This window comes from Dendrobates tinctorius, unplaced genomic scaffold (genome assembly GCF_039654945.1).
Source record: "Dendrobates tinctorius isolate UK_male_01 unplaced genomic scaffold, ASM3965494v1 ptg000163l, whole genome shotgun sequence".
Classification (NCBI taxonomy): domain Eukaryota; kingdom Metazoa; phylum Chordata; class Amphibia; order Anura; family Dendrobatidae; genus Dendrobates; species Dendrobates tinctorius.
In genome coordinates, this window is record NW_027361830.1 from 6950349 (window position 1) to 7094527 (window position 144179).

Sequence of the window (144179 nt, forward strand, 5' to 3'; positions counted from 1 at the left end):
GTAGGCTGAGGTCATATCAAAAGGATTATTAGAAAATATATTGTTCCCTCACCTCACCTCATTTTATGATATGTTTGTTAGACAGTTATCTTATTTATGTTCTAATTTATTACTTGGTTTCTTGTTTTTCTCATTCATCATTCACTCTGTCATTAACAAATAATTTAGGCTTCATTTAGATTTTTTTTTATATAACTGCTTTATCTGTGAGCTCCTTGGACAGAACACGTGCTAATTGTGGCCTATGGGGCTTTTCACATGTGGAGTTTTTTATGCTGACCATGTGTCTGTGTAAGGCTGGTTTCACACTAGCATCTTTTAGCGCTGCGCTTCGTGCGCGTCCATGCGCATGCGTCCTGCGCCCCTATCTTTAAAATGGGGGCGCATGGTCTAGCGTATACACACGTTTTCGTGCGCATGCGTTTTTTGTAGTGTGCGCCTAGGCGCGCCGGACACAATCTGTTGCATTTTTGGTCCGTCCGACCAGTCTCAAAAAAACGCATGCGCACCCTTGCACACGGAATGCGCAAAAAAATCACATTACAGTCTATGGGAACGCGATCGCATTATGCTATACACCATAACTTTATGGTCGAAGCATGATATGTGGGAAAAGGTTGAAAAGTTATTTTATTCTATAAGCTACTATCAACATGTCTTCAAATTTCCAAGCACTAAATTTTGTATTTATTTTCAGAAAATGAGAAATGGTCAAAATAACAAAAAAATGCAGTGCTTGCAGACCTTAAATAATAAAAAATAAATTGCAAAAATTGCATGAAGGTAGTAATAATACTAAGGGTATTTAGTAAACATAATTTTGATCAAAAGAACCTAAGGGTTGCCTTGACGTGGCGGGATGGCTTGTACATTCTTTTGATCAAAATTATGTTTACCAAATACCCTTATTATTACTACCTTCATGCAATTTTTGCAATTTATTTTTTACTTTTTTATTTTAGGATATTTGTTTTTTTTTTCTCTATAAAGGTCATGTGTTCATATGCATTTACATTTTGCATACACATTAATTTACTTTTTCAGCTCAGACCTAGTTTCTCAGACCTCAAATAATGCTAAGAAAACACGTTCATAATCATTTAGAAACAACAATACTAATGTTTTAACTCAGGAAGAGTTCAGAAATCAATATTTTGTGGAATAACCATGATTTTTTATCACAGCTTTCATGCGTCTTGGCATGCTTTCCACCAGTCTTTCACACTGATTTTGGGTTACCTTATGCCACTCCTGGTACAAAAATTTAAGCAGTTCTTCTTTGTTTGATGGCTTGTGACTATCCATCTTCCATTTGATTACATTCCAGAGGTTTTCACTGGGGTTCAGGTCTGGAGATTGGGCTGGCCATGACAGGGATTTGATGTAGTGGTCTTTCATCCACACATTGATTGACCTAGCTGTGTGACATAGCGCATAGTCCTGCTGGAAAAAACAGTCCTCAGAGTTGGGGAACATTGCCTGAGCAGAAGGAATGAACAGTTTTTCCAGGATAAACTTGTATGTGGCTTGATTCATACTTCCTTCACAAAGATTAACCTGCCCAATTCCAGCCTTGCTGAAGCATACCCAGATCATCACCGATCCTCCACCAAATTTCACAGTGGGTGCAAGACTCTGTGGGTTGTATGCTTCTCCAGGTCTCCATCTAACTGTTAGATGACCAGGTGTTGGGCAAAGCTGAAAATTAGACTCATCAGAGAAGATTGCCTTACTGCAGTCCTCTATGGTCCAATCCTTAAGGTCTTTGGCAAATTTCAGCCTGGCTCTCCATTGCTTCCCATTGAGGAGAGGCTTTTTTCTAGCTTTACATGACTTGAGCCATGCCTCTAGGAGTCTGTTACGAACTGTTCTTGCCATGCACTTCACCCAAGCTGCTATTTGCCACACCTTTCGTAGGTCACTTAATGTCATCCTGCGGTTGCTGAATGACATTCGAATAAGATGACGGTCAACCCGGTCAGTGGCGAGTCATTTTCGCCCTCTGCCGGTCAGTAGCTTTGTTGTCCCCAATGTCTGCTGCTTGACCTTGTTGTAATGGACAGCCGTCTTAGAAATTTTAAGGATGGAGGCAACATAACGCTCACTGTACCCCTCTGCTAGTAAAGCCAGATTTGAGCCCTTCTTTTCCTCAGTCAAGACTTTTCTTTTTAACTCCTTTGGCATGGTTGAAAGTTATTTTTTCATTCCTATTACTTTGGGATATTACTAGCACTTGTTTTGCCATCCAACTTGTCTATTGCAAGAGGATTGTGAACACTACAGCAGGGTTTTTTATACTGTCCTTTGTTAAATAAGATTTGGTTAAGGTGATCACTAGTGTTGAGCGATACCACCCGATATTGAAAAATATCGGATCAGATCGGATTGGATCGGCCGATATGAAAAAAGTATCGGGTATCGCCGATTCCGATCCCGGAAGTCCCATTCAAGTCAATGGAACAGAAATATCGGAATTAAAAAAAAACCCTTTCTTTCCTTGTAGTTTAATTCTACATGAAGAAAAACAACTAAGAATAATGTAGAATGTATTGGGGGAGGTGGAGGAGACATTAAAGGCATAGAGGTTTAGCCCAATCAAATGGAATAGCAGGAATAAATTTTTTTTTAAAGATGTTCGGAGTTACAAAGATATTGACTATGTTAACCTTTTGTATATTTTGTTAGATATGTATGTTTCACTACTTCCATGCTCTTCACCTTCTTTTTTACTTCTCCAACACTTTCTCCTTCATCATCCTCAGCAGCAGCATCTTATTCATCAACTTCTTCTTCACCTTATTCATCTTCTTCTTCTTCACCTTCTTCCTATTATTCTTTTCTTTTACATTCTTCATATTCTTCTTATTCAACTATTATTCTTCATATTCTACTTCTTCATCTTCTTCCTATTCTTCTTCTTCATCATCATATTCTTATTTGTGACAGGCATTCCTGTAGTTGTTATCTATAAAAGTTTGAAGATTACACCTTCCATTCTGCCTGTCACAAAAGATTTACAACAGGATTTGTCCGCGTTCAGTTTGGCCTGCAGCAGCAGGCATTTTCCAGGGGCACCACGAGGAGGAACGGACTCACCCCCATACACTGCTTAGTCTTCTTCTGCTTAGAATTTAGATAATATCTTTTGCTCTGATTTTTAGTCTTATGCTTAATGTTCTTCTGCTTTTGGTCCTTCTGCTTTTTGTTCTTCTGCTTCTTGGTCTTCTGTCTCTTGTTGTTCTGCATCTTGGTGGTTGTCTTCATGTTCTTTGTCATCTTGGTCATCTTCTTCAGGGTCATCTTTTTGGTCTTCTTCGGTGTGGTCTTCAGGGTCGTTGTCAGGGAGATCCAGAGTGAGAACCAAAAACCATTTCCACAAGCGTGAACTATGAAAAGTAGCAGAAGGTACAAGAAGGCTGAGGAACTGCCGAGAACCAGCTGATGGTACTGGAACCTGGAAGGGCAGCAGAAGGAACAAGAGCCAATTGCACAACCGTGGACCAGCTGATGGTGCTGGAACACGGTTACTAAGCAGGAGGTACCTGTGCTACAAAGCACTACCATGGACCAGCAGACGTTGCTGGAACTCGGATACCAAGAAGGAGGCACCTAGGCCAAAGGCACTGCCGAGAACCAGCTGACGGTGCTGGAACCCGGATGGGTAGCAAAAGCTACAAGAGTCAATGGAACTACCGAGAACCAGCTGACAGTGCTAGTACCCAGAGTGGCAGCAGAAGGAACAAGAGCCAATGGCACAACCGTGGACCAGCTGACGGTGCTGGAACACGGTTACTAAGCAGGAGGTACCTGTGCTACAAAGCACTACCATGGACCAGCAGACGTTGCTGGAACTCGGATACCGAGAAGGAGGCACCTAGGCCAAAGGCACAGCCGAGAACCAGCTGACGGTGCTGGAACCCGGATGGGTAGCAGAAGCTACCCCTGAAAAACAACGTTGCAAGGCCGCGAGCCGGCCGCAGTTACCGAAACCCACAGTCCTACAGGGGGTGCTTGTCCTATTGGCACTACGGAACCAGCCTTTATTACCAGAACCCGCAGCCCACATAGGAAGCACCTAAACTGCAGGCACCATAGACTCGGCTAACCCGACCGCAGCACGACAGGACTATGCATTGGTGGCAAAGTGACGTTGACACTACCAGGAAACAGCAGGCGTGCTGGAGCCAGGTTGGGCAGGAGGGAGTACCCGTGCCAAAGACACTTCTGAGCAGCAACTGGCGATGTTGGAGCCCAGGGTCAATCATGCAGCAGGCTGAGGCCTACTTGGAGCGAGTAGAAAGTAAGATGTAGTGTGATTTTGGAGGCAGCAGGAGACTTTGTCATCCACACAGCAGGGGAGCAGCTGGCGTTACTGAACCCCAATAACACTGGAGCATGTGTTTTTCTCTGTGCAGACAGCACTTCCGAGCAACAACTGACTGTGTTGAAGCCCAGGATCAATCATGGAGCAGGCTGAGGCCTACTTGAAGCAAGTTTTATATCGGTTGCACACTACTACTGATTGTAACCGTGCTCCACTTAGGCCTCTGGCTCCACTGTCTCTAGTATTTCCCCCGGCCTCCAACCCCGCCAGTTGCTGCTCAGAAGTGGCGTCTGCACAATCCACACTTGTTCCTGGGTTACAGGGGCTCAGTCACGTCAGTTGATCCCCTGATGTGTGTCCGGCAAGGTCTCCTGCTCTGTCCACATTCCCACTACTAGTAATGGGAATGTGGACAGAGCAGGAGACATTGCCGGACACACATCAGGGGATCAACTGACGTGACTGAGCCCCAGTAACACAGGAACAAGTGTGGATTGTGCAGACGCCACTTCGGAGCAGCAACTGGTGAGGTTGGAGGCCAGGGGAAATACTAGAGACAGTGGAGCCAGAGGCCTAAATGGAGCGCGGTTAAAAATCAGTAGTAGTGTGACTGTGTAGGCAGCAGGAGACTTTGCCATCCACACAGCAGGGGAGCAGCTGGCGTTACTGAACCCCACTGACACAGGAGCTAGTGTTTCTCTCTGTGCGGACGGCACTTCCAAGCAACAACTGGCTGTGTTGAAGCCCAGGATCAATCATGGAGCAGGCTGAAGCCTACTTGGAGCGAGTAGAAAGTAAGATGTAGTGTGATTTTGGAGGCAGCAGGAGACTTTGTCGTCCACACAGCAGAGGAGCAGCTGGCGTTACTGAACCCCACTAACACTAGAGAATGTGTTTTTCTCTGTCCAGACGGCACTTCTGAGCGACAACTGGCTGTGTTGAAGTCCAGGGATTACAGTTCAGGTGGTAGATACATGAACACAACAGGAGACCTGGATACTGTTGCCAACCAATTATTTATTCTGGTAGAGGACTGGCAAATTCTGGCGAGATCCAGGCCTTGTTCATTTTCAGAAAAGTAAGCCAGTCAACGTTATCGGAGGATAGTCGCGTGCGACGGTCTGTTAGTACACCACCTGCGGCACTAAAGACGCGTTCTGATAATACACTGGCAGCAGGGCAAGCCAGCACCTCCAATGCATACTGGCTAAGCTCTGGCCATGTATCCAGCTTTGAGACCCAAAACTTGAAGGGAGAAGAGCCATCTGGGAGTACACTGACAGGGCAAGACATGTTGTCTGTCATCATCTGACGGAAACGTTACCTCTCTTGACTGGAGCCATCTGTGATGGTGTAGACATTTGTGGCGGACACACAAAACTTTGCCACATTTGGGCCATAGAGGTCTTGCCTTGTGCTGAGGCACTGCCTCTGCTCCCTCTTTGTGCCGAGCTTCCTCCACTGCCTCGACGCACAGAGCTGCTTTGTAAAGCACTAGCAGCACTGCTGTCGGTTGGAATGGAGAACATGATGGACTGCACCAGTGTGTCTTGGTACTCCCGCAGTTTACGCTCCCGGTTCAACGGTGGTATGAGGCTTTGTAAGTTGTCCCGGTAGCGAGGATCACCCAATAATCAATCGTGTTGAGAATGTGGGCGATGCAGCGGTCGTTTCTCAGGCACTGCAGCATGAAATCAACCATGTGCTGCAGACTCCCAACTGCCAAAGAAACGCTGTCCCCTGCTTGAGTCATCATCTCTGCCTGCTCTGCATCACCCCACCCTCGCTGTACATACTGACTAGAGCATTGTGTACCTCCCTCCTCTGGAGAGACGTCTTCCTCCTCCATTGACTCCTCCTCATCCTCCTCACAAAGTGTCCCCTGCCTAGGCCTTTGTGAGGAACCATGTAGCGCAGACTGTCCAGAAGCAGATGGCATTTGTGACTCCTCATCCTCCACCTCTTCCAAAACCTCCTCCCTTAGTGCTTGCAGTGTTTTTTGAAGCAGGCAGATAAGGGGGACAGTCATGCTGACTAGTGCATCATCTGCACGCGCCATCTGCGTGGAATCATCAAAGGCACGCAAAACGAGGCAGATGTCCTTCATAGAGGCCCACTCAGTGGTGCTGAAGTGTGACCGGCGCACCGTGCGACTTGTTTGCGCCTGATGCAGCTGGTACTCCATGACTGCTGCCTGCTGCTCACACAACCGCTCCAACATATGTAACGTTGAATTCCACATGGTGGGTAGGTTACATATGATGCGATGTTCCGGAAGGTGTAATCGGCGCTGCAGAGCAGCAAGGCGCGATCTTGCCGTGCTGGAACGCCGCAAGTGAGCGCACTCTATGCGGACCTTGTGCAGCAGTGCATCAAGATCCGGATAGTCCCTCAGAAAGCTCTGCACAACCAAGTTCAGCACATGTGCCAGACATGGGATGTGAGTGAGGTTGCCTAGGCCAAGAGCTGCCACCAGATTTCGGCCATTGTCACACACTACCAAGCCTGGCTGGAGATTCGCTGGCACAAACCACACGTCTCTCTCCTGCTTGATGGCATTCCAGAGCTCCTGCGCTGTGTGGCTTCGATTCCCCAAAGAAATTAATTTGAGTACGGCCTGTTGACGTTTGGCCACAGCTGTGCTCATATCAGTCGTAACAGGCTCCTGCAGCGCTGTTTCTGAGGAACTTGAGTAGGAGGAAGAGTCAATGTGTAGAGACTGGATTCCTGTAATCCGTGGAGTTGGCAGAACACGTACAGCGCCACTCTCCAGATCTGTACCCGGCTCCACAACATTGACCTAATGGGCAGTGATGGAAAGGTATCGTCCCTGTCCATGGTTACTGGTCCACGCATCGGTGGTCAGGTGGACCTTGCTACTGACGGCGTTTAGTAGCTCATGTTTTATTTTTCCCTCCACGTTTTTGCAAGGCAGGGACGGCTTGCCTGCTGAAATAAAAGCGGCTGGACACGGTGTATTGTGGGACTGCCAATGCCATTAAGTTCCGGAAGGTGTCAGTCTCCACCAGCCTGAATGAGAGCATTTCCAGGGCCAGTAGTTTGGCAATGCCAGCATTCAGAGCCTGTGCTCGGGGATGGTTTGCCGAGTATGGCCACCTTTTATCCCAGGCCTGTGCTACCGATGGCTGTAGAGTGGCCTGGGAGTGTGAGGATGACTGGGAACGTGGTGCTGTGGGTGGAATGTCACTGGGTCTCCGGACAACAGTGCCAGAGGTTCTTCCTTGGCGATCCTGTGAGGAAGCCGAACCAGCTGTGTGTGAGCTGGAGGAAGAGGCCCCAACACGAGCTGAAGAGATTGTAGGTGGTGCTGTACGTTGGCCTACATCTTCAGTGTGTCTGTGTAACTCCACCTCGTGCTTGGTCCGCACATGTTTCCACATATTTGTGGTATTGAGGTTGCTGACATTTTTCCCTCTTTTTTAACTTTCTGATGACACAGCTTGCATTTGACAAAGCAAATGTCATCTGCAACTGTGTCAAAGAATGACCACGCACTGCAAGTCTTGGGAGTGCCCGTTTTGGCTTTTGAAAGAGGAATGCTCCAAACGGGTGCAGAAGTGGAGGCTACAGGCAACCAAGTCTGCCCCCTCCCTCTCCCTCCTGTTTTGGCCGTTCGGGGAATCTCTTCCTCAGAGCTGCTCCCACCACCTTCCTGTTCCTCACGCCATGATGGGTCAAGGACCTCATCATCTACACTCCCCTCTTCAAACACCTGCTTCTCCTGGGTTGTCTCGCCAGCACCGTACGCACCAGAAAGTGGCACCTGAGTCTCGTCATCATCTGATGCATACTGAGGTGTGCTGACCATAGGTACTGGCCCACCCGCCTCTTCAGATTCAGAGGGACAAAGAAGTTGCGCATCACTGCATACTCCCTCTTCTTCACATTCTTGAATGCTGCTTGGCTGGCCCCCTCTTTCCAAGCCAACAAATTCAGAGAACAGAAGTAGAGACTGTGATGGCTCCTGTCCAGGGCTCTCTGACTGCCTGGGCACTTTGGCAGGTGCTGAAGAGACAGATGGTTGCTCTTCAGTGCTCTGGCCCTGAGAGGACGTGGAAGTCATTGAAGTCGATGCATTAGCTGCCATCCGTCCGACAACGGCTTCAATTTGTTCCTCCCGTAGCAGTGGGGTACGGCGAGGTCCTACAAAGCTCCGCATAAAGGACTGTTGCTTGGTAAAACTGGGGGATGCTGACTTACTGGTGCCAGCAGCAGGCACAGTATCCCCACATCCTCTCCCTGCAGAATCCCCACATCCTCTCCCTGCTGAAACTCCACGCCCACGCCCACGTGCCTTACTTCCTGCCTTCTTCATCTTGGTAGACTGATAAGGATAGGCAGAAAAGTACAAAGGGGGGGCTTAGTGTGCTTATTATTCCTGAACAGCTGGTAACAGGTATAAGAAACACTAATTTTATGAAGTGTGTGTGTGGACTACACTTTAATAGGAGCTAATGTGGCCTACACAACTGTGAAATGGAGTGTTTGGTGAACTTTATTTTGTGTTGTTTTTTTTTAAAAACTAAAAGGATGTGACAAAAGATTTGAAAGCGATAGTATCACTAACTTTTTGGAGCTATTACAATGCAGGAAGGTAACCTACAATGCAAAAGATGAGGCACCAAAAAAAATAGGGTAATACTAATCTGGCTGCAGATGAAGGGCACAAGCCAGAAAAAAGGCTCCTCTATCTACTCCTATATAGTGTTTGAAACCAACCAATGTAGATGGATACGGATGGATGCACACTAATAGGAGAATAAAAAATGAGCTGCAATAAAAGAAAAATATGTGTGAGGCAGTGACGCACGCTGAGCGGCCTACAACCAGACGTAACTGCAGGACACACTACTCAGCGTGAGCTGCACTCACACAGTCAGAGACCTCTCAGACAGCCGTGAACAGTGCAGATAAGTGGGCACTAGTACTGAAAGGCTGCAGAGAGGCTCCGCTGTCTACTCCTATTGTGTTTGCAACCACCGTATATGGATACGGATGGATGCACACTAATAGGAGAATAAAAAATGAGCTTTAATAAAAGAAAAATATGTGTGAGGCAGTGACGCACGCTGAGCGGCCTACAACCAGATGTAGCTGAAGGACACACTACTCAGCGTGAGCTGCACTCACACACAGTCAGAGACCTCTCAGACAGCCGTGAACAGTGCAGCAAACTGGGCACTAGCACTGAAAGGCTGCAGAGAGACTCCGCTGTCTACTCCTATAGGGTTTGCAACCAACGTATATGGATACGGATGGATGCACAGTGCACACTAATAGGAGAATGAAAAATGAGCAGCAAAAAATGAAAAATATGTATGAGGCAGTAACACGCTGAGCGTCCTACAACCAGACGTGGCTGCAGGACACACTACTCAGCGTGAGCTGCACTCACACAGACCTTGCAGACAGCTGTGAACACTGCTGCAAGGCAAAAGAAAGCTACACTTATTGAGAATGTAGCCTGGGTAAAGCACAATGTGATTTGTAAAATCGCTCTCTAACTGTCCCTCACAGTCTTGAACAGCAGCCTGTCCCTAACTGAATTCACAGCAGAGTGAACCACCGCTGCGGCGGCTTTTATAGTGCTTTTATAGTGCATCATGACATCATTTCAGCAGCCAATCACAGCCATGCCATTAGTTAACATGCCTACATGCCTAACAGGATGTGCCCACACTTCTGAGGATTGTCATTGGCTGAATCATATCAAACTGGCTCATAGCATTATGGGAACTTCCGATTCCGGTATTCGATATGATAAAAGTATCGGAACTCAGTATCGGAATTCCAATACAGTGAATATCGGCCGATACCCGATACTTGCGGTATCGGAATGCTCAACACTAGTGATCACCTAATCAGAAGCACATTACGTAGAATGAGGTGTACTCTGGTTGGAATCCAATTGACACTGGAATGGAATGGCTATGAGACATGTAGAGAAATAGATTTTATAAAACTGTGCAGTGGTCTCTTAATTTTTGCCAGAGCTGTATATAAAAAAAATGTATAATATGCAGGATCTGCCTATTAGCTATGCTCTACCATGAGCCCTTTCTACAAGTTAATGTACTACTTATAGTTTAACCTTCTGTGGCTGTAAGACTAGATACTTTTTAAAAGCTTTGAACAAATGTATCTGGTGTTTATTTATATGCACCATAAAACAGCCCTGTGCTTAACATGCCTACATACAGTCTGCCTTGGTAAATGTTTCTTGCTGATAGCAAAAACATACTGTTATTTTTAGTTCTTTGAAAGCCCACATGGGATATACTTGTTATTTTGGACTATTCTATGTATATGTTAATGTTCGTTGCCTAATTACACTTGTATATTTATGTATTTTTTAACTATATATGTCCAGGCTGTGCCACCCAATTTCCTCATCTGTGTTTTTCTTACCTTATTATATTTCTTTCACTTACCTTGATGGTTTGGTTTTAACCCCTTTACCCCCAAGGGTGGTTTGCATGTTAATGACCACGCCAATTTTTACAATTCTGACCACTATCCCTTTATAAGGTAATAACTCTGGAACGCTTCCATGGATCCCTGTGATTCTGACAATGTTTTCTCGTGACATATTGTACTTCATGATAGGGGTAAAATTTCTTTGATAACACTTGCATTTATTTGTGGAAAAAATGGAAATTTGGCAAAAATTTTCAAAATTTCGCAATTTTCCAACTTTGAATTTTCATGCCCTTAAAACAGAGAAATTTGTCACACAAAATAGTGAATAAATGACATTTCCCACATGTCTGCTTTACATCTGCACAATTTTGGAACCAAATTTTTTTTGTCAGGAAGTTTTAAGCGTTAAAAGTTGACCAGCGATTTCTCATTTTTACAACACCATTTTTTTTAGGCACCACATCACATTTGAAGACACTTTGAGGGGTGTATATGATAGAAAATACTCAAAAGTGACACCATTCTAAAAACTGCACCCCTCAAGGTGCTCAAAACAACATTGAAGAAGTTTATTAACACTGCAGGTGCTTCAAAGGAATTTTTGGAATGTTTTTTTAAAAAAATGCAGGTAAACCACTGTTTGGGCACGTGGCAGAGCTTGGAAGGGAAGGAGCGACGTTTGACTTTTCAATGCATAATTGGCTGGAACTGAGATCAGACACCATGTCGCGTTTGGGGAGCCACTGATGTGATGTGCCTAAACAGTGGAAACCCCCCACAATTGACAACATTTTGGAAAGTAGACCCCCTAAGGAACTTAGATGTGTGGTGAGCACTTTGAACCCCCAAGTGCTTCACAGAAGTTTATAATGTAGAGCCGTAAAAATAAAATAATCTTATTTTTTTCACAAAAATGATCTTTTCGCCCCCAATTTTTTATTTTCCCAAGGGTAACAGGAGAAATTGGACCCTAAAAGATGTTGTGCAATTTGTCTTGAGTATGCAGATACCCCATATTTGGGGGTAAACCACTGTTTGTTCGCATGGCAGAGCTCGGAAGGGAAGGAGCGCTTTTGAATTTTCAATGCAAAATTGGCTGGTATTGAGATCAGATGCCATGTCGCGCTTGGAGAGCCCCTGATGTGCCTAAACAGTGGAAACCCCCAATTCTAACTCCAACCCTAAACCCAACACACACCCCTAACCCTAATCCCAACCCAAACCATAACCCTAAACACAAACCTAACCCTAATCCAACTCTAACCCTAATCCCAACCCTAACCCTAATCCCAACAGTAACCCTAACCCTAGTTATAGCCCCAACCCTAACCCTAACTTTAACCCCAACCCTAACTTTCGCCCTAGTCCTAGCCCTAGCCCTATCCCTAATCCCAACCCGAACCATAACCCTAAACACAAACCTAACCCTAATCCAACCCTATCCCTAATCCCAACCCTAGCCCTAGTTTTGGCCCCAACCCTAACTTTAACCCCAACCCTAACCTTCGCCCTAGTCCTAGCCCTAGCCCTAAACATAACCCTAATGGGAAAATTGAAATAAATACATTTTTTTATTTTATTATTTTTCCCTAACTAAGGGAGTGATAAAGAGGGGTTTGATTTACTATTTATAGCGAGTTTTTATGTTTGGCAGCTGTCACACACTAAAAGACGCTTTTTATTGTAAAAAACAGTTTTTGCATCACCACATTTTGAGAGCTATAATTTTTCCATATTTTGGCCCACAGAGTCATGTGAGGTCATGTTTTTTGCGGGACGAGTTGACATTTTTATTGGTACCATTTTTGGGCACATGACGTTTTTGATCGCTTTTTATTCCGATTTTTGTGAGGCAGAATGAACAAAAGCCAGCAATTCATGAATTTCTTTTGGGGGGAGCGTTTACACCGTTCCGCGTGTGGTAAAATTGGTAAAGCAGTTTTATTCTTCAGGTCAGTACGATTACAGCAATACCTCATTTATATTTTTTTTATGTTTTGGCACTTTTATGCAATAAAAACTTTTTTATAGAAAAAATAATTTTTTCTTCATCGCTTTTTTCTGAGCGCTATAACTTTTTATTTTTTCACTGATGACGCTGTATGGTGGCTTGTTTTTTGCGGGACAAGATGACGTTTTCAGGGGTACCACATTTATTTATATCTGTCTTTTTGATCGCGTGTTATTCCACTTTTTGTTCGGCGGTATGATGATAAAGCATTGTTTTTTTACTTTTTTTGTAATGGTGTTCACTAAAGGGTTTAACTAGTGGAACAGTTTTACAGGTCGAGTCATTATGGATGCAGGGATACCAAATATGTACCCTTTTATTGTTTTTTTATTCAAATATTTACTTATTGATGGAAAAAATATTTATTTTTTATTATTTTTTTAAAATATTTTTACAATTATTTTAATTTTTTTACTTCATTCTTACTTTTACACCTTGTCCTACTATGGGACACTCATTTTGAGCAGGCTGGTCGCTTCTATAGCATGCAGATCTGTATGCTATAGAAGCTGTCAGCGCTGCAGCTTCTATGTACTAACCTTAGAGACTTCCTGACATGCACTGCACATGACAGGAAGTCCCTCTGCTCTGGTAACCCGGATGTCATCATGAAGACATCGGGTTACCATGGGAGCGATCAGGACCCCGCGTCATGCCGCGGGGTCTCCGATCCAAAGGCAGATGGGCTGTCACAGCTAACAGCCCCTCTGCCTGCTCCCGGAACACTGTGATCATGTTTGATCACAGTGTCTCAGGGGTTAAAGTTACGGGAGCGGTCCGTGACCACTCCTGACACTTAGTGCCGGGTGTCAGCTGTGAGAATGAGCTGACATCCGGCCATGATCAACTGCGCTCCCCGTGTGAGCGTGACTGATCGCGATTACATTCTTTCCTGTCCATGGGCATACGGGCCCAGGGCACATGGAGAGGATGTTACGACAGATGTCAGAAAGGGGTTAATTATATATTGAAATAGACTTGATTTTATTTACTATTTGCCTTTGAATGGAGCACCCCTTCTTTTAGGTGTTTCTCTATTGCTTTATGCTCTATAGCATAAGTACAGGATATATACTGTATATAGGTGTCTATATCACCTGCTTGCAAAAAAGTTTTTTTACCCACATTTTTGGAAATGTGTCAACAATTTTGTCTGGGCCATTTTTGGGGTTTTGTGTGAAATAATGTCCACTTTGCCTCTTTTTGTCTGTTTTTTTGTATTGTTCCAATATGCACACAAAGAAAATAAACATGAGAAAAACAAAACATGTATAATTGCAATATTTTTCTGGGAGAATTCCAACACTTTCAGCCATGACACTATGTAAAGCTGCTCTATCTTTTTCTATTTGAGCAGTAAAATGCTGGTGAACAAAAAAAAAATTGGGGTTAAACAAAAGATTTTTGTTTGCCAGCAATACGCTGATAGGCAATCTGTTAAGACTTTTATCGGCAGACAGCAGTTTGTACCTGTGGCAGACCTGGTGGCCTTATTAGGCTGGGGATATTATACTTACTCATCAAGACCCTGTGATGACACCGCAGGGAAAATCCTCTCCTGGTTAACTTCTTAGGTACCAGCATTATCCCTGCGCTTTAATAGTACAGCATGATGAAGGAATTGGAATGTGAAGGTAATTTAGGAAAAAAGAAGGTATCCAGCTCAGGAAATAAAATCTAAAATCTTTACTGAAACAAATTAAAAAATAAGCTGCTTGATAACCAGTATAAACTGAAGGAAGGAATGTCCTGAATGACTGGACGCGTTTCGAACACATGTAGTGTAGGTAATTTTACACCAGTGCAATTACAGATTACTCTAATTGTGTCATGAGAACTGTGCTTTCACATTCTGACAATTTCCAAGACTCTTACCTCTAAAGTAATTTACTATAAATGTTTCTCTGACATACTACACCCTTAATAGCTGCCTCACTACCACTACAGAATGTTCAGGGGCCCAACCGGTTCTAAGAACATTTCATGGAACAATCTTTAACCCCTTAGTGACGGAGCCAATTTTTTAAATTCTGACCAATGTCACTTTATGTGGTGATAACTCTGGAACGCTTCAACAAATCCCAGTGATTTTGAGAATGTTTTCTCGTGGCACATTATAATTTATGATAATGGTAAATTTAGGTTGATAAGTTTTGTGTTTATTTATAAAAAGTTTCAGAAATTTGACAAAAATGTAAAAAAATTGCAATTTTCAAAAATTCAATCTATATATGTATATACCAATGGCGCTAAAGCGTACAACCACAGAGCACAAAGCGGCAAGTATTAGGACAACACACCACTCAAATTGTCCCCATAAAAATAAAAATAAATAAACCTTGTATAAACTTGCGCTACTTGAATGTGTCCTGGTTAAAAACCCAAAATTGAAAGGAGATATCTTATGAAGAGATTTGTTACCTTTACTGGAGCTAAAACTGGCGAGCACGGAGGAAAGTCTTCAGAAGACAGATAAATGTCCAAGTCCTTCCCAAAGATACTCCCCGACACAGCAATATAAAGTTACTGGAGCTAAAGGGTACTACCTCCTAGCATGCCGCCATCCCGGCCGGTGACTGGCGTGCAGCTGGAGGTATGTATCGGCAGGCTGTAGGGGTACTAGCCGCCGCTTGCAAAAGCAGGCCTGCAAGGTCCGAAAACGCTGAAGGACCTTGCGTGACGTCACAGTCACGTGGGAGGTCTCGTGACAGGCAAGAAAGCGCTATGAGGCGCTGAAGGGGCCAGAATGCAATGGCAAATCCTACGCGTTGCGGAATTCACCGATTCCTTCTTCAGGGATGGCCCCCTGGGACAAGAGTAACCCTTATATAGCCTCCAGTATATAGCCTCCAGTGACAAAACATCATATTATACATTAAAAGCAAATAGCTCAATTTCGCTGTTTAAACCATTTGGGATCAGAGTATTTAATTCAAATATCCATTTACTTTCTACCCTGGACATTTGATGAATAAAGTTACCTTTCCTAATGCTTCTTTTAATGATTTGAATCCCAGTTACCTTAGTGTCCCTTAAAGAGCCCCCATGATGTGTAAGGTAATGGTTAGAAAGGGGGTGACCTGTGAATTTCTTACAAATATTTCGTAGATGTTCCCCAATTCTGACATTTAGGGGACGTATCGTTCGTCCTATATATAATTTATCACATGGACATGTGATACAATATATCACCCCCTTCGTGTCACAGGTGATAAAATCACGAATCTGAATCTCCATAGACTTATTCACAATGGAGAGTTGTTTCTTACTGTCTAATTTTCTGAAAGGTGCACATTTATGGCAGGGAAAAAAACCATTTAATTGCTGTTGTAGATGAGAATTGGGGCCTGATGTTGATATAGAAATGGAAGGGGCTACCAGGTTACCCAAATTGTTTGCCCTTCTAAAGACAAACCTGGGGCGAGCTGGCAGAACTTCCCCTATGGTTTTATCATTTTTCAAAATACCCCAGTGTTTATTTACAATTTTTCTGAGAATTTGACTATTTGAATTATATTGAGTGATGATGGGAATCTCATCTATAATGGAATTTTCTTTATTTTTTATTTTATGTCTGAGGAATTGTTCCCTCTGTATGTTTCCAATATGTTCTCTGGTGGCTCGCAGGGATTGGGTATCATATCCTTTTTGGCAGAATTTTTTAATTAGAGTTTCAGCTTCAGTTAGATAGTCCTGTGACTTGGAACAGTTTCTATGAGCCCATATAAATTGGCTCTTTGGAATATTGAGAAGCCAACTTGGGAGATGGCAGCTTTCTAATGAAATATAATTGTTTGAGTCAGTGGGTTTATGAAATAGTTGTGTCTGGATGGTGTTGTCTTCAATAAAGATTTTTAGATCTAAAAAGTTAATCTCCGTGAGACTAGTAGTTGCAGTGAATTTTAAAAAATAACAATTTTTATTCAATTCATCAATAAAATCAATTAAAAGTGTAGGCCCACCAGACCAAATAAAAACAATATCGTCTATGAAGCGGTGCCAGAGTACCAGATTCGCGCGCAGTCTGCCCTCCGGAAAGATGGTTTCATGTTCCCACTTACCGACATACAGATTTGCATAACTGGGCGCGAATCTGGTACCCATTGCGGTCTCCCACTTCTGGGAGTAGTAGTTCGCTCCATAGTAGAAATAGTTGTGAGTGAGTATAAAATAAATACAATCAACAATAAAAGCGATTTGGTCGCTAGGTAAGCTTTTGGCCTCTGACATAAAAAATTTCGCAGATTTGCAACCCTTTTCATGTTCAATAACTGTATAGAGGGAAGTTATATCTAAAGTCCCTAAGATGAAATGGTCCTTCCATTCTATAGTGTTTAAAACCTGTAAAACGTGAGTAGTGTCCTTCAGATAGGCTGGAAGAGCAGGATATAGTTGCTGTAAGTGGTAATCCACAAATTTAGAGAGGTTAGCTGTAAGGCCACCAGTAGCCGATATTATTGGTCAGCCAGGGGGTTTGATCAAACTCTTATGAATTTTTGGGATGTAATAGAAGTGTGGTATCCTAGGGTGAGTGGTGTTAATAAAGTCAAATTCCTCTTTTTTTATATAACCCTTATCGAAGCCACATTTGATGAGGACCTGCATTTCTGCAAGGTACCTTTCTGAAGGATCACTGTCCAATAATTCATAGGTACGTGAATCCGACAGTATCCTTAGAGACTTTTCCTCATAGTCAGAAGTGTTCAAAATCACTATACTACCCCCTTTGTCAGCCTGTCTTATTGTGATCGCATGATTTGTCTGGAGCCGTTTAATAGCTGAACGTTCTCTACCAGATAAATTATACCTAAATTTTCTGCATCTTTTGTCAGATATGCTCCTAATGTCCTGTATCACGTTGTTTTGAAATGCCTCAAAGGCTTCTGAGTATTCTTGAATCGGGTTGAAGTTGGATTTCTTTTTCAGACCGGTATTTTGATAAGGGTCTATAATTTCAAGCGGATTCGTGACATCGCTAGAAGTCACTCTTTTTTTCATATAAAAATTTTTTATGGCTAATCTCCTCATAAAAGTTTTGATACCTATAAAAGCCTGAAATTTGTTAAAACCCACACTGGGTGCAAACTTGAGGCCTTTGCTTAGTAAGCCTTTCTCATTGTCATTTAAACTGTAGTCACTGAGATTAAAAATTTTTTGTTCTGAGTGGCTTACTTGATCCTCTGGTGTTTGTTGTTTGTTCTTTTTTGGTAGATTTCCTGCCCCTACATCCCCTCTGCCGTATTTTCTTGGACCCACCTGAAAAAACGGCAAATGACTTTGCTTAGTTTTGGGTTTATTTTTTGTGAGAAGAGTACCCTCATTCAGGGCTGGGGGCAATTGACTGGGATTATTATTAGAAGTAGAAGGATAGTTCGCTGTACTTACAAGAGGGGAAAATCTATTTTGGATGGGAATAGCGGGTACTGGTGTTGATGCGGTTACCGCCGTCTCCCCGAGTTGTATATTCTCTACATTAGAGTCCCCACATTGTGTGTGGGCTGTCTCATGTCCATTATTGACATTGATATCATCCATACCAGAGGTTAAATGGATAGAAAATCTTTTGCTAGAGGATAAAAGAGAAGAATTTTCCTGTCCATGCACTTCATCAAGGGTCACCAATGGGTTAAATAGTCTGGAATAGAAATGGCTTTCCTCAATCTGAGAATCAGTACTACAAATAGTGGGATGATGCCAGCATGTCGAATGATGTTGATTGCCTGAATCGTTACCAAAATCTCTCCCAAATTTCTTTTTTTTCCTTTCTATGAACTCCTTTTCCTTTACATGTATCCTTCTCCGTATACTAGCGGAAAGGTGTATTATATCAGGATGTTTTTCATATGCTTTTATAACTTCAAATAAGCTGGAGATTTCATCCCTAATCTTAATCAAGCCATCCTTTCTTTTTTTGATGATAAAGGATACTGCTTTTTTGGAAAAGTCATGGAACATACTGTCCCATTCAGCTAAGGTGTCCCCATCACCAATATCCCCCGAAAGGGGTTTATATACAACAAGACCCTTAGGGATGATATCCCTGGAAATGTACCTTTCCAATGTAGCAATCTCCCATAGGTCCCTCATCTCTTTTATGAGAAGCTGTTCCAATGTTTTCAAAGAACTGATACCTAGATTAATATCTTCTTTACTATAGGGGACTGATACATCTTCATGTGGAGAGCAAAAAAAACCTTTGAATATTGCATAGTCTTCATTTCCTATCAGACCATAGGCTAGTCATATTGTAGTTTTTTAGGGGCAACGGAGGATAAAAATTTGTACCAGAAACAGAAGTTTTTGTAAAGACGCTGCTGCCGCTTGGTGAGTGGTAAATGATAAAAATGAAATCTATATATGTATATACCAATGGCGCTAAAGCGTACAACCACAGAGCACAAAGCGGCAAGTATTAGGACAACACACCACTCAAATTGTCCCCATAAAAATAAATAAACCTTGTATAAACTTGCGCTACTTGAATGTGTCCTGGTTAAAAACCCAAAATTGAAAGGAGATATCTTATGAAGAGATTTGTTACCTTTACTGGAGCTAAAACTGGCGAGCATGGAGGAAAGTCTTCAGAAGACAGATAAATGTCCAAGTCCTTCCCAAAGATACTCCCCGTGCTCGCCACAAGGTTTATTTAATTTTCAAAAATTGAATAATTATACCTTTAATCCAGATAGTCATATCACACAAAAACATTAATAAATAACATTTCCCTCATGCCTGCTTTACATCAGCACCATTTTTAAAACCCTAATTTATTTTGTTAGCATTTTAGGAGGTTTAATAATGTAGCAGCAATTTTTCATTTTTTTACGGAAATTTACAAAATTTATTTTTTTGAGGGACCTATCCAGGTTTGAAGTGATTTTGGGGGTCCTATATATTGTAAGACCCCAAATGTGATACCATTTTAAAAACAGCACCCCTCGACATATTGAAAGATGCTGTCAAATAGATTATTAACCCTTCAGATGATTTCCAGGAATTAATGCAAAGTGGTATAGCAGGAATGAAAAAGTGTTTGTTTACCATCTAAATGTCGCTAAGTTCTGAACTGACTGCTAGAGTCGGGAGACTCTGCCGCTATTTGGCCATGAACAGCTATGGCAAACATCAGGACCACACAATCATGATCGCAGTGTATCAATTAGATTAAAGCAGAAGCCCCCACAATCTATTAACCATTTATTAGATGTAGTCACTTTTGACAGCAGCAACTAAAGCCCCGTTACACATAACGATGTCCCAGCGATCCCACCAACGATCCGACATGATGGGATCGCTGGGACATCTTTAGGTTGATCGCTGGTGAGCTGTCACATAGACAGCCCCAGCGATAAGGACCAGCGACGCTCGACGCTGGTTACTAATGTAAACATCAGGTATCCAGGAGCAGCGCGACTCCTGGATACCCGCTGTTTACCTTGGAAACCGGCATACACGCTGGTTTCTAATGGAAACATCAGGTATCTAAGAGCCGCGCAACTCCTGGATACCCAATGTTTACATTAGTAACCAGCGTGTACGCCGGTTTCCAAGGTAAACAGCGGGTATCCAGGAGTCGCGCTGCTCCTGGATACCCAATGTTTACATTAGTGTCCAGCGTCGCTGATCGCTGGTCTCTCGCTGCCACATGCAGCGGTGCGTGCTGGGCAGCGGGAGACCAGTGACCGAAAAACGGCCCAGGATGATCCTGCACGATCAGCGATAACCGGCAGGGGGGCCGGTCGCTGATCCCCATCACACACAGCGATCTCACTGGCGAGATCGCTGATGCGTCACAAAATCAGCGATCTCGCTAGTGAGATCGCTGCGTGTGACGGGGCTTTAAGGGGTTAAACAGATCTGGATGGTGCCAACACTAATCATTTGTGATACAGCAAGTTGTCAGCTATAGTGTACAGCTATCAGCTGCTGGATTGTCACCTGTATGGGGATGCTATTCTCTTATATCTCAGGTCAGTAAAAAGACGTATTGGCTGTCATTAAGGTATTAAACCCTACATGGCCAGGAAATTTTCTGTTTGCTTGTTTTTTTTTATGAATATATTCTTATAAGATGTTCTTTTTTTACCATATAAATGTAATTATGTTATTAATTTTAACTTTATATTTTGATAGATCAGACTTATATGAACACAGCAATACCAGATATTTGTTTATTTACTTTTAATCTGGGGAGAAGTGGGGTAATTCTCACTTTCATATTTTTTCCCTACATTAATGATGCTCTGCATAGTTCACCCTTCCCTTAGAAATCTAAAGGTGTGAGAACTGCAGCCAATTAACATCTGCCGATTGGTTACAGAGCTCCTGTGACACCCATCACTGTAATGATGCAGGTACTAGAGGAGAGTATAAGCTTTTAATTTTATATTATTTTTAATTTTTCTAGCATGGTTTTACCAATTTCTATTCCCCTCTTGATCTTGGTAAAATGGTTACCACCTTCTTAGATTACTCAGACTACAATGTACTCAGCAATAATGCATGAAAATAATATAGGGTACTTAGTTAACATAATATTGATTAAAAAAATGCAAAAGACATCCCACCCCTTCCTGATGACCTTAATTGGGATGGTCCTAACGCTAATATTAAAAGATTATGTTTCTACCTTTGGTTTTTAATGACCCAAAGAAGCGTGTTAAAGAAATACTTGAGTGGTTTAAGGGGAAAGCCCAAACCATAATTGGATCGCCCGCCAGGGCAGTGGAGATACTCGGTATCGGGCCGGTTCTTAAAGGGATGTGTCACAGCGGCAGTGACCCGGTCCGTGGCCCTGGGCGTCCAATAAAAGAGGATATTTACAGGGGAAAAATAAGAGTTTGTAAAGTGTTTGTGAAGCCACCTGTGGTTTCTCGTAAGAGATGACCAGTGCTGTAGGGCAGATCCTCTGGGACTGATGGTAATGCAGCAGAGTTGGTATAGCTCTCCACAGGCAGAGCTTTGTCCCAGGGCAGTTGTTTTAGTAAAGATGTTGTGTTTGATGATGATAGATGTAGCAGAGTTGGATTGGTGATGCAGGAATAATTACAAGACACAACAGAGTGCAGTTACCGTTACCTTTTACTGAGCTGTGCAGGTACAGTCCAGGGCTCAGGTTACAGATGGTTCTGGAGTAGGTCAGCCTGAAAGCAATTTGGGAATCTCCTTATTCAGGTGGGTTGTGAGGCCTCCTTTCTAGCGCTATTTTCTGAGGTACTTGCTGCAGTGAACTCTATTCAAGTCCCTCTCTCTGTCTGCTACTTATGTAGAACTCCACTCGCATGACAGGCAGCTGTAGCCTGCTTCAGGGATCGCTCCTCTCTGGCGTCTCCGGCTCACGGGGGGCTGTGTCGTCGAGTATCAGTTGGGGACAGAGGATCTGCGGTCTTCTGTCCTCCGGATTCTGCTGCTGGGGCTTTAGTACCCACACAGTCTTGGACTCCGGCGTCTGGTCTCTGGTGCTCAAGCCTGGGGGTGAGCTCAGCTATAGCTCCTTTAGTACCCACACAGCCTCGGACTCCAGGGGCCGGTCTCTGGCACTCCAGCCTAGGGGGAAGCTCAGCTATAGCTCCTGTCTCCAGCTTCTCTCCACACGTCTTGTCTCAACCCTGTTCAGGCACTAACACTAACTTCCTCCTCCTGACCAGAGAGAGCAGCTCCCCTGAAGTCGGGTTTAGAGCTCCGTTTGCTGTCCTGGAGCAAGAACTGCATTGTTGCTGGAAATACCTGATAAGGGGATCCCTTTCTTGCTTCCAGGCGTGACATCACTCCCCCCTGGAGGGAGGCAAGGCCATTGTGGCAACCAAACTCCTGGGGTGCCACATAATCATTAATTACATACTTACCTGCACACCAACTTATACCCCAGCTCATCTCTTTAGGTATTTTTTATTTTGCTTTGGGTCATTGTCTTCTTGGAAGGTGAACCTTCGTTCCTGTTTCAAATCACGGACAGACTAAAACAAGTTTTGCTCAAGAATATACTTGTAATTTATACCATCCATTGTCCACTTAACGTGGACCATTTTCCAAGCCCCTGCTCCCGAAAAACATCCGCACAGCATGATGCTACCACGACCATCTTTCACTGTGGGGATGGTGTTCTTGTGTTGATGAGCTGTGTTGGTTTGGCACCAGACATTGTGTTAACAAAAAGTTCAACTTTGGTCTCACCTTACCACAGCTAACTCAAAACAAGCCTTACAATTTGTGTGTATGCAAAGACTTTTTTTCTGCCCACTCATCCGAAAAGGTCATCTCTATGGAATGTTCAGTTTCTTGTGGTCACATGGACAGATACTCCAGTCTCTGCTTGGGAAATCTGCTCCTTCAGGGCTACTTTTGGTTTCTGTGCGGCTTCTCAGAATAATGATAATGAGAGTTTTGATGGGTGGCCCTCTCTTGGCAGGTTTGTTGTGGTACCATGTTCTTTCAATTTAATAATGGATTTGATGGTGCTCCAGGGGATCATCAGAGATTGGGATTTTTTTTGTTATAACCCAACCCTGACTTGTACTTCTCAATAACTTTGTCCCTGACTTATTTGGCGATCTCGTTGGTCTTTATTGTGTTGTTTGGCTAGTGGTTCCTCTTGCTTAATGGTGGTGCAGTCTCCTTGGCCTTTCAGAAAAATGTGTATATACTGACAGACCATGTGACACTTAGCTAAAGGAAGTCCATGTGTGCAATCTAAGCATGTGACTTATGAAGGTAATTGCTTGCAAAAGAAATATTTAGGGGCTTCACAGCAAAAGGGGTGAATACATATGCACATGACAATTTTCAGTTATTTGATCCCATAAATTAAATTTATGTCTATATTTTTCTCAATTCACTAACAAACTATTTAGTGTTGATGTATTACACAAATCGTATTACAAAAATATTTAAAACACAGGTTGCAATGTAGCAAAGTAGGTGAAAAGCCAAGGGTGTGAATACTTTTGCAATCCATTGAATGTCCTGACAGAGCCTCTGACTGTAATGATGCAGAAGAAGTCACGGTATGCTCTGATGGACATCCCTTTCAGTCATAATTGCCTTTTTGAAGCAGGCTCTTATACCTAGTAGAAGAAGAAGGCTCTTATACCTAGTAGACCATGTCTTGAAGCTCTAATCAAACAGGTGAGTGTAACAGAAAATGTACAACAGAGCACACCGTGACTTTGTCTGCATCATTAAAGTCAATGGCCCTGTCAGCGCATACGCACAAATCCTGTTATCCTGGGATTTAGACATAAGCCCCAACAAATTCCCTGACATGTGGGTGAAATGCAACTTGAATTGTGTCTTTTGCTGAGATTTTCAAAAATTGCAATTTTTCCACAATTGCATCAAAAAACACACATGGCTTAAGGCATTCCAGTTTTTCCCTGATGTAGCAGTCAAGATCAAGGTTGATTATTTCAGACTGGTTTATGGGAAGCCATTTTCCAGGATTGAAAAAAAGACTGAGAATTTGACAACCTGCGCCAGAAAAACAAAAAGTAGGGAGCCAAATATTTTAACTATACTATGCATTATGACATTTTTATTGTGACCTGGCTGGTCACTTTAATACATCAGCTGGTGGTTTGTAATCTTTTAACATGACACAGCTTATGTTCTTCAACCATATTTACCTACAACAAACGTAATCCAGCCTTTAATGTAGTCCTGAATGTTTACAGTTCTCTGGCAGGAAATACATATGCTTTACATAGTATACTGTATGTAGCGAGCTTTGAAGAAACATACACGCCTAGGAGGAGCCCTGCATTAAGCTTAATACAATAAAATGTTTTAATATTCAGGGTTATTGTAAAATTATAGACTATGCATATTATGTATATATCGCATTCATTATTTCTCATGAGAAATATTATATATAGAAATATTTATTTTTTTGACACAGTTTCGTAAAAATACAAAACATGAATCAGTTTAATCATCTACAAAGCAGAGTCCTGACAGTTTGATGCACTGATGTTTCTGTATTATTGTCGACTGTTGAAAAAAAACATGTGTGGCGCCCCTGAGGCTCAGTCGCCACAGAGGTACTGCACCTTCTCTTAAGGTGTAGTGCCCCACCATCCAGGTAAGGTGGGAACTCCTGACCACGCTCCAACACTCACACCCCACACAACAGGGTAGTTCAGCAAAGCCACATTGCGGCTCTTGCTTAGAGTGTAGCAGAGCACCTTTGGTGGCTCCCTGCTTGGAACACGAAACATGCTGGGAGGTGGGTGGAGTTGAAAAGAGTGGGAGGTTTAGGGTTTAGGATTGAGGTCAGTTGTCAGTAGTCAGTCAGTCGGAGAGACTGAGGGAGAGAGTCACTCAGAGAGGAGTGAGGAAAGAAGATCCCTGAGAGAGGGATGGAGGAAGGAGTGCTGCAGCAGACCTGAGTGACCCGGGTCTGCTGGCACATGAAACGAAAGAAGTAGAAAGACACTGAACTGAAGCCTGAGCTTCCATAGGAAAGAAAGACAAGTACGGAACGTAGGAGAATAAGAGAACACAGAGGACATGGGTTAAAAGAGAACCCTGCCTAGAAGTTCTAAGCGCAAGGCCGGGGCCAGGTCCCCGAGGTTGTATGGACACTAATGGTTCTGCAGCAGACACCGGTGGAGTAGTGGGCTGTAAATGCACTACTCCCATCTAAGACTTGGGGGCACAACAGCAACATGGATAGAGAGCCGGGACTCAGGAGTAAGGAGTCCCCGAAGCAGGCTACAGCTGTCTGCCGTACAAGTAGAGTTCTTGGGAACATCTTTTAGGAGGAATGTTGTGAGTTCATTTTCCCCTTCACCGCCGATGTCTGATGAACTCCCTCTTCTGGTGAAGGAAGGTAGTGAGACTGATTACCAAACACCTGATCTGGTAGATGATGACTGGGTATCAGGAACTTCTGACTGGATATAAGGCAGCCGACGCCCTTCTGAGTCGCTGGTGATTTCTCTGATGGATTCTTGGAGACCAGTCTGATTCCTGCTTCCCAAAGATAAGTTTTTACTCTGCTATTGAACTTATTAGTTTTGTATTGTTTACCTTGTTTTTTGGAGTTCAGCCATCCCCTGTCGGGGGTGTGCTGAGTTCCATTTTTGTCTCTGATCAGTTTGTCTCTTTGCTCTGTCTTCAGAATTTACCTGAGTGCTGATATAGTCTTTTTGAAGTCCTAGCGACTTCAGGGCCTGTTTTTCCTATCAGACGGTTGGGACATTTTTTGGTAGGGTTTTTTACGGATTGCAGACAGCAGCTTTTCTATCCTGTCCTTTTTAGTTAGCTTGGGCCCCATCGTTTGCTCAACCTATCTTTCTATCTGTGTTAGTGTTTTCAACTTGCTTCACCGTCATTATATGTTGGGGGCTGCCTATTGCTATGGGGTCTGCTCTGGGGCAGTTTAGATTTCCCCTTTCTTTCTTTAGGCCTATTTAGTTCTCCGGCTGTGATGGAGGGGTCTAGGGCATCGAAGGAACCCCCCACGGCTACTGTTAGTTGTTGTGGATAGGATCAGGGGTCTGCAATCCGATAGCTACCAACCTCTCCCGTTTTCTGGACTTAGCTTGTATTTTTGTTTTTTCCTCCTTCGGTGACTCATTCATAACAGAGGAACTCCAGTGTAACTCAGTACTAGGAGATCTTCACACTAAAAGGCGCTATAAGAGGAGACGATCAGAAAGGCACATGTTGGCGGAGCGTTGGAAGGGAGCATTCCATCTTGCCTGGAGGTTGGCTGAGTCCCTGACCCGGAGGACATGGCACGGAGACCGGCACCTGTGTGTGTACTACAGACTGAGTAAAGCTTTGGAACTACAAGCCCTGGTGTCCTCCATTGATTCTTGCGCCAACACACTCAGCACCACTACATGTGGGTACCAGCTTCTACACCACCTGCACCTCTCCCTACATCCACACTGCCCTGGGGCTACAGCTCCACCTGTGGGGAGCTTTTACATCTCTGCTGCAACCCATCACCAGCCCCAGAGGATCTGCAAGCAGCGTCGGCCTAACATCTCACTTGCCGAACACCACGGGTGGCGTCACGAACTATTTATCTAACTACATTCCACCATACACAATTTCCCCATTACTTGGGCGCCCAGGGCCACGGTCCGGGTCACTGCTGCTGTGACACATCCCACTGATAACGGCCCGGTACCGAGTACCCCACAGCCCTGGGAGGGCGACCCATATGCAGTTTGTACACCTTTAACATGACGAAGCAGTTCAGTTACCCAATACCCATCTACCACCATCCTCCTCTGACTCCTTTGAAGCCAGGGCTGTCAATCAAGGCATAGGAGTGCAGAAAATTATACAAAGCAAGTAGGAGAAAAGTTGCACTAAACTGTTTTGGTCATACTAAGAATGGAACGCTGCACCAGTGCTTAGTGTGAACTATCATTTTGTGCTTATAGACCCTTTAAAAGGGATTGCTTTAGCTGAGGAACATATTGTACCACCTATACACAGGATATGTGAATATGTGATAACTTGCTGATCGCTGGAGGGAGTTTGACTCATCTGACCACCACAATTACTGAGAACAGGTCTTTGCAATGGAACTTCACTTACAGTCAATGGGAATGCTGGAGATAGTTTAATACAGCACTCAAAGTGGACACCGCTCTATTCTATTGGGGCATTTCAGAGCCGCATTCAGTTGAACCACCAGAGATCATAAAGATACCCAACCTATGGATAGAAGATAACTTGATGAGTTGAGAGTTGGGAACAACCAGGGCTGCCACTGGGAATTTCAGGGACCCATACAGGCAAAATTTTCCAGACTCCCATGAGACTCCGTCCTGGCTCCACCCCTCGAACTGTCCACAGTCCCACCGCTCTCTCTTGGAAAAACTCCACTTCTCACCAATCACACATTAACAGTTCCCATCACCAGATCACACATATAGCCAGCAGCTCTTGTTTTAGCCAAAAGATTTTTTTTTAATCTGCCACCACGAGAAGATAGACTCTTTTGGCTGGGCCCTACTCTACTCAAATATGCAATACAATTTAGGTATATTTTTATTTATTTTTCAATTTTTAATATGACCAATAATATCACATCCAAAAGGGACAAATACAACCGCACCATGACCAGACACAATATTACCACCACATAGTGACCTATAATACCACATACAAGGAACAAATACAGCCACATCATGTCCAGACCACATGTTACCACCACAGTGACCGAATAATAGCACATACAAGGGACAAATACCACCACACCATGACCAGACCACATATTACAACCAGATGGCGACTGAATGCTACAATACTGATCATTAATAAAAAAACACAATATTGTCACCATAAGTGCCATTATACACAAGAGATCTGTACTTAGTATGCAGTGTCTGTGTAAAGGTAATGCAATGATCACCAGTGACATTATACACAGGAGCTCTGTATATAGTGTCAGTGTAATGGTAATAAAATGATCACTGGTGACATTGTACACAGAACCTCTGTATATAGTGCCAGTGTACATGTAATATGGTGATCACTGGTGACATTGTACACAGGAACTCTGTATATAGTGTCAGTGTACAGGTAACACACTGACTCACCAGTGATGTCTCTAGGTGAAGTCCTTCATCTTTGATTTTCATCTTCATCCAGCACAGACCACCATGACGTCTTCCAGCCAGGGCTCATCTCTGTAGGAAATAACACAGTTATCTAAAGCTTCGCTTGCATAACACATTACTTAATTTTTTCCCAACTTCTACACTATATCAGATGAAGAAAAGAAGGCAACATAGTGTTGCTCTGCACAGGAACAGGACTGCCCCCCATTTAAGACAGTATCCTCAAAAAAATTAATACACTACAGTAATTATATGCCTTAATTAGCCCCTATTGTAAAAATATCCTCCATCCTGGCCTGTGTATCTCATTCCTGACTCCAGCCATATGTTCTCCCATCCTGCCCTCATGAGTATCCATTCTGCCCCCATATAATCTCCCCATCCTGCCACATCTGTCCCATGATCCTGAACCATGATCCTGCCCCATCTGTCTCCATCTTGCCCCATATTCCTGCCTCATCTGTCTCCATCCTGCACCTGTGTCACCATTCTGCACCATTGTTTTTACATCCTGCCCCTTGTCTAAATGCTGGCCCTTGTCTCCATTCTGCCCCATGTATCCCATCCTGCCCCCTGTGCTTCCCATCCTGCCTTCCATGTCTCCCATCTTGCCCCCCATATCTCCCATCCTGCCCCGGGCTTGCCGCTTTCAATAAAAATGAAAAAACACTTTTTTCCTTACCTGGCCACGGTCCGGTGCTGACGTCCACCACAGGCATTTGAGTGCCAACTCGATGGCGAATGATAATGACGTCATACGCTGGCAATGTGTGCAGTGATGTCAGCTGCCAGTCTCCGATTGGCTAGCGGCTTTTAACTATTGCCGTGCAGGACGCACGGCAATAGAGTTTAACTGAACCTGCGTCTCGGATGCAGGTTCAGTTACTGCAGCGGCAGAAGCCTGCCACTAGGGCCTGGTGAACAGAAGAGATGGTGCCCAATGCGGGTCCCCTCTGATCATCGGGCCCCATACACCAGTCAGAGCAGTAATGCCCTGATGGCAGCCCTGGGAATAACCTCTAAGTGTTAGAGATATAAACTAGCCTTATTTGAAACAAGTATGGTAGCTATATTGTAGACAAAGTCCTGTTTCTTATTTTTCAGGTTTAAAAAAAAAGCCAAAGTTCTTCCAGATTCATGTTGACACATTTTTTCTGTATCATGGAATGTAATAGGTGACAAAGTAGATAAATGATGTATAAGAATAAATCCATTTACTCCAGTTTTGATTAGGTTTTAAATCCATTTTATTTTTTGTTCATTAGTTAACATTAAGGGAGTTCAATGCTGATGTAAATTTGTCACAATATAAGGTGCTGACACTTTATAATATGCAACATGTTATAATTTTGCCCTAGTAAGAAATTATGGGAGTAATTCATCAAAGTGTATTTGCCAAAAAACAGATGTATACTACTTTGAAAAGTCACAACTTTTGAGAGCAAAGAGAAGTTGTTCAAAAATGTTGCAACTTTTCACCTTTTCAAACCAGTTTCAAGCAACAAGGGTGGAGTTGGGAAACGTCAGAGTGGTATAGGTTGTGGCTTAGGGTGCCCATCAAATTCATCAATAGAGCCAGAAATAATATTTTTGGAGAGGCACATGGCACTGAGAAGATGTGCAAAATTCACTGAAAGTAGTGCAAGCCTCTTAATGAATTTGGTGCATCTTATTTCTGCACACCCATCATTGATGATGTATGAAATACCATTGGTGCATGAAAGTCTTAATCAATCAGGGTCCAAATACCCAAATGTATAAAAGAGAGAGGAAAGCTTTCAGGTGGGGATTTAGCATAGTGTGAGTCTTCATTTAGAGTTTCCTGCAAATGAACTGAGAACAAAGAATGCGAGCAGCTTATAATCATATGCACTTTAATTCTGATTACTAAGTATAAAGGATTCCATTGTGAACAAGCCTAGTCTGATACAGAATCTATTGCACAGGAAGCCTATTAAAGTGCCTATGTTACATATACAACACAACCAGATTATTTATTTGATAGAGGATTCCATAAGTGCTGTAAACTTTTCCATATCACATCCATTGATCACAAAGGCCTTGTGTGTTTTCTTAAGATCTTCAATTAAATCCAGCACCATCATTCCCCGAGCAAATTTTCCAGAGAGCTCCACAGTCACAGCGCATTCAATGACTTTTGAAACTATACTGCCATCAATGGCTGCTGCCATTGCAAAAGAATCACAGGGAACAAATCCAGGTCCATCCACAATGGCCTTCTGCTCCTTCTCACTCCTGGAGTATTGCAAGCTGTGGGCATAGATCTTCTTTATAAAGTCTGATTTCTGGGTGCCCATATTCACCCATTCATCATACCACTCCTGTGTGATCAAAACAGAAATCATGAGGTATCATGAAGTATGAAGATCATGTACTTTTGCAAAACTATATTTATGTGAATCTCCCCATATCCGTGTCTTACTACTTTAGCAGTACATTTTGCTTTTATCCTTACTTTTAGCACCTAAGATTGCAAAATAATGAAAAACTAACTTCTTCCCACTGCAGCCATTGTTCATATTTGCATTTTCATTTCTTCTTCTTTTTATTCCAAAGGTCATAATTTTTTTTCATTGGCATACATATCTGGGTTTGTTTTTTGTGGGACAAGTTGTCGTTTTGAATGACACCACTTATTTTACCACCGACTGTGCTTAAAACCAGGGAACATAGTGTGGTGCAATGGTGAATTGTCTTTTTTTGTCTTCTTTTCACGTCCTTCATTGTGAAGTAAAAAAACTACCTGGTATCATGACTTTCCAGGTCAGTATGATTACTGTGATTACAAAATTGTATTCTTTTTTGCTTTGTTTTAACTCCATCACAACATATGACGTACATTTACATAATATGTTGTGTTCCTGACTTTGATGCGGCCACACATGCTGAGCCCACATCTTTCTCATCAGATTTTTTCGGGGGGCCTCCACAAAAAATGCAACAAGAGGCTACATTGTATCTACCCCAAAATGGTGTCAGTAAAAATGTCAACTCAGGGCGCAAAAAATAAGTCATCACACAGCACTGTATTCCAAAGATTGAAAATGGCAACACAAGTTTTTTGTTTTTCCTTTACCAATTTCTTAAAATCTTTTCAACATTTAAGTAAAAAAACTATACAAATTAAACATGGTATATTGCGCTTTTTTCCGGCAATTTCAACAAACTACTTTTTTTCCCGCTTTCCAGTGCATCAAATCATAAAATGAGAGATGTCACTCAAAACTTTAACTCGTCTCACAAAAGGCAAGCCTCAAATGGATATGTAGGCAGAAAAATAAAAAAGTTATGGCTCTTAGAAGAGGAGGAAAAAGCAAAAACAAAAAATTGTTCAGTGGTGAAGAGGTTAAATGGTGTAAAAAAATTGTAAAATAAAAATATATTTTTTTATCTCAATTTTCTGATACATGTAAGTATTTTAATTATTCTGAGGATGGTGCTTTTTTACGCATGGCGAATTGACCTTATTATTGGGATACATACACTGTTTTGATCTCTTTTTACTGCATTTTTGGGGGGTTGGGGAGTGGCAACCAAAAAATGGCAATTCTCGCATTTCAATGTTTTTGTCTTTCATCTTTTAGCATACTGGTTAAATAATTTTAGATTTTGACAGATTAGAATTTGAGGATGTGGGGGATACCAAATATATGTATTTCTTATCTCTTTACTTTTTAAATGAGAAGAATGGTGTGATTACATTTTTTAATGTTTTCTTTATTTTTTTATAGTTTCTAAAACTTATTTCTTCACTTTTCAGCCTACTTTAGTCACCATAGGGAACTTTAACCTCTGATCATTTCAGTGTTCGTTTTACAAGCAGCAGTACTTGTACCCTCTCATTTGTAAAGTGCCATGGAACATGTTAGCACTGTAGAAATAAAATAATTATAATTAATACTTCATAATTGCAGTAAATAGTGGAAATGATCGTCTATGTAGCTCAGCGTACAACTTTCAGCATGCCCATGGCTGACATGGCATCACAGGGGCGGGTGATAGGTACCTGATTCTGAAGGCCAGGAGAATCGCTGCTAGTGTTTGACACTGAGATTAAAGGCGTTAAATACCAGTTTCAGAGCTATGTGAAGTCTCTGCTAGAAGCAATAAAAGTATTGTCTGGCCTTATGGTACAAGTATGCAGACACTCTTTGTGACCTGAGACTTGTTTATCCACACAGTGCGTACACTCTGTACTGTAAGGATTCTCTGATGCCGGCACCGGGAGCGGGCAGGCACGTGACAGCAAATATGGCTAGTTTCACACTAGCGTATGGCCGAGCTGCGGAGGGATGTGGACTTCCTCTGTGAAGCTCCGCCTATGGCCGCACCTCATCCGGTCAGCTCCGCCTACGTCGTCATACATACCCTATCTTTAGCATTGGGTACGCAGTCAGTGCCGATGTATGCGGATGCCTCCTCATGCGTCATTTTGACGGTGCGGCAACCTGTGCCGAATGTAATGAGTTGCATTTTGGTGCGTTCGCCGCACTGTCAAAATGACGCATGCGGAGGCATCCGCATACATCTGCACGGCCTGCGTACCCAATGCTAAAGATAGGGTACGCACGCTGCATGCCAACGTAGGTGGAGCTGACTGGAGGAGGTGCAGCCATGGGCGGAGCTTTACGGAGGAAGTCCGCATCCCTCAGCAGCTCGGCCATACGCTAGTGTGAAGCTAGCCTTGCAATTATGCGATTGACATACATGCAGACACATGCTGACTAGATGTGTGGGGCCTTCCTCAATTCATGTCTAGTCGGAATGTGGCTGGAAGTATGCTAATCGAATACTTGCGGTCACATGACCACCCGCTGCCAGCACAGAAGATTCCTCAGAGAGCGCAGACATAGAGTGAGTGTAGACTTGTACCCCAAGGCTGGAAAACCACTTAAATAATGAATGCTGGCTGCACAATTCATCCGTTGTACATGTATGGTGGATGCCAGGAAGGGGTTAAAGAGGTTGTCTTGACTAAATAAAAACAATTGGGGATATTGATGGAGTGAAAATAGCCAATTCAGAGATAGTCAACTGCTGTTACTGCCATGGATCCAGGTCAGGCTACACTGGAGGTCTGCACCAACATCATGAGGAAATGTACCCTTGTTCTTGCCAGAGGACCAATAGAACCTGTAATTGCAGTGGTCAGGTGACTACAATAGCGTATGATCTGATGTTTCCCTGTAACCTGTTAAGAACCATTGTTAATGTACATTTGATATATGAATTTTTAGATTTCTTACCCATGAGAGTTTATGACGACATGAAAATTCCCATGTAGCAATATAGGTTGTACATAAGTAATCATTGAGGACAATGTACGCAGCTTCTGGGTCTGCAAGGAAGTTGAATTCTCCACAAGCTGAAGTATTTCCTCTTGCTAAAGAAAAACAATGTTATCAGTAACATGATTTTACATTAGAGGCAACAAAATATAATGCAGTTATTGCATCTGAAAAAAAAGTTTTTGCAAATAAAGTCCTGCAGCCTCATTTAAGAGTCTCAAACACGGGACTAGCCAGAACTTCCTCCAGGGAAGGACCCAGCCAAGGAGTGACTCCTTTCGGAAACCACCATTACCACCATATTAAGTGGCCCTTTAAGTCAATAACCAGCTCTTTACAAGTTTACAGATATGACAAGGGAAATACCAAGGCCAGGTATCCATCCACTGACAGCTGTTTCGGGGTGTTGCCCCTCATCAGTGTGAAGTAGGATTCTGGCTAGGTGGGAGCAATGCCTAGTAGACCAACATCACAAAACAATCACTGACCTCAGGGAGACCAGTCAAAGATGTCATCCCCTGAGGAAGAAGTCTTATGCACTTCGAAACGCGTTGGGAAATAAATGATTAATCTATCTACGTAACCTGGATTTGGTATCTTGTTTAGCAGCGCACATAAGTCCAAGAATTTTATTCCATAAAAGACAAGGTGAGATTTTGCATGGTGCCCCAGATCGATGTCGATTGGAAGAAATACAAAATGACTGTCATTTTCTTGCTATTGCACCAACAGTTGTCTCCTCACCCAGCGTCTTACTTATGGTTTTGCAGCCCATTCCAGCTTTGTGCAGGTCTATGATCTTGTCGCTGACATCCTTATAAAGTTCTTTGGTCTTACCCATGTTGTAGAGGTTAGAGTCTGACTGATTAAGTGAGTCTGTGGACATTAGTCTTTAATAAAGGTGACTATGTAAGACGGCTGTCTTTAATGCAGGTAGCGACTTGATTAGGAGCAAGTAACTGGTCTGTAGGAGCCAGAACTCTTAATGGATGGTAGGGGATCAAATACTTATTTCTCACTGCCACTGAAAAATGCTAATAAACGTATAGAATTTATACAATGTGATTTTCTGGATTTTATTTTTGACACTCTATCTCTCAATGTTAAAATTAACCTACCCTTACAGTTATAGACTGTCCATGTCTTTGTCAGTTGGCAAACTTACAAAATCAGTAAGGAATCAAATACTTATTTCCCACAATGTATATTTTTTTTAAGCTTAAAATAAAGTTTTCAAAAATGTGTGATGAAAATGGGTGATGTGCAAAAGGGCCTCACTATATAACTTTAGTATAGTGTTCAGTTTTTCTCAACAAAACTTGCTGTTTGATGAATTAGGAAAAGCTATGAGAATAATTAGCAATTTCTAATAAGCAGACTTTTTATTCTGCCATCATGTTTCCACTTTTCTGTAGTAAGCGCAGTTCTGTTGCTGTACTTATGTGGTAGGCTCAGTTCTGTTTCCATATCTAAGCAGTAAGCTCATTTCTGATCCTGTATCTATGCAGTAGGCTCTGCTCTTGTTTCTATTCACTAAGCTCCATTCTGTTCCTGTTTCTGTGTAGTAAGCTCTGTTCTGTTCCTGTATCCATGTACCAGCCACTGTTATTTTGAAAGCCTTTTACCACTGCTGCTTTCATGTAGTTGTAAGGGGGTGAAGCACCGGAGGAGCCGAGGGGGAGTTGCCTTCCTAGCTCCGTGCCCGGAACCATCGAGCAGGTCATTAGGTTCCCTGGGGGATGCTTTGGAGGATGGGACTGTTTGCAGGAACAGGAAGAGGGCACGACTGGGAGCGGGAGAATTGCGCGCGCTTTCAGCAGAGCCGCGCAGGGGTGGGAGCAGAGAGGATGCTGACACAGGAGGGGAGAGGAGAAGGGTGCAGCTGCTGGAGACTGAGGGACTGCGGACACAGGCGGTGGACAGCGAGCAAGAGTGTAAGTACGAGAAGCCTGTCACCGCCCCGTCTGGAAAGCTGGTTGCTCCCCTCCTTGTAGAGACTTTGTCACACCGACAGACCACGTACCTTGACAAGATGCTCCCCTGCAGAGAGACCCTACCTTACCCTGAGATGTTTCCCTGTGACCAAGGGATGTACCATAACGTGACGCTGACCTGCCAAGAGAGACTGTCCCAGGCAGAGCCCCTGACCCCGTGAAGAGTATGCCGCTGTTGCAGCAGAGGGAAGGATCTTAAGTACAGGGGGATACCGCCATCCGCATAACCCTTAGGCTCCCACGTTAACCCCCCATACTACAGTTGGACTATACCCAGGACTCCAGAGACAGAGGACATCAAGCACCGCTTGTGCTTCGGTGCCTACGTTGGAGACCAGTGATCTCTGCAATCAAGATCTCCAGGAACTGATAAGTTTCTTCCCCATAAGAGAATAGCTTCTTGTTGTTTGCACCCCTTATACTTCTCCAGTTCCTGATATAACCTTTTACAGCATTTTCTCTGTTATACTGTATGTTTACCAGTATTACTCCCTGTAAATAAACCTCCCCTTTCACTGTTGGTCTGCCTGCTCCGTGGTGACAAATATCCCTCCTGCAAGTTATTACACTGTGGCCAGAGTTAAGCAGGCTAAAGGTGGGCTGCCACAACTCGTGAGCCACTGCTTTGTGATTGCCCCACAGGCCACAAATTTTACAACCATCCCCTGAAGAAGACTATGAAAAAAAATGACATACTAACAGCAGACTGCACTCAAAAAATAAAAAAGTAAGTCACTGACCCCAACAACGCTACAACAGCAAAACTGCTAAAAACTGAAATTCTGTACATCTATTCTTTTCAATATTTAACTACAGACTTTAAATTAACTAAGGGGGCTGCAGTGTTCTTGAACTAATAAAAAGAAAATGACAACAAAAAATGACTGTATTTGAGCTTACTGACATGGTGAATTTTTGCCGTTAAAACAAAAAAACCACAGTATTTTATAGTATCTGCAGCATGTTTTTGCAACTTTTGCACCCATTCAAATGTATGGGAAAAAAAAGAAGTATAAATGAATAAAAAAGTGAATATTTATGCAGCATTTTTCCTGCCAACAGTTTTTCTCTGTAGAAAAATCTGTTGCAAATATTCAGTGTGTGTAATGCTTTATGAATCCAGCTTTAAACCTCTTTACTACTTGACGTATCCAAGCATCCAGGTCGCCTGGTACTTAATGACCTTGGATGTATGGATACGTCATGGTGATTGCTCACACACAAAATCAGCTGAAAGCCGGCACTCACTGCAGAAGCGGTGACCACACCGCTCCAGGCACTTTAACTCCCTAAACATTGCAATCGATATCGATCTCAGTATTAAACAGGCAAGCAGAGTAAGGGGGCCCCCTCCGCTCTCCGATCGGCACCCCAATCACGTCATCGCAAAGCGCCGATAATTGCCATGGTGACCTGATGTCATCATGAGATAGCTCAAAGCATGTCTGCAAGTTTGTCTGTCAGTACAGAGCTGACAGTTTGTAAAGCATAGGAATGCTCATGCATTCCTATGCTTTACAAGCGATCAGACTGCAAAAAGTGAAAGTCCCATAGTGAGACAAAGTAAAAAAAAGTAGAAAAAAGTAGAATAAAGCAATGCAAAAAATATTTTTTTCTATAAGATAGTTTTTATTGTGTAAAAGCACCAAAACATAAAAAAATATAAATGTGGTATTGCTGTAAACATACTGACTTGAAAAATAAAGCAGCCTTTCAATTTTACCACACGCGGAACGGCATAAAAAAAAAATTCCTGAATTGATGCTTTTTGTTCATTTTGCTTCCCAACACGAAAGTTTTTCTCATAGTGCTAGCGGAGATGTTACCGAGGTCACCACAGTTCAGCCCAGCTGGGAATGGAGCTTCAGTGACTGGACGTAACCTTGATTACGTCACCACTGGGCTCTGAGGCCGCGCTCGCAGCAGTTCAGTCACCAGTGGTTTTCAGCCTGGACGGTCACATCTTGGCAACGTCCTGGTTAAAAACGGTTTATCCCCCAGACGTGACAGAGAGGTATTAAATATTTTTTTTTTTATTTTACTTTTATTACACGAGAACGAGGGCTTCGCTGAAATTAGGCATTTAAATAAAAATGGAAAACGGTGTTTAGTCTTATTTCAAATAAAGGACTCTATTCTGGCTGTGTCTTTATTTACCATACAACCATAGAATTAGTAATGGATAGGTGTCTTAGACGCCTCGCCATCACTAAGCCGTGGACTTGATGTCACCTGACAATACAAAGGTGACATCAACGCCACAAATATGAACCCCACTTGCTACCGCTGCAGGGCAAGTGGGAAGAGCTGGGCAAAACGGCAGAATTGGCACATCTAATAGATGTGCCTTTTCTGGGCAGCTGTGGGCTGCTATTTTTAGGCTGGGGGGCAATATCCATGGCCCCTTACCAGCCCGAGAATACCGGCTCCCAGCTGTCTGCTTTAGCAAGCTCGTTGTCAGAAATGGGGAGGACCCATGCTGTTTTTTTTAAATTATTTATTTAAATAATTGAAAAAAACAGCATGGGGACCTCTCTATTCTTGATAACTAGCCTTGCTGAAGCTGACAGCTGAGTGTTGCAGCCCCGAGCTGTGAATTTTGCCTGGCTGGTTAGCAAAAATACAAGGGAACCCACGCCGTTTTTTTTTTTTATTATTATTTATTTACAGCACAGGAGCTGCTGATGAATACTCCCATCTTCCGCTCCTGCTCTCACTATTATTAGCAGATGCAGGTGTCAGATGATGGGAGCAGTAGTCCCATCAGCTGACTCCAGTGACAGGAGGTAAATTTTATACCTCCGATCACAGCTGAGCGCTCACACTGTCTTGACAGCGTGGGAACAGCGGATCTCTGACCGGCGTGGATGATTTCACCCCCGATCAGAAACAGTGTTTGCTGTGCTGTCATACCCATGGCAGCGCGACAAACACCTGGTGTTCGGGCAGCCGAACCCGAACAGTAACAAGGACTTCCTGGTGAAGTCCGTGTTCGGTGTCCATGCCCAAATAGTAGGTGTTCGGTATGGGTGCCGAACTTTGCTGTTTGGGTTCCCCCATCTCTATTCCAGAGGAATTAACATATGAACTGACACGTCAGATTTCAAAATTTTGGCCTGGTCGTTATTAATGTCAAAATTGGCTCAGTCACTAACGGTTAAGCATCCACTGAACTTAAGAGCAGCACTTGCATGCTTTATAGCAAATAGCTTGTAAACGCTATGCTTCTTGCCAAGGAGACCAGAAATCACTAAGGCTAATTTCACACTAGTGTTTATTCCACGCAGCGCACGGTGCCGCTAAGCCCCGCCCCCTGCCCGCCCCATCCGGTCATCGCCGCCTACTATCGCACATGGACGCTTGCAATCTGCACACCCTACCTTTAGCATAGGGTGTGCAGATCATGCGCTGGCCGTGCGCTAGTAGGATTTTGGTGTGCGCTGCGCACTTTTGAAGGTGCACCCATGTGCGCCGAACGCAGCATGTTGCATTTCGGCGCACCTTCAAAAGTGCGCAGCGCACGCCAAAATCCTACTAGCGCACGGCCAGCGCACGATCTGCACACTCTATGCTAAGATAGGGTACGCAGATCGCAAGCGTCCATGTGCGACAGTAGGCGGTGATGACCGGATGGGGCGGGCAGGGAGCCGGAAGGGGGCAGGGCTTAGCGGCGCCGTGCACTGCGTGGAATAAACGCTAGTGTGAAACTAGCCTAACTGACTGTAAATGTGGCCAGTAGCTTATGCAATGAGCAATTAACCATTAAAATTATTTCTATTCTTGAGAACAGATGATTCTAAATAAGAGGTAAGTTGCAAAAGTTGCAGGTTTTCACAAGTTCTTTGCAATTTTATCCATTTAAGAAAATGAGAGAAACAAGGTAATCTAGCAGCTGTGACACCTTTTAAAGGCTAACAATTTTTCTTGTTTGTTGGATATCAAAAAAAGTATATTTACAATACAGTTTCTTACCGAGAGTAATAAATCTTCTTTGAACTGACACTATGCCAAAAGTTTTTTCTTTTTCCTACATTTATATATGAGCAATATTAAATGTACTAACATACAAACAAAATACATGACAACAAGCCATACCGTGACTTACATTCCATATTCCCTCCCATTATGTACAAGCTGTAAAGTTTCTTAGGGAAAGTATGATCCATTCTTACAGCGAGAGCCAAATTGGTCAGTGGGCCTGTAGCTACTAAAGAAATCTGCAATGAAAAACAGGTTAAAAGAATTAACTAAGCCGTGTGCACAATTATTAGGCATTTTGTATGGTTTACAATTTTATTATTGAACAACTACAGTGCTGTCAATCCAAAAAGGTCAATAAATCTAATAAATGAACATTTAAATAAAATAAGTTTTGTCTTCATGAGAATATCTGTGTGTATAGTTATTGGCCAACTATTCTATGCACAATTGTTATGAAACTAAATGAAATCTCAATTGTTTGTCTATTATTCTCACTTTAACAGGTGAAAACAAATAAGATACTAAAATAGATTTCTGACATTTCCCCCAAAAAATATTGGAGAGCCTTTTGTTCAGTAAGGCCGGAGTCACACTGGCGATTAAAACGGACGAATGCAATGCGCAATCCTGCGATTGTCTCGGCCCGAGGATCGGATCCGATCAAAAATCGCATGATGTGAGCTGCCCCATAGAATAAATTTTGGAGTTGTAGGGGTTCATTTAAGGGGTTAATTCGTTGTATTAAATTGCAGGGACTCCCACTGACGTCACTGAGGCTGCAGGGAGTCCCCGCAATTTAATACAACGAATTAACCCATTAAATGAACCCCTACAACTCCAAAATTTTACCCACAAGCCCTCATATAATTAATAGTGATAGACAAAAAAAACATGAAATGAAATTGTTAACTATATGTAAACCATGTGTCATTTCATGTCGGGCAGGAGAATGTTATACAAAAGCCGGCTAATGTTTCAGCGGCTATTCTGCAATTAAGAACTGTATGAATTAGAAATAAATATTATATATATATATATTATATATATATATATATATATCTATATCTCTATGACATGTATGAAATACACTCACTGGCCACTTTATTAGGTACACCATGCTAGTAACGGGTTGGACCCCCTTTTGCCTTCAGAACTGCCTCAATTCTTCGTGGCAGAGATTCAACAAGGTGCTGGAAGCATTCCTCAGAGATTTTGGACCATATTGACATGATGGCATCACACAGTTGGCGCAGATTTGTCGGCTGCACATCCCTGATGCGAATCTCCCGTTCCACCACATCCCAAAGATGCTCTATTGGATTGAGATCTGGTGACTGAGGAGGCCATTTGAGTACAGTGAACTCATTGTCATGTTCAAGAAACCAATCTGAGATGATTCGAGCTTTATGACATGGCACATTATCCTGCTGAAAGTAGCCATCAGATGCCTGTTCTTAGCTGAGAGGAGTGGTACCCAGTGTGGTCTTCTGCTGCTGTAGCCCATCTGCCTCAAAGTTCGACGCACTGTGCGTTCAGAGATGCTCTTCTGCCTACCTTGGTTGTAACGGGTGGCAATTTGAGTCACTGTTGCCTTTCTATCAGCTCGAACCAGTATGCCCATTCTCCTCTGACCTCTGGCATCAACAAGGCATTTCCGGCCACAGAACTGCCGCTCACTGGATTTTTTTTCTTTTTCGGACCATTCTCTGTAAACCCTAGAGATGGTTGTGCGTGAAAATCCCAGGAGATCAGCAGTTTCTGAAATACTCAGACCAGCCCTTCTGGCACCAACAATCATGCCACGTTCAAAGGCACTCAAATCACCTTTCTTCCCCATACTGATGCTCGGTTTGAACTGCAGGAGATTGTCTTGACCATGTCTACATGCCTAAATGCACTGAGTTGCCGCCATGTGATTGGCTGATTAGAAATTAAGTCTTAACACACAGTTGGACAGGTGTACCTAATAAAGTGGCCAGTGAGAGTGTGTGTATATATATATATATATATATATATATATATATATATATATATATATATATATATATATATTTATTTATTTAATGTGTCTAGATCCATTAATTCGTTTGTGGGGGGAAACCTGTCATTGGGCTCCATTATATGTCCATTTAGCTATCCTGCGCAAAAATCTCGCAAGAAGGATGTCAAAAGGATCCTTACATGCGATTAAAATCGCATCAATGAAGAAAAAAAAAAATCGCATAAAAAACGGATCACTGGTTAAGATACTCTTGTGCGATTTCGGACAGTTAAAATGGGACCGATTTTTTATTCGTTGTGTGTGACTCCAGCCTAACAGTCACAAGCTTTCCTGCCAAGGAGTCTGTCAGTTCCTTAATCTGCTGACCATCAACTTTTTGGGCAAAACCAACCACAGCCTTCCTGAAACTGTTCAGAGAGGTGTTCTGTTATCCTTCACTGTAAATCTCCCATTTAAGAAGGGCTCACAAGTTCTAAATAGGGTTTAGGTCAGGTAAGGAAGGGGCCATGTCATTCTTCCATCATTAAGGCCTTTACTGGCAGCCAAGCAATGGAGACTTTGAATCAGATACACATTTTTCCTATAGCACTGATTTGAATAAAGTGTCTTTTAAAAATTGACAGTAGGTTTAGAAGTTGTTTTCAATTCTTATGTTCCAACTAGCTCATCTTTAGGCTGTGTGCCCACGTTGCGCTTTTTAAGCGTTTTTGCCGCGATTTTCGGCGCGAAAACGCTAAAAAACTCATACTGAACGCACCCCATGCATTCCTATGGCATTCCGCACATACTGTGCTAATGATGCGTTTTTTTCCGCACCCATAGGAATGCATGAGATCCGCTTACTTCCCGCATGTGGCTATGCCCACCATGCGCAAAGTGAGCGGCTCATATGCAGATGGTACCCACAGCCAGGAGGAGAGGAAACTGTCCTCCAGGCCCTGGGTACCATATCCCTGTCAAAAAAAGAATAAAAAAAAAAAAAAAAAAAAAAAAAAAAATCGGGTTATTTTCACCTTCCGGCGTCCCGCGCAGCCTTCCCGGGCCTCAGCGATGCTCATGTTCCCAGTAATGCCTTGCGAGTCCTTTGGTGATGTCACGGTCCCGCGATACTGTAGCGGTCCCTATTCCTTGCGAGACCGCTACAGTAACGCGAGACCTCATGTCATCAATGGTCTCGCAAGGCATTACTGGGAACGGGAGCATCACGGAGGCCTGGGAAGGCTGCACGGGACGTCGGATGGTGAGAATATCACGATTTTTTATTTTTTTTTTAGTATTTTTAAACATTCTATCTTTTACTATTGATGCCGCATAGGCAGCCTCAATAGTAAAAAGTTGGTCACACTTGTCAAACACTATATTTGACGAGTGTGACCAACCTGTCAATCACATTCCAAGCGATGCGTCAAATCGCTTGGAAAAGTGCTAGAATTCTGCACCTGAAAATCGCGGGAAAAACGCGATAACCGCAAAAGAAATTGCGCAGAAAACGTGCGGAAAAAAACGCGCGTTTTCTGGGAAGGAGTCCGGTTTCAGGAGTCAGGTTTTAAACGCTATGTGGGCACATAGCCTTAATAATATCAGTCCAAAGATGTACTCCATATGCACCTTGTTGATATCTGAGTCAAAGAGGAGGACTATGACTGATCCAGCCACGGGCCCATTTATGTGGTCCGTCAAAAGTCACTCTTCTCATCAGTCCATAAAACCTTTGAAAAATTTGCCTTCAGTTATTTCTTGGCCCAATCTTGACGTTGCAAATTGTGTCTTGGTCACTGGTGGTCCGGTTTTATCCTTCTTGACCTTGGCCATGTCTCTGAGCGCTAAGCACTAGAGCGTGTTCGGGAAACATTCGCCAATCTGACATTTGGCACAAGCGTAGCACATTTAGATTCGTTTTCACGAGCATTTTTACTCAAAGTCGGCAAAAGTCAGTCACAGTTCGGTAAATCATCACGTTTCCAATATTATTATTATTATGCATTTATATAGCAGCATTTATTCCATGGCGCTTTACATGTAAAAAGGGGAAATATAGACAGGTACAGTAAACATGTGTAAGACAAGGGACACACAAGTACATAAGGAGAGGGGACCCTGCCCGCAAGGGCTCAGTGTCTACAGGGATGGGTAAGGATACAGTAGGAGAGGGTAGAGCAGGTCGTGTGGTGGTTCAGTAGACCGAGGATCATTGCTGGCTGTAGGCTTGTTGGAACAGGTGGGTCTCCAGGTTCTGTCATGAAAACCTCAAAAAGATGAAAAAAAATCCTCCAAAAAAATCCTCCAGCTGCCATTTTACTTGGGTCCGCTGCACCCTGGATTAGTGCAGATGCATTTGGGCCTGTCTGGTTTGTAACTGAATTTTTTGGAGGATTTTTTTTTCCTCTTTTTGAGGTTTTCATGTTACAGTAGGGACTGACAAGTGTAAAGAACATTGACGCAGTTTGTCAGCTTCCGTATTAAGGCCCTAATATCGACCAATACCTTACATATATTGATATGTTTTTTGTGCACTTTTTATATTTTTTCCAGGGTGCAGTTGGGCCCAAAAGGTTCTGCAAACTTGTTGCCTCTGTTCACATGGGATGCATTCTAGTTGGCACTGGGCAGCCCCCCTATATGGTGTTACTAAGAGGTTGTGAGCCAGAAGCCCTGCATTCCCTGTGTGAACACTGCCACATGCGGATTATTTTTTCTGCACTGGTGTACCACACAGCCAATCCCTGATTGTAGGCTGGCTGTTTCATTTGGTATTTATGCACCTGTCCAGCTGCCATTTTACTTGGGTCCGCTGCACCCTGGATTAGTGCAGATGCATTTGGGCCTGTCTGGTTTGCAAGGGTCTTCAGGTTCTTCCTGAAGGTTTCCGTTGATGGTGAGAGTCTGTTGTGTTGCGGCAGAGAGTTCCAGAGTATGGGGGAAGCACGGGAGAAGTCTTGTATGCGGTTGTGGGAAGAAGCTTTTGTGTGACTTTGGCTAGGATAGTGGTGATGTATGATGAGGGGGACGTGTTTGATGAGGGGGACGTGTTTGATGAGAGGGAGTGTGAAGAGGTTAAAAAAGAGAGAAAAAATCCAAATATATTATAAAAAAAAAAAAAAAAAAAATCAAGACTCATGGAACATATTCACAAGGTGTACACCACCAATTGAGTTATTAGAAAGGGGGAAGGGGAAGGGAAAGTGGAAATTGAATAAAAAGTATACTTCATGTCATAAATAAAATGTCAAGTTAAAAGGAAATATTCATACATCATTAGATGTATATTGGATCATAGTGTGTGAATTGATGAAGGCCATGTTATTGGCCAAAACGTCACTTTTTCCATAAAGTGGAAGAACCCGTATCAATAAAGTATTCTTATATTCTTTGCACCTACTTTGGAGTGCCAAATATATTTTTACATTATTGTGGAGTGGAATCCTATTCATGCTGTGCAGCCCTTTTTTTGACCATTTGCTCCATGTCAGCGCAGAGAGGTCACTTCTGATCTAGTGCTGGACGTGAACTTGTGTGAAAAATCAATCTTCCAGCATCGAACTAGATTGTGCAAAAACTGTGTGGCAGCCCCATTACGTACTCCAAATTGCTTGTGCTAAAACTGTGTTTAAGTGCCAAATCAGAAGGCCACATTTGAAAATATAAATTTCTTGTATTAATACCATTGTCCTGAAACAATGACACATTTTGGCAGAATAATCTGGTGTGCTGGTAATATTTTAGCCTAGGCAAGAGTCCTCATTTCAGAATATGAATCCTTTGTGGTAATACTGCGGTCCAGAAATAAGGCCACATTTCTCCAGAAAAATATTTTGTGCTGGTAATATTTTTTGCCATGCATGAGTCCACATTTAAAAAAAAATAAGTTAGTGAGTGCTAATAGCATCTTCTGGAAACAAGGCCACATTTAAGTGTATATTTACACTGCTCAAAAAAATAAAGGGAACACTAAGATACCACATCGTAGATATCACTGAATGAAATATCGCAGCTGCAAATCTTTATTCATTACATAGTGGCATGTGTTGAGAGCAAGAAAACATAAAAATGATCAATGTAAATCAAAATTAATATCCCATGGAGGTCTGGATTTGGAAGGATACTCAAAATCAAAGTGGAAAATCAAATTACAGGCTGATCCAAATCAGGGGAAATGCCTCAAGACAAGGAAATAATGCTCAGAAGTGTTTGTGGCCTCCACGTGCCTGTTTGAAATCCTACGACACCTGGGCATGCTCCTGATGAGTCGGTGGATGTTGTCATGAGGGATCTCCTCCCAGACCTGGACTAAAGCATCCGCCAACTCCTGGACAGTCTGTGGTGGAATGTGACATTGGCGGATGGAGCGAGACATGATGTCCCAGATGTGCTCAGTCGGATTCAGGTCTGGGGAACGGGCGGGCCAGTCCATAGCTTCAATGCCTTCATCTTGCAGGAATTGCTGACATACTCCAGCCACATGAAGTCTGGCATTGTCCAGCATTAGGAGGAACCCAGGGCCAACCACACAAGGGGTCTGAGGATCACATCTTGGTACCTAATGGCAGTCAGGCTAATCCGGCGAGCACATTGAGAGCTGTGCGGCCCTCCAAAGAAATGCTACCCCACTCCATTACTGACTCACTGCCAAACCGATCATGCTGAAGGATGTTGCAGGCAGCATATCTCTCTCCACGGCATCTCCAGACTCTGTCACGTCTGTCACATGTGCTCAGTGTGAACCTGCTTTCATCTGTAAAGAGCACAGGGCGCCAGTGGCGAATTTGCCAATCCTGGTGTTCTGTGGCAAATGACAAGCGTCCTGCATGGTGTGTGGACATCGGGCACTCAGACCATCCTCATGGAGTCGGATTCTAACCATTTGTGCAGACGCATGCACATTTGTTGCCTGCTGGAGGTCATCTTGCAGGGCTCTGGCAGTGCTCCTCCTGTTCCTCCTTGCACAAAGGCTAAGGTAGCGGTCATGCTGCTGGGTTGTTGCCCTCCTATGGCACCCTCCACGTCTCATGGTGTACTGGCCTGTCTCCTGGTAGTGCCTCTGCCTCTGCTCACTACGCTGACAGACACAGTAAACCTTCTTGCCACAGCTCGCATTGATGTGCCATCCTGGATGAGCTGCACTACCTGAGCCACTTGTGTGGGTTGTAGAGTCCGTCTCATGCTGCCAGGAGTGTGAAAGCACAACCAACATTCAAAAGTGACCAAAACATCAGCTGGAAAACCTTGGTACTGAGATGTGGTCTGTGGTCCCCACCTGCAGAACCACTCCTTTATTGAGGGTGTCTTGATAATTGCCAATAATTTCCATCTGTTGTCTATTCCATTTGCACAACAGCATGTGAAATTGATTGTCAATCAGTGTTGCTTCCTAAGTGGACAGTTTGATTTCACAGAAGTTTGATTTACTTGGAATTATATTCTGCTGTTTAAGTGTTCCCTTTATTTTTTTGAGTAGTGTATTTAGTGCGACCAGTTTTTCTCCAGTCAATTTCCCTAGAGTAGAAATAGCATAATGGGGCTCTGACACCCCTTCCACTACAGGCAACCCACCAGATTGAGACCCAACATTTTATAAAATTGAAACATCAGCAGCAGTAGCTACAGCAAGCACAGAAGTCACAACAAAGCTGTCACTGACTGCAATAATGTGAGATCAATGCAGCACAATAAAAGCAACACCATCACCTAGTCTACCCAGTCTGCAACTAGAGTGCAAAAGTCATTGGAGGTCCATGATTCGTTCATCTTGATGAAAGTAAGACGGTCTACACTATCACGGGACAGGCAGATTCTCTTATCTGTCAGGACACCACCAGCAGCGATGAATACATGGTCTAAAGCTGGTTTCACACTTGCATTGAGCATAGCTGCGGACTTCCTCTGTTAAGCCCCGCCCACTGCCACACCTCTTCCATTCATCTCCACCTACATTGGCATGCATCCTGTGTACCTATCTAACATTGGGTACGCAGGCCATGCGAATGTGTGTGGATGCCTGCGCATGGGTCGTTTTGACACTGCGCCGAACTGCGTCAAACACAACATGTTGCATTTTGTTGCACGCTTGACTGTGTGACTGTGTTCTCCAAGGCATATGAATTTAAATACTGAATTATTGCGGTTGTCCATAATGAAGGGTCTCTCTGGCAGTTAATCACAGCATACAACACAGCTCCCACTCCAGGCCAGCAGAGGGAGCTCTGAACCCAAAACTGGGGGAAGAGCTGCTCTCTGGGGGCCGGGAAGGGGAAATTAGTCAGTTAGTGTGAGGAGGGCAATGTGTGTAGACGTGGAGAGAGAAGCTGGAGGTTGAGCGGAGAATAGAGAGCTCACTCCAAGTGATAGCGCATGATCTGGAGCCTGGTCTCCAAGGTTGTATGGATACTGACGTTCCTGCAACAGAAACCAGAGGAATAGGAAGCTGTAAATGCTCTATTCCCACATAAGACTCGGAGGCACAACAGCGACGGGTGAGCCAAAAGAAGAGATAGAAGGCTACAGCTGTCTGCCATACGAGGTAGATCTAAAAGGAAACAAGGAGGAACTTCAGTGTAACACAGTACTGCATGTCCCTCAAGTAAGCGCTAGGAAGGAGACTACATAATCCATCTGCACAGAGAGATTCCTGAGTTGCTTTAAGGCTAACCAGCTCCTGTACCATCTAATCTTGACCCTGGACTGCATTTACCAAGCAAAGTAAAGGTAAAGAAACTGCACCCTGTTGTGTCTTTGCCTCCTTCCTGCAACATCTTCAGCACTGCTACAGCTCTGTGCCAGACACGGCACCCTCTTCCTAAACACCTATCCTCACTGTCCTGGGACTACATCCCTGCCTGTGGAGGGCTACAACATCATTGCTGCACCACACCATCTATCCCAGAGGATCTGTTTGCAGCGTCGCCTTAACACCTTCCTTGCCGAACACCACAGGTGGCATCACGAATCATCCACTCACAAACTTTACTCCCATCTCTCAACCCCCTTTTACATGGGCGCCCAGGGCCATGGACCGGGTCACCGCTGCTGTGACACCTCCCTCTGAGAGACCGGCCCAGTACAGTACCCCACAGCCCTGGTAGGGTGACCCATTTTGGCGTCACGAACAGGATCTACGGAGCCTGGTGTCCCCAGGTCCTGTGTGCCAGAGACTGTGTTGTGTGCTATAGACTGTTTGTGAAAGTACCACCATTACACTGCTGCTTGGCGCGCGGGAAACCAAAGAGGCGGGCCATCGTGGGTGGAGCCAGCTGAAGAGCGCCAACAAGTGAAGTCCCGCGCGGGAAGTGACAGCGTGCGAGAAGTGGGAAGCGGAGGCCTGCAGCCCCGATCATCCAGCCTGCAAAGCTGCCGCCGGGACCTGGCTAACGTTAACTAGGAGGGGAAGAGAATGTCGGAGGCATGCGCCGATGCAGCGGCGGACGCCCCCACCAACCCCTCAGCGCCGCAAGATGCAGGGCCCAACGCGGCTGCGGCTCCAATAGCACCCACCGCAGCGGTCCCCATAATGCCGCTGTCTATGCCTTACATACCGGGAGCAGCATGGCTACCGCAGTATTCAGGGGAGTCACCTAGCCTGAGTGACTTCAAAGAGAGACTGTGCAGTTTGTTTGAAGTGTATCCTCTGTCTGAAAGCCAGAAGGTGAACATCCTTATTGGGCAGCTAACAGGTGCAGCACAGAGAGAAGAAGTAAAAGCCTGGCAGGACCCTGATAAGGAGACTGTTAAAAAGAGCCTGGCTAAGCTAAGAAGCACCTTTGATACCCGCACTGCCGCTGAAATCAAGATGAGAATCTTTGGGTGTAAGCAGAAAGCGCAGGACAGTATACGGGACTATGCTCTTAACATGCAAGAGGCGCTGTGAGCCGTCAAGCAGATTGACCCAGACAGTGTGAAAGATGGAGACGGACTGTTAAAGGAACAATTCATTGAGGGACTCCTATCAAGTACCCACAGAGCACAGCTGCGCATCATAGCCCTACAAAACCCTGACCCAGACTTTGCTGATTTCAAAGACAGGGCTATCCGGGTGCTGCATGAACCAAATATCAGCCGTCCAGCGCCCCCTAGGCGCCCAGCGATTACATACCACCAGGAAGCAACATCTCACCCTTCCATCCCTGTGGAGGCTGATGCAGACTCTGGACAAAGATCCATCTGCAGAACTGCGTCTTCAGGTCCAGGAGTTGACCAAGGGTATGGCTGCACTTGCTAAAACCGTGCAGTCCCTGCAGGTATCCTCCAAGGAGAAGATCCAGCTCGCCTCGTCCAGAGGATGTCCCGTGGCTAAAGAAGAAGAGGATCCCGCCACTCCAAGGGAGAACCAACGATCGCTATGACCACGACGGACGTCCCATCTGTCGTCACTGCCACAAGGCAGGCCACATCGCAAGATTCTGTTATTTAAACGAGCAACCCCTGGGGCAGAGGGCCAACCACCAGGAGTAGGACCACAAGGCCCAAAGAACTGGCGAGCCAAGTATGTTGGAGGGAGACCAGTCCTCCCAGTGGTGATTGACGGTATCCCCATGAACGCTTTGCTGGACACTGGCTCCCAGGTGACAACTATGCCCTATATCCTTTACAAGCGGTATTGGGCTGATTCTGAACTTACTCGCGGCCCAAGTGAAGAACTTACAGGAGTTGCCAGCAATGGTCAGTCTTTACCGCAAGTAGGATGTAAAGAAATTACTGTTAATGTGGGGAGAGTAGAGTTAAAATCTCAAGGTCTGATAGTTGTGGATATTGATCGACGAGAATGTAACCCAATGATGACTCTTGGTACCAATGTGATTGAAAACTGTCTTTCCGAGGTTATTGTCTTGTTGCAGCAGGTGGCTGAGACTGCTGGTTCCAGTGAACAACGAGTCCCGCAGAAGGAGATCAGGGCCCTGATAAAAAGACAGCAGGTAGAACTCTCTGGCGAAGAAATTGGCAGCGTCAGAGTGAGTGATTCTTTCCCAACTGCAATACCCCCCAGATGTGAAATGTTGATTTGGTGTCGGGCAGCCATAGGCCTCAGAGGAAAAGATTGCCAGGCAATGGTAGAGCAAGTGTACTCTGATAGCCGGCCCACTGTCCTGACAGCCAGAGGGGTAGTTGATGTCCACAAAGGGAGAGTACCTGTACGCCTCTTGAATTGTGGGGAGGAGGAGGCCACAATACCTCGGTATGCCACAGTTGCTAAGCTGCTTACTGTCAGTAACAATGCAATGCAGGCAGAAGAGCCCTTGGTCTCATCCGACCAGGTGGAGGACAATGGCTCTGTAAAGCAGCTGGAGGAATGGTGCCAGCAACTGCAGGTGGGGACTGACTCCACTCCTTCATACCAAAAGAATGGGGTTTACCGAGTGACTCAGTAGTATGAGCGGGTATTCAGTAAACACCCTATAGATTTTGGGAAGGCAAAAGGGGTTCAATACCATATCCCCACTGGAGATCATCCACCCATAAAAGAAAAGGTACCGGCCTATACCCCCAACACAATACCAGTGTGCCAAAGGTATGTTGCGGGAAATGAAGGAGACTGGGGTGATCAGAGACAGTTGTAGCCCGTGGGCAGCCCCAATAGTCTTTGTGAAAAAGAAGGATGGTACCATGAGAATGTGTGTTGATTACAGAAAAATTAACAGCATTACACATAAAGATGCCTACCCATTACCCAGAATTGAGGAGTCATTAGCTGCACTTAAAACTGCTAACTATTTTTCCACCTTAGATCTCACTAGAGGGTATTGGCAGGTTCCCATGGCAGAGGCAGGCAAGGAGAAAACAGCGTTTACCACCCCAATGGGTCTCTGTGAGTTCAACTACATGCCATTCGGGCTCTGCACCACTCCAGGGACATTGCAACGGCTAATGGAATGCTGTCTTGGGCACAAGAACTTCGAGACACTCCTGTTGTATCTTGATGATGTCATTGTTTTCTCCAGGACTTATGAAGACCATCTGAAGCACCTGGCTGAGGTGTTTGAAGCCTTGTCCAACTTTGGCCTGAAGGTGAAGCCTGCCAAATGCCACCTCCTGAAGCCCAAGGTTCAGTACCTCGGTCATGTAGTGAGTGCAGAAGGTGTGGCACCGGATCCTGACAAAGTCACAGTCATCCAGGACTGGCAGAAGCCCAGCAACCTCCATGAAGTACGTCAATTCTTCGGGCTGGTAGTCTACTACCGAAGGTTCATCAAAGGCTTCACTGAGATAGCCACTCCTATGCAAAATCTTCTGGTGGGTCAGCCCAAGAAGGCCAGAAAGCAGAGTCCTACATTCGAATGGAATGAGGAGCTGGAGAGGTCCTTCACTCGACTGAAGATGGCTCTCACAGGAGATGAAGTTCTGGCTTACCCAGATTATGACCAACCATTTGTGTTGTATACTGATGCCAGCAACGTGGGACTTGGAGCAGTACTGTCACAGGTACAGAATGGCAAAGAAAGGGTGATCTCCTACGCCAGCAGGAAGCTTCGTCCCACTGAAAGGAACCCTGACAACTACAGTTCCTTCAAGCTGGAGTTCCTCGCCATAGTCTGGGCTGTGACTGAATGATTCAAGCATTACCTAGCTTCAGCCAAGTTTACCATCTTCATGGACAACAACCCGTTGACTCACTTGGAAACTGCCAAGCTAGGTGCACTGGAGCAGCGATGGATGGCTCGGCTGTCTAACTATGAATTCACCATCAAGTACAGAGCAGGGCAAAAGATTGCCAATGCTGATGCACTGTCCAGAATGCCTAATCTGCCAGATGCAGGAGAAGACCCTGAGGCACTTGAAGAAATCGAGTTACCTGCCTTCCACCGGCCAATTGCGGCCCATCGTGCCCAAGGAGTGAGAAACAGACAGTCTGACTTGAAAGAGGCCACCCTAAATCCATTGCCTCATCATGACTGGGCAGAAACACAGGATAGCGACCCCGCAGTCCGCCTGGTGAAGGAGCTACTGTCACAAGCTGACTCACGCCCAGAGTCGGATGCTCCTGAAGAAACCCAGCAGTTGTGGAAGGAAAGAGGCCGGCTGTTCATCTATGAAGGAAAGCTGTGTCGGAGGAGTATCAATGCCCGCACTCATGAGTTGGTTTGGCAAGTGGTAGTCCCAAAGAGGGAAGCATCAATGGTCTTGGAAGCATACCACAATGGAGCTGGACACTTCGGATGGAAGAAGTTGGAGGCCTTGCTCCGAGAGAGATTCTACTGGGCTGGTATGAGGAAAGCCATTGAAAATTGGTGCTGGGAGTGTGGACAATGTAACCTGTGCAGAAAGGACCGTAACAGCCAGCGAGCTCCTTTGCAGCCAATAGTAACCCATCAGCCACTCGAGTTGGTCGCCCTGGACCATGTGAAGCTGGTCCCAAGCCATTCAGGCTACATTTATGCTCTTACCATCGTTGACCACTACTCGAGATTCCTGGTAGTCGTGCCTGTCAAGGATCAAACAGCGAGGACAGCAGCCAGAGCATTCCAACAGCACTTTTGTCGACCACACGGATATCCCGAGTGAGTGCTTACAGATCAAGGTCCAGCTTTTGAGGCAGAAGTGTTCCAGGAATTCTGTAACTTGTACAGTTGCAAGAAGATCAGGACAACACCGTACCATCCACAGACCAATGGCATGTGTGAAAAGATGAACCAGGTGGTGATCGATCTACTGAAGCCCTTGCCTTTGGAAGAGAGGAATCTGTGGCCAGAAAAGTTGCCAGATCTGGTAGACATCTACAACCACATTCATGTGAATTCCACTAACTGCACTCCAGCCTACCTAATGAGAGCGAGGCCTGGTAAGCTGTCTATTGATTTGGATATGGGAGTCCTTACAACTGAGGTGACATCACCAGATGCTGACTGGGACACAGAGGCAGCAAGAGTATCGAAGAGTACAAGAGTGTGTAGAAAAGAGTCTAGCTCAGGCAAGACAAAAACAAGAAAGGCACTACAATCACCATTCACCTGCAGTTCCCTTGTCACCAGGAGAACAAGTCCTAAAAAGGAAGAGGAGGATGCATAAATTGGATGGCCAATGGGAAGCTGAACCCTACACCATCTTACCATCAAACTTCGATAACACCAAGGTGTGCCTTATCAGTAAGGATGGGGGAGAAACCTCAGCAGCAGTATCAAGGGATCATTTGAAATTGTGCCCTGACCAGTTAAAAAAAGAATGGAAGAGCAAAGCAACATCCAACCCATAGAGGAAGAAGAAAAGGTCAGCACTGTACTTGGAGAATTCCCTGCAAATAGGACTCGAGCAAATAATGCCATAGTGGTGCCAGTTTTGACCTTTCCCCAACTGGTAGTGCAAGAAGAAGTGACTCGAGAACTCTGAAAATCAGGAAGCTCAGGTAGCAGATGCCACACCAGCAGTGGAGCCAGAGAATCCTCGCGTTGCCAGTGGTGAATCTGTCATGCCCATGGTGAGTCTAAGAGTTTGCAGACTGCTACTACCCAGTTTACCCACAGTGAGTAGAAGTGGTCCTAGGAAATCTAGTATCCCTGTGCTACGCAGAACCACCAGTATTGTAGCCAGTACAGTACACACTACCCCAATGGTTAGCACCAGACAACCAGTGAGATCCCCAACAACACCAGTGCTACGTAGGTCTGTCCGTAGTACCCAAGGTATTCCACCCCTCAGATATCGTGTATAAATTAGTTCATGTAAATGTTAAATTGTATGTATATATGTAACGTTTAAGTTTTGTGCCTACAGAGACTCTGTAAGAACCCTCTTTTTGAATATTCTAGTTTGTTTTGATGGACATTTTGGCCACAGGACTATGTGTGGTCAAAACTACCTTTGTACATAGTTTACCATTTGCTCAGGAAGTGGACCATGGACATTGACGCATGGACTAATCGTCACAGGACTATTTTTGGAGCTTTGGTTTTGGTAATTTTTCATTTTTCTTAAATCTTGTACATTTATAATTGTTTGTTAATTTGTTCACATGTCTTCCTTCAGTCTGGGAGTACTGAATTGCGCTAGGGGGAATGTGGCGCCCCCAGGAGTATAGTCGCCACAGTGGCATTGCCTTCCTCCTAGGGAGGGTGATGTCAGGCTTGAAAGCAATGAAGGGTCTCTCTGGCAGTTAATCACAGCATACAACACAGCTCCCACTCCAGGCCAGCAGAGGGAGCTCTGAACCCAAAACTGGGGGAAGAGCTGCTCTCTGGGGGCCGGGAAGGGGAAATTAGTCAGTTAGTGTGAGGAGGGCAATGTGTGTAGACGTGGAGAGAGAAGCTGGAGGTTGAGCGGAGAATAGAGAGCTCACTCCAAGTGATAGCGCATGATCTGGAGCCTGGTCTCCAAGGTTGTATGGATACTGACGTTCCTGCAACAGAAACCAGAGGAATAGGAAGCTGTAAATGCTCTATTCCCACATAAGACTCGGAGGCACAACAGCGACGGGTGAGCCAAAAGAAGAGATAGAAGGCTACAGCTGTCTGCCATACGAGGTAGATCTAAAAGGAAACAAGGAGGAACTTCAGTGTAACACAGTACTGCATGTCCCTCAAGTAAGCGCTAGGAAGGAGACTACATAACCCATCTGCACAGAGAGATTCCTGAGTTGCTTCCAGGCTAGCCAGCTCCTGTACCATCTGTAATCTTGACCCTGGACTGCATTTACCAAGCAAAGTAAAGGTAAAGAAACTGCACCCTGTTGTGTCCTTGCTTCCTTCCTACAACATCTCCAGCACTGCTACAGCTCTGTGCCAGACACTGCACCCTCTTCCTAAACACCTATCCTCACTGCCCTGGGACTACAGCCCTGCCTGTGGAGGGCTACAACATCATTGCTGCACCACACCATCTGTCCCAGAGGATCTGTTTGCAGCATTGACTTAACACCTTCCTTGCCAAACACCACAGGTGGCGTCACGAATCATCCACTCACAAACTTTATTCCCATCTCTCAACCCCCTTTTACATGGGCGCCCAGGGCCACAGACCGGGTCACCGCTGCGGTGACACCTCCCTCTGAGAGACCGGCCCGGTACCGAGTACCCCACAGCCCTGGGAGGGCGACCCACTAACAGCTCTGAAGACTTGCCCATCTGTGGTTCCTCACAGTCAGTTCGGTTGTTGGAGAGTTGTGACACACGGCTAAACAAGGATAATTGGGGTGGCACTTTTGAGAACTGTACTGTGTGTAATGTTAAGGTGGAGGAAGAGGAGGAGAGGTCACTTGATGCTGAGCTTGCCATCCACTGGAGCACATTCTGGCCCTCATCTACAAGTCATACCCACGTGCAGCTGCCAAAGAAAGGGAGTCAAGTAATCCGTTCAATTACAGAAATGGTCAAAATGCTGCACAATTTGTCACTGCAGTAAAACAAATCTACTTCTCATCTCTCATATCATCCCTGTCTCACAACACTGAATAGCTATTCAGTACTTTCAATTCTCTCCTCCGTCCACCAGCTCCCCCTCCCTATCCACACATCTCAGCTGAAAATTTTGCCTCATTCTTTAAGCAGAAGATTGACAACATAAGGCAGAGCTTTTACCTAAAGTCCCCACAGCCCCTCCTCATAACTACTCAACTCTCCTCCTCCAAAACCAATTTCACTATTACGGAAGATCAACTTTCCTCTTTACTCTCCAAATCATTTCTCATCATCTGCACCATCTGTGAACTTGACCCATCCCATCCCACCTCATTCCAAACCTTATAACAGTCTTCATCCCAAGACTAACCCACAACTTCAACCTGTCACTAACAACTATTGTCTTCCCCTCATGCTTCAAACATACCTCGATCACACCCATCCTCAAAAAGTCCTCCCTTGACTCATCCTTTTTGTATAGCTATTGCCACATATCACTTCTACCCTATGCTGCAAAACTAATGGAACACCACGTCTATTTTGAACTGTCCTCAAATCTATCCTCTTGCTCCCCCTTTGATCACTTACAATCTGGCTTCCGACCACACCATTTCACTGAAACTGCCCTGACTAAAGTCAACAACGACTTACTAATCGCCAAATCCAAGCGACACTACTTTGTCCTCCTCATCCTGGACATGTCATCTGCTTTCGACACAGTGGTCTATTCCCAATTACAACTCTCATCTCTTGGCATCACAGACTTGACCTTTTCTTGGATCTCCTCATACCTAACAGACAGGACATTAAGTGTCTCCCCCTCGCACACCACCTGCTCATCTCACCCCCTATCTGTCTGTGCCCCCCCAGGTTCAGTTTTAGGACCCCTGCTCTACTTCATCTACACCTTGATCCTGGGACAGCTCATAGAGTTTCACGGCTTTCAGTATCACCTCTATGCTGATGACACAGACCTACCTCTCTGGACCTCATATCACCTCCTTACAATGTTATTTTCTGGTTATTATTTTTAGATTGTCTCTCTCAGTTGAAATGTACCTACGATAAAAATTACTGACCTCTCCATTCTTTGTAGGTGGGAAAACTTGCAAAATCGGCAGTGTATCAAATACTTATTTTCTCCAGTGTATTAGATGGAGCACCAATGAGCCACTGTGCCTGGGCTGTATTTAGACAAAGGGTGAAAACTGCACATGAGGCTTTTTGCCCAAGGTAAAGGAAAGTCTAATCCACAGCATTGTATTATGTTCATTCCCATTTGGCATAAAAATAATTTGAAACCTAATGTTTTATAAGGAGCCTAGTACAATTTTTTTCACTGGTCATTACTGATGGTGCCCATATATAGTATGGCTTCCAGCGGTACACGAATACTCTGCTATCTGATTCTCAGGAGCGCATACACTGAAATCTCCACCTCTGCACTTAAGGCGAACTAGGGGCCAGTCATACACAGTATAGGATATCAGGGCTTTTTACAATTAATTGTATTTCCATTGATGGTACCTTGCCGGGATTCTCAGATGCAAGTCGTATCATAGCATCAACAGCATGTTCCTTCTCAATAAATTCCAAACCAGGAGCACTGGCATCAGGTACATCTCCTAGACCATCTATACCATGAAAATAAGAAGCATTGATATTTTGTCCTAGGATAGCTGTCTCTGATCCTCTGAAGACAGGAATCTGTTAAAATAAGGAAAAAAATAAAATTAATATGTCAAACACATAAAATGTACTGTTATTATGATGTGTTGCTGCTTTCTTAAAAAAAATATTTGTAAAATCAAATCATGGATGTGTAATATCTTTTCAGCTGAAACCAACATTCGCATGTTTGTTTATTAAATAATGTGTAACTGCGTATCAAAAATATATTACCTGCATAACTATTGTTAATGTAAAATGGACACCCTATTGCCATACTTTGCTTTTCAGCAATACCATTTTATACAGGAAGTGAAATAATATTAAAGCATTGGCTCCACCTGCTGACCAAGACTGAATACTACAGCTCCATAACTTTCTCCCAATATCTGCCATTCGGGAGAGTGTGGACCCTACCATACACATTAAAGGGAACTTGTCATTTGATTCTTGCTAACTAAAAGATGGGCAGCATTAATTAGAGCCTGGCTGAATAATGGAGCCAGGTATATTTTTCTCTGAAACATATACTCTAATATGTTTAGAGTATAAGGCCATGCAATATGGGAATAGACTAGACAAGTCCAGGGCTGCTCGTGGTTTTGTTTTCCTAACTCTAGGTAATTGAAAGGTATCTCCCATAGCACAGAGGTGCGTTTATGAAGGGGGTGAGCAGGGCTTTCGCCCCAGGTGTAGCCAGTAGTGGGGCGCTGTTGAGCCACCTAAAGTGGCAGGCCAGTATGTCTCCCAGGCTGCGGCTTATTGCCACCCCTTAAGCTGTTAATGAAACTGGCAGTCATCTCAGACAGCAAGTAAAATGCAAGTATAATTGACATGAACTAACATCTTTCAGACATGATTTCAATGGAAGCTGTGACTGCCAGAAGTTCCATGTCAGGACCACATCAGCAACATGATCAGATCAGCTGATTATACTGTACACGTAACTCTTGCGCCATCGAGGAGCCGTAATGTAAACCATACAATGTAGCAGAAGAAATAGGAATTTTATTCATGAGGGTACTCTTGTGAGGTGGACATACAGTGGGGAAAAAAAAAATATTTATTTAGTCAGCCACCAATTGTGCAAGTTCTCCCACTTAAAAAGATGAAAGAGGCCTGTAATTGACATCATAGGTAGACCCCAACTATGAGAGTCATAATGAGAGAACAAATCCAGAAAATCACCTTGTCTGATTTGGCAAGATTTGTTTGGAGAACTCGCACAATTGGTGGCCGACTAAATATTTCTTGTCCCCACTGTATGTGTGAGAGGACAATATGGGGGAAAGTGTGAGGGTTCTGTACAGTATAGGGGAATAAGTGTGAGAAGATGTAAGGGAGGGACAGGACTGTAGTCGTGACCCGAATAACTGCTATATCCATGTCTAATCCTTCCCCTACAGAAAAATTTACTCTTCTCTTCTGCATAAATACTCAAGAAAAAAGGAACAGGCCATACAAGGGGATCACCAAAGACATGGATTATAGCAAACAGATATAAAGTTTATTGGACACAGATGAACATACAAAAAACATTTAAAAACATTAAAATCGGTAACACAATTATCACTAGGCTCATAATAGAACCAACCCCCTAAACCTGACTCCACAATAAATGGAAATTTAAGTAACGACCTAATGGTCATATAAACAGCATACCATCTGAAGTAAACCTGTGCACAACATTTACACACATATACATCATGTTGTTAAAATAAGAACAACTTAGATAGTAGTAAAGATGTGCCTTTTTGGCCAACCTGCTGGAAGCCGCCTGTGACTGCACTACACAAGATTACACACAGGGAAAAATACATGCAAGTGCGTCCACACAAAATAACCTGAGCAGCTTACCTATAGCTGATATTTTGAAAAGATAAAATGCATGAGAGCCAATGTGGCCAGGCACCAAATAGTGCAGTGACTGAGTGCACAGAGATTCTTGGTATAAGCTGAGAGGAACCACCCGTATATAATGAAACAGAATGGTATTCATCTAATAAAAAGACCCATGTGGAGTGAGCAAAGGGGGAGCAGAGACGCGACGCGTGTCGCCACCCTCCGTGGCTTCATCAGGGTCTTCTTTTTTAATAAACTTGCAAATATTTCTACATTTCTGTGTTTTTCAGCCAAGATGGGGTACATTAATGAGAAAAAAATGAACTTTTTTTGAATGTACCAAATGGCTGCAATGAAACAAAGAGTGACAAATTTAAAGGGGTCTGAATACTTTCCGTACCCACTGTATTTTATTGGACACCTTTTTAGAACACAAAGTCACATGATCTTTTAAAATTCCTGTTAGGCAGCATGCACATATATAGGGCCGCCATCAGGGCATTACTGCCCTGACTGCTGTATGGAGCCAAGTGAGCAGTACAGGGGAACCCGCATGTCCGGGGCCCCACTCTTGAGCTTCTGCTCACCTGGCCCCATCGTGCACTAAAGTGCTGTGCGCTGCGGCGCATGCGTCGGCACTGGGGCCCGGGAGCTTTTTCAGAGCTGTGCACGGCCGTCTAATATTGATGGCTGTGCAACTCCCGCTCCTTGTCTTCTCTGTATGTCTGGTCAGGTGACGGTTTGTGCGCGATGACGTCATCATGTATGCACCAACATGTGCCGGACTCAAGAAGCAGAGATGCGCCTGCTGGGAATCGTCAGGACGGTAAGTATAAAAAATGTTTTTGTTTTTTTTACAAAATGAATTAAATGGGTGAGAGGAGAGGGGGCTGCACATGATGAAGGTGTGTCTGGGAAGGGACTGCACATGATGAAGGGGGGACTGCACATGATGAAGTGGGGGAGGGGGATTGCACATGATGAAGTGTGGAGAGGGGGACTGCACATGATGAAGTGGGGTGTGATGGGAACTGCAAATGATGAAGTGGTGGAGGGGGATTGCACATGATGAAGTGTGGAGAGTGGGACTGCACATGATGAAGTGGGGTGTGATGGGAACTGCAAATGATGAAGTGGGGGAGGGGGATTGCACATGATGAAGTGTGGAGAGGGGGACTGCACATGATGAAGTGGGGTGTGATGGGAACTGCAAATGATGAAGTGTGTCTGGGGAGGGACTGTACATGATGAATTGGGAGACTGCACATGATGAAGTGGGGAGACTGCAAATGATGAAGTGTGTCTGGGGAGGGACTGCACATGATGCATTTGGGGACTGCACATGATGAAGTGGGGGGACTGCACATGATCAATTGAGTGTGAGGTATAGGGGACAATTGAATTGAAGGTGGGCAGTGAGGAGAGCAAATGACGACCTGGGGTAGAGCAAATAATGATGAATTTTGAGGGTGGGGAGTAAATGATGTATTGAATGTGTGGGTGAGAGCTGATAATAGTGTGTAGGAGAGAAATACATGACATTGAATTGGGGCGGAAGTAGCATGTAAATATACTGAATCAGGGTTAGGGCTAAAGTGGGAGGTGCATAGTGGGGGGCACTGAGGATGCAGTGATCAGTAATGAATTGGGGGAAAGAGTACAGATGGTAATTTATATTATATATTAGGTGGGGAAAGTGGCTATGTATAGTTAGTGGGGGCACATATGTGAATTGAGATTTATATTTGGAATGATGGATTAACATGATAACTAATTATATATTAATGGTGGGTGTATGTCTGTATTTAGATGTGTAGTGTAGAAGAAAAGGGAAAAAGTGTGAAATGTGCTCTGGAAGCCGTGCTCTAGGTAGCCATGTGTTATATTATGCAGAGACGAGTCCTTGCTGGAAGAAGTAATGGCAGTCTGCGCTGCATGAAAAAGAGAAGCAAAGATGAAGGACTTCAGCTAGAGATGTCACTGGTGAGTGTGTTACCTGTACACTGACACTATACACTGTATACTATATACGGAGGTCCTATGTATAATGTCACTGGTGATCCATGTATTACCTGTACACTGACACTGTATACTATGAACAGAGCTCTTGTGTATAATATCACTGTTTATAAGGTTACTGGTGATCCCTGTATTTCCTGTATAATGGCACTATATACAGAGATCTTGAGTATAATGTCACTGGTAATCACTGTTTTACCTGTACACTAACACTATATACAGAGCTCCTGTGTATAACGTCACTGGTGATCACCATTTTACCTGTACACTGATACTATATACAGAGCTGCTGTGTATAATGTCATCGGTGATCACTGTATTACCTGTACCCTGAGAGTAAATACAGAGCTCCTGTGTATAAAGTGTTATGCATGAGTCACCGAAGGAGGAAAAAACAAAAATACAAGCTAAGTCCAGAAAACCAGAGAGGTTGGTAGCTATCGGATTGCAGACCCCTGATCCTATTCACACAACTAACAGTAGCCGTGGGGGGTTCCTACGGTGCCCTAGACCCCTCGTTAACAGCCGGAGAACTAAATAAGCCTAAAGAAAGAAAGGGGAAATCTAAACTGCCCCAGAGCAGACCCCAAAGCAATAGACAGCCCCCAACATGTATTGTCAGTGAAAAGCAGATGAAAACACAAACACAGACAAAGACAGGTTGAGCAAACGATGGGGCCCAACTAACTAAATAGGAAAGGACAGAAAAGATGCTGGCTGCAATCCGCAAAAATTCTGCCAAAATAATGTCCAACACGTCTGATAGAAAAAAGGCCCTGAATTCACTAGACTTCAAAAACACTATCAGCACTCAGGTATATTCTGAAGACTGAGCAAAAGATCAACTTGACCAGAGACAAAAATGGAGCTCAGCCTGTACCAACAAGGGCAGGCAGAACACAAACACTAAGTAAACAGACAATATCTCATGGAAAAATAAGAGAGCAAATACTTAGCTTTCAGCAGACAGGTACTGAACTGGTTTGCAAGAGCTCAGAGCAGAAAGGATCACCAGCACCCCTGTTGGGCGTCGGCTGCCTTATACCCACTCAGTGATTCCGGGTGTCCAATCAGGCTCCACCTGTTCAGATGACAGGTCCTTCCCAACCCAATCAATTTCACTACCTCTCTTCACCAGCAGAGGGAGTTCATCAGACATCAACGGTGAAGGGGAAAATGAACTCACAACAATAAAGACACTTAGTATTGTGTTTTTTTATTAATGATCAGTATTGTTGTATTCAATCACTATCTGGTGGTAATATGTGATCTGGTCATGTTGTGATGGTATTTGTTCCTTGTATGTGGTATTATTTGGTCACTATGTGATGATAATATGTGAACTGGTCATGGTGTGGCTGTATTTCTCCCTTGTATGTGGCAGTATTCAATCACTATGTATTGGTAATATGTGATCTGATCACAGTGTGATGCTATTTGTTCCTTGTACGTGGTATTATTCGGTCACTATGTGGTGGTATCATGTGGTCAAGTCACGGTGATATTCAGTAACTATGTGGTGGTAATATATGGTCTGGTCATGGTGTGATGGTATTTGTCCATTGCATGTGGTTTTAATGGTCATTTATAAAAAGTATGACTCATTCTCTTAAAGAAAAATGCACTGCTCAAAAAAAGGGAAACACTCAAATAACATATCCTAGATCTGAATGAATGAAGTATTCTCATTGTAGATGAGATCTCCTCCCAGACCTGGACTAAAGCATCCGCCAACTCCTGGACAGTCTGTGGTGGAACTTGACATTGGTGGATGGAGCTAGACATAATGTCCCAGATGTGTTCAATCGGATTCAGGTCTGGAGAATGGGCGGGCCAGTCCATAGCTTCAATGCCTTCATCTTGCAACAACTGCTGACACACTCCAGCCACATGAGGTCTGGCATTGTCCTGCATTAGGAGGAACCCACTGCCAATTGCACCAGCATATGGTCTCACAAGGGGTTTGAAGATCTCATCTCGGTACCTAATGGCAGTCAGGCTACCTCTGGCGAGCACATGGAGGGCTGTGCGGCCCTCCAAAGAGATGCCACCCCACACCATTACTGACCCACTGCCAAACCGGTCATGCTGAAGGATGTTGCAGGCAGCAGATCACTCTCCACGGTGTCTCCAGACTCTCACGTCTGTCACATATGCTCAGTGTGAACCTGCTTTCATCTGTGTTGAGCACAGGGTGCCAGTGGCGAATTTGCCAATCCTGGTGTTCTGTGGAAAATGCCAAGAGTCCTGCATGGTGTTGGGCTGTGAGCACAACCCCCATCTGTGGACGTCGGGCACTCAGACCATCCTCATGGAGTTGGTTTCTAACCGTTTATGCAGACACTTGCACATTTGTGGCCTGCTGGATGTCATTTTGCAGGGCTCTGGCAGTGCTCCTCCTGTTCCTCCTTGCACAAAGGCTGAGGTAGCGGTCCTGCTGCTGGGTTGTTGCCCTCCTATGGCCCACTCCACTTCTCCTGGTGTACTGACCTGACTCCTGGTAGCAACTCCAGCCTCTGGACACTACGCTGACAGACACAGCAAACCTTCTTGATACAGCTCGCATTGCTGTGCCATCCTGGATGAGCTGCACTACCTGAGCCACTTGTGTGGGTTGTAGAGTCTGTCTCATGCTACCACAAGTGTGAAAGCACAACCAACATTCAAAAGTGACCAAAACATCAGCCAGAAAGCATTGGTACTGAGATGTGGTCTGTGGTCCCCACCTCCTTTATTGAGTGCGTCTTGATAATTTCCAGTATTGTCTATTCCATTTGCGCAACAGCATGTGAAATTGATTGTCAATCAGTGTTGCTTCCTAAGTGGACAGTTTGATTCACAGAAGTTTGATTTACTTGGAATTATATTCTGTTTAAGTGTTCCCTTTATTTTGTTGAGCAGTGTATATAAAAATATACCTAAAAAGAGTATTGGATATATTAGATTATATTTAATAGGTTAGAGTAGAGTAGGGCCAGGCTAAAAGAGTCTACCTTGTCATGGTGGCAGCCAGAAAAGGCTGCTTTATGTTACTATTTTGCCTTGTGGTGCACGTGTTTCTATTATACTTTTCCTCTGACTGTTCCACATCTGATTTTGGCTTACAATTACAATTGTTGTAAAATACTGATTGTGTGAATGTGGCCATATAATATATGTATACATACTGTATACTGGTCACTCATTACATATAAAACAAGTGAAAAAAATTTTTATGCAAATCTTCACAGCTTTGCACTGGCTGATCCTGGAAAAGGTTATCAGTGTACTGCAGAACACAGGGTCTGTGCACCTGCTTCTCCATAGCTGTAAAGTACCCCCCTTTGGCCTGCCTCAGTATAGCACCATTCACTTAAGGCCCCTTTCACGCGTCCGTTTTTAATGTCTATATGCGGTCCGTTTTTTTAAGGGCCACAAATATGGACACATGCACACCTATTTTATTCAAGGTTTGTGCTCACATGTCAGGTTATTCACACTGATCATATGTCCGTGAGAAATACCTGCAGACATGTCAGCTTTTTTATCAGCAGCATGGACAAAATGCATGTCGAACATGTGCACACTGGTGACACACGTATTACAATTTGTTTATGATTTTAGTTTTTTTTGTTTTTTGCTTTTTTTTTTTTTTTTTTTTTTTTTTTTACAGGGGACATAGGCTTTAATGGATTGGGTGTAAAGGAGAATATAACTGTTTTTTATTTTTAAATAAATGAGTAAAACAGGGTGTTTCATTTTATTTCAAATAAAGGACTTTATTCTTGCTGTTTGTTTATTTAATACTCACTATGGGGTTAGTAATGGGGGCGTTTTATAGATGCCACAAAGCTGACATCAACTCCGACCCTTTTAACCCACTTTCCGCTGCCACAGGGCAAGTGGGACGAGCAAGGCTAAGCGCTAGATTTGGTGCATCTTAGAAATGCGCCATTTCTGGGGTGACTAAGGACTCATGTTGGTAGCCTGGAAGGCGTGGCAATATCTCTGGCCCTTTCCCAGGCTATTAATATCAACTTACAGCTGTTAATTTTTTGCTCATTTGAATTTATAGGGGGACATTGTCATTTTTTTTCTGAGGTCCCCCCGTAAATTCACCAGGAAATGCCACGCAAACAGCTGTGAACTGTTATTAATAGCCTTGGAACCTTTTGAGATATTGCCCCTTTTCCCAGATTATTAACACGAGACTTCAGCCGTGGGCTTTCCTTGTGCTGGTTATGAAAATTACGCGGGAGCCCACACAATTTTTTTTTTTTTATTCAATTTTTTATTTTACACAGGAGGGACACAGCTACTCCTGAATACTGCTTCCATCATTGTCACCTGATTGCGCTGATCTCAGGGAGACCAAAAGATAATGATGAGAGCTGCCTTCAGCAGCCGGCACCAGGAATCAGCGTGAACTGGTGCCGGTAAGTATATCACACGGACACACAAACTGCATAAAGATGCTACACGGATATAAACACAGACAGCAAACGGACACGCGGTTGTCAAACACGTACATACGAATGACTCATGGACACAGACCAAGGATCTCATCAGTACTGTTTTTTCCTGTCCAGGAATAACCTGGATGTGATGTGTGATGGAGGTCTTAAGCAGACTGCATTGCTGGTCAAAGCTAGAAGGATCCTTCTCAACACAAAGCAATCAGCCCCTGCCAGCTTCCCTTCTGCTTATAACAGTATCAGCTCTATCATCTCTATGGAACAGACAGAGATAGTGAAGCTGATGCTGATATTAGGAGAGGAATGTGCAGGGGGAGATCGCAATGTGTCAGTGTGTGGGAATGAGGGCCCCCGGAGAGTGTCCGGGCCAGAACCAAGGGGACCGCCATCTAGGTTCCAAAGGCTGGTTTCACATTTGCGTTAAAACAACGCTGCGCCCTGCGTCGTTAAGCCCCGCCCCGAGCCGGCTCCCTGCCCGCCCCATCCGGGATCACCGCCTACTTTCGCATTTGCACGCATGCGATCGGCGCACCCTATCTTTAGCATAGGGTGCGCCGATCATGCGCTGCCAGTGTGAAAGTAGCGTGCTGCGCACTTTTGACGGTGCGCCGTGCGCGCCGAAATGCAGCATGTTGCATTTCGGCGCGCACGGCGCACCGTCAAAAGTGCGCAGCACGCTACTTTCACACTGGCAGCGCATGATCGGCGCACCCTATGCTAAAGATAGGGTGCGCCGATCGCATGTGTGCAAATGCGAAAGTAGGCGGTGATCCCGGATGGGGTGGGCAGGGAGCCGGCTCGGGGCGGGGCTTAACGGCGCAGGTCGCAGCGTTGTTTTAACGCAAATGTGAAACCAGCCTAAGGGAACTGTACCTGGGGGGCGGAGGAGGAAGGTGGACGGCTGAGAGTGACAGAAGAGCAGGGGGAGGGGCGAGTATAAAAAGGGGCAGGGAACACGCAGGGGAGTCTGTCAGCAGAACGGCAGAGACGGAGCAGGAGACTGTGGGAGTGTCAGAGAGCCGGAGCCACAAGCAGTGACCAGAGAGGAGGCCAGCGGCAGAGGGGAGACTTACAGTGGCCTTCTGGTAGGAGGTACCGAGCTTACCGACAGGAGACTGCCGCTTCGCTCCAGTCCGGAGTCGCGGCCTGCCCACTGTCGCCCGCGGCCGTTGCCGCTATACTCCAGCCCGTTGCGACCTGTCCGTTGCTACTGCCTCCCCACTCCAGCCTGCGGTTGCGGCCTGCCCGCTGCCACCCGCAGACGTTGCCGCTCCACTCCAGTCCGTGGCTGCGGCCTGTCCATTACCGCCCGCAGCTGTCATCACCCCGCTGCAGTCGGCAGTTGGGGCCTGCTCCTCGCTAACAGAGAAACCCTCTGCCCAGCCCCAGGCCGTGCACGTGGCCTCCCAACCGCCACTCCATGTAACTGCGACTCACCTCTGCTCGGGGGCTGGGGTCTCCCTTAACCCACTAACCGGCGGAACCCCACTGCCTTCACAGGGGGTTGCCTCAAAGGACTCGCCCAGGGCCTGTTGTGCCCCCACCCCTCCTGGGCGTCGGCGCGCCCAAAGACTATGCCAGATACTCAGCAGCTGGGCCCAGCGGCTGCGACACCGAAGCAACATCATCCGAGATGTTGAGGGACGTCAGGACGGATAAGTGACACTATAGAAACTAAGGACCTGTAGTAGGCCATACCGCGGCCCTACAGTAACCGGCCTTTGCCGGGGTAGTCGTGTTCTCCTTAATAGTGTTTGTTTGTGCCGAGTCCCTGCGAGGACAATTGCTGTTACTTTGTTTTGGTTGCTTACGATAGCCCTAGCGGCTTTCATTTATAAAAGTTACGATCCAAAGCACAAATCAGTCTCGCGTCTCGTCACTGCATCCTGCGTACCTGTTATTACCACAAGTGTAGGAGTGTATAGAATCAGCAGCTTCTACTTTATGGACGAGGTGAGCAGTGAGAATCAGCAGCGATGGACAATGATGAAAACTGTCAGCTGAATCAGCTGTGCACAGTTCACAGCCTGAAGGCAGAATGCCAAGATCTGTTCTCTGAGCCATGGAGAGTATTGATTTAAAATATTTTTCAGTTACAGGAGTTACCAGTCCTGCAGTAACTCATGTTTCTATGACGCTATACATCATGGGCAAGTGGCGTCAGAGCAGTGGATGTTGGGAAATTATGTATAGACAGCTTGTGCCATGAAAAGCTATTCTCATGGAAAAGCTTTACTTTTTTAATGACATATTTCAGAAAACTTTTTTTTGCATGTGTCATAAAAGTAAATGATGATAATTTTAGTGATAGGTTCTCTTTAAGCTGTTTTTGGAAGGGGGCACCAAACTTATTCTTTTGTTCCCTATATGAAAAGGCTGAATTCTCCTCTACACAGAGCAAGAATTGTCGCTGGTAAAATCCCACTAGGGGTGGAGTCTCTGGCTACAGACTAGGTCTATGGTTGAATCCTCTAATTATATATTCTCTGAAACCCCAGAGCGCTTCAGACAAAAACTATACCAGACTGCAATTGTGCAGTCAGGCTCTTATTCATGCTGCATGTGGTTTGGGCAGCAAGAATCAGCTGACAGGTACACTTTAAATGGTAGTTTGGTCCTAGCAGGAGCTGCCAACATATTCTTAAAGGAGTTGCCAAGACATTTATAATGAAGGCCTCCATCAATATCTAATTCATTGTGGTGCGACACTTGGAACCCGCTGGTCAGCTGTTTTTTGTGTGCTGGCGGCGGCCAGATGTGCTTAGTTGCAGAGCAGAACTACACAGGCCCCATCAAATGTATAGTGGTCATGTCCAGTTACCGCACATCAACACCCTATTCAAATCAGTACAGTCAAAGGAGCTGTTCTGTGCACCTATGCAACTGAGCACATCCAGCTGGCGGAGGTGACACTGAGAACAATAGATGGGAGTGTTTGGTGTCACACTCCCACCAATCAGATATTGAAGATTTATCCTAACGATGGGCCATCAATATAAAAGACAGCACCTTCAGTTATATACTACTAAACAAATGGACTAAAAGAGATTTTTCACTATTATGATCCTGATCACCTAACCTTTATATAGGTTGCAAATATCATATTGATGGGTGACTGACATCCAGGACCCCACTGATTGGCTGTTCTAAGTTGTGGCAGCAGCTGTATATAAACAGTTGTGGAGCTACACAGCAAAGCTCCGTCACACTGTAGTGGCCGCTGCTGTGTTCTGGAGATCAGCTCCACATTCAGTTGAATAGAAGCCAATCTTTAGTACTCGCTACCGGACCTTCGAACAACTGATCAGTGGGGGTACCAGGTGTCAGACCCTAAGGATTGGTCATGAATATTATAATAATGAAACCCTATTTTAAACACTTCTAGCTAGTAAAATGTATGGTCATATTCAAGGCCAGCATCAAATATGTATAAAAAGGTATTTACAAGACAGTTTGTACCCTATAGGAGTTAGAATTCTAATTGAACCCAGATGCAAATTAATTCCTCAAGAGAATCTTTGAAAACCAATGAATATTTGAAGTATAAAGAGTTAAGAATACAAAGGCCTTCTCATACATTCTTCTTAAATCCCTCCTACCATCTCTTCTTCTTTTGTTTGTATCTCCCTTGCACATCATATATTTTTATCTAAATGTTTAATCATGGGGTTAAAAAATGCATAGGGAAGTCTCAAAGAAACACATTCATGCAGTTTGTAAACTTAAAATACAAAGTGAAGGTTTGTATTTTTTTTTCTATTTCTACTTGCACATACTAAACTGTAGCAAGCTATTCTGTAAGTTTCAGAGGAAAAATACTTGGCCTGAATTTTAATTCTGGGGGAGTAAAAGTTCACAAAAACTGGCAGGAGTACAGAAAAGTCTTTGCTGGTTGAAGCAGCTACGTTGCATTACCATAGTGTCTGCCTTACATATTTTCCAACTCTGAACAAACGTAATTACAATAAAAATTTGGATGGCCACCCTTGGCCCCAGTCATTGGCAACCTGTAGTTCTTCAAAAAATATAAACAGCACAGCCCTCTAGAAAAGATCATGCATACGATTCCTTATGACTGGTTAACAACCATTTTCAGATCCCTTCCAGGCCTCTTTTTAGAAAACATGCCAAAGATAATATAGATCAAGATCACATGCAGTGACAGCATTTCTCAGTTCTACAATGCGTTTCGGTCTTCTATCTTACAACACAGACCAACTCCCTGGTAAGTCAGTTAGAACTGGCAGCAACCCTCACCTTGTTCTTCATGCCACCAGCTGTGCTCGCCTACTTCTTTATCTTAAACTGTGATGACAACTAAATATCAGTACAATGTATTACCAGACATAAAATAAATGAAAATAAACTAGGGTGCATGATGTTCTTTACTTGTTTTTCACATCTCGAGAAAGATGCTCCTGTACAGACCAAAGCTTTGCAGGAGCCGGATCATGAGGCATATTACTATGCTACACTAATCAACGAAGTGGGATGCATATCAGCATACACTGTGCACCTGTGAAGCGTGGAATGCAATAAACAGCTATGGGACCATTTAAGTGCATACAAAGAAAAAGATACAAAACATTTTTGTATCCCCGGTCATAGCATCATGGACATTAAACTACTTGTTTTAAAAGATACATCTTTGTACCCGGTTAGCCAGTAGATAGAAACATATTTAGAATTGAGAGTCCTCAGTGATAAATATGTGATTCTTCAAATATTGTATCAATCTTTGCCTGATGGAGACCTGACTAGTCTCGAAAGCTTGCAAAGTGTTACCATCTTTTCAGTTAGCCATTAAAAGGTATCAACCACTGAGGACTCTCAATTCTAAATATTGTTTTAAAAGGTAACTTCAAATCTCAGAGAGACAGGAGGGTCTGGGAGTATAAATTTATGACAACCTTTGACAAACTCAGTGCAGGAATGAATGTGTCGCATGGATTTATGTCTTTTTACATCAATTAAGGATTTTGCCTGTTCAGACCTTCTGGGAGCTTCACAACACAGAACTAGACCCCAATCAGAGGACAATAAAACATTCAGACTCCTTATCTATTAACTGTTCCAATATTTATGTTTATCCCTCTCCCATAATGATAATTCTGCTTCATGTCACGTCTTATTTATTGCGTTATTTCTGTGCTGTTTTGTGCATAAATATGTGATTCTTCAGATTTTGTATTCATCAATGCCTGATGAAGAGACCTGAGCAGTCTGGAAAGCTTGCAATTTGTTATCATCTTTTCAGTTAGCCATTAAAAGGCATCAACCACTGAGGACTCTCAATTCTAAATATTTTTCTACAAAGAAATGAGCACAGTCTCATGAAAGATCCTTTTTAATCTCTCAATGTGGTTTTCTAGGATTTTTGCCCACTGTAAAAAATAATAGGACAAGCTTTCTTCACTCACTGCAGCTTCCGATCTGCTTTGACCAGATCTGCTTGGGCAGTCATGGACACCCCATTAAAAACAGCTGTTTTTGTTTGTTTGAATTTAGCAGCAATATACTGTGCATGTATATCATATTTTCTATATTTGAAGAGGACTTGTCAACTGATAAAAATGGGCTAGTTTTTGCTTTTAATTTTATTCTCGTCACTGGTCCGCTTAATATGATGTAGGTTTTTTTAAAATCCGTAATATGGTTCAGAAGATATGGACTTTTATATTTAGTGCTAATTTTTATGGTCTTTACATAGGGATGCTGCTGAGAGCATAAAAGGGAAGATATCATAAAAAATAGTACAAAATAAAAAGACCCATATCTCTGGAACATATGGTGAATTTAAAAGATACAAAATAACTGCATGCTCAGGGCAATAGCAGGATATTTGTATATTTTACTCCATTATTTGATTACTCTTTCACATTTATTTCAAATGTATAATGTAACACCATCCATAGCTTCCCCGTCTCCTCCGCACTGACACTCGGATCCCGCTCGCAGCAGAGCAAGAGCCGAGTGTCATTAGCATCTGGTATCAGATGTGATACCCTAATTGACCCTGGCATAAAGGGGGTTTTACACTAAGCGATATCGCTAGCAATATCGCTAAAACGTCACTGGTTTTGTGACGTTATAGCGATATTGCTAGCGATATCGCTATGTGTGATACTTACCTCCGACCGGCTCCCCCGCTGCTCATCGCTGATCGCGCGAGAATGTCCGGCTCCATTTCTAGTCGGGCGCTTCCTGCTGAGACTTCCTGCTGTGACGACGAGCGACGCGTGGAGGCGGGCGGGAGGACGCCAGGATCGCTGTGTCTGAAAGGTGAGTATCATGCGCTGCGTCGCTGCTGCATCGCTGTGAGATCTTTCTGTATGAAAGCTCACTAGCGATCATTTAGCGATGCACCAGCGATCCTGACCGGGTGGGATCGCTGGTGCATCGCTAAATGTAAAAGGGCCTTTAGTGCTGTCCTAGGAACTTTGTGGCTCACTCTATTGATAAGCCAGGCTAAAGCTTCCTATACAGTTTTGATAGTTGCAATTAAATGCTCATTGTGCACAGACAGTTATCCATCCCTACTGGTCCCTAAATATGCTCAAGACAGAGGTCATGGGTTTTCAATGGATAGAAGTAGATATTGTAATGCATACTCTGGACAGACTCACAACTACATCCATTCCCTTTATGCAGACTGTACTGACAGATATTAACTCCCAGTGTACACAAAAGCCTGGACTATGCATTGATCTACAGTATGTAACGTGTGTGACCTTAACCCATCAGAAAAGTCTATACCAGTCTGGCCTGCAAATAATAAAGTTCACCAAAATATCCATCATCTAGTAAGTTTTTCCAGACATGCTGCAGGTTCACAGTTAATTGTGGGCTGAAAATCTGCATTGTATTAAAGTAGCAGGATTGCGGAAGTTATTTTACCAAATCACACCCAAATAACTTCTCAAAAATCACTAAATTTACCTGTTCTGCAGGTTTTTATTCCATAGTCAATTTATACTACAGATTTTGACTCTTTACATTGCATGGTAAGAAACCTACAGCAAATCTGCAGAATTTGCTATTCTGCATCAGCATGATGTTGTCACATCTGATTTAGCAATGGAGTTTTTGCAACAGATCAGTTACATTGCATCATACCTAAAGACTGTGGGTTCTAACAATCCAGAATCTTAAATGTAATTTTGACTAAAGTAGAAGATCCCAAATAATTTTTTTAGACCATAATCTAAAGAGAATTCAATACCGAACATCAGGATTTAGCCCTACAATGAATGGAGTGCTTTATCAGCCTCCTAATGCCATCTTTTATAAAGAAACCACTGAAGCACTAAGTGGAGGAGGACATGACATTGGTAGGGGTGGACCTTTAACTCCTGCAACTTTGTTTGCATAGTGGTGTAGATTTTAAGCAAGAGTGATGTTGCTTTAAGAGGAAGGAGCACAGTATGTCTGTGCCTGGTGTGTTACTGTGAGGAGGGTGGGGCTAATATAGAAGAGCCAACGCTGTCTCTCCCTCTTTCTCTCACCGGATGAACTGGAGGAAACCTCACTCGCCCTGTTATAATCAATGTCCTAAAATGTTTTAATCATTGCTTGTATAATGATGAATGCTTTATTGCATTTGTTGAATTTGCCATTGTATATCTTGTACCAGGTCCAATTTTATCATGGCTATAAAGAGTTAACATTAGCATTAACCTCTAAGCCCAAGGGAAGGGCAATCCTTCAGCCATGGTTCCCTTGAGGTTTCCCCCACAGGGTTTTTTTCCCTCTCCTGAGCACTGTAGAATGACGCTTTGTGAGTCGGAGGTTTTCCAAGTTTAGTCTCCTTAATGCTTTTGCAGGGACTTCTACTTTATAAGTTTACAAAAGTGATTTATAAAAAAAAAATGTAAAAAAATAAAATGGCTTAAAGTGTCAAATGTGACTTGAAATTTATAACCCATCACAGCTTTTTGGTTTAGGAGTCAGGTGGCCAGCCTCAAGGACATTGTAATGGTAGTGTTAATCAGGGGTGGGCACAGTGGTTAAGCACAGGAGTGAGGATAATAGGGTCATTGGGGCTCAGAAAGTTTACTATGGCAAGCCAGCACGTGCCGCCCCTTTATGGATGGCTGTCTCGGTGCTATATATCAGACAGCTCGGCATATCACAGTACTTGTGAATACCAATGTACTAGCACTTCACCTCCTGTGATAAGCTGTGGCCATTTTGACAACCAAAATAATGTGTTTTGTGCATTTATTCCAGTGTCTAGGTTTACTGTTGTTATGGTTGTATAAGATGGAGTGGGGGGTCCATCCCATAGCCAAAAGTCATGTCTGAATTATCCCTTAACAGTACATGTAAATGTTTAAAAACAGTGCTTAACCCTTTCGTGCCACAGCCTGTTATTGCCTTCGTGACAGGGCCAATTTTTACAATTCTGACCACTGTCACTTTATGAGGTTATAACTCTAGAACGCTTCAACGTATCCCACTGATTCTGAGATTGTTTTTTTTCGTGACATATTGTACTTCGTGATAGTGGTAAAATTTGTTCAATACGACTTGCGTTTATTTCTGAAAATATCGGAAATTTGGCGAAATTTTTGAAAATTTCAGAATTTTCAAATTTTTTATCTTTATGCCCTTAAACCAGAGAGTTATATCACATAAAATAGTTAATAAATAACATTTCCCACTTGTCTACTTTACATCAGCACAATTTTTGAAACAAATGTTTTTTGTTACGAAGTTATAAGGGTTAAAAGTTGATCAGCAATTTCTCATTTTTCCATAAAATTTACAAAACCATTTTTTTCTTTTTTAGGGACCACATCACATTTGAAGTCACTTTGAGAGGTCCATATGACAGAAATTACACAAAAGTGACACCATTCTAAAAACTGCACCCTTCAAGGTACTCAAAACCACATTCAAGAAGTTTATTAATCCTTCAGCTGCTTCACAAGAATTAATGGAATGTGGAAGGAAAAAATGAACATTTAACTTTTTCCCACAAAAATGTTACTTTGCACTATATTTTCTATTTTCACAAGGGAAACAGAAGAAAATGCACCATAACATTTGTTGCGTGATTTCTCCTGAGTACGCCCATAACACATGTGGAGGAAAACTATTGTTAGGGCACATGGCAGGGAATACAAAATTGGCTTGAATAGCCGACACCATGTCGTGTTTGTAGAGCCCCTGAGGTGTCTAAACAATAGAAACACCCTCACAAATGACCCTATTTTGGAAACTAGACCCCTCAAGGACTTTATCTAGATGTGTGGTGAGCACTCTGAACCCTCAGGGGCTTCACAGAATTTTATAATGATGACATGTGAAAATTAAAAAACACATTTTCCCAAGAAAAATGTTGTTTCAGCCCCATTTTTTTAAATTTCGCCAAGGTAACAGGAGAAAAGGGACGCCAAAATGTGTTGTGCAATTTTTCCAAAGTACGCAGGTACCCCATATTTGTTGAAAAATGACGGCTTGGGCACATGGTAGGGCAGGGAAGAGAAGGAGCACTATTTTGAATGCAATAAGTTGTGGATACCATGTCACATGCCAAAACAGCAGAAACCCCCACAGATGATACCAATTTTGTAAACTACACCTCTCAAGGAATTTATCTAGGGGAATAGTGAGTATGTTTAACAGTCAGGCAATTCACAAACTTGTATAAAATTGAGATATGCACCCTGAAATTAGGCAGGCTCTCATCACTACAGAAATGCCAAACATGTGGACACTATATGTGGTTTAGTCACACTGTGGCTCAGAAGTTAGGGGGCATTTGAACTTGGGAGCACAGAATTTCTTTTAGGGGGGTGAGGAGCCGTTTTGCTTTTCCAAAGCCTTTGTACTAGCAGTAATGTGGAAGGCCCCTTTATTTCCGTTAACAGATGACATACCTGAATGGGGACTTGCTTTTTTGCGGATTGAGAAGAAGCTTTTATTGGGAACATTATACATAACGTTTGGAATCACATTTATCAGGCGCTCTACGCTGAGCACTTACTTTGGGGTTTCCATCTAAATCTCTGAGTGACATGAATCAGATGAAAACCCCAAGGGATCCATTCACTATAATGAGACAGCAGAGTTACGCTGGACTCCGCCTGGCCTTTGTTCAGAGGTGTCCATTTCAGAGGAGCACAAAACTGGTGGACTGCTCTTTTATATATGACTAAAAAGACGGACACGGCCGGAACACAGGTCCTATGGCGTCCACAGTGCCTCCATCTGCCTCATTATAGGGAATCTTCCACCGGGGGTTCTGTCTGAATCATGTATTTCAGAGATTTACACGGAAACCCCAACGCTCAGAATAAAAAAAATAAACAGCAGATGAAGAATTGATTTTATTTATTTTTTAAGCTGTTCCTCGTGCGGTATAAGTGATTAGGCAACTTTATTCTTCAGATCGGTGCGATTACTACGATATCAGATTTATATCTGGTTTTTATGTTTGGCTGCTGCCACACACCAATAGACGCTTTTTATTGCAAAAACAAGTATTTGCATCACCATATTTTGCGAGCTATAATTTTCCATCATTCAGCCGACAGAGTCATGTGAGGGCTTGTTTTTTGAGCATTGAGCTGGCTTTTTTATTGGTACCATTTTCGAGCACATGACTTTTTTTTAATCGCTTTCTATTCTGATTTTTGGGAGACAGAATGATCAAACATTGGAAATAGTTTTTAGGGTTTATTTTTATTGCCGTTCCGCGTGTGGCAAGATTGATATGGCAGCTTTATTCTTCGGGTCAATACGATTATAGTGATACCACATTTATATTTCTTTTATGTTTTGCCACTTTTTCACAACAAAAAATCGTTCATAGAAAATTGTTTTTGCATTGCTTTATTCTGAGAGCTATAACTTTTTTATTTTTCAGCTGTTGGAGCTGTATGACAGCTTGTTTTTTGCAGGACAAGATGACGTTTTCATTTTTATTTTGTTTTGATTTTTTGATTGTGTTTTATTCTACCTTATGTTTGACGGCATGGTGAAAAAGCAAAAGGTTTTTGCTCTTTTTTTACGGTGTGCACTGAAGGAGTTAATAAGTGTAACAGTTTTATAGGTCGGCTCGTTCTGGACGCGGCGATAGAAAATATGTGTACTTTTTTGTTTGTACATAAATATATGTATTTATTGGTTTAATATTTTCTCTTTTTATATTCATTTTGTGATATTTTTAATAGTTTTAAAACATTTTTACTTTTTTAAACATTTTTACTTATTCCCTGTATGAGACCTGACAGTTTTATACAGGAAGATCGCTTGTTAAGCCCCCGTCACACATAGCGATCTCGCTAGCGAGATCACAGCTGAGTCACAAGTTTTGTGACGCAACAGCGATCTCATCAGCGAGATCGCTGTGTGCGACACTGACCAGCGACTGGCCCCCCTGCCGGTTATCGCTGATCGTCCTGAAAGGGCCAGTACATTTTTTTGATCGCTGGTCTCCCGCTGGCCAGCACGCATCGCTGAGTGTGACAGGCGGGAGACGAGCGATCAGTGCGCTGGTAACTAAGGTAAACGCCGCGTTTCTAAGCGGCGCACTGCGCGCTGCTTAGGAACCCGATGTGTACCTTGGTTACCAGCTCCCTGCACAAGCGCGCTGGTAGCTAAGGTACACAGTGTGTAACTAAGCGACATGCGTCGCTTGTTACCCTCCTGTCGCTGGTGCTGATCGCTGGTGAAGCTGCCTGTTTGGCAGCTCACCAGCGATCATGTCGCGACACACCAGCGATCCTGACAAGGTAATATCGTTGTCGGGATCGCTGGTGCGTCGCTATGTGTGACGGGGGCCTAAGACTCAGCTGCAGGCTGAATCAGACAAGCCACTGCAGCAGGCAGACCCGGAAGTAATCACGTGACCTCCAGCTGTCTGGACAACATGGGATCCCCTGTGATGTGATCAGGTCTCATCATGGAGGGCATCAGAGAGGTGAGTATAGCAGCAGTCTCCATCTACTATTTTCTAAATGCTGTGATCAAGGCGTCTAGAAGTTATAAAAGGGTTAACATCATTAGGACCTGATCTAATCAGATCCCGATGTCACTTGTCAGAGCGACTGCTCTGCACAGCAATCACAACGCTTGCAGGCCTGAGTGCGGCGAGACCGACAGCTTATAAATGTTGGCGCTGCACAGAGCCCAGCAAGCGCTGATGTTTATGTACCGTGGGTGGTAAGGAAGCTGTTAATTGTCCCTGCTCTCCCTGACAGTGGCCATGGGACTAGTCCAGGACCAATGGCAATCACTGTTACTGCATGGTGGAAGAATGCCCACAGGAGTGTGATTGACATCCTGGTGCTTGTAGGGAGGAGAAATCATCTCTTCTCCTCCCTGCTGCCTTATTACAAAGATAGCTATGAAATGCTGAAATCAGAGACTGAATTCAATTTGCAATCAAAGGGGAAATAGTCTAGATATGGTATTGTATTGTAAGGAAGTGAAATGTAATGATTACTTGTTTCCTTCCTCAGAGTTGTCCTTCCTATGTTATTATGTATATATTGCTGTATTATAATGTTTCTGATTAACGTCTGCAGTACTGCTACATAGAAATATGCATTATCGCTAGTCTTTAATGGTATTGCCACATGTATGTGTTACCATTGTGTATTGTATAATATTATGTGTCTGTTGACTATAGTTAGGGTAAGGTAGCGCATCCTTCTTGGGACATTGTAGCATATCGTACATGTATTTAGCTAAAAAATAAAGAAAAAAATTACATGCAGTCACCCTTAGTTTTAATACCCAGCTGAGGTAAAGCAGACAACTGGGAACTGGTGTTAGTATTCCCAGGTTATTAATATCAGCTCACAGCTGTCTGCATAGCCTTTACTGGATATTAAAAAGTGGACCATCCAAATAACGATGTGGGGTCCCCCTATTTTTAAAAAACCGCAAAGGCCAAGCATACAGTTGCTGGCAAAATTAATAGTATGGGAAAGTCCCATGGATATTAGCCCCCTCCCAGACTAATAAAGCCAACTCTCAGCTGCCCCAGAAATATTGCATCCATAAGATGCGCCAATTCTGGCTCTAAGCCTCAGCTCTTCCTGCTTGTCCTGGTGTACTGGCAAGCTGAGTTTTGGGGATGATGTCAGCTGTATAATGTCTGCTGACATCAAGCCCAGGGGATAGTAATGGAGAGGTGTCTTCAGACACCCCCCATTACTAACCCATAGTCAAAAGTAATAAACACACACACAGAAAGTCCTTTAAATTGTACAAAACACTCTGACCCTCTTTTATCCATTTAAAACCTTTTTTAAAAAAAATCAAATAATCCAAAGGGGTCCACTGTAAAACCATTCCAAGTCTCATGACTATCCCCATCTCTGCTACATCTTGTGCAGTGCTGAGAGGGTGACATCAGTAGTGTGACCGCTCAGCTCAACAGTCAAATTCACATGCTACTGTCAGTGTGTGGCGGATGCCATGCTGAGTGGTCACATTATAGATAGCACCACTCAAAACAGCATCAGGATGTAGTAGAGTCGGGATCGACGGTCAATGGATTTATGGTGAACATCAATTATTTGATTTTTTTCAAGGTAATAAATAGGTGAAGAGGGTCAGGGAGTGTTTTGTACAATTAAAGGACTTTTCTCTGTGTGTGGTTTTTGCTTTAAATTTGAGGGGTTAGTAATGGGAGTGTCTTATACACTCTTCTCCACTACTAACATCTGGGCTTGATGTCTGCTGATATTACAAAGCTGACATCAACCCCAAAATATTATCCCACTTTCCAGCACACCAGGGCAAGCGGGAAGAGCTAGGCAAAGTGCCATAATTAGCGCATCTAATGGATGCATCTCTCCTGGGGCAGCTGCAGGCTACTATTTTTAGGCTGAGGAGGACCAAATATACACGGGCCTTCACAGCCAAAGAAGACCATGCCCCAGCTGTCTGCTTTAGCTTGTCTGGTTATCAAAAATGGGGAGACCATACACCGTTTTTTAAAATTATTTATTTAAATAAATCCAAATTGTAGCCATTTTTAGAGCAGAATTTTTATCAACCTATTAAAGAGATGGAGACAACTATATCAGCAGAAAAGGAGTAGAAAAACACCAGTTACCATCCAGGCAAATGTCAGAATGACCAGAATTTGGTCCATTCATAGCTATACTGTAGTTCCAACCTTCATTTTTACTGAAGGAATGTCCTACTGCCCTCACTGCGTTTTGCATAATCACCGTCAGAGTCGATCAACAGGAAGCTCAAGGGGTCATTTCCAGCAAAACTTGGAAGCATAATTTTGGAACATACACCAAGTTGCAAAGGAGTCCTCGCTCTTTCTTAATACAGAGAGTAGTATAGATAGTATAGAGTGGTTATAAAAAGTCTACACACCCTTGTTAAAATGCCAGGGTTTTGTCATATAGAAAAGAAAAAATGCCAAGAACAATAATTTCAAAACTTTATCCACCTTTAATGTGACTTATAACCAAATGTAAATCCATTGAGAAACAAACTGAAGTTATTTAATGGTGAAAAAAATTATGAAACTAAAATAATGTGGTTGCCCAATTGTAAACCTCCTCTTATACCTTGGGATGTGGTTCTGTTCAGAATTAGGCAATCATATTTAAATTCTTGTAAAATAGTAGTCATTGCACTGCTGCCATCATTTACAGTGATAATGGTTTAGGTGTTCTAGTAGGATTTTGCTGATATTTTCAAGTGGAGGGTGGGAAAAGTACAGTTTGTCTTTAAAGAACAGAATCCCTTGCTTAATAAATTAATCACCGTTATCATCAACCTTTTTAACTCCCTATTTTTCCACGTATTAGATCTTAGTTCTTTTGGAGAACCCCAAAACTCCGCTGGAAAAATGTCAGATTTCATAGTAACTCCAAGAGAGGAAAGGATTTTTTTAAAAAAGTATATATTATATATATATATATATATATATATATATATATATATATATATATATATATATATATATATACACACATACACACACACACACACATACATAGTGACAACTAAAAAAATAAAAAGCAAAACTTTTGAAGTGTGATTACTTCTGTCTGGTTGTCAAGAAGCAGTTTTTGCAAGTGTATGAAGTCGTCATGATGCAAGACTTTAATTTTGACCAAAAAGCTTTAGAATATACTGTAGGTATGGTCATTCAATTAATGAAAACGGACTGCCAAAAGTTTTGCATATACTATTTATTGATCACAACATAGAGAGTAATTAATTGCTTACAATGCCATAACTATTTTGTAATATAACCTCTTGCTTTAATTACTGTACCACACTGACGGGACACTGAAGATATCCTGAGGGACCTTGCTTCCTTCCATTTGCAAATCTGTAAACAATTAAATCTTTATTGCTATGGGTATGGGCCCCAACTCAAAGCCCTAACTCATTCCAAAGGTGCTCTATGGGGTTTAAAATAAGATGATTGCTTTGGCCATGGCAACAAGTGAACATTTTTATTTGCTAAACAATTTTTGACTATATTGGATGTGTGTATTACATTCTTCAGTATATCCTTGTACATGGTAGCATTCATATTTCCATCAATTCAATGCAGCGGTCCAATGGCTGATGTAGAAAATCACCCACAAACCATGACATTGCCACCACCATTTTTTACTGCAGGTGTTTATTACCTTACATCATTACATTTTCCAATTGGGCAGTATAAATAGTGCTTGCCATCACTACCAAACAGATTGGATTTATCCGATCACAACACCTTAGACCAATTTGTCTCTTTCCATTGGCTGTGTTCTTTGGCAAACTCAAGTCAGGCCTTCTAATTATTTGCAGAGATGAAAGGCTTCTTGACTGGAGCTTGTGCTTTCAACTCTACTGCTGTTGGCCATTGGACCACAGTTTGGCAACTTAGCTTGGGCTTGCTCTCCTCCTCGGTGACCCAATCATAACACCCTCCAGTTCTTTGAGCGACGATGGTGGCGGAAATCGACGTCTAACTTGAATCTCAAAAATCGACCATAAATGCTCAATAATGTTGAGGTCTGGGGATTGTGGGGGCCAGATGAGATGCTCAACTTCATTAGAATGTTCCTCATGCCATGCTTTAACGATTCTAGCTGTATGAATTGGTGCATTATCATCCTGAAAGATGGCGTTACCCTCCGGGAACAGTGCTTGAACCATAGGATGCACTTGGTCACCCAAAATGCCTAAATAATCTCGGCTGTTAATTCTTCCATGAAGGGATATCATTGGCCCGGCGGATCTCCATGAAATAGCACCCCAGATCATCACAGAACCTCCGCCATGTTTTATGGTTGGGAGAAGGCAGTCTGGATGGAATGCTTTTTTCGGCTGTCTCCAAACATACACTCGGCCGGAGGTTGGAAATAGGGTAAACGATGATTCGTCTGAGAATATCAGGTTTCCACTGCTTGAGGGACCAATTCTGGAGGTTTCTACACCACTCTAAACGCTTGGAAACATTTGTCATTGAGAGCAGCGGTTTTCTAATTGCAGCTCTTCCGTGGAATCAAGATTTGTGCAGCTCCCGACGAACAGTTTTCGTGGAAACTGGGTTCTGCAGGTGTTCATTGAGCTCAGCAGTGATTTTCGGAGCCGTGGTCTTGCAATCCTCTCTCAGAATTCGCTTTAGTGTCCGACGGTCTCTCTCAGTCAACTTCGACTTTCGGCCAGACCTGTGCTTTGCTGCGGACGTTTTTCCTTCTCTTTCAAACGCAGTCATTACTTTGGAGAGGGTACCTCTTGACACGCCAAGCATTCAGGCACTTTCTGTTACACTAGCGCCTGCCATACGAGCACCAACAATTTGGCCTCTTTGAAAATCCGAGAGGTCTGCCATTGGCATCAGGTTCTCATCAATTTGATTACAATTCTGCAAAACAGTTAATTTACATACACATATCACATAACACAAATAATCAACTACAGATTACCATATGTCACGGTTTGCATGTTTATAACATGTTCAAAGATTATGATGCCAAAACGTTAGGTGTTTCCATTATTTTGTCCAACCCCTGTGGATAGATAATTTATAAAATAGTAAAAAAATAAATAAATAAATTTGTACATATTGGGCACCACTCTTGGCACAGGACCTCAAATGCAGAAGGTAAATACAGCACTGCATTTTGTTTCTTCCATCCTAGGCCCAATGGCTCACTGCACAGAGGTCCTCCTGTGTATCAACAGGATTCAATATCTTGGCCATTTGAGATCTAACTCGGCTGGCATTAGACAGTAAAGCTCTTCACTTCAGTGCAGCATAGAACATCCTTTCAGGGCCCATTCTACAGAACTTTAACCCCTTCAAGACATGCGCCATACATGTACTGTGCATGTTGGGCCTCCTCCTTTGATGTGGGCTTTGGCGCTGAGCCCACATCTTTTCAAGCACGTAGGCTGATTTGAACAGCCACAGCACATGTCAGCTTCAAACAGCCGCGGGTTGAATCGTGATCCACCCGTGGCTGTTAACCTGTTAAATGCCGCTGTCAATCACTGACAGTGGCATTTAACACAATCACGCCGAAAGAGCGTCACTAATCCTGCCCATCTGCGACCGTGTCACATGATTGCGAGTCGCCGATGGGTTGGCATGACAATCTGGATTCTGCAGGAGACACTTGCGATTGTCATTGCCGGATAGCTATGAGAGCCATCCAGCGTTCTAGCTCTCATAACAAGTGACCATTTCTGCTATACAGAGCAAGGCTACAGCCCTGCTGTGTGAAGTACAGGCAATCAGATGATCACAACTTAAAGTCTTCCATGGAGACTATTGATTCAAGTGTAAAGTAAAAAATAAAAAAGTTTTTTAAAAAAAAAAAAATCTAAAAAGTTAAAATCACTCCCCATGTGCCCCATTTACTATATAAAGCTCAAATGTGGGTGTGTATGTATGTATGTCCAGGATTGGCATGTGCACCATCGTAGCTACAGCCACAAAATTTTGCACAGTCACACGTCTGGACCCTGAGAGCGTCATAGGCTATGTTGTGAGGCGAAATTTTAACCTTGCGCGTTCTAATTCACCAAACAATTTTGCCCCTATCTACATAATGGGGAAAAAGTGAAAGGAAAAGTGTTGGAGGCAAATTGACAGCTGCCAGATGTGAACAAGGGGGACTTAAAGAATGAGAGTGATGGAGCCAAAGAATATATACCGTACAGTTGCTAAGGTGGGGCCCTGACATGGGATACTCATCACACACGGGGATATGAACACACACACAAAATACGCCACACACTACCACATGCTTCAACACATATACCACCCTCAGCACACATTTCACCACACATACACCAACCTCGCCACATAAAAGTCGAAACACAAAAGTCGCCACTCAAAACTCGCCACGCTGTCCCAGAGCTGTTTAAAAGATGAAAAATGAGCTGTGATTGGTTGCTATCAGCAACAGTTTTCTTTGTAGACAGTTGTGGTAACTGAGGCCTATTCTTATCATTTCTATGGTGTTATCGTCCTTCTGTAAAGCTGGAAATAACAATTTATTACCGTGCCAACACAGACCACCCTCTGACACAGACTGCAGGGGGGGCCAAGTATCACACAGGATAGGATTAGCTACACGGCTCAGCAGTCAGTATCACACAGGATAGGATTAGATACATAGCTCAGCAGTCAGTATCACACAGGAGAGGATTAGACACAGGGCTCAGCAGGCAGTATCACACAGGATAGGATTAGATACACAGCTCAGCAATCAGTATCACACAGGATAGAAATAGATACACAGCTCAGCAGACAGTATCACACAGGATAGGATTAGATACGCAGCTCAGCACACAGTATCACACAGAATAGTATTAGATACACGGCTCAGCAGTCAGTATTACACAGGATAGGATTAGATGCACGGTTTTTATGTGCAATATAATCATTATAATTTGTTATAACTAACCACAGTTGGTTACTATGCCCAGGCAAAGCCGGGCTCTTCAGCTAGTTCAAAATAAACCAATAAAAAGTACACATATTTGGTTTTGCTGCATTCAAAATTGCATGATCAATATATAAAAATAATTAATCTGAATGGTAAAAGATGTATGTGAAGGAAGACCGGTTCCTCCCACGTCACCAATGTGACGTAACTATCCAGGCACAGCTCTCCGGCACCCCCTTTGTCTCTCAGGTCAGTAAGGGAACTGCACCTAGAGCAAATAGCCGCCGGGGAGGATGTCCTGTTACCCGCTGGGTATTCTAAGATCCATAGTCAGAGTAAAAGCATCAGCCAAAGATTAATTTTATGGTTTAATTGCCTTAAGGGCGCACTAGATAATTACAGAAATATACAGTGGATTTGCAGTCAGAGTAAAATATAACAATAATGGTACAAGACTTAGAGGTATTAAGCTGGAGGTCAATTTACCAGGTTGTAGGTTGCATGTGGATGCTGGGAGCTCTGTGTCATGATCCATGCTGGATCATGACAGATAAAATGCACAAGTAACCTTTTTTTTCCCTTGAGCCTTTTGCTCAGGTTTGGTTTTTGCCCCCGGTGGCCATTAGGATTATTGCACTATGGTGTCTTTTGTTCAAAGTTTGCCCCCGGTGGTGGTGAGCGTCATTGCACTCTGGTTTCTTTAGTTAAGTGCACATGATTTAATGCTGGTGTGATTACTGGCTCTTACCTATAAAAGAGTCACAGGTGTTGCAATCAGTGTTTGTGATAGTTTCATTTCAACCATCCTTGGTGGAGGAAGGAGCTGGAGAGCGTTCCCTGCAGCACTGTCTTAGCCCTGGTGTGGAAGGAGTCATAGGGGACTTCCTTGTCGCTCTGACAGAGCTTGGTGGCAGCTATTCAGGAGGAGAGCTGCATTCTGGTGGTGGACTCTGTTGCCAGGAGCAAGTGCAACAGAGTAAAGCTAAGTGGCGTTTCCCTGTTTGCTGTTTTTCCTTGGTGTGTATTAGTGCAGCGGTGGGGCCAGTGCCTGCGCCACCCAGCTCCCTTGCAAGGGATAGGTGTAGGGTGTGCCAGGGCGACAGGTTACTGGGCGGCACCTGGTGTGGAACCGGCATAGGGAACATTAGGAGCGTTAGGGACACTGACTCAGGGGAGTGCAGGAGGTCTCCACGTCCCCTCTCCCTATCGCAGGGCCCACCGTTGTAACCGTTTCCCCTTTCCCTGTGTCTTGTTGTTTTAGTTACCGGCCTGCGAGCCGCGTCACACAGGACCGTATCACGTGCCGTGTCTTGTTGTTTTAGTTACCGGCCTGCTGGTCGCATCACACAGGACTGGTCCACGTGACACTCTGCAGTCCACAGGTACAAGAATCTTAGTTGCCAGACAGACCCCAAAGCGCGTGCCGCTGCTCCCTTGGCAGATCTGTCCCCAGTTCCTTCTTAGATTATCATCTGGTTTTTCTGAGAGAGTGAGACTCTCTGCCATGTGCTCCCAGTTCTTAAGCATGTTGGGTTCCCCCCAGTGTCATAGGGTGGGCTAATAATCTCCACCCTTTAGCTCCCTGCAGAACTTATTCCCAATATCTAAGAAAAGGGGTAACTTTCTCCAGGATGATCGGATCAGGACATGAGAGGTACCAGTGAATGCGGTTTGTTTTGCCTGTCGTGTAGAGAGCAAACATGGCCCCATTGGGTCACTGTGGAGGGCCAATCTCTATATCTCAGGTCCCAGAGCCCTCACAGACTCAGGAGTCGCACTGCCAGATGCGTGATTTCCTCAGGGTCACGCGGATATTTTTAATGAGTCTGTAACTCGAAAGGTGTGCTCATAATCCATGATCCTAGGATGGAGTCAGAGTGGCTGGGAGAGACAATGGATGTGTATTTCTGTGTCCAGCTGACAGGTATATTCTAATTGAAGCCCCCAGGCACCTTCATGCCCCATGCTGGCGTGGCTCCTACTCAAGCTTTGAAGTTCTGTTTTGGCCTTATCTAATTATCATACTAAAAGACCTTGCTATTCAACATTGGAGCACTAAATCCTGCTTTCTTCAATATGCTTACAGGCCATGGGGTGTAGGAGCAGTTAGCTGTCAGACAAACTGGCGTCACCAGGACAGGCCAAGCTCAGACATGAGGCGAGCATTATGCCCCATATCCAAGATGGCGGCTGCTCCTTCATCACAATGTAACAAGACAAAAAGTCAAGACGCCAGAATTACGGCAATAACGGGCAATCAAAACATCTACACCAAAGTGGTACCAATAAAAACATCACCAAAAAATAAGCCCTCACCCAGCCCCTGATTCGGAAAAATGAATATGCTATGGATCTCGGAAAATAACGCAATTTTTTTCACCACTTAAATTAAAAAGAACCTATACATGTTTGGTATCTACGAACTCATAATGTCTGACCTGGAGAATCATAATAGTGAATCAGTTTTAGCATTTGGTGGAATTGCACTTTTTTTTTTTCAGTTTCACAGCACTTGTATTTTTATTCCCAATTTCTAGTACACTATGTGGTAAAACCAAAGATGTTGTTCAAAATTACAACTTTTCCCGCAAGAAAAAACACGCCCTTATATGGCCATATTGACAGAAATGCAAAAATGCAAAATAGCCCAGGGGTGAAGGGGTTAAAATACAGAACAGGGGTCAATGAGTAGGAGGTAAAGGGTTACTCGCGCCTTATAAATTGGCATATACTTCAGTATATGCCATTACTTTATGATTGGTTAGAGGCTGACCCCTTTGAAAGTAAGTGTTTAGAAGACTTGTTAAGGCTACTTTCACACATCAGGTTTTCGGCGTCAGGCGCGATCCGGCGTCGTGCCGGAATGCCGGATCCGGCAAATGTTTTGTAAAACCTGATGTGCCGGATCCGGTTTTCTGCCGGATCCGTCTTGTTCTTGACAGACAAAACCGGATCCGTCTCATCCGGTTCATCCGTTTTTCTATCCGTTTTTCGACGGATTACGCCGGATCTGGTTTTTAAAATTGACCCTTGTGGCCTTCCGAACGGGATTGGCTACTGGAAAACTATATATAGCATGTTCCTACAGCCCTTCTTTGACAGGTTGTAGTGGGCAGAGCTACTGAGCATGCTCAGACCAAAAAAAACCGGATCCGGCTTTCGCCGGATCAGGCGCATTGCGGCGCTCATAGGCTTTCATTGTGTGAAAAAGACGGACGCGCCGGATCCGGCGTGTCCGGCTTTTTCGCCGGAGACAAAAACGTTACAGTAGCCGTTTTTTCCAGACGCCGGATCGCGACACAGTGCCGGATCCGGCGAAAACCGGATGAAACGCATGGCGATCCGGCGCAAATGCAAGTCAATGGGGGGGAAACCGGATCCGGCATTGCATTTCGCCGGATCCGGTTTCTGTCAAAAGCGCCGGATCGCGCCTGACGGCAAAAACCTGATGTGTGAAAGAGGCCTAAGACAACATTCTGAGTCCTTCTACTGATCTCTGATGTCAGAAAAGAAAGTTTTTTGTTTTTTTTATATTACTAGCAGCTGCATATTTTGTGTTTATTCCAATAGCTCGGCACCAGCTTTTTCTTACGATTAGGCCAGGATTACACATGTGAGAAACTCGGACGAGTCTCACATCTTAATACCAGGCACTGCCACTGGCACTCGGGAGGGGAGCGTGCGGCTGCATAGAAATACATACAGCCGCACACTCCGGTCCCGAGTGCCAGCGGCAGTGCCAGGTATTAAGATGCGAGACTCATCCGAGTTTCTCACATGAGTGATCCCGGCCTTAAGAAGAAAAACTGATCTTATTTTCCATACTAAAACAGAGTTGGTACACAATAGTCCTGCATTTATTGATCTAGTTAACCCTTATAGTTATTTTTACAGTGACCACTCCAAGACTATTTTGTAAAATAGTTTCTTACTTTTGGTAACAGCACTGACTCACAAGTACCAGGTAGAGGAAATGGCTGCCCTTTAAAAATATTGGGATAGAAAGAACATATACTCGGACTTCAAGAGTCTTGATTTTCCTCTATCAGCTCAAACTTAACACAATCCTATAATTCTACAACATACTGTAAGTTTGATATTTAAAAAAAAAAAAAAAAAAAAAAAAAGTTTTCAAATTGGGCTCCATATAAAAAAAAAAAAATGAATCCATTACTTACATCTAAGCGATCACACAATTTAAGGACGCGCAGGACATTTTTGCAAACATTGTCCAATTGAGTGTTGCCCCCAACACATGTGATTCCTAAAATTTTAACATTTGGAGATGCAATTGCCATCATAATGGCCTGGGCATCATCTGTTCCACAGTCGACATCAATAAGAAGCAACTTCTTATAACTTCCTTCTGGAAGAGATAAAGGACATTCATGAGCAAAATGAAAACATTTCAATCCATAGTAATAAAACCTTTTTATAAGAATAAAGACGCATAATAAATATCGAAGATATTAAACACGTGCCGGTAAAAAAAAATAAAAATGGCAAATAAATAAAAAAATACACTATGTGAAAGGTATGTGCCTTTAATGATGTTAACAAAGAAAGAAATGTCTTGAAAACCAATGATACCAGACAAAAATGCTAAGGCATTTCAGGTCCTTTTGAGCTCTTGCTCTATAAGGCTGGGTTCATATTGTGTTAGGTGCCATCCATTTAACGGATCCGTTGCTATGCGGCACTAACGCAATGTAACGGATCCGTTAACGCTCCTATTGGCATCTATTATGGTAACGTATCCTAACGCATGTCCAAATCGGCATGCGATAGCAATGATGCGTTACTTTGTGACGCACCTTTGAACGCGGTCTACCATGTTTTTGGGTGCGTTAGTTCTAACGCACAGCGAACTGATGCGTTCACTGTGCATAGACCTGTATTGCTAATGCATGGTAACGCAATGCTACCATGCGTTAGCGCAATCGGTAAAAATAAAGACAAGGACATCAGCGCTAGGGCATCCATTTAACGCATACGTTAAATGGATGCCACTAACGCGATGTGAACCTAGCCATAGGCCAGGTTCACATTGTGGTTAACCAGCCCGTTCAACGCATAGCATTGATGGGCTGGTTAACGGTATAGCATAACGCGATCGCGTTATGCTATACCAGCTAGCGCTGATTAATCAGCGCTAGCGGTGACGGAGCCTCAGACGCTGCAGCCCGCATCCGAGGCTCCATCACTAAATGACGGCACATCACGAGCACGTGCCGCTTTACGGCATGCGTCCCGGTGCACCAGATAATGGGGGTCTATGGCAGCGTTAACGGACTTCGTTATACCGCGGTGTAACGCAATCCGTCTAACGGACTTCCATAACGCAGTGTGACCCCGGCCTAAGTGATATCTGCAGGATTGGTAACGTTTTTTGGTGCGTCGTGTACGCCATTTTAAACCGCGCATGCGCAGCCAAAACTCCACCCCCTCCTCCCCGTACATTACAATGGGGCAGCGGATGCGTTGAAAAACTGCATCTGCTGCCCCCGTTTGGCAAAACTTTGACAACCTGCGACGGTATGTCGGGACGACGCAGTGCGACGTCCGTCGGCCGACGCTAGTGTGAAAGTAGCCTTAACCTCCAGACTCACATTGCACAGACAAGAGCAGCATGATAAGGGGAAGGGAGCGAGTTGAAAAGAGTATTTTTTTATTTTGTAATGTCAGCAATTGTAGGGGACAATCATACTGAATGGGGGGCTGGTGTGGTCCAATTACATTGAGTGGGTGACTGGTGTGGGGGCATCATACTGATTGGGGTCTGTGGGGGCATTATAGTGAGTTGGATGCTGTTGGGGTCATAATAAGTCTGAAGCTAGTGGGGGCTATAGTACTGTATGAGGGACTGTGGGGGTCTGTGAGAGCCTCCATATTGAGTTGAAGACTGCAATGTTGTGTGGGGTCCCTTGAGGCCTAATACTGTGTGCAGGACTGTGGAGGCATCATACTGTTTATGGGCATAGATAGTGTGTGTTCTTATGTGTGGACCTATGAGGATATTATACTTTGGTGGGGCAATTTTGATGCATCACGCTGTGAGAGTAATATACTTTGATGGTGGCACTGTGGAGTCATTATGTTCTATTACTTGTGGGGTTAAACTGGTGATGGAATTCACTATATGGTGATACCATACTCCGTGTGTGGGGGGAGGGGTTTGAGAGCATCATACTCTATAATGGCCATAAAAAGGGTATCACAGGTGAGAACACTAAAGGGTGTCAATAAGGACATAATTACAGTGTACGGTGTTATGATTGAGTTACCGTAGGAGGCAAAAACAAATGCTAGCTAAGTCCAGAAAACCAGAAAAGTTGGCAACCATCAGATTGCAGACCCCTGAACCTATCAACACAACTAACAGTAGCCGTGGGGGGTTCCTACGATGACCTAGACCCCTCGATCACAGCCGGAGAGATACATAGGCCTAAAGAAGGAAAGGGGAAATCTAACTGCCCCAGAGCAGACCCCAAAGCAATAGGCAGCCCCCCACATATAATGACGGTGAAGCAAGAAGAAAACACTTAGACAGAAAGACAGGCTGAGCAAAGACAGGGCCCAAAAACTACCTAGATAGGAACGGATAGGAAGGCTGCTGTCTGCAATCTGCCAAAACCCTATCAGAGACAAAAGCCAACAAGCTGATATAAAAATGGCCCTGAAGCAACCAAGCTTCAAAAAAACTAAAATCAGCACTCAGGTACTTTCAGAAGACAGAGCTAACGGAACACTGCACACTCCAGCAGGGAGTGGCAGAATCCAAAAAGCAAGAAAAACTAAAACAAATCTTAAATGCAAAAAGGCAAAACAGAAAACTTAGCTTTAGGAGAGCAGGAATCAGACTGGAGTCCACAGAGAAATCACCCGCAGGGCAGAAAGGGCGTAGGCTGCCTTAAATCCAGTCAGTGACTCCACTCAGCCAATCGTCTTCATTAGTCCCAGGTGCCTGATAATCAGGCTCACTACCTTCCTTCACTAGAACAGGGAGTTCACCAGGCCTCAGTGACGGAGGAGAAAATGAACTCACAACAGTACGGGCTTCGAAACATGTCCTCCTGGTATATAAAAGTTGGATGATATGAACCCGCTTAATGTAGGTATATATTGTATGGATTTAGCTTGTTGGTATGTAGCAGCATTTCCACAGGCATGCAGTTTATGGTCCAAACAGGAAGGCTAGATAACTCCATAAACTTCCAGCAAAAAAATAAATAAGAGAGTTCATACAGTGGTATGAGAAACAGAGCAGTTCAGCTGCTCAATATTCAAAGTCCAATATGTGGCCTCTTGCATAATCAAAGCAACTTACACAGGTCTTACACCTTGCATGCACATATCCAAAATACCAGAGGTGTTTGCAACTTTACTCCCAGACAAGGAATGAACAGCTCAGCTGCCTTTTCTACCCAGCTGTACTTCCTGGATTTGAGGGTGGGCATGACTAGTTCCGCCCATCTCATCTAATCATTCCCAACAAATCTGGCCTATATATTGGTCCTATTAATCCTCTCAGCATCACCTATCCAGGATTCTGCCAGCTTTCTGCCCAAAGCCGGGTACTGGGAAACCTCACCAAACATGAACCTTATCCCACTAAGGCTTGACCAAGCCGATATGACATACCTGAATGGGCTTCCTTTTCATTGGTTGGTAAACTTTATAGTAGCCCTCACCAACCCTTTCCAACACTTAACACCCTTGCTTGTTCTTACCCACAAAGCCCTCCAACAGTGTGGCACCCCCCACATCGCCTCCCTTATTTCAGGGTCATCTTATTTTGCTTTAATTATTGTATTAACGTTGTTACTTATGAGTGTTGTATATGAACTGTTAAACTGTAAAGTGCTGCGGAATATGTTAGCACTATATAAATAATATATTTCAGTTTTTCTTTTTTAATAAATTTTTCAAAAATTTCTACATTTCTGTTTTTTTTCAGTCAAGATGGGGTGCAGAGTTTACATTAATGAGAAAAAAAAATGAACTTTTTTGAATTTACCAAATATCTGCAATGAAACAAAGAGTGAAAAATTTAAAGGGGTCTGAATACTTTCTGTACCCACTGTACACCTGGCAACTACCACCTTCCCAGGAACTGGCACATATGGAAGTGTAGCCCTTACAAGGGTCACTAAACTTCCAGAGTCCAGTAGCCCTGTCACTAAGACACTGTTCAGTCACCTGGTATTCTTGAGGACCCTCACTAAGATGAGGAACAGCACTGCAGGCAGTGTAGGCAAAGAAGGAGCAGTCCATCAAGGTTGAGAGACAATTGGTTGATATATGACCTGGGGCATGACACCTCAAACAGACAAGGTGTAGCCTTGAACCTGATCTGACCCCTCCTGAGACCTTGGTCACAACACAGCACCAATAGCAGCACAGCCTCTTGGAGCGCCTAACTCTAAGGCTATGTGCACACGCTGCGGTTTTTGCTGTGGTTTTGGCCCTGCGGAACTGCAGCAATTCCGCAGACATGGTACAGTACCATGTAACCCTATGGGTTTTCAAAACCGCTGTGCTCACGCTGCGGTTTTTTCCGCAGCATGTCAATTGTTTCTGCGGATTCCGCTGCGGTTTCACACCTTTAACATAGTAGAGGTGTGAAAACGCAGGGCAAAACCGTAGGCCAAACCGCAGCAAAACCGCAGGTCACTTTACCTGCGGTTCCGCGGGAAAAAACCCACAGTTTAATCTGCAGCGTGTGCACATAGCCTAAGGCTATGTGCACACGCTGCAGATATATATATATTAGGGTGAGGGAGTTGCCCAATTAGACCATTTGCCATCATTTTACCCTGTGATTTCTATGTATGCCACTGATTAACATCGCACCGACCGAAAGTATGGTAATCTAAATCCAGTCTTATAGTGACAAGTATATTATACTGCATGCATGGTGATATCCACTGACGTCCAAGCTCTGAAAAGTAATGGCATATAATCCTGCGTGATTATAAGGGCCAAAAAGTACAGGTCATTAGGGGTTAACAATAACACAGATGTTGGCTATAAGTAAAAAGGGAAATATACTACATTACAAATAGTGTGTTTTGCTTTTTTATTGTCAAATATGCTTTTTCAAAACACAGCATGATCTGTTTTGACATTAGTGCTTGTGTTTTTCCACAGGCTTCAGTGTAGAGCTTTAAACAAATGCATGAAAGACATATGTAAAACATTTCTGAATGCAAGAACAAAAGAAAAAATTCAAGGGGTTTATTTTTTTTTTTTTTAAACCAAATAAAATCCCCCCCCCCCCAAAAAAAAAAAAAAAACTATTGCGAAAAGCCCTTATGATTCTAAATAATAATAATGTCCAACATTACCATTGTATGATAACTATGAAACGAAATTATAGTTACGGTACTTTTTTATTTGGCGAGTTAATAATAAGCAGTTTTAAGCACAGGAAAAAGTTGATTTTGTTCTTCATCTCAATCCTGCAAGGTAGGTTGTTTAATGGGTCTGACAACCTGACCTGCAGGTCCCCTTTTTCCTGTTGTAAATGATTGGGTGCAGCTGGCTTGTAGCACAAAATGAGGACTCTGGCTATGTGCACACGTAGATTTTGGTCCTGCAGATTTTTCAGTGCGGATTTTTAAAAATCCGCAGGTAAAATCTCAGGTCAAAAGACCTGCGGTTTACTTGCGGATTAGCCTGCAGTTTAGCACTGCAGTTTCACACCTCTACAATGGAGAAGGTGTGAAACCGCAGCGGAATCTGCACAAAGAATTGACATGCTGCGGATTTGAACCCGCAGCAAATCCGCATGGAAAAACCCGCAGCATGTACACAGCATTTTTCAGTTTACCATTGAAAACAATGGTACTGTACAAAGCACCTAAATCTGCTGTGGACCCGCAGTTCCTGAAACGCTGCGGATCCGCAACAGAATCCGCACCGTGTGCACATAGCCTGAAACATATTCCTGTCTCTTGAGGCTATGTGCACACGTAGTTTTAGGTGCTGCGGATTTAGAAAAATCTGCAGGTAAATTCTCAGGTCAAAAGACCTGCAGTTTACCTGCAGATTAGCCCTGCGGTTTAGCCCTGCAGTTTCACACCTCTACAATGGAGAAGGTGTGAAACCGCTGCGGATTCCGCACAAAGAATTGACATGCTGCGGATTTGAACCCGCAGCAAATCCGCAGCATGTGCACAGCATTTTTCAGTTTACCATTGAAAACACTGTACAACGCACCTAAATCTGCTGCGGACCCGCAGAGCCTGAAACGCTGTGGATCCGCAGCAGAATCCACACCGTGTGCACATGGCCTAAGGCTATGTGTACACGCCGCGGTTTTGGCTGCAGCAGAACTGCAGCAGTTCTGCAGACAGTGTACAGAAGCATGTTATCCTATGGGATTTACATTCTGCTGTGCACATGCTGCAGATTTTTAACTGCGGAAAAGCTGCGGTTTTGAATCCTCAGAAAGAAATGACATGTCAATTTTTTTCTGCGGATTCTGCAGCGGTTTACCATCTTCTCCATTGTAGAGGTGATAAACCGCAGGGGAAACCGCAGGCCAATCCGCAGGTCATTTTACCTGCGGTTCCGCAGATAAAAAATACGCAGACCAATCCGCAGCGTGTGCACATAGCCTAAGGGTTGCCCAGTCCTAGTATAAGGCCGGGGTCACACTAACCGACGCAAAATACGGTCAGTATTACATGCGTAATACGGATGAATGGCCCCTAAACAGTGCTCCGTATGTCATCCGTAAGCAAGGTGTGGTCGCGTATTTTGCGCATGTAAGCATCCGTATGTAATCATGTAATCCGTATGGCATCTGTATAGCGAGATTTTCTCGCCGCCTTGCAAAATGGACATATAATGGAGCCCTATGACAGAGTTTCTAACAGAAACCAAAGAATAGATGTAGACACATAGAATGCATATATGTGTGTGTGTATATTCTATGTGTCTATATCTATTCTTTCGTTTCTTTATTAAACCTGTCAGTGTGAGTTTACTGTATAGAGCACTGAATTGCCGGCTTTGCTAAAAGACACCTGGTGCGTATTTCTCGCAGGTCACATGTGTGGTCCGTGTGTAATCCGCATTTTTTGCGCACCCATAGACTTGCATTTTCGTATTACGGCCGTAGTACGCTGACAATCGCAGCATGCTGCGATTGGCACGGAGCGTAGAATACGGATGAGAAATATACGGCTGTTGGGAGCTGCCCCATAGAGAATCATTGGTCCGTGTCTAATGCGTGCTTTTAGCGCCTCTCACTCGGCCATATTCCTCGCCAGTGTGACCCTGGCCTAAAAGAGAACCTGTCATGGGATTCACGCTGTCCAAACTGCAGGCAGACACTGACTGAATTATTGGGCTGTGTGCACACGCTGCAGATTCTGCTGTGGAATTTTCCGCACAGATTTTGCTAAATCCGCAGGTAAAATGACCTGCGTTCAATACATTCTATGGGTGAAATTACTCTTGTGAAGACTAGTATCTCTGCAAGAGAAATTGACAAGATGCTGTAACATCTGGCTGCTGTGGGTTGGATGCTGCACAAGTATGCAGCCTCCAACCCGCAGTGTTTACTGATTGTTAGCACATACCCTAAGGCTGTGTGCACACGTTCAGGTTTTTTCGCGGTTTTCTTTTCACTTTTTTTAGCGTTTTTACCATGCAAAAATGCTTTAAAAACGCATACATTAAGCAGCCTATTATTAGAATGCATTATGCAATTTTTGTGCCCATGATGCGTGTTTTTCTGCAAAAAAAATGCATGGCAGGAAAAAACGCAGCATGTTCATTAATTTTGCAGAAAATCTGCTGATTTGCCATTATGTTCATTGTATTAGGATGCTCTGGAAAAAACGCGAAAAATCCGCAAAAAAACGCAATAAAAACACGAAAAAAATGTTGATTTCCTGAGGAGTCTGGTTGTTCTCAGGAAAAATCTGCTTATGTGGGCACATAGCCTTAGGATATGTGCACACATTGCGGATTTGGCTGCGGATTTTTCTGCACGGATTTTGCTGAATCCGCAGGTAAAATGACCTGCGTTTTACCTGCGGATTTATTGCAGATTTCCTGCAGATTTCGCCTGCGTTTTTACACCTGCGGATTCCTATAATGGAAGAGGTGTGAAAAAACGCTGCGGATTCCGCACAAAGAATTGACATGCTGCAGAAAATAAACAGCAGCAAATCTGCGCTGAATTTTCCGCAGCATGCGCACAGTGGATTTGGTTTTCCATAGGTTTACATGGTACTGTACACCGCAAGGAAAACTGCTGCGGACGCAGGGCCAAATCTGCTGCGGATCCGCAGCCAAATCCGCAAGGTGAATACACACAAGGGTGTGTGCACATGTTGCGGATTCTGCTGCGGATTTTTCCAAACCACAGGTAAATCCGCAGGTCAAAAGACAGGCGGTTTATCTGTAGTTTTTCTGTGGTTTTCCCCTGCGTTTTGACACCTGTCATGGAGCAGGTGCTAAACCACTGCGGAATCCGCACAAAGAATTGACATGCTGCGGATTGAAAACCGTGGCAAATCCGCACCGTGTGCACTGCGATTTTCATTTCCCATTGATTTTAATGGTACTGTACACCGCAGCAGAAACTGCTGCGGATCCGCAGGACCAAAACCGCTGCGGATCCGCAGCAGAATCTGCAACATGTGCACACACCCTAAGAGCTCATTAGATATGATTCGACAATGCAACACTGTGAGGTCAATGTTGTGTGACATGTTCACCACATAGTAGCCTGACCTGTACAACAAGTATTTTTGGTGCTAGCTGAGCCAGAAATCTAGGAATTTTAGCTTAGTACATATTCCCCACTTTGGCAGGTCATTCACATTCTGTTTTATTATTGAAGCTGTAAAAGGTTAATATACCGGGGAAAAAAGAAAATTGAACTAAATCCAACTGCCAGATATAAATGAATGTAGATATCAATTAATAATTGTTAAATGATTGTTGAACATTGTGTTATGCAAAAGGTGAGGGTTTCGTGCACACATTTTTTTTCCAAGTGGGCAGAAACGTTTGTTTTTCAGGTGGAAGAAGCTCAGGAAACGCTCCTTTTCTCCAGCATTTTGTAAAATTAAAGCGTCCAGTTTGTTAGCATTTTCTGGTCATTTGTGGAGTGCTTTTTCAATGTTTTGACCACCAGCAGTATTTTTTTATGCATTTAAGGGCGTATTTTTTTGTGCTGGTGCTTTACGGACTAAACAATAAAGAAGTCACTATATTTTTCAAGCAAAAACACTGATAAAATGCTCATCTTCAGAGCACCTTTTGAGGTTTCCCATTGGCTTAAATTGTAAGCATGGAGCATCTTCCCAATGGAAGCCACCTGAAGAATGCTAACACAACACTTCTTTTACCCACTTGGTGTCTGTGGAGACCTGAAATAGTTGAAAGATGCGCAAAAGCCTGAACATATGTACACCGAGTCATTTTCACATAGAAATGAAAATATTGTTTGGAATGGTTTGTTAGAACCTTTTTTTCAGGTGGGTTTCAGAGCGGACCCACTCCAAACCTGGCTAAAAAAATGTGTTGTGTGCCTATATGCTGAAAAAGAAAAAAGGTTAAATGTATCAGCTTATGATAAACATGTAACTGCCATACTCTGTCTGAGAATCTTGTAAATGATACAATGACAGCTTTATCCCTCAAAAATGTAAATAATTAAAACATACCTTGTTTGCACTCCATGATAACCAAGTCAACGAGCAAAACTGCTATTTTGCTGTGTCTCTACAGAGAAGAGTGTGTGAACTGAGGAATGTTCTCCTTTAACATAGACCTCTGCTGCTTCCCTTGGGTTCCCTCGGGCTTGAATATCTGTGATCACACTGTCTTGTGAGAAAACTTGTCAGATAAGAAAACTTTCTGCTTTAACTGTGAAGAGGCAGTACAAGAGAAGCAGATCAAAGTCAACTCCACTCCTTCTACATTGAGCAATGGTGTGAGCTGAGCATTTCTGAGCACCTCCTACCTCACCAATTGTGTACTACCTCTGAAAAGCAGAAGCAACCCAGGAGCAAGTCAAGCTGATTTACTAATACCTAAGCCAACTGGAAAAACTTTATGATGACAATTTATTGATCAGCATTTTCTCCTACTCCTGTTATCCATTTTGGACTGTATACTTATAGTTCCCGGGCAAGGGCCACTTTGCTTCAATTTGTAGATCAGCCCTTTTCATGCTGTTCTTAACCATTTTGGACTATGAAATCTACAGGGCATGATCTACTGTTTCATTGCTGGTAAATGTTTCAAGGGTATTTCATTTAATTTGGTTGTAGTTTTATGTATGTACTAGCTGAAGAGCCTGGTGTTGCCTGGGCATAGTAACTAGCTATGGTTAGTTATAACAAATTATAATGATTATACTGCACATAAAAACATTTCACATCATATATTCAACACTACAGATTTGCAACACAAATTAAATGATTACCCAAGTATTGATAGTATTTTATTCTCAACTCATTCAAGAGCCTTTTGATAAACAACATTTTTGGTTTTTCCTTTTGGTACAAAGCTGAACAGATTTTTGGCAGTTCCAACTCTTGAACAGGTCACGTAAAGCTGACCATGATAAAAGCATCGAGATTGCAAATCAATCCCTACTACTTTCAAGGACTGTCCCTGAGCATCATTAATGGACATTGCAAATGCCAGTTGAAGTGGAAACTGGAGGTGTCTAAAATCAAAAGGCAAATCAGATGAAATGAGTGGAATTCTTGGAATGAAAATGTCCTCTCCTTTGGCACATGCTGTATCTAATCCTATCCTGTGTGATACTGTGTGCTGAGCTGTGCATCTAATCCTATCCTGTGCGATACTGTGTGCTGACCTGTGTATCTAATCTTATCCTGTGTGATACTGTCTGCTGAGCCATGTATCTAATCCTCTCCTGTTTGATACTGTGTGCTGAGCCATGTATCTAATTCAATCCTGTGAGATACTGTCTGCTGAGCCATGTATCTAATCCTCTCCTGTGTGATACTGTGTGCTGAGCCATGTATCTAATTCTATCCTGTGAGATACTGACTGCTGAGCCATGTATCTAATCCTATCCTGTGTGATACTTGGCTCCCCCTGCAGTCTGTGTCATGGGGTGGTCTGTGTCAGCACGGTAATAAATTGTGTTATTTTCAGCTTTACAGAAGGACGATAACACTATAGAAATGATAAGAATAATAGTTCTTAGTTACCACAACTGTCTACAAGGAAAACTGTTGCTCATAGCAATCAATCACAGCTCAGCTTTCATCTTTTAAATAGCTCTGGTGAAATGAAAGATGCTTAGTGATTGGTTGCAAGGGAAACTGTTGCTCATAGCAACCAATCACAGCTCAGATTTCATCTTTTAAACAGCTCTGGTGTAATTAAAGATGCTTAGTGATTGGAGTGGGCTTGATACACACATACACTCAGTTTTATGTATAAACCACAAGCAGTGGCGGATTAAGTGGACTATGGGCCCGGGGCTGTTCATAAAACCTGGGCCCCCGTACCCCACTTCCCAGGAAAACATTTTCTGTCAAAATTTTGTGGCTCTTCTCACAAAAACACTGCATATGCTGATTTTTAGGTATACAAATTGTAACATTTATTAGACCATAAAAACAAAGAAAAATTACTTTTTTCTCACAAGAAATTGTATTGTATGGTCAAACAATATAAATAATATTAAATCGGCTGTTCCCGAATTTGGCGCCCCCCCAGGCGGTGAATGGCCTGCTCGGATGCGGGGTCTGGAAAGGAATAAAATGGCCGCGCTTGGGAGGGGGTACCGGCCTGGCCGGCTACTGGTTAGGGATGTTAATGATTAATCACACAGTCACAGACAGACATTCATTTCTGACACACTGCCTGCGACAGTGCTCCCAGGCAGCACAGACAGTAATGTGCAGGCTCAGCTCCGCCTCCTCTGCCCCTGGCCGCAGTATAAGTTACACACATATATATATATATAAAACAATACCAAATGGAACAATTCGCAATGTACCCCAGGCGAGTCACCATTTGTAAAATTATGACTCAAAGGGGATTGATTATGGACACTCCCACATAACATGTTAACACAAAAAAATGGAGTGAAAGTCCAAAATATTTTAGAAACGTAAGAAATTTATTATACATAAATCGTACTGACAATTATAAACAACATCTACAATGAAGGAATCGGGTAATATCAGCTGCTAATTGTCCTGTCCATATAATATTAAGTGAAAAGGAGCCAAGTGCTTCTTGTAATGATGGGCCATAAAACCGGGACACAAAGTGTAGGGAAGAACCCAGGTGCGCACCCTGAGGAACAACCCCGTTATCCCATGCTAAAGTGCTTACCCATCATGTGCTCCAGCCTCCTGGACAAGTGCAGTGCCGCCACGCTGCACTTGCGCTGATGGCGGCGCTGCACTTGTCCTGGAGCACATGATGGGTAAGCACTTTAGCACGGGATAACGGGGTTGTTCCTCAAATAAATTTCTACGTTTCTAAAATATTTTGGACTTTCACTCCATTTTTTTGTGTTAACATATAAGTTACACTTAGGCTGTGTGCACACGCTACGGATTAGGTGCGGATTCATCCGCGCAGACTTTGTAAAATCCGCAGGTGAAACCGCAGGTCAAAATACCTGCGGTTTTACCTGCGGATTGCTCTGCGGTTTTTCATCTCCTCAATAGAGGAGATGGCAAACCGCAGGAGAAACCGCAGAAAGAATTGACATGTCAAAAACCGCCGCGGAACCGCAGCAAAATCCGCAGTGTGTGCACACAGCCTTACACAGGCTGCCTGCGACTGCCTGGCTGCTGTGTGTGTGAGTGTGAGTGACTCTGTGTGACACTGAGGAAGGAAGCCGTCCGCAGGGAGAGCTCAGCAGCTGACTGAGCATGGAGGGAGGCTGGGGAGAGGCAGAGAGCATCCTCCTCCCAAATGGTGAGTGACCTGTGACCCACCTGCGCTAGCCGCTGCCAAAATCTCCTGCTAATACTCAGTCCTCTTCTCTCCTCACTGTGCCTCGGCCGGCCGCCTCCACGCTTCTCTCCCGAGTCCCACAGCACAGAGAGGAGGAATTTCTGCTCCTGCCGTGCTGCGACGCCCCCACACACGTGCCGCCTGGGGTGGCGTGGCCCGCCCCCCCTTCCTACGCCACTGGGCGGCGGTGGCTCACACAGATGCCGACCGGATTGGCCCCTGCCCTGGGCCCCCAAAAAACCTTGGGCCCGGGGCGACCGCCCCTATTAAGATCCGCCACTGACCACAAGCACACAGGCAAAGATGCTTACCTTACCAGGCGGCAGAACAAATGCATTAACCTAGTCTTTTTTGGTGTTTTTCTTGTTAGAGTAGGGACTCGCAAAAATGGGGACCTTTGATATAAGTTGCGAGCTTACGTAATGTGGCCATAATATAAACTAATACCTCACATAAATTGCTATGTGTTTTTTTGTACTTTATATCTTTTCAGGGTGTAGCTAGGCCCAGAAGGCTATGTAAACTATGGCCTCTGTTCACACGGTATTTTTTTTTTTTTTTTAACACTGGCTGGCCCACCTAATCTAAATGTATGGGCGTCATTAATGGATTCAGCCAGATGCTTTGCATTTTCTGTGTGAACACTGCCACTACAGATTCTATTTTTTGCAGAAATACCAAGCAGCCATTTCGTGATTGTAGGCTGGCTGCCTCATCAGGTATTTTTGCACCTGTGCCATTTTATTGGGTTCGCTGCACCTTGTTCTGTGGCCTGGGCAGGTAAGCATCTTTGCCTGGTAGGTTTTGTGTAACTTAGTCTTTTATTTGTGTTTTTGTTGTTAAAGTAGGGACTCGCAAAAGTGGGGACCTTTAGCGTAGGTTGCGAGCTTACGTATTGTGGCCATAATATAAACTAATACCTCACATATATTGGTATTTTTTGCACTTTATATCTTTTCAGGGTGCAGCTGGGCCCAGATGGCTCTGTAAACTGTGGCCTCTGTTCACACTGTAAGCATTTTTTTAACACTGGCTGGCCCGCCTGATCTAATAGTATAAGCGTCATTAATAGGATCTGCCAAATGCTTTGCATTTTCTGTGTGAACACTGCCACTACAAATTATATTTTTTGCAGAAATACCAAGCAGCCATTTCCTGATTGTAGGCTGGCTGCTTCAGCAGGTATTTTTGCCCCTGTGCTATCTTATTGGGTCCGCTGCACCTTGTTAATGCATTTGTTCTGTGGCCTGGGCAGGTAAGCATCTTTGCCTGTGTGCTGCTGGTTTTTGTCTAACTTAGTCTTTTTGGTGTTTTACTCAGATAGATAGATATATATATATATATATATATATATATATAGATGATTATAAAATGTTAACACTGGCAATATATGACGATGAAGCTGTAAAATCCTGTAACTTATACTCTATAGAAAAAATTGCAAAAGGTTTTAGGGCACCTAAAAAGAATGCAATGCTCTCCGTTTTGCTAAGTATTTTGAGGTAGAAGCATAATAAATTTGGGAATTTGTCATGGTAGCATTTGTAGTGTTAGTATTTTAGATCAACACAATCCTTAAAGGAAACTTGTCATAAGATTTTACCCCTATAATGTATCAGGGGCACAGTATCAGCATCCTAATGTTTAAATCAAACCATTACCAGTGTTGTAGTGGAGTGTTGATTGTAAAATACATGTGGCTCATGCACATCTACTATGCTCACATCATAACTGCATGTACAATTATAGTGGTTTACATTAAGTTTTTTTTGCTGGAATCCCCAAGATAAGTGATAACTTTCTGATTGGTGAGGTCCAACCACTGGGAGATGCAGCAATGGGAATAACGGGGAACTTTTATTTCTGTTTCAAAATGGAATGGCAGGGTAGTAGTCTGACCGCCACTACATTCATTCTCTATGGAGCTGCCAAAAAAGATGTTAACCCCTTAGTGACGGAGCTAATTTGCAGCTTAATGACCAGGCCAATTTTTACAATTCTGACCACTGTCACTTTATGAGGTTATAACTCTGGAACGCTTAAACGGATCTCGCTGATTCTGAGTTTGTTTTTTCGTGACATATTTTACTTCATGTAAGTGGTAAAATTTCTTCAATATGACTTGATTTATTTAAGAAATGGAAATATGGCGAAAATTTTTAAAATTTTGCAATTTTCCAACTTTTAATATTTATGCCCTTAAATCAGAGAGATAGTGTATGTCACAAAAAATACTTAATAAATAACATTTTACACATGTCTACCTTACATCAGCACAATTTTGGAAACAAAAATTTTTTTTGTTAGGAACTTATAAGGGTTAAAAGTTCACCAGTGATTTCTCATTTTTACAACAAAATTTACAAAACCATTTTTTTAGGGACCACATTGTCATGCCCGCCATGTCCGTTATGCCTGTCATGTCTGTTATGCCGCATGACCCCTGGAGCAGTGTGCATGTGCACCGAACTATCATGCCCGCCATATCTGGTATGCCGCATGACTCCTGGAGCGATGTGCACGTGTACTGAATTCTCATGTCCGTTATGTCTCGTGCTGCAAGATGCCTGGAGCGGTGTGCATGCGCGCCTTACCTCATGGCTGCACGCCGTTGTTAGGTAACCGTCCGTCACTGTGATTCTGCAATCCTCTATGTATTACTGGAGCCCTGATCATGTGACCTTCTGTATGGTTCTGCCCAGTCTGATCTAGCAACGCTCTCTATGATCCTGGAGGTTCTGAACCGGAAGTCCTTCCCTGATCCTGACCCGGAAGTCCAGGTGCTCTGGTGCTATATCAGACCGCCCCTTCCTATGGTTGGGGCCTGAGTATTGAGTTGCTTCCCTGCATGGCTGCTTGGTCTGCTCGGTCGCTCTCTGTACTCTGTGCCCCTGCACTCTGCCCTGTCGTGCGTCTCTGCACACGCTCTGTGCTTGTACTCTGCCTCCTGTCTCGTGCCTTGTCTTGTGTCGTCTCTCGTGCCATGTGTTGTCCGTGTCCTAGCTTTGCCTTGTAGTACTTCCGCTGTTCTCTGCCTTAGCCTGTTTCGCCATGTCTGGTCTTTGCTATTCTGAGCCTTGGTAGTACTTCTCATGTTTCTTGTCTCTGCCTGGTTTTCCGTGCTCTGTCCTATGGTGCTCTCTTGCACACTTCCATGTCTAGTCTCAAGGTACTCCCTTGACCTGGCTCTAGGCTTCGGCCTATGCTGCGTTGCTAGACTCTGTCCTATTGTGCTCTCTTGTACATTTCCACGCTAGTCTCAAGGTGCTCCCTTGACCCGGCTCTGGGCATCGGCCTACGCTCCGCTGTTAGCTCTGTTCTCGCTCTGACCTGGCTCTGTATTTCTGCCTACGTTCCGCTCATTGTTCCGTACACTGCCTAGCTTTGCCTTGTTTCTTGCTTCGCCTTGCCTTGTTTCTTTGTGTGCCCTTTGCATGCGCCTGACCTTCCTAGCCTCCTGCTTGTGCCTCAGCCGTGCCCGCCCTAGCCATGCCTGCCTGCTTGTGCCTCAGCCGTGCTCGTCGGTCAGTGACAGCTGTGTCGCCTGTGCCCCAGTCTGGTTCGCTGGAGTCTTACCCGCCTGTTTGTGCTGCAGCCCGTCCAGCTTAGCCAGTGCCCCAGCCGTGCTCTCTGTGCTTCCTTGCACCTACGCTGTCTCTGCACTGTGCTCTCCGTGCTTTTCTTAGCATGCGCAGGCCCTCGCCTGCCCCGTGGCATACCTCCCCGTGCTTCTGTGAAAGTATGCGCAGGTCTAGCCATGTACCCTGTCGTGCCCTCTCGCACGCACAGGTCCTAGCCTGAACTCTGTCCCTGGAGTGCCCTCTGCACGTGCAGGACTCTGCTTTTAACCCTGACCCTGGCGTGCCCTCTGCACGTGCAGGACTCTGCCTTGAACCCTGACCCTAGCGTGTCTCTCTGCACGCGAAGGACTCTGCCTTGAACCCTGACCCTAGCGTGTCTCTCTGCATGCGCAGGACTCTGCCTTGAACCCTGACCCTGGCATGCCCCTCTGCACACGCAGGACTCTGCCTTGAACACTGACCCTGGCATGCCCCTCTGCACGCGCAGGACTCTGCCTTGTCCCTTGTGCCTTGGCGTGTCTCTATACACGCATCCAGTCTTGCATGTTGTTTCGCACTTTGAACCTGGCATGCCCCCTACACACACACCTTGCCCTGGACCCTGGTGTGCCTCTAGCACGCACCCTGCCTGGAGTCTTGCCTTGGACCTTGGTGTGTTCCCTAACATGCACCATACCTGGAGATCCGTTGTGCCACCTTGCCTGTACCCTGGTTTACCTGCTGATTCCCGGAACCTGCCATCCCTGCCAGAGATCGTAAGCATGAAGTCTACAGCCTGATGCCCTGATCCCTGCCAGCTGTCCGGAGTCCGATGTCATCATGTCCTTGCTGGTAACCAGGCTTGCCTTCTAGCACGTACTATTCCATGGACCTTGGCGTGCCACGCACGCACCTTGCCGTGTTTGCTTGTTATCACATTTTGCACTGAATGTTATCCTGAATTTGTCTTAATGAAGATACCTTGAACTTACGTCTTGTCCTGTCTTGTTTCCTGCACGTCCTTGTCGTCAGACACTCGTACCTAGTGTCTATCTGAGCCGGCCGTCTGGTGCCAACAGTCGTGGTGGCTCGCCCCCTTGGTCTTGCCCCTGACACTCCCTGTATAGGGGGTGGTTCCTCACAAGGTCAGCTCGCCCTAGGTGGGTGGGTGCCACGACCCAGAGGTTCCACTCTAAAGAAAAAGTTGACTCAGCGTAAGCTTACCTCGCAACACACATCACATTTGAAGTCACTTTGAGGGGTCGATATGACAGAAAATACCCAAAAGTGACACCATTCTAAAAATTGTACCCCTCAAGGTGCTCAAAACCACATTCAAGAAGTTTATTAACCCTTAACGTGCTTCACAGAAACTGAAGCAATCTGGAAGGAAAAAATTAACATTTAACTTTTTTTACAAACATTTTATTTCAGAACCAATTTTTTTTATTTTCACAAGTGTAAAAACAGAAAATGAACCACAAAATGTGTTGTGCAATTTCTCCTGAATATGGTGATGCCCCATATGTGGAGGTAAACCACCATTTTGGCGCACGGCAGTGATCAGAAGGAAAGGAGTGCCGTTTGACTTTTTCTTTTCCAATAATTTTTATTGAATATTTAAATACAAATAAGAAAGGAGGGGAGTGGGAGGGGGGAAGGAGGAAAAAGGGGGGGAGGAAGGGGGAAGGGTAATAACAAGGAGAGGACCACAAGGTCCGAACAGGCTTTATATAGTGTCTACATTAAACATATTTCGTTTGACTTTTTCAATGCAGAATAGGCTGGAATTGAGATTGGACGCCATGTCGCGTTTGGAGAGCCCTAAACAGTAGAAACCCCCAACATGTGACCCCATTTTGGAAACTAGACCCCTTAAGGAACTTACACATCTAGATGTGTTCTGAGCACTTTGAACCCCAAAGAAGTTTATAACGCAGAGCCGTGAAAATAAAAATAATTTTTTTTCCACAAAAATTATTTTTTAGCCCGCTATTTTTTATTTTCACAACGGTAACAGGAGAAATTTTAGCACAATAGTTGTTGTGCAATTTGTCCTGAGTACGCTGATATATATATATATATATATATATATATATATATATATAATATATATGTGTGTGTGTGTGGGGGGAAACCACTATTTGGGTGCATGGCAGAGGAAGGGAAGGAGTGCCGGTTTGGAATGCAGACTTTGATGGAATGGTCTGCGGAAGTCATGTTGCGTTTGCAGAGCCCCTGATGTGCCTAAATAGTAGAAACCCCAGACAAGTGACTCCATTTTGGAAACTAGACCCCCAAGAAGCTTATTTAGATGTGTGATGAGTGCATCATAGAAGTTTATAAGGCAGAGCTGTGAAAATAAAAAATCATTTTTTTTCCACAAAATGATTTTTTTATCCCTCAATTTTTTATTTTCCCAAGGGTAACAGGAGAAATTAGACCCTTACATTGGTGTGCAATTTGTCCTGAGTTCGCTTATGCTTCACATGTTAGGGCACGCGTCGGGACTCGGAAGAGAGGGAGCAACGTTTGACTTTTTGAACGCAAAATTGGCTGGAATCAATGGTGGTGCCATGTTGCATTTGGAGACACCCTGATGTGCCTAAATAGTGAAAACCCCTCAATTCTAACCCAACCCTAACCCTAATTCCAACCCTAATCCTAACCCTAATCCTAATTTCAATCCTAATCCCAACTGTTATGAATGGGTCACCGAGGAGGATGGCAGGAACAGGCTAAGCCACCAGGAAACCAGAGAGGTTAGTAACTCAACAGATTGCATACCCCTGATCCTAACAACACAACTAGCAGTAGCCGTGGAGCGTTCCTACGTTGCCTTAGACGCCTCGGCACAGCCGGAGAACTAACTATGCCTAAAGCAGAAAGGTGAAATCTAAACTGCCCCGGAGCAAATCCCCAAAGGAATAGACAGCCCCCAAACATATATTGTCGGTGAGACAAGATGAAACTGTCATGATCCAGGTAGCATTATGACAGATAAATGCACAAGTAACCTTTTTTTTTTTCCTTAAGCTGTGTGCTTCAAGTTAGTTTTCCCCTGGTGGCCATTAGGGTCATTACACTGTGGTGGTTTCAGTTCTAGTTTTGCCCCCGGTGGCCGTTAGGGTCATTGCACTCTGGTTACTATAATTTAGTGCACGTGATTATAAAGCAGGTGTGATTGCTCTGGCTCTGACCTATAAAAGAGTGTCAGGTGTTGCAATCACTGTTGGTGATATTGGTCATTTCAACCATCCTTGGTGGAGGAAGAAGCTAGAGAGAGTTCCTTGCAGCTCAGTCAGAGTCCTGGCGTGGAAGCAGCCACAGAGGAGTTCCTTGCAGCTCTGACAGAGCTTGGTGGCAGCTATTCAAGAGGAAAGCTGCATTCTGGTGCTGGACTCTGTTGCTGGGAGCAAGAGCAACAGAGCAAAGCTAAAAGGTGTTATCCCTGTTTGTACCTTTCCTTTTGTGTGTTTCAGTGCAGTGGTGGGATTAGTTTCTGCACTGTCCATTTCACTAGAAAGGGCTAGGTGCAGGGTGAGCTAGGGTTGTTAGGCATCCTGCTCAGCGCCAGGTGTGGAACCTGCATAGGGACTGTCAGGAGTGTAGAGACACTGACTCGGGAGTGCAGGAGGTCTCTACATCCCCGTTCCCTATCGCAGGGCCCTCCATTGTATCGATTTCCCTGGTGCTTCCCTTTATTATTTAAATTCGCCCTGCTGGAGGCGGTGTATCCAGGGTCACCAGTGTCTTAGAAATTCGCCCTGCTGGAGGCGGGGTATCCAGTCACACGTGACATCACAGTAACACAAACACAGGCAGAAAATAGTCTGAGCAAATGATGGGGCCCAAACTGTCTAGACAGGACAGGACAGAAAAGATACTGTCTGCAATCACGCAAAAACCCTAAAAAATCCAACACATCTGATATATAAAAACCTGAGGCCACATGACCTCACCCCTGCTAGATAACAACTCTGGTGTGAACTGGAAGCAAAGCAAAAGATACCAACATAACAAGGGACTGAACAAACTAGCACAAGGAGGAAATCACCAGCAACCACTAAGGTAAGCCTGCTCACTTATATGCTCCCAGCCAGTAATTCCAGATTCCCAATCATTGTCGTCAGGTGGCAAATTCCATCAGACTGGCCAGCTCCACTACTTCCAGTAACCACCAGAGGGAGCTCCAGCTCAGAAGTCTGAGCAAGCAAATTCACAACAGTACCCCCCCTTGAGGAGGGGGTCACCGAATCCTCATCCACGCCACCAGGCCGATCAGGATGGGACCGGTGAAAAGCACGAATCAATCTCTTCTCTTCCACTTGACCAAGTACTGAAGTCTCCGTCTAGCCAGACGAGAATCCAATATCTTCTCTACCTCATACTCCAAATTACCCTTAACCAATGCAGGGTCAGGGGGCACCGCCATGGGAACTACTGGCTCCACAAACCTTTTCAACAAAGATTTATGAAAAACGTTATGAATCTTAAACGTCACTGGAAGAGCCAAACGGAAAGAAACGGGGTTAAGGATTTCCAAAATCTTATAAGGTCCTATAAACCTTAGCTTGAATTTTGGAGATGCAACCTTCATGGGAATATTTTTTGAGGACAACCAACCATATCACCCACTTTAAACCGAGGACCAATGGTCCTATGCCAGTTGAAAAATCATTGGGCCTTTTCCTGAGAGTGGGACAACTTATCCACTGCTTGGTCCCAAATCTGCTGCATTCTCTCTACCACAGAATCCACACTTGGGCAGGCAGAAGCTTCCACCTGCCCCGAAGAAAATCGAGGATGAAACCCAAAGTTACAGAAGAAACGAGACATCAAAGTGGCAGAACAAGCCCTATTGTTTAACGCGAATTCGGCCAAGGGCAAAAAATGAGACTCAATCACCCTGATCAGCAGATATGAAACATCTCAAATAGGACTCCAAAGTCTGTTTTGTTCTCTCAGTCTGCCCATTGGTCTGAGGATGAAATGCAGAGGAGAAAGGCAACTGAATTCCCTGTTTGGAACAAAAAGCTCTCCAAAATCTGGAAACAAATTGGACTCCTTTATCCGACACAATGTTCTCAGGAATCCCGTGCAAATGAACCACTTGTAAAAACAAGGGCACCAACTCAGAAGAAGATGGGAACTTTGGGAGTGGTACACGATGGACCATCTTAGAAAATCTATCACAGATCACCCAAATAACAGTCATTTTCTGAGAGACAGGGAGATCAGAAATAAAATCCATTGAGATATGGGCCTCCTGGGCACTGACAGAGGCATCAACAAACCACTTGCATGAGAACAGGGCTTGGACCGAGAACAAGTCTCACAGGACTGCACAAAATTCCTGACATCATGAGACAAGGCTGGCCACCAAAAGGACCGACTCACCAAATCTCTGGTACCAAAGACACCTGGATGACCAGCCAATGCGGAGCAATGAATTTCAGACATTACTCTTCTCCTTCACTGGTCAGGGACATACAATTTCCCCATAGGGCATCGTTCAGGTTTATCCTCCTGAAATTCCTCCAGGGCACGTCTCAAATCGGGAGAGATGGCGGAAAGAACTACGCCCTCATTTAGAATGGTAGTAGGCTCGGTAACATCAAGAGACTCCGCAAAGAAACTCCTAGAAACTAACATTCTTAGTGCTGTGAGGTAGTGCTGTCATTCGGGTAGGGGATACTCGCTTGGCAGCCAATAAATCACATCCGGCACAGGTTTCCATAAAACAATCACGGTCCAAGCGGTTTATTTATTTATTTAAGCATCATAAACCATGACCTGCAACATAAAGTTCATATCAAACGGCATAACGTCCATGACAGAGCTCCACTCTGATTATCCCATATTCACACAGGTTATGCAATGTCCATTGCGCAGGCTTTCTAGCCTCACAGTTCTCACCCCATCAGGGTTTTACCTCATGGCTGCTTCTCCATGCTGCAGACGTCCATTGCCTCCTCTGGGAACTCTCAGACACGTGCAGCCATTACACACAGGCACTTCAGGGAGGCAGACACATCTCCCAGTGAGACCTTCCAAACGGATCAACCGGGTCCGTGCATTCACCCCACGTGACCTACCTTGGCCACCTTATATGGTCTGTAACTATGCCCACCGGGTCACATGGCAATGACCTCATCACAGGTCCTTGAACCATTCACACACACTATGGAATAGCGTTCTTAAACACACCCCCTGGGTTGGTTTGTAGGTAACTGGGCCTGCCCGTCTCCCCAGCTACCTGGAGACTTCTCCCTGACACATTGAAACAACACATCAGCAGTATCACTGCTGATCAACACACACATAAGTCTCCATCTCAAGGCCACCCACCTTGAGATACATAATGGTCATTCATGACTCTGCCATTCATCCTCTCTCCTAGGACATCCACACAGCGTCCCTGTTGTGAACTCATTTTCTGGTCTGCCTCAGGTTTCTGGTGAGAGAACTGTTTGTGCTGACAGAGGAATTGTGAGTTCTCTTTCCGGGCTCCCTCTGGTGGTGGCAGGAGGTAATGAAGCTGATCTAATTAACAGAGACCTGCCACCTGATAATGAGGACGACGATTGGAGATCTGGAGTCTCAGACTGGATTTAAGACAGCCGACTCCCTATTCCCATGCTGGTGATTTTTTTTCCTGCCTCCTGAGGTCTTGGTTTAAAGCTCAGTTCCTGTCTTCTCAAGCTAAGTTTTCTCTGCTAATGTTCACATTTGATTTGGTTTTGTCTATTCAGTTTTTGTGTGGTCAGCCAGCCCCGTCTGGGGCTGTGCTGAATTTCCACTCTTATGTTACTGTATGTGCCAGTTTGCTTTTTGTCCCTTATTAGATTGGCCTCTTTTTGCTTTCTTTTCAGAATATGCCAGAGTGCTGATATAGTGGGTGAAGTCTAGTGACTTCGGGGCTTTTTTTACTATCAGAAGTGTTGGACATTTTTTGCAGGGTTTTTTGGCGTGATTGCAGACAGTATCTTTCCTATCCTGTCATTTCTAGTTAGTGTGGGCCCCATCATTTGCTCAGTCTATTTTCCTACCTGTGTTTGTGCTTTCATCTTGTTTCACTGTCAATACATGTGTGGGGGCTGGCTACTCCTTTGGGGTCTGCTCTGGGGCAGTTTAGATTTCCCCTTTTCTTGCTTTAGGCTTATTTAGTCCTCTGGCTGTGATGAGGAGTCTAGAATCATCGTAGGTATGCTCCATGGCTGATGTTAGTTGTGTGGTTAGGATCAGGGGTCTGCAATCCAAGTAGTTACCAACCTCTCTGGTTTTCTGTGACTTAGCTTGGTTTTGTTTTCCTCCTCGGTGACCCAATCATAACAGAATCACCAGACATACCGCAGATTCTAGGGTACTCAAAAGCAGGAAAGAATTGTTTAAAAAAAAGTGTCAGAATTTTTTTTTTGTATGTATTTTTTCCTCTTTTTCTCTGGGGCCGTAGAAGGATTTTTCTCTAATGGAGATTAAGCAATTGTCTGATCATGTTGAGCAGCTCACTGCTGAAGTGCGGGGAATTTCCGCCTATCTCACTCAGTCACATGCTGTTGAACCAAAGATCCCTACTCCTGATGTGTTTTCTGGGGATCGGTCTAAATTTTTGAATTTTAAGAATAATTGTAAATTATTTCTTGCCTTGAAGCCTAACTCATTGAGGAGCTCTGTGCAGCAGGTTAAAATTGTCATCTCCTTGCTGCGCGGCGATCCCCAGGATTGGGCTTTTTCTCTGACACCTGAAAATCCTATTCTGACTAATGTGGATGCATTTTTTCAAGCCTTGGGGTTGTTGTATGATGAACCTAATGCTGCTGATCAAGCTGAGAAAACCCTGTTGGCATTGAACCAGGGTCAGGATTCTGCAGAGTTATACTGTAAAATATTCCGAAAGTGGGCGGTCCTTACTACATGGAATGATGGTGCATTGGCAGCTCTCTTTCGGAAGGGTTTATCAGAGACCGTAAAAGATGTTATGGTGGGATTTCCTGTTCCCTCTGGTCTTGATGATTCTATGTCATTAGCCATTCAAGTTGATCGGCGTTTACGTGAACGTAAAACTACACGAGAGGCGTTGCCACCTTTTGAACAAACGTCTGAACCTATGTAATGTGATAGGGTTTTGTCTAGGACGCAACGTCAGGAGTTTAGAAGGTGTAGTAAGCTGTGTTTTTTCTGTGGAGATGCCTCTCATACTATTTCTGTCTGCCCTAAACGAGAGAAACGTTTTGCACACACATTTGTTGTGGGCAGTGTACAACCTAAGTTTCTTTTGGCAATTACTCTGATCTGCTCCTTATCCACATTTTCCGCTAAGGCTTTTGTAGATTCAGGAGCAGCTTTGAATCTGATTTATTTGGACTTTGCTAAATGTTGTGGTTTTCCCATGATACCTCTGTGGACACCTATTCCTTTGAGGGGTATTGATGCTACTCCTTTGGCGGAGAATAACCCTCAGTTTTGGACCCAGGTGATAATGCGAGTTGCCCCAGACCACCAAGAAAATTGTAAATTTTTGGTGCTGCACAATTTGCATGACACTATTGTTCTGGGTTTTCCCTGGTTGCAAACTCATAATCCAGTTTTGATTGGAAATCTGTGTCTGTGGTGAGTTGGGGTTGTGAGTGTGTTCTTAGGGACATTCCTGTTTTCTCCACCTCTCCTCAGTCTCATGATATTCCTGATTATTTGGCCGATTTTTCTGATGTATTTAGTGAGAGTAAGTCTGCGTCTTTGCCTCCTCATACGAGTTATGACTGTGCAATTGAGTTGATGTCTGGGTGTAAATTTCCCAAGGGTCGGCTTTTCACCTTATCAGTACCCGAACATGATGCTATGAGATCCTATATTAAGGAGTCATTGGAGAAGGGTCATATTAGACAATCCTCTTCACCCTTAGGTGCTGGGGTTTTTTCTGTGGCCAAGAAAGATGGTTCATTAAGACCTTGTATTGATTATCGTTCCCTTAACAAGATGACGGTTAAATATCAGTACCCGTTACCCCTGATGTCTGATTTATTCTCCAGAGTCAAAAGTGCCTGCTGGTTTACGAAGCTTGACCTCAGGGGGGCGTATAATCTTATTCGCATCAAGCATGGGGATGAACGGAAGACGGCGTTTAATACTCCGGAGGGACATTTTGAGTACCTGGTGATGCCTTTTGGGCTCACTAATGCCCCTTCTGTCTTCCAGTCCTTTATGAATGATATTTTCCGGGACTTTGTGGATAAGTTTTTGATCATCTATCTGGATGATATTTTGATCTTTTCCAGTGATTGAGATTCTCATGTGGAACATGTCCGGACTGTGTTCCGTATTTTGAGGGAGAATTCCCTGTTTGTTAAGGGATCGAAATGCCTCTTTGGTGTACAGAGGATTTCATTTTTGGGATTTATTTTGTCTCCGTCAACTATTGAAATGGACCCGGCCAAGGTACAGGCCATTTATGATTGTGTTCAGCCCACTTCTTTGAAGGCTCTCTAGAAGTTTTTGGGTTTTGCTAATTTCTATAGTAAATTTATAGGTAATTTTTCTGGTATTGTCAAACCATTGACTGATCTGACCAAGAAGGGCGCTGATGTGCTGAATTGGTCTGCAGAGGCTGTCTCAGCATTTCAGGAGCTTAAGCGGAGATTCACTTCTGTTCTGGTTTTACGGCAACCTGATGTCTCACTTCAATTTCAGGAGGTAGATGCTTCTGAGATTGGTGCAGGAGCTGTTTTGTCCCAAAAAGATCCCGTGACTTCTAAGATGAATCCCTGTGCCTTCTTTTCTCGAAAGTTCTCCCCATCTGAACACAACTATGCCGTGGGGAATCGGGAATTGTTGGCCATGAAATGGCATTTGAAGAATGGAGACATTGGTTGGAGGGAGCTAGACATCAAGTTGTGGTCCTCACCGACCACAAGAATTTGATTTATCTGTAGTCAGCCAAACGCTTGAATCCTAGACAGGCTAGGTGGGCCTTGTTTTTCACGTGTTTTAATTTTGTGGTCTCTTTTCTTCCGGGCACTAAGAATGTTAAGGCAGACGCCCTTTCTAGGAGTTTCTTTGCTGATTCTCTTATTGTGACCGAGCCTACTACCATCCTAGGTGAGGGGGTAGTTCTTTCTGCCATTTCGCCCGATTTGAGACGCACCCTGGAGGAATTTCTTGAGGATAAACCTGAGCATTGTCCTATGGGAAAATTGTATGTTCCTGACCAGTGGAGGAAGAGAGTGATGTCTGAAGTTCATTACTCCGCATTGGCTGGTCATCCAGGTATTTTTGGTACCAGAGATTTGGTGAGTCGGTCTTTTTGGTGGCCTGCTGTTATGAATGAGTCACCGTAGGAGGCAAAAACAGAAATACTAGCTAAGTCCAAAAAACCAGAGAAGTTGGCAGCTATCGGATTGCAGACCCCTGAACCTATCAACAACAACTAGCAGTAGCCGTGGGGGGTTACTACGGTGCCCTAGACCCCTCGATCTCAGCCGGAGAACTAAATAGCCTAAAGACAGAAAGGGAAATCTAAACTGCCCCAGAGCAGACCCCCAAAGCAATAGGCAGCCCCCAACATATAATGACGGTGAAGCGAGATGAAAAAACACTCACACAGATAGAAAGATAGGCTGAGCAAATGAAGGGGCCCACGCTAACTAAATAGGACAGGATAGAAAAGCTGCTGTCTGCAATCCGCCAAAAACCCTATCAAAACAAGAGCCAACAGACTGATAGGGAATAAATCCCTGAAGACGCTAGGCTTCAAAAAGACTATATCAGTACTCAGGTATTTTCTGAAGACAGAGCAAAAAGGAATTCAGCTCACCCCAGCAGGGAATGGCAGAAATCCAGAAAAACAAGGCAAAACAAAACCAAAACACAAATGCAAAAAGCAGAGCAGAAAACTTAGCTTTTGAGGAGCAGGAATCAGACTGGTCTCCTAGAATCCCTCAGAGAAATCACCCGCAAGGCAGAAGGGCGTCGGCTGCCTTATATCCAGTCAGCAATTCCAGTCACCCAGTCATCATCATTCTGCTCAGGTGCTTGGTAATCAGCCTCACTACCTTCCTTCACCAGAAGAGGGAGTTCATCAGACCTCAATGGTGAAGGGGAAAATGAACTCACAACAGTACCTCCCCCTTGAGGAGGGGTCACCGAACCCTCATCCACGCCACCAGGGCGATCAGGGTGAGCTCGATGAAAGGCACGCACCAATCTTTTGGCATGAATATCAGAGGCAGAGACCCAGGAATTATCCTCCTGACCATAACCCTTCCACTTAACCAAATACTGGAGTCTCCGTCTAGCCAGACGAGAATCCAGTATCTTCTCTACCTCATATTCCATGTTACCTTCAACCAATACAGGGTCCGGAGGTGCCACCCCAGGAACAACTGGTTCAACAAACCTCTTCAACAAGGACTTATGAAACACATTATGCATTTTAAATGTGACATGAAGAGCCAAACGAAAAGAGACCGGATTAATAATCTCCAAAATCTTGTAAGGTCCAATAAATCTAGGCTTAAACTTGGGAGAAGCCACCTCCATAGCGATATTTTTTGATGATAACCAAACCATATCACCAACCTTAAACTGGGGACCAATGGTCCTATGTCGGCTGGAAAACCGCTGGGCCTTTTCCTGGGAGAGATAACTTATCCACCACTTGGTCCCAGATCTGGTGCATTCTCTCCACTACAGTGTCAACACCTGGGCAGGCAGAAGGCTCCACCTGCCCTGAAGAAAATCGAGGCTGAAACCCAAAGTTACAAAAGAAACGTGACATCAAAGTGGCAGAACTAGCTCTATTATTTAAAGCAAATTCGGCCAAGGGCAAAAATGAGACCCAATCATCCTGATCAGCGGAAATAAAACATCTCAAATACGACTCCAAGGTCTGGTTTGTTCTCTCCGTCTGCCCATTGGTCTGAGGGTGAAAAGCAGAGGAGAAGGACAACTGAATTCCCAGCTTGGAACAGAAAGTCCTCCAAAATCTAGACACAAACTGAACTCCTCTGTCAGATACAATGTTCTCTGGAATTCCGTGCAAGCGAACCACCTGTTGCAAAAACAGGGGCACCAACTCAGAGGAAGATGGCAACTTAGGGACTGGTACAAGATGAACCATCTTAGAGAACCTATCACAAATCACCCAAATAACAGTCATTCTCTGAGAGACAGGCATATCAGAGATGAAATCCATTGAAATATGGGTCCATGGCCTCCTGGGGACCGGCAAAGGCATCAACAACCCACTAGAGCGAGAACAAGGTTTAGACCGGGAGCAAGTCCCACAGGACTGCACAAAATTCCTGACATCACGAGACAAGGCGGGCCCCCAAAAAGACCGACTCACCAGATCTCTAGTACCAAAAATACCTGGATGATAAGCCAATGCAGAGCAATGAACTTCAGACATCACTCTCTTCTTCCACTGGTCAGGAACATACAACTTTCCACTGGGACAACGCTCAGGTTTGTCCTCCTGGAACTCTTCCAGAGCATGTCTCAAATCGGGCGAGATGGCAGAAAGAACTACCCCTTCGCCTAAGATGGTAGCAGGCTTGGTCACCACAGGAGAATCAGCAAAGAAGCTCCTAGAGAGGGCGTCTGCCTTGACATTCTTAGTGCCAGGAAGAAAAGAGACCACAAAATCAAAACGTGTAAAAAAACAAGGCCCACCTAGCCTGTCTAGGGTTCAAGCATTTGGCCGACTCCAGGTAAATCAAATTCTTGTGGTCAGTGAGGACCACGACTTGATGTTTAGCTCCCTCCAACCAATGTCTCCACTCCTCAAATGCCCATTTCATGGCTAACAGTTCCCGATTCCCCACATCATAGTTACGTTCAGATGGAGAGAACTTTCGGGAAAAGAAAGCACAGGGATTCATTTTATATGTTACAGGATCCTTTTGGGACAAAACAGCTCCTGCACTATTCTCAGAAGCGTCTACCTCCACCTGGAACGGGAGTGAGACATCAGGTTGCCGCAAAACCGGGGCAGAAGTGAATCTTCGCTTCAGCTCCTGAAAGGAAGAAACAGCCTCCGGAGACCAATTCAACACATCAGCACCCTTCTTAGTCAGATCAGTCAATGGCTTGGCAATACTAGAAAATTTTGCTATAAATTTCCAATAAAAATTAGCAAAACCCAAAAACTTCTGGAGGGCCTTCAAAGAAGTGGGCTGAACCCAATCATAAATGGCCTGTACCTTGGCCGGGTCCATTTCAATAGTTGACGGAGACAAAATAAATCCCAAAAATGAAATCCTCTGTACCCCAAAAAGGCATTTTGATCCTTTGACATACAGGGAATTCTCCCTCAAGATCCGGAACACAGTCCGAACATGTTCCACATGAGAATCCCAATCCTTGGAGAAGATCAAAATATCATCCAGATAGATAATCAAAAATTTATCCACAAAGTCTCGGAAAATGTCGTTCATGAAGCACTGGAAGACAGAAGGGGCATTAGTGAGCCCAAAAGGCATCACCAGGTACTCAAAATGTCCCTCCGGAGTATTAAACGCCGTCTTCCATTCATCCCCATGCTCAATGCGGATAAGATTATACGCACCCCTGAGGTCAAGCTTGGTAAACCAGCAAGCACCTTCAACTCTGGAGAATAGATCCGACATCAGGGGTAACGGATACTGATATTTAATAGTAATTTTGTTGAGGGCACGATAATCAATACAAGGCCTTAATGAACCATCCTTTTTGGCCACGAAAAAAAAAACGGCACCTAAGGGTGAAGAGGATGGTCTAATATGACCCTTCTCCAACGCCTCCTTAATATAGGATCGCATAGCCTCGTGCTCGGGTACAGATAAATTGAAGAGCCGACCCTTGGGAAATTTACACCCCGGGCTCAGTTCAATTGCACAGTCATAACTCCTATGAGGAGGCAAAGACACAGACTCATTCTCACTAAATACATCATAAAAGTCTGCCAAATAGTCAGGAACATCATGCGACTGAGGAGAGGTGGAAAAAAACGGAGCCTCACTAAGGGCACACCGACAGCCCCAACTCACCACAGACACAGATTTCCAATCCAAAACTGGATTATGAATTTGCAGCCAGGGAAATCCCAGAACAATGGTATCATGCAAATTATGCAACACCAAAAATCTGCAATTTTCTTGATGGTCTCGGGCGACCCGCATTACCACCTGGGTCCAAAATTGAGGTTTATTTTTCGCCAAAGGAGTAGCATCCCTGGACAAAACTCTATCACATTGCATAGGTTCAGACACTTGTTCAACAGGTGGCAACACCTCTCGTGCAGTCCTGCGTTCACGTAAACGCCGATCAACCTGAATGGCTAATGACATAGAATCGTCAAGACCAGAGGGAACAGGAAATCCCACCATAGTATCTTTTACGGCTTCTGACAAACCCTTCCGAAAGAGAGCTGCCAAGGCATTATCATTCCAGGTAGTTAGGACCGCCCACTTTCGGAATTTTTGACAGTACAATTCTGCAGAATCTCGACCCTGGCTCAATGCCAACAGGGTCTTTTCAGCCTGATCAATAGCATTAGGTTCGTCATACAACAACCCCAAGGCTTGAAAAAATGCGTTCACATTAGTCAGAATAGGATCATCTGGTTTCAAAGAAAGCGCCCAATCCTGGGGATCTCCACACAGCAAAGAGATGAAAATTTTAACCTGCTGCGCAGAGCTCCCTGACGAGTTAGGCTTCAAGGCAAAAAATAATTTGCAATTATTTTTGAAATTCAAAAATTTAGACCGATCCCCAAAAAACACATCAGGAGTAGGTATCTTTGGTTCAGCAGCATGTGAATGAGCAAGGTAGGCAGAAATTCCCCGCACTTCCGCAGCGAGCTGCTCCACACGATTAGACAATTGCTTTATCTCCATTGAGAGAAAAGAAATTCCCCCTACGGCCTCAGAGATATAGAGGAAAAAATATACACACTTTTTTTTAACTATTCTTTCCTGCAATTGAGTACACTAGGATCTGCGGTATGGCGGGTGATTCTGTTATGAATGAGTCACCGTAGGAGGCAAAAACAGAAATACTAGCTAAGTCCAGAAAACCAGAGAAGTTGGCAGCTATCGGATTGCAGACCCCTGAACCTATCAACAACAACTAGCAGTAACTGTGGGGGGTTACTACGGTGCCCTAGACCCCTCGATCACAGCCGGAGAACTAAATAGCCTAAAGACAGAAAGGGAAATCTAAACTGCCCCAGAGCAGACCCCAAAGCAATAGGCAGCCCCCAACATATGACGGTGAAGCAAGATGAAAAAACACTCACACAGATAGAAAGATAGACTGAGCAAATGATGGGGCCCAAGCTAACTAAATAGGACAGGATAGAAAAGCTGCTGTCTGCAATCCGCCAAAAACCCTATCAAAACAAGAGCCAACAGACTGACAGGGAAAAAAGCCCTGAAGACGCTAGGCTTCAAAAAGACTATATCAGTACTCAGGTATTTTCTGAAGACAGAGCAAAAAGGAATTCAGCTCACCCCTGCAGGGAATGGCAGAAATCCAGAAAAACAAGGCAAAACAAAAACAAAACACAAATGCAAAAAGCAGAGCAGAAAACTTAGCTTTTGAGGAGCAGGAATCAGACTGGTGTCCTAGAATCCCTCAGAGAAATCACCCGCAAGGCAGAAGGGCATCGGCTTCCTTATATCCAGTTAGCAATTCCAGTCACCCAGTCATCATCATTCTGCTCAGGTGCTTGGTAATCAGCCTCACTACCTTCCTTCACCAGAAGAGGGAGTTCATCAGACCTCAATGGTGAAGGGGAAAATGAACTCACAACAGCCTGCCTTATCTCGTGATGTCAGGAATTTTGTGCAGTCCTGTGGGACTTGTTCTCGGTCTAAACCCTGTTCTCGTTCTAGTGGGTTGTTGATGCCCCTACCGGTGTCCATGAGGCCATGGACCCATATCTCAATGGATTTTATTTCTGATCTTCCTGTCTCTCAGAGAATGACTTCTCTGGGTGATTTGTGATAGATTTTCTAAGAAGGTCCATCTTGTACTACTCCCAAAGTTGCCATCTTCCTCAGAGTTGGTGCCCTTGTTTTTACAACAGGTGATTCGGTTGCATGGGATTCCTGAGAACATTGTGTTGGACAGAGGAGTCCAGTTTGTTTCCAGATTCTGGAAAGCCTTTTGTTCCAATCTGGGAATTCAGTTATCTTTCTCCTCTGCGTTTCATCCTCCGACCAATGGGCAGACTGAGAGAACAAACTAAACTTTGGAGTCCTATTTGACATGTTTTATATCTGCTGATCAGGATGACTGGGTCTCATTTTTGCCCTTGGCCGAATTCACGCTAAACAATAGAGCTAGTTCTGCCACTTTGATGTCGCCCTTTTTCTGTAACTTTGGGTTTCATCCTCGATTTTCTTCAGGGCAAGTGGAATCTTCGTCCTGCCCAGGTGTGGACACTGTGGTAGAGAGAATGCAGCAGATTTGGGACCAAGTGGTGGATAAGTTGTCTCTCTCAGGAAAAGGCCCAGCGGTTTTCCAACCGTACAGTGTCCATTTTAGGACATGATCATATATCAAAATCAAACATCAGAAATACTCTGTCTGATACCTGATTCTCATACCTGATGTCTGATGTCTGATGTCTGATGTCTGAGAACTGATGTCTGAGGCCTGTTTCACACTTGCTTTTTTTTGCAGCGCGTTTTTCCCGCAAAAAAACGCATTGAATAACGCATACAAAAGCATACAACTGCTGCGTTTTTTTCAAGCATTTTTATGAGCATGCATGAAAAAAACGCAGCGTTTTTATGCGTTTGTATGCGTTTTTAGTGCGTTTTTACCGCGTTTGCGTTTTTTTCCAACATTAGGTGGCCCCTCACACTAACCCAAACCATGACTTTACTAACCCTAACCCTGACCCTAACCCTAACCCTAACCCTTAACCAAACCATACTTAACCCTAACCCTGACCCTAACCCTTAACCAAACCATACTTAACCCTAACCCAAACCCTAACTAACCTTAACCCTAACCCTGACCCTAACCCTAACCCTGACCCTAACCCTGACCCTAACCCTTAACCAAACCATACTTAACCCTAACCCTGACCCTAACCCTGACCCTAACCCTTAACCAAACCATTCTTAACCCTAACCCTGACCCTAACCCTAACCCTAACCCTGACCCTAACCCTTAACTAAACCATACTTAACCCTAACCCTGACCCTAACCCTTAACCAAACCATACTTGACCCTAACCCTAACCCTAACCCTAACCCTAACTCTGACCCTAACCCTTAACCAAACCATACTTAACCCTAACCCTGACCCTGACCCTAACCCTTAACCAAACCATACTTAACCCTAACCCTGACCCTAACCCTGACCCTAACCCTGACCCTAACCCTTAACCAAACCATACTTGACCCTAACCCTAACCCTAACCCTGACCCTAACCCTTAACCAAACCATACTTAACCCTAACCCTGACCCTAACCCTAACCCTAACCCTGACCCTAACCCTTAACCAAACCATACTTAACCCTAACCCTGACCCTAACCCTGACCCTAACCCTTAACCAAACCATACTTAACCCTAACCCTGACCCTAACCCTAACCCTAAACCCCCTTAACTAACCCTAACTTTACCCAAACCCCTAAATTCCATTGTCTAAACTAATGGTAAAAAAAAAAACGCATGTGCAAAAAAACGCATACATAAGCATGCCAATGCGCACATATGCTCACCATAGACTTGTAATGGGTGTCTTGCTGTAAAAAAACGCATTGCGCGCGCATGCGTTTTTTTGAGGCAAATCGGACGCACAAAAAATGCAACAAGTTGCATTTTGTGCGCCCGAGCGCATACCGCAAAAAAACGCATGCGCGGTAAAACGCGTACAAACGCATGTGTATGCGCACATAAGCGCATCCCATGCAAAGTATAGGAAAAAAAACGCATGCGCTATTTAGCGCTAAATTACCGCGAAAAAAAACGCAAGTGTGAAACCAGCCTTAGACTTGATTGCTATCAAAAATCAAGCATCAAAATGCTTTTCAGATACAGTACTTGAGTGGATCATTTCATAATGGAAGAAAAAGGATTCATAAGCAGGCTGGTGAGCTGTTGGCTGACTGGTTAAGAAACTCGTTCATGGAATATGAAATTTGTGGGTTCTAATCCCACATCAGATTTTTAACTATTTACATATATATTTTTTTTTTTTTTTTTTAACTAGCAGATTACCACACAAAATCCTATCGTGCTTCACTTTTAATATCTGACATTCTTACTATCTTCCTCTCTTGTAAAAAAATAATCTATTGTCTAAGGGTGACCAATCTGCATTCCACTTTTAATATCTGACATTCTTGTTATCCTCCTGATTTCTAGTTAAATAATCTTCTATAGCCTAAGGGTGAAGTATCTGGATGAAAAATAGTTTTGGTGTAAAATAATAAGAAAAATTATAAAAATAAACCCCTTGTTTATAATCCTATACACAGTACATTACCACTACACTATAGTGGCACCTGCAAACTTTTTCAGGATGAGTCTGATACTTGACTTAATTGTTTCAAACCTCAAACATTGAAATATTTTCGTCTGATACCTGATACTTGATACTTTATCAAACATCAAACATCAGAATGTTTTTGTCTGAGACCTGACACTTGACCAGTCAAAGATCAAAATCAAAATGTTTTTCAAATACACCTCACTATAGTACTTGCATGGTTCATCTCATAATGGAAGAAATAGCATTCTATCACAACCTGTTAAGCTGGTGGCTGAGTGGTTAAGCAACTGCTTTTTGGAATGGGAAACAAGGGTTCGAATCCCACATGTTGTTTTTTTGTTTTTATACAGCAGATTACCACATAAAATCCAATCGTGCTTCACTTTTAACATCTGACATTCTTATTATCCTCCTCATGTGTTAGTAAAGAGTTTCGGACATGCTGTGTCTAATGATCAAATTACTTCATAGAATTTTTTTCTTTGCATTCACCCAAGAACTGGCTACAAACTCATGAGCACTAGGTGGTGTCACTAATCCCCTGTGTACAAGGCATGGTCCTCCTGTAGCAGCAAAAAACGGAGCTATGGGTGTGTCCTACACTGCCTGGTTCTGCAGGGGACGTGCGTCTGTTCATTGCCATCTCACAGATCTGTGGAGCATCAGTTCTCTCTGTAAGGCCGGCGTCACACAATACCATAGAATACGGCCGAGTGCTATGCGAGAAAACATCGGCCCAGTGTTAATCTGTGGGGCAGCTCCCATCAGCGTTTATTTTATCAGGCGTATTCAGCGTGCGTGTAAAATCACAGCAGTCTGCGATTGGCACCGAGATTCGGATGAGACTCGCCAATGCAAGTCTATGGGTGCGAGAAAAAAATCGCACAGCACTCGCACCGTGCAAGTCCTGTCCGATTTCTATGCACCAGTGTCCTTTGAAAAAACAGCAATTCATGTGCCGCATACAGTAAAATCACACTGACGGGTTACAATAGAAAAGATGGAATAGATATATAAAATTGTCAGTGGCACACACATATATGTATATGTGTATATATATATATATATATATATATATATATATATATATATATATATATATATTAGATAGATAGATAGAAAGAAGAAAAGCCGGTAATGCAGCAGTCACGGCAGTGTGACATCACAGCAGGAGCCGCCAGGATAGAAGAGATGGATTACATACAGTAAATACACACAGAATAGGCAGATGTATGGATGTATGTGACATATACAATTAGTACAGCGTGTGTGCAGCTTACTGTACTTGTTTTTAATTAATAAAAGATTATTTTTCTAGCAAAAGTGGCGTGAGCTCCCGTTCAATTTTTGCAACCAGCAGAAGGAAAGCTGATGACTGAGGGCTGTTTTTTATAGCCTGTCAGTGATCTGACATTACATAGCATAGTGTACACATTCAAAATATATGTCTATAGATCAGGAGGCAGGCTCAGACGGTGTTAGGCCCAGTATGGATTGCACGTGATTGCACAAAGGTGAGAAAGGGTACCGTATCCCCGGATAACATGTATGGATAGCATAGTGTACACATTCAAAATATATGTCTATACATCAGGAGGCAGGCTCAAACGGTGTCAGGCACAGTATGGATTTGACGGCCCAGACTACACAGCGGAGGAGCAGGGAGAGGTAAAGATTGCAAATGCTGGGGCCCTGCCCAAGCAAGGGGGGCCCACTCGTGGGCGTCGGTACTGGTACTGGGCCCCTCATAGTACGGCGGTGTGTCTGACGGCTGGTGTGCACCACCACCGTCAGAGACACTTGATTGCACTATGAGGGACCCTGTGCCAGTGCCCGCGCCCAAGAGTAGGCCTACCCACCTGTCCAGGGCAACGGCACTCGCACGGTGTCGTGCGCTAGGTGGTGACCACGGCCATGCGGGGGGAGGCAGCACAGTTAGGGAGTTTTAGAAAGTGGCATATGTTGATGTTGGACATTCAGCTGATGCAAAAGGCGAAATAGGTCAAGTCCCAGGAAGAGGTGGACCAAAGCAAGCCATTTTTCAGTCACCCTATGTGTCATCAGGGGAAGGTGGGACAAAATCCTTGGAAACCCATGCATGGTTCATTTTAATGAAGGTTAGATCATCCACATTTTGGGTTGACAGACGGGTCCTTTTTTCTGTCAGGATTGATCCAGCTGCACTGAAGACTCTTTCCGATAGCACACTTGCAGCTGGGCAAGCGAGCTCCTGTAAGGCATATTGTGCCAATTCAGGCCAGGTGTCCAGTTTAGCGGCCCAATAGTCAAAGGGGAATGACCTGTGTGGGAGAACATCGATATTGGAGGAAAAGTAGTTTGTAACCATGGTTGACAACTGCTGTCTCCTGTCACTTTCCATCGATGCTGTATTACCAGTTGTGTGAGCGGTACTTGAAAAATCAGTCCACAACATTGTCATGAAACCCCTGTCTCCAACGCCACTTCTGCTGTGTGCACCACGAACACCTCTGCCAAGCTGCCCCTGGCCCGTACGGCTCGTGTGAGAACCATCACCGCTGCTGTGTGCTGGGAATGCCTCAAGCAACCGATTTACCAGAGTTGCTTGTTTATTAGCCAATATTAGGTCAAGGTTGTCCTGTGGCATGATGTTTTGTAATTTGCCTTTATAGCGTGGATCCAGGATGCTGGCCAACCAGTAGTCGTCATCGTTCATCATTTTGGCAATGTGGGGGTCCCTTTTTAGGATCTGCAAGGCATAATCTGACATGTGGGCCAATGTTCCCGGTGTCAATGATGCACTGGTTGGAGGAGCACTTTCTGGCAAATCCACATCCCTCCAGTCACGCACAAACCCTGTACCAGACCTTGCCACGCCAACATTTTCACTTGCCCCACGAGATGCATCCTCCTCCCCTAAGTAATCACCCCCATCATCCTCCTCCTCCGCCTCTTCTTCCTCCACCTCGTCCAGGAGAGGTCCCTGAGCAGACAATGGCTGAATGTCATCAAGGATTCCCTCCTCCTCTTCCTCCTCATCAACATTGGCTGCAGACGCCTGCTCCTTAAGGTGCGTCAAAGTTTGCATGAGCAGACGCATAAGTGGGATGCTCATGCTTAGGATGGCGTCGTCTGCGCTTACCAGCCATGTGCATTCCTCAAAACACTGAAGGACTTTACAGAGGTCTTTCAGCTTCGACCACTGCACACCTGTCAACTCCATGTCTGCTCTCAAAGTGACGGTCCGTGTATCCTCCCACAAATGCATTATGGCCTGCCTCTGCTCGCACAGCCGCTCAACCATGTGCAGGGTGGAGTTCTACCTTGTTGCAATGTCGATAATGAGGCGGTGGTTGGGAAGGTGGAGCAATCGCTGCAGCTTCTACATACGAATGGAGTGTACAGGCGACCGGCGGATGTGCGCGCACAGTCTTCGCACCTTCTGGAGCAGGGCTGTTAACTCCGGATAATTATTAAGGAAGCACTGCACCACCAGGTTCAAGGTGTGAGCCAAGCAAGGTATGTGGCTGAGTTTTGAAAGGGCTATGGCTGCCACAAAATTACGGCCGTTATCACTAACTACCTTGCCTGCCTCAAGATGTACACTGCCCAGCCATGACTCAGTTTGTTGCTTCAAGTACTCGGCCAGCACCTCGGCGGTGTGTCTGTCGCCCAAACACATCATCTGCAACACAGCCTGCTGACGCTTACCTCTAGCTGCTCGATAGGGGGACACCTCATGTGCAACAGTGGCAGCTGCAGATGGAGTGCTCGTACGACTGCACTCTGTGGACGAGCTTTCGCTTCTGGAGGAGGAGGAGGAGGGTCGAATGCCTACAGCAAACTGTTTCCTATACCGTGGGCTAGGCAGCACTGTCCCACCACCGCTGTCCCCTGTGGAGCCTGCATCCACCACATTAACCCAGTGCGCAGTGATGGACACGTAATGGCCCTGGCCATGCCGACTGGACCATGCATCAGTTGTGAGATGCACCTTTCCGCTCACTGACTGCTTGAGTGCATGGACAATGCGGTCTTTCACATGATGGTGGAGGGCTGGGATGGCTTTGCGAGAGAAGAAGTGGCGACTGGGTAGGTCATAGCATGGTACTGCATAGGCCATGAGTTTGCGGAAAGCTGCGCTTTCCACCAACCGATAGGGCATCATCTCAAACGAGATTAGTTTGGCAATGTGGGCGTTCAAACCCAGTGTACACGGATGAGAGACTGAGTACTTTCTTGACCTACTCATAGTGTCTGGGAGGGTGAGCTGGACTTGAGAGCTGCATATGGTGGAAGTAGTGGTGGACAGGGCGGACTGAGAGAGGGTTGATGATGGTGATGGAGTTGGTGTTCTTTCTGATGGCCTAGAATCAGTCTTTCGTTGATATAACAGTGGGATTCCCTGACTGCTGTGGCCTTGCAATGACACCTCAACATTTGCTGCTGTGCTAACCGGTGGGCTTACAGTGGGGGAAACAATGTAGCGTTGCTGGCTACCTTCTTTGTGATCAGTTGCACATGTGGCACTTGAGGTTTGGTGTTGTGTCCACGCTTGCAAGTGCATGGTAGTTAAATGTCTAAGCATGCAACTGGTATTCAAATTTTTCAGATTTTTCCCTCGGCTAAAGGTCTTTGCGCACTTCTTACATATAACCTTGGCCTGATCATGAGGATTTTGTTCAAAAAAGTGCCACACTGCACTCTTCCTACTTTGGCAGACATTTTGCTGCCTAGCACGCTGTGATCTTTTGACCCTCTGGACAAGCTGTCCAGCAACTCTTTTGATTTTTGGAACCTGTCTTTGGAGTGCTCCGGGCCTTCCAGATAACAGCTGTTGCGATGTCGATGTCTGCTGTGGATGCTCCTCATCTGAGCTATTGGAAGCAGCACCCTCTTCCCTCAATGGATGCCAATCTGGGTCAACAACTGGGTCATCAATCACCTCCTCTTCAATGTCATGTGCACCTTCCTCTGTGTCACCGTGTATGGTGGTATAGTGTGCGGGAAGGGGCACCTGAGTCTCATCAGGGTCAGAATCTGGCTCTGTACACTGCGAGGACAATGTAGTGCTCTGAGTGAATGTACCAGCAGAATCATCTATCAGCGACTGTGCATCAGTGCACTCCATGTCAGATTCATCTTGGCCTGGGTAATTCACCATTTCACTTGATAATACAGGCATGGTATGTGAAAACAGCTCCATGGAGTAATCAGTAGTATGGCCTGCGTCATCCTTCAATCTTGGTTGTGGTGAAGGACACAAGGAAAGGTGTGGTTCATGAACATGAGCCTCCAATGACGACTCAGTGCTTTTACTTTTTACAGCTTCAGAAGAGGAGGCGATAGAGCTGGAGGCTGAGTCAGCAATGTAAGACAAAACTTTTTCCTGATGCTCTGCCTTTAAAAGCGGTTTGCCAACTCCTAGAAAACTAAGCCTTCGAGGCCTTGTGGAGCCAGACGATGACGCAAGCTCAACACCTCCTGCATTCGGTCCTATTTTGCTCTTGCCACTACCATCAGATCCACCACCAACTCCATCATTACCAGCTGCCAACCCCCGCCCAATTCCACGGCCTCTTCCACCAGCCTTCCTCATTTTTTGTAGAAATGTAGACAAAATCCAACAAACTATATAGTTATGTAAAACAAGGTACAAGGTGTCTATAGGACAGGGGAGATTTTGAATTTCTGCACACACTTGTGGACACTGGACACTTATGGATTGTGTGAGGCCCACTGAATATCAGAGCGCTATGTCACAGGCTCGATGGCACAGGTGTGAAAAAAGTGACTACAGGATCACAGAGATTTTGAATTTCTGCACACACTTGTGGACACTGGACACTTTTGGATTGTGTGAGGCCCACTGAATATCAAAGCGCTATGTCACAGGCTCGATGGCACAGGTGTGAAAAAAGTGACTACAGGATCACAGAGATTTTGAATTTCTGCACACACTAGTGGACACTGGACACTTATGGATTGTGTGAGGCCCACTGAATATCAAAGCGCTATGTCACAGGCTCGATGGCACAGGTGTGAAAAAAGTGACTACAGGATCACAGAGATTTTGAATTTCTGCACACACTAGTGGACACTGGACACTTATGGATTGTGTGAGGCCCACTGAATATCAAAGCGCTATGTCACAGGCTCGATGGCACAGCTGTGACAAAAGTGACGAGAGGATAAGGGAGATTGGATTGCTTTTAAAAAAGCAGTTTGCAGAGCAGTTGGTAAACAGCAATGCAGCGGTCAGGAAGCCTTAGAAGGCAGCCCAACAACCAACACCACTGATACACCACAATATAGCCTCCCCTTGCACTGCACACACAGTGACTGGTGTGTTGTACAGGCACAATCGCTAGCAGCAGAAGTAGTTTTTTTCTTCTTCCCTGCCTAACGCTCTCCCTACAGAATCAGCAGCAGCAACCTCTCCCTATGCTAAGATCGGCAGAAGTAAGATGGCGGTCGGCGTGCACGCCCTTTTACACCCCCTGTGACGCCCACCAAAGCAAGCCAATCACTTGCATGCCCTTCTGAAAGATGGTGGTGACCCGTGCCTATGTCATCACGTTGCCCAAAGTGTCCGTGGATCCTGATTGGCTGAAAAAGAGCGCAAAACAAACTTTTGAAACGCGACTTTGGCGCGTAAGTCGCCGACCTCGTGGCCGACCTCATCCTAGGGTCGGGTTTCGTTTCATGAAACCCGACTTTGCCAAAAGTCGGCGACTTTTGAATTTTTTCGACCCGTTTCGCTCAACTCTAGTAACGGGTATTGATATTTAACAGTGATTTTGTTAAGGGAACGATAGTCAATACATGGCCTTAATGAGCCATCTTTTTTGGCCACAAAAAAAACAGCACTTAAAGGCGAAGAGGATGGTCTGATATGACCCTTCTCCAATGATTCCTTGATATAAGATCGCATAGCATCATGTTCAGGTACCAATAAGTTGAAAAGTCGACCCTAGGGAAATTTACAACCGGGCATTAACTCAATTGCGCAGTCATAACTCCTATGAGGAGGCAAAGACACGGACTTACTCTCACTAAATACATCAGAAAAATAAGCCAAATAGTCAGGAACATCTTGAGACTGGGAAGAGGTGGAGAAAACAGGAGTGTCACTAAGAACACATTGACAATCTCAACTCACCACAGACACAGATTTCCAATCCAAAACAGGATTATGGGTTTGCAACCAAGGAAAACCCAGTACAATAATAAATTGTGCAACACCAAAAATTTACAATTCTCTTGATGGTCCGGGGCAACCCGCATTATCACCTGGGTCCAAAACTGGGGTTTATTCTCCGCCAAAGGGGTAGCATGAATCCCTCTCAAGGGACTAGGGGTCCACGGGGGCACCATGGGGAAACCACAACGTTTGGCAAAGTCAAGATCCATCAGATTCAAAACTGCTCCTGAATCAGCAAAGGCCATAGCAGAACAGGAACTTAGGCTGTACACTGCCCACGGCAAATGAGTGAGCAAATTGTTTTTCTCGTTTAGGGCAGACAGAAATAACATGAGGCGTCCCCACAAAAGAAGCATAACTTATTACACCTTCTAATTCCAACCCTAATTCCAACCCTAACCCTAATTCCAACCCTAACAATAGCCTAACCCTAACGGAAAAATGAAAATAAATATATTTCATTATATTTCCCTAACTAAGGGGGTGATAAAGGGGAGGGTTGTTTACTAATTTTTTTATTTTGATCACTGTGATAGGGTTTATCACAGTGATCAAAATGAATGAATGAAACCTAGCTGGGTGCCGGCTGGCAGATCTCGGCGAGCGTACTGCACATGCGCCCGCCATTTTCTTTCCGGAAGAAGATGGCTGTACCCATGGAGGAGAAGCACACGGCCGAGGACCACCAGGAGGTACCGGTAGGTATGGGGACTCTATTTCTCTGTGATCGTACATTAGAGGAGAGACAAATTAAATGACACGTCAGAATTTTTTTTTTGTGGTTGCCGTTATACAGTTATCAACGGCGATCGCAAAATCGAGGTTGGTAAAAACCGACCCAAATCATGTTCTCTAGGGTCTCGACTACCCCCGGCAGCCGAGACCCTGGAAAAAATTTGACTCTAAGGGGGCGCTATTTACTTTTTCCACAGCGCCATTAATTAACGGTGCTGTGCTTTAAGTACCCTTAGCTACCGTCGTTAAAAGGCGTATCAGCGATCGTTAAGGGGTTAAAAAGCCCCAAAGGGGATGAATACAGCTGTGGTAAAACAAGTTAGGCCCACCATGTTGTCCACAGTCGGACCTCATTAATAAAGTAATTATCACTTATGGATAGGTGATGCATTCTTTTCACCAGAGATCCCCTTTAAGTGCAATTATGTCACTGGCACCCAGGACGAAACCACCCTCCTTACGTAAAAATGCAGCTGGGACGAAACCACCACCCATTACATCCAAAATTGCACCCATGACGAAACCACCCCCCTTACGTAAAAATCACCCGGGACGAAACTACCCTCCCTTACGTCCAAAAATACACCCGGAACGAAACCACCCCTCTTACGTCCAAAAATGCACCCGGGACGAAACCACCCCCCTTAAGTAAAAATGCACCAGGGACATAACCAACCCCCCTTATGTCCAAAAATGCTCCCAGGACGAAACCACACCCCCTTACGTAAAAATGCACCCAGGGCGAAACCACCCCCCTTACATAAAAATACACCAGGGACGAAACCACCTCCTCTTACGTCCAAAAAAGCACCCGGGACGAAACCACCCCCCTTAAGTAAAAATGCACCAGGGACAAAACCATCCCCTTTACGTCCAAAAATGCACCCGGGACAAAACCAGCCCTCCTTACGTAAAAGTGCAGCTGGGACGAAACCACCACCCATCACGTCCAAAATTGCACCCATAACGAAACCACTCCCCTTACATAAAAAAGCACCCAGGACGAAACCACCCCCCTTAAGTAAAAATGCACCAGGGACAAAACCATCCCCTTTACGTCCAAAAATGCACCCGGGACAAAACCAGCCCTCCTTACATAAAAATGCACCTGTGACAAAACCACCCCCCCTTATGTCCAAAAATGCTCCCAGGACGAAACCGCACCGCCTTACATTCAAAAATGCACCCGGAACGAAACCACCCCTCTTACGTCCAAAAATGCCCTCCCTATGTAAAAATGCACCCGGGACGAAACCACCCCCCTTATGTCCAAAAAATGCTCCCAGGATGAAACCACACCCCCTTACATCCAAAAATGCACCCGGAACGAAACCACCCCTCTTACGTCCAAAAATGCCCTCCTTACGTAAAAATGCACCCGGGACAAAACCACCCCCCCATGTCAAAAATGCTCCCAGGATGAAACCACACCCCCTTACTTAAAAATGCACCCGTGACAAAACCACCCCCCCTTATGTCCAAAAATCCTCCCAGGACGAAACCACACCCCCTTACGTAAAAATGCACCCGGAACAAAACCACCCCCTTACATAAAAATGCACCCAGGGCGAAACCACCTCCTCTTACGTCCAAAAAAGCACCCGGGACGAAACCACCCCCCTACCCCCCTTAAGTAAAATTGCACCAGGGACAAAACCATCCCATTTACATCCAAAAATGCACCCGGGACACAACCAGCCCTCCTTACGTAAAAATGCACCCATGACAAAACCTCCCCCCCCTTACATCCAAAAATGCACCCAGGATGAAACCACCCCCCCTTACGTAAAAATGTACCCGGAACAAAACCACCCCCCTTACATAAAAATGCACCCGGGACGAAACCACCCCCCTTATGTAAAAATGCACCTGGGAAGAAATCACCACCCCTTTCGTCCAAAATTGCACCTGGAAAGAAACCACCACCCCTTTCATCCAAAATTGCACCTGAGACGAAACCACCCCCCTTACGTCCAAAAATGCACCCGGAACGAAACCACGCCCCCTTATGTAAAAAAGCACCCGGGACGAAACCACCCCCCTTACGTCCAAAAATGCACCCGGGACAAAACCACGCCCCCTTATGTAAAAAAGCACCCGGGACGAAACCACCCCCCTTACGTCCAAAAAAGCACCCGGGACGAAACCACCCCCCTTATGTAAAAATACACCCGGGACGAAACCACCTCCCCTTACGTCCAAAAAAGCAACCAGGATGAAATCACCCCCACTTACGTCCAAAAATGCACCCGGGACGAAACCACCCCCATATGTAAAAATGCACCCGAGACTAAACCACCCCTCTTACATCCATAAATGCACCCGGGACAAAACCACCCCCCATGTAAAAATGCACCTGTGACGTAACCACCCCTCTTACGTAAAAATGCATGCGGGACAATACCACCCCCCTTACATCCAAAATTGCACCCGTGACGAAACCACCCCCCTTACATCCAAAAATGCATCCGGGACTAAACCACCCCCCTTATGTCAAAAATGCACCCGGGACAAAACCACCACACCTTACGTAAAAATTCACCGAGGACGAAACCCCCCCTTACGTCGAAAAATGCACCCGGGACGAAACCACCCCCCCTTACGTCCAAAAATGCACACGGGACTAAATCATCCCCCCTTACGTAAAAATGCACCCATAACGAAACCACTCCCCCTTACATCCAAAAACGCACCTGAGACGAAACCACCCCCCTTATGTCCAAAAATGCACCCAGGACGAAACCACCTCACCTTACGTAAAAATGCAACAGGGACGAAACCACCCCCCTTACATCCAAAAATGCACCTGGGACGAAACTACCCCCCTTATGTCAAAAATGCACCTGGGACGAAACCACCCCCTTACGTAAAAATGCACCAGGGACGAAACCACCCCTCCTTGCGTCCAAAAATGCATCGGGGACGAAACCACCCCCTTAAGTAAAAATACACCTGGGACGAAACCACCCCCCTTGCATCTAAAAATGCACCCAGGATGAAACCACCTCACCTTATGTAAAAATGCAACAGGGACGAAACCACCCCCCCTTGCGTCCAAAAATGCACCTGGGACGAAACCACCCCTCCTTACGTCCAAAAATGCACCGGGGACAAAATCACACCCCCTTACGTAAAAATGATGAAACCACTCCCCCTTATGTCCAAAAATGCATCGGGGACGAAACCATCCCCTTAAGTAAAAATACACCTGGGACGAAACCACACCCCCTTGCATCCAAAAATGCACCCAGGACGAAATCACCTCACCTTATGTAAAAATGCAACAGAGACGAAACCACCCCCCTTACATCCAAAAACGCACCTGGGACGAAATCACCCCCCTTATGTCCAAAAATGCAACTTGGGCGAAACCACCCCCCTTTAATAAAAATACACCCAGGACGAAACCACTCCCCCTTACGTAAAAATGCACCCAGGACTAAACCACCCCCCTTATGTAAAAATGCACCCAGGACGAAACCACCCCCCTTACGTCCAAAAATGCACCCGGGACAAAACCACCCCCCTTACATAAAAATGCACCCGGGACGAAACCACCCCCCTTATGTAAAAATGCACCTGGGAAGAAATCACCACCCCTTTCGTCCAAAATTGCACCTGGAAAGAAACCACCACCCCTTTCATCCAAAATTGCACCTGAGACGAAACCACCCCCCTTACGTCCAAAAATGCACCCGGGACGAAACCACGCCCCCTTATGTAAAAAAGCACCCGGGACGAAACCACCCCCCTTACGTCCAAAAATGCACCCGGGACAAAACCACGCCCCCTTATGTAAAAAAGCACCCGGGACGAAACCACCCCCCTTACGTCCAAAAAAGCACTCGGGACGAAACCACCCCCCTTATGTAAAAATACACCCGGGACGAAACCACCTCCCCTTACGTCCAAAAAAGCAACCAGGACGAAATCACCCCCCTTACGTCCAAAAATGCACCCGGGACGAAACCACCCCCATATGTAAAAATGCACCCGAGACTAAACCACCCCTCTTACATCCATAAATGCACCCGGGACAAAACCACCCCCCATGTAAAAATGCACCTGTGACGTAACCACCCCTCTTACGTAAAAATGCATGCGGGACAATACCACCCCCCTTACATCCAAAATTGCACCCGTGACGAAACCACCCCCCTTACATCCAAAAATGCATCCGGGACTAAACCACCCCCCTTATGTCAAAAATGCACCCGGGACAAAACCACCACACCTTACGTAAAAATTCACCGAGGACGAAACCCCCCCTTACGTCGAAAAATGCACCCGGGACGAAACCACCCCCCCTTACGTCCAAAAATGCACACGGGACTAAATCATCCCCCCTTACGTAAAAATGCACCCATAACGAAACCACTCCCCCTTACATCCAAAAACGCACCTGAGACGAAACCACCCCCCTTATGTCCAAAAATGCACCCAGGACGAAACCACCTCACCTTACGTAAAAATGCAACAGGGACGAAACCACCCCCCTTACATCCAAAAATGCACCTGGGACGAAACTACCCCCCTTATGTCAAAAATGCACCTGGGACGAAACCACCCCCTTACGTAAAAATGCACCAGGGACGAAACCACCCCTCCTTGCGTCCAAAAATGCATTGGGGACGAAACCACCCCCTTAAGTAAAAATACACCTGGGACGAAACCACCCCCCTTGCATCTAAAAATGCACCCAGGATGAAACCACCTCACCTTATGTAAAAATGCAACAGGGACGAAACCACCCCCCCTTGCGTCCAAAAATGCACCTGGGACGAAACCACCCCTCCTTACGTCCAAAAATGCACCGGGGACAAAATCACACCCCCTTACGTAAAAATGATGAAACCACTCCCCCTTATGTCCAAAAATGCATCGGGGACGAAACCATCCCCTTAAGTAAAAATACACCTGGGACGAAACCACCCCCCCTTGCATCCAAAAATGCACCCAGGACGAAATCACCTCACCTTATGTAAAAATGCAACAGAGACGAAACCACCCCCCTTACATCCAAAAATGCACCTGGGATGAAATCACCCCCCCTTATGTCCAAAAATGCACCCGGGGCGAAACCACCCCCCTTTAATAAAAATACACCCAGGACGAAACCACTCCCCCTTACGTAAAAATGCACCCAGGACTAAACCACCCCCCTTATGTAAAAATGCACCCAGGACGAAACCACCCCCCTTACGTCCAAAAATGCACCCGGGACAAAACCACCCCCCTTACGTAAAAATACACCCAGGACGAAACCACCTCCCCTTACGTCCAAAAAAGCAACCAGGACGAAACCACCCCCCCTTACGTCCAAAAATGCACCCGGGACAAAACCACCCCCATATGTAAAAATGCACCCGAGACTAAACCACCCCTCTTACATCCATAAATGCACCAGGGACGAAACCACCCCCCCATGTAAAAATGCACCTGTGACGTAACCACCCCTCTTACATAAAAATGCATGCGGGATAATACCACCCCCCTTACATCCAAAATTGCACCCGTGACGAAACCACCCCCCTTACATCCAAAAATGCACCCGGGACAAAACCACCACCCCTTACGTAAAAATTCACCGAGGACGAAACCACCCCCTTACGTCGAAAAATGCACCCAGGACGAAACCACCCCCCTTACGTCCAATAATGCACACGGGACTAAATCATCCCCCCTTACGAAAAAATGCACCCATAACGAAACCACTCCCCCTTACATCCAAAAACGCACCTGAGACGAAACCACCCCCCTTATGTCCAAAAATGAACCCAGGACGAAACCACCCCCCTTACATACAAATGCACCCAGGACGAAACCACCTCACCTTACGTTAAAATGCAACAGGGATGAAACCACCACCCCCCTTACATCCAAAAATGCACCTGGGACGAAACTACCCCCCTTATGTCAAAAATGCACCTGGGACGAAACCACCCCCTTACGTAAAAATGCACCAGGGACGAAACCACCCCTCCTTGTGTCCAAAAATGCATCGGGGACGAAATCACACCCCTTTACGTAAAAATGACGAAACCACCCCCCCTTATGTCCAAAAATGCACCCGAAACGAAACCACCCCCTTAAGTAAAAATACACCTGGGACGAAACCACCCCCCTTGCATCCAGAAATGCACCCAGGATGAAACCACCTCACCTTATGTAAAAATGCAACAGGGACGAAACCACCCCCCCTTGCGTCCAAAAATGCAACTGGGACGAAACCACCTCTCCTTACGTCCAAAAATGCACTGGGGATGAAATCACACCCCCTTACGTAAAAATGATGAAACCACCCCCCTTATGTTCAAAAATGCATCGGGGACGAAACCACCCCCTTAAGTAAAAATACACCTGGGACGAAACCACCCCCCCTTGCATCCAAAAATGCACCCAGGACGAAATCACCTCACCTTATGTAAAAATGCAACAGGGACGAAACCACCCCCCCTTACATCCAAAAACGCACCTGGGACAAAATCACCCCCCTTATGTCCAAAAATGCACCCAGGGCGAAACCACCCCCCTTTAATAAAAATACACCAAGGACGAAACCACCCCACCTTACGTAAAAATGCACCCGGAACAAAACCACCCCCTTTATGTAAAAATGCACCCGGGACTAAACCACCCCCCCTTACGTCCAAAAATGCACCTGGGACGAAACCACCCCCTTACGTAAAAATGCACCCGGGATGAAACCACCCCCTTACATAAAAATGCACCAGGGACGAAACCACCCCCCCTTGCATCCAAAAATGCACCAGGGACGAAACCACCCCCTTGCGTAAAAATGCACTCGGGACAAAACCACCCTGTGAAGAAATCAGATTATATCTTAATTACCCAGACAACTGTGCTTTTGCAGGCCAAGGCGAGTTGGTTTTTCTATCTGTATATTGGCTTGTGGATTTAAGTGTTTATGTCTGGTGGGTCAAAAAGACAGTCTTGCAAGCTGATATACTATTTAACATACTATTTAAGTTTGCAATAGTGACTTGTACATAGTGTGTGTTTATCTGTGTTTATTGTGAGCTGGTATGATAATTGTGTATTGTATTCTATAACCAGTTTGTTGACTGTAGATAGGGAAAGGCTGTAAGGGTGTACTGAAGAACACTGGTTAATTCTAAAAATAGCTTACCTGCCTCGGGTATAAAAAGACCCTGAGACAGAGAGATGGGATCTCATCTCATCACACAGAGAGCTACCAGTCTGCATAACACTCAACGGACGAGACAGAGGACTGCAGCAAATTCATCATGGCACCATCATGAGGGACACGGATCTATGATTCTAAGGGAAACAACCTAGGAGTGATCGGCTCCGGTTGGAAGGACACAAATCTGATCCAGTGACCATCTCTGAACCATGGATATGTTTAGAGAAAGCCAGGTTTTGGGACCCGCTGGTCGCCTGGTTCCATGGAGATGGTCGGATAAGCCAGGTGGTGACTCTCGTGTCAACTGGCTTTAGACCTTGTATGGACAGTATGGACTGTCACCTCCCTACGCTTGTTTTTATCTCTTCTCTGTGTGTATATCACAGGTGGAATAGCGGCTCTGGGAGCTCTGACGTTGTGTCAACTGGCTTTGGACCTTGTATGGACTCTATGGACTGTTCTCGGTCATCTCCCTACGCTTGTCAATATCTCTTCTCCGTGTGTATATCACAGGTGGAATAGTGCTGAGATTGTTCTGTTTGCTATTGGGTGTTGTGGTTCAATAAAGTATTGCCACACTGATTTACCCTAACCCTGTGTTGTTGTTAAGGGCTGGCGGAATGCATCAAATAATGAAGATGGTATCTGGTGTATGGTGCGTTCGCAGCCCGGGGTTCACCGTGCAGAGATATAAACTGCTGCTAGACAATGATATATGGGATATAACAGTAGGTAGCTGGACACCAGCGGGTAACTTCTGACCTGGTGCGTGCAAGGACAGACTCTGTTACTTCACAGACTCCATACTAGTCGTCGTAAAAGCGTGACCTATAAAGCGTAACGGGTCATGACTCAGTGTAAACTACTGCTCAGAGCGGGTACTATGTCTACCCTGGCGGTCACCACTAACCAGCATAGGAACAGTGCTGGAAAGCGCACGTATCTGCGCACAGCGCCGCTCTGGCAGACGCTGCGGTACCAGCGGTATGTGATGCCTGTACTGACCGATGCCCACAGGCGCTACAGGAAGGAGAGCTGACTGCACTGCGGCGCTAAGCAGTGCTAGTGCTAGGTGCTAACTCGAACTCCCTAACTCATGTGTATCAAAGGGAGGGAGTCTTAATGAGTCAGTCACCAGTCTCATACATCCATCATCACACACACCACTAAACAATATAGAATCAATATCTATCATAGCGCATGGTGGGGTGGCCATGTGAACCTTTTATAGCAGCGTCCTTCTGGGACCTTCCTGATGGTCCAATCTGAGCTGGAGAAGGACCTGAGCATGTGACCTCCGGTCTCCAATGAGAGATCGTCCCACGGGCATGCTCAGTGGACCGAAAGGAGGACTTAGTCCCTGGAGTCGTTCGCTGCTAACCAGCATGCATTGCTATAGCTGGACCAGAGGTGGCAGCAGCAACCAAGCCCAAAATGCTGGTCTGAGCAGAGCGCCAGGATCGATGAGTCTGCTGAGCAAGCTCCTCTGCGGCCGAAGAGGAATGGGAGACCGCCGAAGGCACGGCTCGGGATTCCCGCTGTGCAGCGACAGGAACCCGATGCCTAAGATTACCCCTCCTCTTAGGCCCCCTCCTCACTATGCTCAAATGCCGCAATAAGAAGCGGAGCGTGTTTGTTCTCCACTGGCGCCCAGGTCCAAGCCTCTGGACCATGACCCTTCCAGTCCACCAAATAAAGCTTTTTACCACGCACCACCCTGCATCCCACAATGGCATTGACCTCAAACTCATCCGAAGACAGGTCTGATGTCCCGGCAGATGACACAGAGAAGCAGGACATGTGAACAAGCTTAAGGAGGGACATGTGGAAGGTGTCAGTGAAGCCAAGTGTGGTGGAAGGGCCAGGCGGTAGACCACTGGATTGACCTGCTCAAGGACCTTGAAGGGGCCAATGTAGCGAGGTGCAAACTTAGTGGACTCGACCCGCAGCCTGATATTACGGGTGGAGAGCCACACTAAGTCGCCAGGAGCAAAAGTTGGAGCGGGGCGCTGGTGCGTGTCGACGGAGGCCCTCATTCTCTCCTTAGAGGCCCGGATGGCATCCTGAGTGTGGTCCCAAATGTCACGAGCCTCCACCGCCCAGTCTGCCACCCTGGAATCAGTGGACGACACGGGCATAGGGACAGGGACATGTGGATGCTTACCGTAGTTAAGGAGGAACGAGGTCTGACCGGTGGAATCAGCCACAGCGTTGTTCAAATCAAATTCCGCCCATGGTAGCTAGGATGCCCAGTCATCCTGCCTGGCCGAGACAAAATGTCGTAGGTATGTGACCAGGGTCTGGTTGGCCCTCTCAACCAACCCGTTTATCTCGGGGTGATAGGCCGAGGAGAGATTTAGCTCAATACTGAGCAGACTACAGAGCTCTCTCCAGAACCGAAATGCAAACTGGGAACTATCTTGTCTGGCATACCATGCAAGCAGAAGACGTGTTTTATGAACAACACTGCCAGGCCCCGTGCAGAAGGTAGCCGCGAGAGTGGCACCAGGTGCATCATTTTAGAAAAATGATCGGTGACAACCCCGATGACCGTGCTACCACTGGACTTGTGCAGACCGACCACAAAGTCCATGCCGACCATCTCCCAAGGTCTGTCCGCCACTGGCAGGGGGTAAAGTAGCCCGGCAGGCCTCTGACGAGAAGGCCTGTTCTGAGCACAGAAGACGCATGCCCGAATGTATCTCCCATGTCCCGAGCCATATGGGGCCACCAATATGTCCTCACCAGAAGTTCGGTAGTCCGTTTCGTCCCAAAGTGACCTCCCACCCTGGATGCGTGGGCCCAAGAGAGAACCTCTGGTCGCAGATGGGCGGGGACAAAGGTCTTGCCCGGGGGACACCGATTCAAGGGTGACCAGAGCCACAGTCCTCAAGCTCTCGGATGGGATGATTAGTCGAGACTCAGTCTCCTCCAACGACACCACGGAGCGAGAGAGAGCATCGGCCTGGACGTTTCACTCACCGGACAGATAGTGAAGGGTGAAACGGAAGCGGGAGAAAAACAGCGATCATCTGGCCTGGCGAGAATTCAGCCGCTGGGCCGTTTGCAGATATAACAGGTTTTTATGGTCGGTGTACTCCTGGAAGGGGAACCGGGCTCACTCCAGGAGGTGTCTCCACTCAGAAAAGACCAACTTCATTGCCAGCAACTCCCTATCCCCGATGGAATAGTTATTCTCCGCCGCTGAAAAGGTCTTAGAGAAGAAGAAGCAGGGATGCTTCCGACCTTGAGCGTCTTTCTGATAAAGGACCGCTCCGGCACTGACGGACGAGGCATCTACCTCCAGGATAAATGGTTTATCCACATCGGGATGGTGGAGAATAGGAGCGCCAGCAAAATGGGTCTTGATGGAGGAGAAGGCCTCAGAGACCTGTTCCGACCATACCTTAAGATTGGCTCCCTTTTTGGTGAGGGTGACCAAAGGAGCCACCAAGGTGGAGAAGTGGGGAATGAACTGGCGATAGTAATTAACGAACTCCAAAAAGTGCTGCACCACCTTAAGGGAGAGGGGTTCTTGCCAGTCCATTACCGCCTGCAGTTGGGCAGGATCCATAGCCAAACCCTGGGCCGAGATGATATAGCCCAGGAAAAGCAAGGACTCCTGTTCAAACTGGCACTTCTCCAAGTTGGCGTAGAGGGAGTTCGCTCACAACCGGTCGAAGACCTTGCAAACATCTCTCCGGTGGGAGTCCAAGTCTGGAGAGAAGATAAGGATGTCGTCCAGATAGACCACCACCGAGGAGAAGAGCATAGCTCATAAGACATCATTTACAAAGTCTTGGAAGACAGCTGGGACATTACAGAGGCCAAAGGGCATGACCAGATATTCATAGTGGCCATCCCTGGTGTTAAAGGCTGTCTTCCATTCATCCCCCTCACGAATACATATCAGGTTATAGGCCCCTCGTAGATTTAACTTGGAGAAAATCCTCGTTCCACGCAACCTATCGAACAGCTCAGATATCAGGGGCAGAGGGTACTTGCTCTTAACAGTTATGGCATTAAGACCCCTGTAATCCTTACAAGGACGAAGCTCTCCACTCTACTTCTGCACGAAGAAGAATCCCGCCCCCACTGGTGACACCGACTTCCTAATAAACTCTCTTGCCAGATTCTCCCTGATATATTGTGACATGGCCTGCATCTCCGGGAGAGACAGGGGATACATGCGACCCCGAGGAGGCTCCGCACCAGGCAAGAGGTCTATAGGACAGTCATAGGGGCGGTGCGGCGGAAGGGTCTCTGTCGCCTTTTTGGAGAAAACGTCCGCGTACTGCTGATAGTGCTTAGGGAGCGAGGAAAGATCCGCGGGGCCCTCAGTGGAAGCTACCTGTACGCACTCCCTCACGCATCTACCCTCACAGGACATGCTCCAGCCAAGAATTCTCCCCGAGGACCACTCAATGTGAGGATAGTGACAACGCAAACAGGGAACTCCTAAGAGAACCTGGTTGATGCCCTCGGGCATAATCAGGAGACACAAGGTCTCGTGGTGGGACGGACACAGTGAGAGCCTAAGGGGAGCAGTCTGATGTGTAATTTGTGAGGGTAGTGTTGAGCCGGTAACCACCCTAATGGTCACTGGGTGAGGTAGCAGAACTAAGGGGATTGCGTGCCTTTGGGCGAAGGCTGAAGACATAAAATTGCCTTGTGCCCTGGAGTCCACGCAAACCTCTACCACCAAGGTGGAAGGACCCCACTCTAGCATCCCTTTAAAGGACAGCTTGGAGAAGAAAGTTCCAATGTCTAGTTGGCCTCCTCTGATTACCACTAGACGCGGGCATTTCCTGACCGCTGTGGCACCTGTTAGCCGGTTGATCAGGCTGTCGACACTGGAAACAGAGTATGGGGGTGCGCACCGAGCGGAACTTGGAGCCCGTGCGAGACAACTCCATGGCCTCAGGAGGCTCGATCACTTGATCGGGAGGTTCCAGAGGTTTAGAGAAGATGGGAGCCAACCTAACCCTCGATCTGGACTGGGAGCGTTCCAACCCTCACTCCGTGAAACGGAGATCTGTGCGGGTGGAGATGGGGATGGGCATCCTTGACATGCTCCGCCACGCCCCTCCAGAAAACTGGTATAAGGACCTTGTCTGGCCATTCTAGCTCGGAAGCCAGTGTCCGGAACCGGACGGCATAGTGACTAACCCAGGAGGGCCCCTGTACCAGTGCCAACAACAGAAGCACAGTATCGTGTGTGACCTGTGGC

The 144179-nt window shown here is 44.8% G+C and overlaps 1 protein-coding gene across 7 annotated transcripts; it reads right to left on the minus strand.

The window, feature by feature from the left end:
* Positions 1-30214: 30214 nt before the first annotated feature.
* LOC141052858 (nucleoside hydrolase-like) lies at positions 30215-104526 on the minus strand. Of its 7 annotated transcripts, none has more exons than XM_073550167.1 (7): positions 104406-104526; positions 98517-98718; positions 89004-89191; positions 57486-57665; positions 39766-39877; positions 33625-33761; positions 30215-30699 (listed from the first exon to the last, which is right to left on the minus strand). In XM_073550167.1, the coding sequence occupies exons 2-7, from the start codon at positions 98530-98532 to the stop codon at positions 30352-30354; spliced, it is 981 nt and encodes a 326-aa protein (XP_073406268.1). In that variant the 5' UTR covers positions 98533-98718; positions 104406-104526; the 3' UTR covers positions 30215-30351. The 7 variants fall into 7 exon arrangements, with proteins under 7 accessions (XP_073406268.1, XP_073406270.1, XP_073406272.1 ...); XM_073550169.1 differs by lacking the exon at positions 104406-104526 and adding an exon at positions 102123-102143; XM_073550171.1 differs by lacking the exon at positions 104406-104526 and adding an exon at positions 101793-102014 and having other exon boundaries at positions 89004-89188.
* Between the last annotated feature and the right edge of the window lie 39653 nt (positions 104527-144179).

Bases quoted from the DNA above. Each gene is read 5' to 3' on its own strand.
- LOC141052858 (XM_073550167.1), bottom strand. The intron at 39,878-57,485 runs GTACCATCAATG...TTTTCATTGCAG, and splicing joins CATCTGAGAATCCCGGCAAG to ATTTCTTTAGTAGCTACAGG. The intron at 33,762-39,765 runs GTAAGTCACGGT...GTTTTTCTTTAG, and splicing joins AATGGGAGGGAATATGGAAT to CAAGAGGAAATACTTCAGCT.